This window comes from Hemitrygon akajei, chromosome 4 (genome assembly GCF_048418815.1).
Source record: "Hemitrygon akajei chromosome 4, sHemAka1.3, whole genome shotgun sequence".
NCBI classification, from domain to species: Eukaryota; Metazoa; Chordata; class Chondrichthyes; order Myliobatiformes; family Dasyatidae; genus Hemitrygon; species Hemitrygon akajei.
This window is the reverse complement of record NC_133127.1, coordinates 152,796,485-152,940,663: the sequence shown is the minus strand read 5'-3', so window position 1 is coordinate 152,940,663 and position 144,179 is coordinate 152,796,485. Positions and strand designations below refer to the sequence as shown.

The following is a 144,179-nucleotide window of genomic DNA, read 5'->3' as shown; positions in this document are numbered from 1 at the left end:
TCCCAACCTTTCCTCGTACTCCAGCCAGTCCCCAGTCTGCTCCTTGAACACACCGATCGTTCCGAACGAAGCCATCTGAACACAAGGCTCCTCGTCCGCTCACAGCTCCTGATCAAAAATGGGCTGACCCGCTCACAAAACCAGTTTACCTCGTCACCAAAAATATCAGATTCAGATTCAGTTTATTGTCATTTATAACCACAAATACAATGCAGTTAAAAAATGAGACAATGTTCTCCGGAATGATATCACAAAAAAAGCACAAAACAGACCACACAAGAAAAACCACATAACGTTTGGTAATCCCCAATCCAGAGTCCGGAGAGGCTGCTGCGTATCGATATCGCGCTACCGTCTTAGCACGTTCCCCAGAAAGGAACTACAAACCCATCAGACAAACCTAAAGCTACAAGACATACACAAAACCACATAGTTACATATAGTTATAGTTAACATATAGTTACCACATATAATATGTGGTAACTTCTACTTTACAAAAAGGCCACTTGACAACTTGATGGCCAAAAGAGCATCTTTATCTGGGACGGCAAATGATATTTACAATACAGAGGCTTCCAGGTACCTCGTGCGACATGGGTGGAGGAACTATATACAATGCATACTGGGAGTAAAAAGAGCGGGTCTCACCGATTTATAGGAGGCCACACTGGGAGCAGTGGACATAGTAAATGACCCCAACAGGCTCACAGGTGAAGTGTCACCTCACCTGGATGGTCTGTTTAGGGCATTGGATGGTAGTGAGGGAGGAGGTGTAGCACTTGTTCTGTTTGCAAGGATAAGTACCAGGAGGGAGATCAGTGGGGAGGGACAAATGGACAAGGGAGTCGCGTAGGGAGCGATCCCTGTGGAAAGCAGAGAGTTGGGGGGAGGGAAAGATGTGCTTGGTGGTGGGACCCCATTGGAGGTGGCAGAAGGTTTGGAGAATTATGTGCTGGACATAGAGGCTGGTGGGGTGGTAGGTGAGAACAAGTGGAACCCTATCCCTGGTAGGATGGTGGGTGGATGGTGTAAGGGCACATGTGTGTGAAATGGAAGAGACACTCTGTCTGCTAGAACAAGTAGGATCTCCCAGTGGCCACCCATTTTAATTCCACTGTTGGGCGTGGGAAGACTTTGGCTCATCAGGCTTTGGCAAGAACCGGCTTGGAGTAGGCAAGTGTCTCATAAGTTTCTTCTCTTCATTCTTCTTCTGTTGGTACATAGAGCAGCAAGAGTGGCCCTAAGGGCTGTGTGTGTTCATTGTGTGAGGTGTGGGAATTCAGAGAGACCTCCAGCCTCCTGGATATCCACAGCTGCACCAGGTGCACTGAGCTGCAACTCCTCAGAGAATGTGTAAAAGTCAAAGTAAATTTTATAATGAAGGTACATATGTGTATGTCACTATATACAACCCTGAGATTCATTTTCCTGTGGGCATACTCAGCAAATCTATAGAATAGTAACCATAACAGGATCAGTGAAAGATCAGCTAGAGTGCGGAAGACTACAAATTGTGCAAATGCAAATATAAACAAGATAGCAATAAGTAATGAGAACATGAGGCAATGAGATAAAGAGTCCTTAAAAGTGAGTTCATTGGTTGCAGGAAATATCTCTATGATGGGGCGAGTAACTATGGTTATCCCCTTTTATTTAAGATCCTGATGGTTCAGGGGTAGTAACCGTTATTGAACCTGGTGGTGTGAGTGCTGAGACTCTGTGGCCTCTGCCTGATGCAGCAGCGAGAAGAGAGAATGGCCTGGGCGGTGACGACCTCTGATGATGGATGGTGTTTTCCTGCAACAGCGTTTCATGTAGATGTGCTGAGTGGTTGGGAGGGCTTTACCTGTGATGTACTGGGCCCAATCCATTACCTTTTCTAGGATTTTCCTTTCAAATGCATTGGTGTTTCCATACCAGGCTGTGATGCAGCCAGTCAATACACTCTCTGCTATGCATGTATAGAAATTGTCTAAGTTTTAGATGTCAAGCCAAATCTCCGTAGACTCCTAAGGAAGTAGAGGCACTGCCATGCTTTCTTCACAATTGCACTTATGTGCTGGGTCCAGGACAGTTACTAAACACACAGGAATTTAATGTTGCTAACCCTTTCTACCTCTGATCCTCCGATGAGGTCTGGATCATGGACCTCAGGTTCCCTCCTCCTGAAGTCTACAATCAGTTGCTTTATCTAGCTGACATTGAGTAGTGTTGTTATGACATCACTCAGCCAGATTCTGAGTCTCCCTCCTGTATGTCGATTCATCACCACCTTTGATTAAGCCCACAAAAGTGGTGTCATCAGCAAAATTGAATATGGCATTGGAGCTGTGTTTAGCTACACAGTCATAGTTGTAAAACTAGTAGAGTAGGGTAGAAACACACAGCCCTGTGGCACATCTGTGCTGATGGAGATCGTGGAGGGGATGCTGTTGCTAATCCAAACTGCCAGGGGTCTACAACTGAGGAAATCCAGGATCCAATTGCACAAGAAGGTATTGTGTGCTGGTTGGCAGTCGATAAAGAACATCCTGATGTATGCATCTTTGCTGACTCGATTTTCCAGGATTGAGTGGAGAGCCAATGACATGGTATCTGCTGTGGACCAGTTGCTCCTGTAGGCAAATTGGAGCAGATCCAAGTCACCTCTCAGGCAGGAGCTCTTATGTTTCATCACCAGCCTCTCAAAACACTTCATCACTGTGGATGTAAGTGCCACTGGGCGATAGTCATTGAGGCAGGTTACCACACTCTTCTTGGGCACTGGTATGATTGAAAACTGCTTGAAGCAGGTGGGTATCACACATTGCTGAACCGAGAGGTTGAAGATATCTGTGAACACACCAGCCAGCTGGTTGGCACTGGTCTTCAGTATTCGGCCCGGTACTCCAACCAGACTGGATGCTTTCCTTAGATACACTCTCTTGCAGGTAGCCCGCACATCACCTTCAGATACTGTCCAGAAGATCATCGGGAGATATAGGGGTGCATGATGGTTCCTCCCTGATCTTGTGATCAAGGCAAGCATGGAAGTGAATCTCTGCTGTCCCCTATCTTGCAAGATTTAACATTGTAGGAGCTTATGGTATTCATCCCTGTCACAGCTGTCGAGCATCCCTCGTTGATTCCACTCTAGTCTGGAATCTCCACTTTGTCCAAGAGATGGCTTTCAGAGATTGTACCTGCATCTCTTGTAGCTTTCTTGATCTCCAGACTTGAATGCCTCTGATCTGGCTCTCAACAGATTCCTGATTTCAGTGTTGATCTAGATTGGGGAAAAACTGAGTGATTTCAAGGGGACACACTCATCCACAGCTGTTTTAATAAAGTCCATAATGACCCTGGGGTAGTCAATCAGGTCCTCAGATGAGTTCTTAAACATGGCCCATTCCACCTGCTCAAGACAACCCTGTAACCCTGCCTCCTGCGACCACCTCTAAGTTGTCTTGATCTCTGGAGCCTTGCTCTTTAGGCTGTGTCTGTATGCAAGTAGTAGAAGTACAGCCAAATGATCCGACTTGCTGAAATGCGGTCTGGGAAAGGAACAGTAGGCGTTCCTTATCGTAGTGTGGCAGTGGTCTAATGTGTTGGGCCTATACACGCTGGAATTCAGAAGAGTGAAGGGAGATTTCATTGAAACCTATTGAATGTCGAAAGGCGTAGATAGAGTGGATGTGGAGAGGGCATTTCTTACAGTAGGGAGTGAAGGAACAGAGGGCACAACCTTGGAATAGAGGGGCACCCATTTGGAACGGAGATGAGGACTAATTTCTTCAGCCAGAGGGTGGTGAACTTATGGAATTCGCTGCCAGAGTCAGCTGTGGAAACCAGGTGCATTTAATATGGATATTGATAGATTCTTGATAAATCAGGACATGGGGGGAAGGCAGGAGAATAGGGTTGAGAGGGAAATGGATCAGCAATGATCAAATGGCGGAGCAGATTCAATGGTCCAAATGGCCGAATTTTGCTCCAATGTGTTATGGTCTTAATGAAACAATGCTAGTAGCCTTTCCCAACTCAACATCCCCAGCATTGAGACCCCTTCAGCATGCCCTAGCAGATTTGATGTTAGTCCACTTTTATATGCTCCCTGATCACACCATCCTTGATTTGCTTGAAATCTAAAATCCGTCTTAGTGTTAAGTACAGTTTATTGAGCATCCATAGCTCTCTGTAGTATGGAATTCCATGACCCCGTTACAGAGAAACCTTACACTTTAACATACAATCGTTTATTATGAAATTATTCAAAAGTGGAAGGTTCTTAAGATTGGTTGGGTTGTCCAGTTAATAAAACCTTTTCCCCATCCACTCCATATCCCCTCTTAACTGCCTGCTAGCTCTTGTTCCATCTCTTCCCTCTACACTTTTATGTTGTCTCTCTGCCTTCTGTCTTTCTGTCTGGGTAAAGGGTCTTGAGCAGAAACATTGCCTGTCCAGTTCCATCCATTGGTGCTTCCCGGTCCATTGAGTTTCTCCAGTATTTTATGTGCTGTCCAGCTAATTATTGCAATACTGCACATGGCATATTTCTGACAGTTGATGTAATAAACACAAGAAAGTCTGCAGATGCTGGAAATCCAAAGCATCACACCCAAAATGCTGGAGGAACTCAGCAGGTCGGACAGCATCTATGGAAATAAATAAAGAATTGATGATGTAATAAACAGAACTGTTTCCCTGTTATTTTTTTAAATAGTTGAGCTATGAAATACTCCATGGTACAAGTAAAAGAAACATCTGATATGCTACTCTTACGATGAGACTGGATTGCATTGCTCGAGTGAGAGTGAGACTCATGAATCCACAACTGGCAAAACAGAAGAGTGAATCCCTCGTTACTGAAATAAGAAGCCATACACATTAAAAAGGCGTTAGGCAAAGCAACATGAATAGCAGATCTGTTCAGATAACTCAACAAATGTGACACCCTGTGCAATGTTCTGCTCAATGGAAACAGGTGAAGTTATCAGTATAACACTCAATGACCTACATCACTGGTCAAAGATCGATTACAGATAAGCTGACTTCATTTGGCATACATCTGTAGTTAAACTTCAGCACACTCATACTGGACTGATTCAGATCTGAATCTGAATAATTTGATAACACCATAAACTAGTGTAATTAATGATTAATACATAAGCACAAAGGCCATTGTCACATCCACCAAGATGCCAGTCTACCTCTGACCTTTGATCTTTAACGAATAGGTGGAGGAATGACTGTGGAAATAGCATGGGGCTGGTTAAAGTCCAGCAGAGTGAGTGGGAAACCCTACTTAGTGTAGTTCTGAAGTTAGACAGAACCACAGAGTTATGCAAAGATGCACTTTGAATAGAAGTGCTGATAATGAGCAGTATACACCTCCCTGATATACAAAAGTTTGTAGAATCCAGATGGGAAGCTGTCAGGAACTGAACTTCTTACCAAACTGGACATATGTCATGACTTCACCCTGTAAGTCTGGTGAGTCAGTGCTACCTAATGATGAAAAAAATAATGTGGACAGATAATTCATTAAACCTGACATACAATGTGAAATCAGCCCCGAGGAGAATTCAAACAATGAAGCAATTTTTGAGGAAGGCTTGCTGTTGTCTGTAAATCCAGGTTGATAAGATCATTGCAATGAGGATCAGGGAGGTTCACAGGAAAGTGTTGGAAAATGGACTCGAGAAGTTGCATTATCCTAATGTTAGTATTGGTTTATTATTGTCTCATATACCATGATGCAGTAAAAAGTTTGTCTTGCACACTGTTTATACAGATCAAATCATTCCTCAATGCATTGACCTAGAATAAGGTAAAACCGTAACAATGCAGAATAAAGTGCAAAAGCTACCATGAGCTTGCAGTGTACGTAAATGATAAAGTGCAAGATCATAACGAGGTAGATTGTGAGGTCACGAGTCCATCTTATTGTAAAAAGAAGTCGTTCAAAAGTCTAATAACAGTGAGAGAGTAACCACATCTTAATACAACATAAGGTTGTATACTTGGACTTCAAGGCTGATGAGAACATCTGTGACAAGCAATGGAGAAAGTGGCTTAGTACTAAATACAAGGAACTCTACCACAACAAATAAAAGTTATCAGTCAGTAATTCTGCAATGGTGTTTTCTTGCTGATGTTCGTGTCCAGCTCGGGAGTGTTCCATGTGAAGGACACTTGTTAAGCTTTCTTGCATTGGCTGGAAATTGAATTACTGAGGATCAGATCATCGCAGGCTCACTGTGACAGAACTGCGGGGCAGGAGTCCCTCTGCAGATGATACAGGGGTTTATTCAGCTGTCAGTGGATGGCTGCTTGAAATGACTTGATGTATAGCTGATGGGGTTGTCCATTCCCACAGCACAGTTTTCCCCATGGAATGGGGAAATGACAGACAGTTTTTGCAGTGTAGTTTGTCAGAAAAGTTGGTGTCTACTAAGTCTCTGTAGCTGCAGTCAGTGCAGGTTGTAGCTTTTATGAGTATTTAAATAACTTTATTTTCAATATCTCAGTTCAATCCCTGAGGGTCGCTACCTTTTTATCCCACAACAGCCCTTTCTCCTCCATAACAGGGAAAGTGTGTATGCCTACAAAATCCTTACATAGTCCAAATGAACAGAACTCAACAATCTCCCATCCTTTATATATACATATTAAAAACATCAAAAAATGTAAAGATGATTCAAATATCCATAAGGATATGCAAATTAGTTCTAACTCTTGATGTTAATAGAATTCTTAAGGTACCAAACGCCCTCACTAAGTGCATTTAAGAGCACAAGAACTGGTGCTCTCTTCTTTGTGAGACAGTCAGCTAGTTGTTCCTTTGTAGTTGATCATTGCACATGATGAATTTTTTGTGCTTGGACAAGTTCTTCGATGCTGCTTATCCCTAGATTAAGCCTCTTCTCTGTAACTGACGGTGGATTTGAAGGCATCAAGCGAAGTGCAGTTGTCTGTGACACAGGTTATTTGTAGACTGCTCTTCTTTGGGTCAGCATGGAAAAGCTCAGAATAGGTTGTGTCCAGAAAAACTGCATTGTCAATTCCTTCAGACGTTGCAAAGTTTTTCCTGCCAGCGGACTCTGTACAACTCTTTGGATCCTTTATAATAGCCAAAAAAGAGGTAAAAATCTTCCTTTTTCTCCCATCAGTACAACAAAATGTCCCCCTTGAGTTCCTCCATCAGGAAGATTTTCAAGTGAGGCATCACTCTAGACAACGAGCCTCAGTGAGCTAACTTTTCCAAGCTGAAACCTGAAGACTACCTTTTCAGGTTGAATTCTGTGCAATATCTTGTTTGCCTCATGTAGTTTGTACTGTGGCAGTTTTTGTGCTGGATGCCAAGTTGCAAGCATTAAACATGATGCCTTGGCACCCATAGGATCTGACCTGTCTTTGATCTAAGTTGCTGAACTTCAGCTTCACTGAGGGGTGCATCCCGTTGTGTGGCACATGAGGATTCCATGCAGATTCCTGATGTAGCTTTCTTGGTGCAGTTGTACTATTCCGTCAACAGCAAGGATGTCTACTCCCTCCGTACTAATCCCAACCTCACCATCAAACCCGCAGATAAAGGGGGTGCTGTAGTAGTCTGGCAAATTGATCTCTACCTTGCTGAGGCCAACTCTCAGACACCTCCTCTTACTAACCCGTCAGACAAGACCCCACTAATGAACACCAGGCCATTGTCTCCCACACCGTCACCAACCTTATTGACTCTGGGGATCTCCCATCTACTGCCACCAACCTCATAGTTCCTGCACCCTGTACCAACCGTTTCTACCTCCTAACCAAAATCCACAAACCTGCTTGGCCAGGTAGACTTATTGTTTCAGCTTGTTCCTGCCCCACAGAACTCATATCTGCATACCTTGACTCTGTTTTATCTCCCCTGGTTCAGTTGTTTTCTACCTACATCCGTGACACCTCACACACTCTTGATCTTTTCAGGGATTTTAGGTTTTCTGGCCCCCATCATCTTATTTTTACTATGGATGCCCAGTCACTATACATCTCCATCCCCTACCAGAAAGGCCTCAAAGCTCTCTGTTTCTTTCTGGACACACCCAACCATTTCCCCTCCACCACCACTCTCCTCCGTCTAGCGGAACCAGTCCTCACTCTTATTAATTTCTCCTTTGGCTCCTCCCATTTCCTTCAAACAAAAGGGGTAGCCATGGGCACTCACATCGGTCCCAGCTATGCCTGCCTGTTCATTGGCTACATGGAACAGTCTATGTTGTAAGCCTACACTGTTGACCATCCCACATTTTTCCTACGCTACATCGATGACTGCACTGGTACTGCTTCCTGCACCCATTCTGAACTCGTCAACTTCATCCACTTTGCCTCTGACGTCCACACTGCCTTCAAATTTACCTTGTCCATTTCTGACACCTCCATTCCCCTTTCTCAATCTCACTGTCTCTATCTCTAGAGACAGCTTATCGACTGATGTCTGTTATAAACTAACGGACTCTCACAGCTACCTGGAGTATACTTCATCCCAGCCTGCTACTTGTACATTCGACCCTCTGCACTGATCTCCTTCTTGGCACTTATCCTTGCAAGCAGACAAATGCTTCACCTGCCCCTACACCTCCTCCTTCATTATCATCCAAGGCCCCTTCCAGGTGAGGCGACACTTCACCTGTGAGTCTGTTGGGGTCATTTACTGTGTCCGGTGCTCCTGGTGTGTCCTCCTGTGTATTGGTGAGACCCGGCATAGATTGGGAGTCTGCTTCACAGACCATCTACGCTCTGTTCGCTAGAACAAGCAAGATCTCCCTGGCCACCCATTTTAATTCCACTTCCCTTTCCCATTCCAATATGTCCATCCACGGCCTCCTCCACTGTTGGGATGAGGCCACACTTAGGCTGGAGGAAAAACACTTTATATTCTGTCTGGGTAGCCTCCAACCTGATGGCATGAACATTGATTTCTCTAACTTCCAGTAATGCCTCCATCCCCCCACTCACCTTCACCATTTCCCACCCCCTTGACCCTCTCTCATGTTATTTCCTTGTGCGCCCATCCCTCCCTCTGGTGCTCCTCCCCACTCCTATTTTTCTTTCTTCTACAGCCTTCTGTCTCTTTCACCAATCAACTTACTAGCTCTTTGCTTCATCCCTCTCCCTCCAAGTTTCACCTACCACCTGGTGTTTCTCTCCCCTCCCCCACCTTTCAAATCTACTCCTCAGCTTTCTTCTCCAGTCCTACCAAAGGGTTTTGGCCTGAAACATCAACAGTACTTTCTTCCACAGATGCTGCCTGGCCTGCTGAGTTCCTCTATCATTCTGTGTGTGTTGCTCGGATTTCCAGCATCTGCAGATTTCCTCTTGTTTGTGATGTCTATTGCTACGTAGCAGAATCTGTCCTGTTCCTCTCGTCCAACCTGAAAGGTTGATTTTAGCTAAAGGATAACTGTTGTGGCAAAGTTTTGTGAGCCTCTCCATATGAAATCATCTACATGACAGGCAAGTACTCCTATCACATGATATCCTGAATCGTGCCAGTAAAAAAACAGTTGGATGCACTTGTGACATCTTTCCACCTGTTTTCAACATTATTTCCTCGACCTTCTTATACCAGTAGAGCAATTATCTGCTAGACCATTGATGCACCATCAATAACTCTCTCTGAGACGTGAAGTTGAGATATCGGCTTTTATTGACTGGAAGAAAGAACAAGCAGTAGTTGACCACCATACTGCATCCTGGAGACTGAGGCAGGGCTCAGGCCTCAATCGCCTTTATACCGGGGTCTGTGGGAGGAGCCACAGGAGCAGTCAGCAGGGGGCGTGTCCAGACAGGTATATGTAGTTCACCACAACCATACACACACTTGTTGAGTTTCCACAGCGTTCCTTCACTTCTGGCTTCAGGCAGGGGTTTAATGTGAATGTCACGTGACAGCTCCATTCCCTGTAAGAATGAGGATTTTATGTCCATGCAGTGGGGTTGCCAAATGCCTTTGACATATTACTGAGAGAATTAGTCAGAGAGACTCTGATGCAAATGTTGGTGAGTCTTTTTGGAGTTCTTTTATGTTCAGTTCCTCAAAACTGTGTTTTTGGTAAAATTCCTGTTAGGGTTTCTTACAGTAAACACAAAGTACACTGCAGATGCTGTGGTCAAATCAACACGTCCTGACGAAGGGTCTCGGCCCGAAACATCAACTGCTCATTTCAACGGATGCTGCCCAACCTGCTGAGTTCATCCAGCTTGTTTGTACGTGAGGGTTTCTTACAGAGTGTACACCCATCTTGTAGACACTATTTTTTAGCCAATGTCTCTGGCTTCCTCAAGAACTCCATTATTTCTCCAACTTCTGATTTCATCCTGTTTTGCAGATTCAAAATGACACCTCATTAGTTACTAGGACATCTTCATCTTGATAATTCTCAGATGGTCCAGCCTGTTCTGTACTTGATGCAATATGAAGTCTGTCTACACATGACGTGTTGACTGACCCTACAGTGCCAGCGACCGTGACTGGTTCTAGGTAATTCAAGTTGTACCAACTTTTGTTTCTCCCAGTGGCTTTGCCTGCTTGCCCTAAGGCTTCAGCTTTGTATGAGATACCTGTGTCTTGGTCTACAAATCTCACAGCTTGTCCTATTTTAAGACTGAAACTTCCAAGTTGTCTTTGCACTTATGATAATTTCTGTTCAGGTAACTCTGTTGAGTCCCAAATTGCATTCTCCTCATCCCTGTCTGTGCTATGTGACAGTGTACCTGGTAAGTGCTTTTCAGTTTTTGTGCCAGTCTCCACGGAGTTCTGATTGTCTTCAGTTTGTGCTTTATGTAGTCTGGATTGATGCACTCTCATATATATACCTCCATGTCTCATGAATACCATAACTCCTCCCTGACCAATGACATCTCCTGGACCTTTCCATTCTGCGCAGTCTGCTCTTTTGTATTACACTTTGTCCCCTGGTTGTCATTTGCAGGACATACCTGTGCCCTCGGTGCTCTTCAAATTCTCTCTGAACACTCTGCTTCAGTGAAAGCCTTCCTGGATACAGGCAGTGCTGAAATATGTTTCCCAACCCACTCACTCCTTGTAGTACACTCTAGAGCAGGTAGTCTGTCATCCAGTACGGAGGGAGGGTTTGGATTCTGGCCAAACACCAACTGATACGGGCATTGTGCATGGTATTCATTGCCATAAGGGCCCAGCCCAGGGCTGTATTCCAATCACAGCCTTTGATTTTCTTTACCTTCAGCATTATTTCAGAAAGTGTTTGATTGTTTTGCTCCAGAAGTCCATTACTCCAAGGACTAAATGCCGCTGTTGTCTTTGTTTCAATGTTAAAGTTTTCTGCTGATTATCTGAATTCATCATTATTAAATTCACCACCATTATCATTGAATACTTTATGAGGTGGGCCATATACACTTATCCAGAAATAGATGAAGTCTTTTTACTATCTCTGAGGGTCTCTTTGTATTTATGATGCTACCAGCATTGAAATGTGTGTGCTCATTAATGAAGCAGAATCAGAATCAGGTTTATTATCACTGTCATTTGTCGTGAAATTTGTTAACTTAGCAGCAGCAGTTCAATGCAATACATAATCTAGAAGAGAAAAAAATAATAATAAACAAATAAGTAAATTAATTACAGTATGCGTATATTGAATAGATCAAAAATTGTGCAAAAAGCAGAAATAATATATACCGCACTCCAGTCCAGTTCATGTAGGTCTACAGCTACGGTTTCATTGTGTTTAGATGCTAGTGGCAGACCAACCAAAGGCTTGGGCTTGGGCTTTCCAGACTTTTGGCATGTGTCACGGCTGTCAATGATCTGTTTTAGAGTGGAAAAATAATCTGCATCTTTGTTTTCTGAACTCCTGAGCCGTTTCTGAAGTCTATCAATTGAAGAGTGTCCAAACTGCCTGTGAAGTTTGAGCAACGCCTTGCATTTCTCATTATGGTCATGTTTCGTGTGACAGTAGTAGTTCATTCTCACATTGGTTCTCAGTAATGTCTTTATCTAGAATATTTACACAGTAAAGTCCAGAGCTGGTGAGCTCAAGAGACACTGGCTATTAAAACATCGTTGCCTGGTCATTCTCCATATCCAGTACTGCTCCTGCTTTCTTTAGGGAAGATTTACTCAAGAGTAATAGAGTTTTCACAGGTACCACCTCCGTTTCAATATAATATTTTCTCTGTCCTATTTTTGTGGGAATTTTCACTCTTTTGGTGGAATGTGCAATCTTTCCATCTCCAAATTTGAATGCTTTGTTACTAGGTTTATTTGTATTCACCGTTTCCTGCACTTCATTCTGGTTCAGTACACTCATATAGCTTTCAAGCCATTTTTCTCCACACTGTGCATGTTCATACTGTTTCAATAACAGCAGATCTTCGAGATTCTATCATTAAAATCTCTGCATCAGTAAGTGATTCCTTCGCTGTGCGATATGGTACTCTTTTACTTCTTCAGATTTGTTATTTTCTTCAGTTACCCTAACTCGTTCGGTTCTGTGCGGACAGTTTCTTGCCCAGTGGTAAATACTTTGACATACCACACATTTCGATCTTGTACCATACTTGTTTATTGGATTTGTGCCAGGTAATGGCACCCTTGTCTGGTCCCTCTGGGGTCTACGCTTGCTATACTCTTGTTTTTATTCAGTGAAGTATGCTGTTTCCTGACTCAAACTAATTCTGACTGTTGTCTTAGAAGCCTTTTCTCCAGAAGTCTTCTTCGGTGCTGATTTCATAGATGCAAGTGTAAGTTCTGTACATGCAATTAACACTAGCTGTCTGTCCTTTATGTCCAGACATGCAGTATTCAATGATTTAAAAGTAATATAGCATCAGGAAATTCCATTTTGTATTTATGCATGCGACTGCACTTTTGTTCAAAATCAATAATATAATCACCCATATTTTTAGAATTGTCTCTATAAGTTTTGTCGGCGACTGAATATGCCTCATAAATCTGATCCTTTTCTTCCTTCAAAATGTATTTATTAGCATATTCATACTGTTATCTTTGTTCAAGTCTTCCACTGAAATTCCCATCGCAATCTCTCTCACTCTTCCCGAAAGCAGCAACATAACAGTCAGGGCTTGCTTCATCTTCTCTAGTTCCATAACATGGGTCCATATTCCAGTTTTATTTTTCCAGCTTTCGTAAAGCTTGCTCTCATCAAGTGCTGGCGGGATCCGATAATTGGAAACCATCCTCTGCTACCATTGTTAAGCACAAATAGCAAAGACACGTTTTTCATTTGTTGAAACAACTTTACTTTCAATGTCTCAGTTCAATTCCTGAGGGTTGCCATCTTTTTAATCCCACAATCCCCTCTTTCTTCCCTGGTGTGCACATGCATAACAGGGAAAGTGTGTATGCCTATTAAATACTTACATTGTTCAAATGAACCAAACTCAACAATGACTTTATTGGCTTTCAACACTGTTTTCTGTCTTCATCTCATTACATCATCCAGATAACCCCAATGATGCAGGAAACATTGAGAAAAATTGTTGGACAATAGACATATTGCTCAGTGAACACATTGGGATATATTGCCCTCTGCCACGTACAGGGGATTTACTCACACATTGGATCATCAACTTAGCAGGAAGCTGAGTTTTCTACAACTTAATTTGGAGGGAATGGTACATGTCAAGAGAGCAGATCTCAGAGATAGTTCTAGGGAGGTGATAGTGCTTCTAACCCTAGGCCAATGCAACTACCAATGGTAGATCCCTGGAGTTGTTGTAAAGTCTACTGTGCTAGAAATTATATGATAAAGACCAATGGCTGATACAAGGAAGTTCAAGTAGACTGCTTGAGTCAATGGAGGATGTCAGGGAGGATGGAAGTGATCACAGATTTTATGCAGGACAATCCTTCTGAAGAATGGGGAAATCATCATAGAAAGATTGAGACAAAGAACCCTAGGGGTCTGGGAAGTTAAATTCTGGAAAGCCATTTAGCATCACCAACATCATGAACATACAGGAAGAAGCAAACACACTGATTCTGTTGAGATGGTCTCAGAGAAATCGAGATCTTACGACATAGCTCCTTAGCTAAGTGTAGTATGTAATACTTCATAGTACAAAGAGGAGAAAATTCCAACATATCCTAAACTTTTACTACAATCATCTTTCTAGGAAGGTTTCTGGACTCACACTCAATTTCCCAAGCACCACAAGATCCTATGGGTAATCATATATTATTGAGACCTTGACCTGTCTTTCACTCTGATACTCTGCTCTTTATTCTTTATCTTCATAGGGATGGGAAAACAGTGGCCTTTGTCCTACTGTTTCCGAGGGTTCCTCTGTTAGTCATTTTACAGCACCATTAAGTAACTGGAATTTTATCTTCTGACTTATCACGACTACACCAAATATAACACCATGCTGACCCAGAATTTACCTTTCAGTCAGTCATGCCTCCCAGAACAATGTTATAGGCATGCATATTTATTTCTTTTACAATTGACATTGAAAGTGATTGTATCTAGAGACACAATCACAGAACTCAATTTCCATTTCCATTGCCAGTTTCCTGATATTATTTAAAATGCTGCCCTTTTCCTTCTTCTAATTAAAAATCATTAGTAACTGATGAAGGTATTAGCATTAAAGTTCAAAGTAAATTATTATTAAAGTATATATATGTCACCATATACTACCCTGTGATTCATTCTTTTTACATTAGATGTCACAGGTCAGATGTGGTAATTTTATTTTTCACCCTAAGAAAAATTTCAGCAATGATCTAGCTCTGATGTCTTTGGGTAGTCTTTTATTACCAATATTTTCTTCCGTACATCTTGTCTAAACTTTTCTCAGGATTCAATTTGTGTGTTGCTAGGAAGCATTTTATCCAACATATTTGTGGTTCCATTGAAGTCAGATCATTACTATTGCATTGAAGTTTCTCATTTTCAGCAATGATAATAGAATAACTTAAAATCCAATAGTATGGTGCCCAAGGTGCATTACAAGAAAAAATACTTTTAAACACAGTCAAAATGGTTATTTTCTCAAGGTATTCGAAAAAAGATAGATGGGTAGAGAGCATGGGAGGTTTAGAAATGGAATTTCCTACTTTGAACCCCAGTTTATGTAAGACACATTCAATAATGCTTGTGTAATGGCAATCAAGAATGAGGCAGATGTCAGAATTTGAGCAATACAACAATTTTTGACGCTTGTATGGCTAGAGCAGTTTACAGAGATGGGGTGGAATAGTGTCATGAAGAAATTGGAGCTCTAGGAAGAAAATTTTAAATTCAAGGAATGGCCACATAGGAAATCAATGTCAGACTATAACAAAACAGGTGATAATTAAACATGGCTATGTCAAATTTGGATACCAGCAGCTGCATTTTGAGCCAAAACTTATCATAGTTGAAAAATGGCAGGTGCTCTGGGAGAGCACTGGAATAGTCCTTCTTAAAACCCGTTCCTGGAAAATGAAGGAAAGAAAGCTGAATGCATGGCCAGTTCCAAGCTTCTGAATGTCCTCTTCCATACCTTCCCCCTACAACATGGTATTGATTATGGACTGGACATAGAATAAATTATAGTTGTTAGATTGAGTACTCTGATGCTTCAGAACATGATCCCAACATACCCCCGTTGCAAAGCTTCAGGTATTAGTTAAACTGTTTGAATCAATATGTCTTAATTTATTGTGGTACAGCTTCCATTGATTGAGTTACGTGAGAGTCAGAGATTGTCTTTACGTGTGGGCTGGCTCATGTTGACAGATGGCTGACATTTCTGTGAATACGTTTGCTTCTGGTACTGAATTGAACACTAGATCACCATTTAATTTGACCCTTGAGCACAAAGGTGATGACTAATTCTCACCTAATTGATGATTACATCTGCATTTGTGTGAAATGCACCACATAGAAGATACTTGACTTGCAAAACATTTTAATGGCTCAGGCAGTGCTCAGGCCAGTCCACCGTCTGCTCTTGCCCCACAGGCCGGCCTTATTACTGTACTCATCTCTTGAAGCTGTGTGACTCCCAACAGCCTCAAGGCCACATTCACCAACTATTCCAGAAGAAAACTTGGTTGTTCTTGCTTTCAAAGGTGTGATTTACAGTTGAAATGCATTTAAAAAGATAAATACTCTTTCATAGATGTGAATTGTACATTTCTTACATTTGTTATGTACTGCACAAATCTCCTTTGTACTATGCTTTCTTGATTTGAAAAACCAATAAAAATATTGCTGAGAAAAAAGAAATATATTTTTAAATATTTAAAATTAAATAATAAACTATTATCTAGGAATTGTTAATTTAAATAGACAGTAAAATTAAAATAAAACAAAAACTTAAATAATGAAGGATGCTGACATCATCCAGTTGAATGAAGTCATACCAGCAATGTCTTGCATGAAGTTGAGGTATCAGATACTAAGAGTGTCTAGATTGTTAGCTCAGTAATTGGTGAAACCTCTCCCAGACCTTTGCATGAAGCCAGGCTGAGCTGACTAATTACCCAACCTCTTGCACAGTTCGTATTTCCATGTTGTACAACTACATACTGTAAGTTTATAATTCTGACATGCACAGTGCGCTGTCAGCAAATTGCCAGCACAATCTTGCCTAGTGAATAATGAAGGGTGCTTAATAGCCACTGAACCTTATTCCGCAATGACCTGCATTTTTTGAAAGGATGCTTGCATGCCGACCAACCACCTTCTGAACCATAACGTTAGAAATCATTCCAACCAGGAGCAGTAATCTGTAAAGCAAAACAGAGTTTAAGAGAAAGCTGTTTTCAAAGGAGTAACAAGAACTCGTCATTATGAATACATTCCAAAGCAGTCCAATTTTACAATTTAGAACATTTGAACTGCTGGTGAACTAAAAAGCTTTGATAACTGTAACTTAAGGCCTGGGTAATAAGTCTATCTCAGGCACATCTTTTATGCTGTTGAGTCTTCCTTTAGTTTCAAATTGAAACTCCCTTTCTTAGGAAATCAAGGTAACATTACACTAATATGACTGAATTTATGTAGCCAGACCTGCAAAGAATGCCCAGAGTTTGCAGCAATCTGCCCTGCTCTTTGTATTTGTTCCTGTCACCCGTCCGCTTGAAAAGGTTTTGGGGCTACTAATTGCTGGAAGCGAGAATGGGGCATTTACCATCTTAGTAAACGATACCAGCAAATGGAGCTCTCCTTGACCAGCGCAGAGAGTAAAAGAGAAAAGTAAGATGGAAAGAAAGAATAGGAGAGCAAAGAGACAGAAAGAAATATTAATTTAAACACTTTGAAATTTTAGAACGTGAGACTGTTCCAGCACTTCTACTCTAAGCTCCACCGTTAAATAACATCTTGAGAGCAAAAATCACTTCATGGTGGCCCTTATAATCTGAAAATACTGGGTCCATTTGTACTGTGGTGAGATTTGTTTATTTTTGTGATGCAAATCCAGCATATTTTGATGCTCTTACTAGTTTAATTTTGAGCTCCTAATTACTATAATACTATGATGGAGCAGCAGTGACGTCTGGCAAATTGCAACTCATGGCAAATCCCTTCCTTGCCACAAATTATTGGCTCCTTATTTAAATGCAACAATAATGATGCAAGTGCCATTATGTTCCCAGCAATGTTTGGGATGGTGGGTTTCCCCAGCAGCTTTTGGCTTTGAATTGGCAATGGATGAATAAAAATCCAGATATTCTTGTTAAATAAAAACTGAAACTGAGAAGTGTTTTATGAAGAGAAATAAGATTAACTGGGAAGATCTAGATTAATTAGATCTGAAAAAGAAAGGATTTTTAGAGAGGAAATTCCCACAATATTTAACTAATGATGTGATATTATATTGACCAGAGAGTTTGTTCCTGTTTCATGTATACAGATTTCAAGGATGGGACTGAAGCAGCACCCTCATATGCTGAAGTAATATTGCATTGTATTGCAAAGGCGAATTTTGTGCAACTTTGCCCTCGTTAAGCAATTCTATTGGCTTACCAGGAATGGTAAACCCTTGCAGGCCATAAGGCCCAAATGGTAGGACACTGAAAACCTGTGCCAACCAACTGGTGGGAGGGTTCAAGGACATCTTCAATCTTTCTCTGCTGCAATCGGAGGTTCCCACCTGCTTTAAAAGGGCAACAATCATACCAGTGCCCAAGAAAAGAAGGGTAAACTGCTTCATTGACTATCGCTCAGTGACACTCACATCTACTGTGATGAAGTGATTTGAGAGGTTGGTCCTGGCTAGAATCAACTCTTGTCTAAGCAAGAATCTGGCCCTGCTACAATTTGCCTGTCATCACAATAGGTCTACAGCAGATGTAATCTCACTGGCTCTCCACTCAGCCTTGGATCACCTGGGCAATAGAAAATCTTAAGTCAGGCTGCTGTTTATTGTCTATGGCTCAGCGTTCAACAAAATCATACCTTCAGTTCTAATCAAAAAACTCTAAAACCTGGGGCTCTGTACCTCTCTCTGCAACTGGATCCTTGACTTCCTCACCCAGAGTCCACAGTCTGTGTAAATCAAAAATAACATCTCTTCACTGACAAACAACACCAGCACACCTCAGGGAGTGTGCTTAGTCCACCATTCTGCTCTTTCTACACCCACAACTGTGTGGCTAGACATAGCTGAAATGGCATTTATAAATTTGCCAATGACACAACTATTGTTGGCAGAATTTCAGATGTTAATGAGGGGGTGTACAGGAGTGACATAGATCAGCTGGTTGAGTGGTGTCACTACAATCTTGCACCCAACACCATTAAGACCAAGGAATTGATTGTGGGCTCCAGGAAGGGTAAGTCAACGGAACACACTAGTCCTAATTGAGGGATGAGAAGTGGAAAGGGTGAACAGATTCAAGTTCCTGGGTGTCAACATCTCTGAGTATCTATTCTGGGCCCATCATATTGATGAAATTACAAAGAAGGCATGACAGCAGCAATAGCTCATTAGGAGTTTGAGGAGAATTGGTATATCACCAAAGACCCTTGCAAATTTCCTCAGATGTACCGTAAAGAGCATTCTAATTGTTGTATCACTGTCTGGTATGGAGGGCCACTGCCTAGGATTGGAAAAAGCTGCAGAAAGTTGTAAATTCAGCCAGCTCCATCAAGGGTATTAGCCTCCATAACACCCAGGACAACTTCAGAAGATGATGCTCCAAAGAGGCGGCATCCATCATTAAGGGCCCTCATAATCCAGGACATGTCCTCTTCCCATTGTTGTTGTTGTTGTTTGTCCTTCGGAGTCGAAGATGACCACGACTGCTGTCAGGTGGAGGGTTTGTGACTGTGGGTCCGGAGGTGACTGGTGAGGCCAACCCGGGCCCTGAAAGCTTGCCCACATGTGGGACACATGAGGGTAGGTGCTGCAGTGGAAGTGGAGGTAGCTCGAGCCTTGCCTCTTCCCATTACTACTATCAAGGAGGAGGTACAGGAGCCTCCTGAGACACACACTCAACATTTCAGCGACAGCTTCTTCCCCTCCACTATTAAATTTCTGAATGGACAATGAACCCATGAACACAACCTCAGTATTTTCTCCTCTCTTTTTGCACGACTTATTTAATTGAATTTTCTTTTTTATATATACTTGTTGTAATTTATAGTTTGTATTATTATATATTGCAAAGTACTACCGCCACAAAACAACAAATTTCTTGACATACGCCAATGATATTGAATTTGGTTCTAATGGGCTGGTTTTGGGATGAAGGGTTTTGGCCTGAAGCATTGACAAAGTTCAAAGTAAAGTAAAATTTATTATCAGAGTACCTACATGTCACCACATATAAACTTGTGATTCATTTTATTTCCCTCCAAAGGTGCTACCTGACTTGCAGAGTTCTTCCAGCATTTTTTGTGTTTTGCTCAGGATTTCCAGCATCTGCAGACTCTTGTGCCTCTTATGGGCTGGTATTAGGCAAGGACCTGGGTTAAATCTGATTCTCTCTTGTCTGCCGATACTGAAGTACCTTATTTCTACTATCTTCTATACATTTATTGGTTTTCTGCTCTCAATTTTTGTTCTTCAAAAATGTCACCTATTGTTTCCTGCAAAGGATCAGGATTTTGAGGGCTTAGTTGGTTTTGAAAAAGTTCATCATTCTGATATTAATATTATTAATTATAGCAATTTTGTTATGGTCAAGCATGACAACTTTTTCTAACATGTATTTAACATGTATTTATCCAATGTACATACTAACTCCTGTTTCTTCAAGTTATAATCCCTTGTTTTTGTTACCCTTTCCAGAAATTGCAATTGATCTGAAGTTTACATTATGTTCCAGCTTCTAATCCATGTCTAGAATATATTGTTTTAAGAGGTGTCTTCCAGCTACACATTGGTTTAGCATGCCATGTGTTTTCTGGCAAATATTTAAACCACGTAGTTAGTTTTTTCTATCAATAAGATTATGAGGCTGTCTACCATATTTAATAAACTACCATAACATTGCTGTAAATGATAAAATGTGTGATTCTTATGTAAGTAAATCATTCAGAAGGTGAATTGCATTCTTTTTAGAGGTCATAAAATCTGCTTGAAAGTGTTCCCTAAACACTACATTTTACAGGATATATTTCTTTTTCTTATCTTTTGTTCAAAAACTTAATCATGAATGAATATCACTACAATACAACTTGCTTATTTTTGAAACTAATTGCTCCAATGGTCCTTTATTTTGATACACATTACTAATTAGCATTCTTAGTCATTCCTCTTTACAGCTCTCACAAGAACTTTGCCATTTAGGTGAACAAGTGCTTTATCTTATTTCATTGTGTGCTAAGAGGGTTAATCATTCAGTCAGATTCTCTCACTGAAGTGTTAAGGAATGAGTCAGGTTAGCTTTGCTGTCCTTTCATTTTGTTTCTTTTGCTTTAGTTTACGGTTTCTTCTTTTGTTTTCTGTGTCCTTTGACTTGAGCAATGGAGAACAGTGAGGGAACATCAGAGAGAAGCAACAGAGTCAAGAACTTTTTCTCCAATGTGATGGGGAAAGCCAAACTAAGAGAATGTTTGACATGGTAAGTACGTGAAAGGTTAAATTAAATTTCTCAGTATCGTGCTTTCAATTGACAGAAAAATAATGCAACATGATCTGGTCTTCCAAGTGTTCTATAGTTTAAAACAGAAGTGTTCTGTGTCTATTATTGTTAGAAATGAAAACAGCTAAATTTTAGCTATTCAACCTAAAAAAGTATTCTATTCATTTAAAATCACTTCTCATTTGCACTCTCATTGTTAATTACAATATTACAAACCTTTGCCAATCTTTCAGTTGCAGACATATTAGTCCATTATGACATTGTTAGGAATAACTTTTCCCAAGCACATATGAGGGAATGGCTTCAATTTTAGGCTGAAAACATCCTCAGTTATATTGTGTACCACAGTCCCTTTGAAAAGGAGTATAGGTGAAGATCAGATCTGGTTACACATATCTTGTTTCCACGAAGCAATACATCATTATTAGAATCACTTAATGCCACAATTTGTAGCTCTTGTGTCAGCACCCCATTGCTCCCTTGGTCACCACCAAGGGCAAGTCAAGTCAAGTCGAGTTTATTGCCATCTAGCTATATACATATATACCATCAAATGAGACAATGTTTCCCTGGACCAGGGTGTAAAGCCCAGTAGTACACAAAACACACATAAAACACACAATAACTTAGGAAAATAAGGGTAAAATCTACAGATGGATTACACATAAGTAAACAAAGTAAAGTGCATAAATTAAATATCGTCAGGTATGGAACAGATTAATCGGTGACATTTCGAATGTGATGTGGCAGGGAGTTCAGAAGCCTGAGGGAACAGCCCGAGGGAAGAAACTGTTTCTCCTAATAAGACAGACTGCATACCGAGGCTTTGGGCCTACACCAGGGATTTGCATCTAAGGACTCAATTTGGTTCAGAATGCTGTTGTTGTTGCTCGGTTCTATTGTTTGCATGATTTGTGTTTTTTTCTCTCTTTTTCTCTGCACATTGGGGGGGGTTGGTATTTATTTTTGTTTATTGGGTTCTTTTGGGTATTTTGCTGCTGGTAAGCAGACAAATCTGAAGGTTGTATCATTTACATATTCTTTGACAATAAAAGTACTTTGAATCTTTGAAGCTTTGATGCCCAATTTTCTTCCTTCGGAATGATCTGATTCACAATCTCAACCCCGACACTTAATTATTCATATTACAGAACACGGGCTGGACAGTCACATTCAGCATTTATTCTCCTTCTCTATTTGCCATTGTGATGGTAGTAGCGATCTGGCATCTTGAATGAATGCTGAAGGAACTCCAAGAATGGGATTAGGCAAGGAATTCCAAGACATTTCCCTCATAATGATGAATACATTTCATGGTTTCATCATTATGGTTTCAAATTTGCATAATTTATGATCAGAATATAATCTTGGAGCTGGTATTACTATTGCTTAACAGCATTGTACAGAACATATGCTTGGGATGTGCAATCAACACTTGGCTAATTACTACTGTATATGATATTTACTGTCACCGTGCTGCTCTGTGTGAGAGAGCATGGATTTTTAAAGTAAATGGATAGTGTCTAATTAAGTGACACAAAGGAGAATGTGGATGGTGAAATCCGGAGAAGCTGGGAGGTGATAGTTGGAGGCACCTGAGGACTGAAGATGATGGAATCTGATAGGAGAGGAAGGTGCATCATGGAATCAAGTGAGGGAGATGGGAACAGGCAGTGAGGGGAACCAGTGGAAGGAGTGTGTGGATGATGGGCAGATGGAGGAGGAGAAAGAAAGAAGGTGATGGAGTGTAGGAAGAACTGGAAAGATGAGGAGGAGAGAGAAAAAATACAGAGGAGGTACAGTTTATCTGAAATTGGAGAATCCAACATTCGTTCCACAAGATAGTAGACTTCTATCAGTTCTGTTGTCAGTTCCGCTTTCACCTCTCCTCATGTGAGGTCCCCCTGTTGCTTGCTAGTTCTTACCCCACCCCTTACTTTCACGTTTTCATATTGGTTATCTCCTTTCGGTCTTTCAGTCCAGATGAAAGATCTCAATACGAAAGGTCAACCGTCCATTTCCCTCCACAGATGCTGCCTGACCTGTCGGTTTCCTCCAGCATCCTGTTTAGGCTTTTTTTTATACTGGGTGGCAGAATTACAATCAGGCAGGCAAGTGGAGATGACTCCATCACACACCTGACAATCAAATTAAACAACCTGCTTCATTAGCACCTCTGTCAGACAGCAAACATGTAGCTCCCAACTGGCCGGACACGGTATATAAAGCTTTAAGGAACTTTTGCGTCAATATTCTAAACTTACATTAACAATTCCTATCATTGAGGAGAGGAGCAGTAATGTCACGTTATCTCATGGCCAGAGAGCTTTTGTCTGAGCCACATATCTTCATGACTTATATAAACAACACTATTTTATTTGCTGGAATAAGGTCTTGGAATTCCAAACAATTTACAACAAGAAAAGCCGCCACCATCATCACAGAGCTTTCAAAACATAAACATTAAATGTGGTGGTGGAATGTCACCAGCAGTTAGGAATAACTTTAAGAAATAATAGGTCTCCCTGTTGTATTTATGAGTAAGAATGATTGAAAATGGAATATATACAGTACCTAACAAAATATCTTACATTTTTAATTCATTTCCATTCTATAGCAGATAAATTAACATAAATGTATGTTAGGACTAAAGACCTCTTCAAACTGTTTCCTGGTTGTGGGAAATATGCTGATTTTTGTATGTTACTCTTTGCCTCCACTTTGACAGCAGAGGTCAGAGTTTGAGTGTTGATAGGTTCCATTAAAACAAAGGTACTTTCCTAACTCTGGTCATGCTTTTGACTTTTAGACCTTCCACTATCTAAGTACTAAAATTAAACTTTGAGCAATTAAAATGAAATTAAAGGTTTTCATCTTCTACTACATTATACAAACAGTTTTTTGTATATTTTAACTGCTAAGAAAATAATGATATCATTACGATGAAGCTGTTAATCCTAACTTTTTTTTCAAAGTCCATGAAATTATTGTGGATAAGTGGTTGAATTAGCATTTCAATTTATTACATTTGACGATTTGTCTGTGTAATCTATACATGTTCAAAGTGCACTATTAGCTTTGATTGAAGATTCCATTTATAGGTGAGACCAATGAAGTTAATTGAGAATTCAGATCTGCAGCAATTTTCAAAGTGAAATATGAAGGGAAATTTTTTGAAGCACAGAAGTGCTCTTACTCATTAATGGTCAAAGTTTTTGAATTGCCAATAATAAGAGGCAGTTGATGATCACACAGGAGATATTTGATACAATCCTGAGGCTCACAAATAGGGGAGGACTGAGGTCAGCTGTGAGTAGTTAATATCATCAGAGGAAGAAAAATATTCCATGCTTTTCTGCAGGACATAATCTAATCTCAGTGAAAAAATAAGATGTAGGTTTCAACTGGAGAGCATATGAGTTGCACAAAGTTTGTGATTTTCATTTCAGATGACCTGTATACCTGATACACTAAGAGATGAAGGGTCCCACATAACTGAATGACATCCAAAGATATTCACTGGCCTGTGCAGAAGGAGGTTTTCACAGCTTCTGTTGTCAGTTTCTAGGTGATGTATCCACTATTTGTGAAAGTCTCAGGCTGGGAACTGGCAAACCAGCTCAGGCAGGCTGGATCCCCTTAAACTGATTATTTCTTGGCTCTTCTTCAAGCATTGCCTCCTCTCCCATGACAAGAGTGGTCATAAATCATTCACCAAGCTCACCATCCTTGTGTGTCCCAGCTGCTTCATTTGAGCCAGAATGAACACCCTCACTCAGCGACCTGCCAATTCTACCTAAATGACACATCCCACCCACCAGTCTGATAAGCCTACCTGATACAACCCAACGTCCTTCAAATGCAGCACAACATCTCCTGTCTCCACAGCCACTGATTTTGTAGCCTCTTAGAATTCAATTCCAATGCATAGAAAAACACATTTCCCTCATTTTTATGCATCAAAATATTTCCATTGAAACAATAAGTTACTTTGTTGAAATCTTGTTTTAACTCTATTATTTTACATTCTTATCTTTTTCAATTTCAAAGCAGGTTTCTGATGGAGTTTACTTTTTTCCTTGACTATCTGAAGTAAAAACCTTACCTGTCCTAGGCTTTCATCCTGCAACCTGTTAGACATACCACACTTCCAGTCCACCTATTTAAAAAGGCTAAAGCTGTCGTGCAGTATCAAGGATCAAAGAGGTGCCTATAATTTATATGGGAAGGTAATTCCAGTCATTTTGTACTCTTCTTTTTATTCGATGAGATCAGCCAAGCAGCTGTCAATTGGGAAACGTTTCAAATTCCTTGCAGTGCTAGAGACCTGGGTTCAGTCTGACCTCAGGGTGCTGACTGTGTGGAGTTTGCATGCTCCCTTGTGATTGTGTGGGTTTCCTCTGGGTGCTTTGGTTTCCTCCCACAGTGCAAATTTGTGTGTGGGATAATTGATCAACTGTAAGTTTCCCCTAGTGAGCAGGAGATTCCACGGAGAGTTGATGACAGTGTAGGAAGAAGTCTAAAAAATGGGATTAATGTAGGATTAATGAAAGTGGTTTTCTGGTGCTCATTATGTTCTCACTGTGCTGGTGGGCCTGTTCCTGTGGTGTTTTTCTCTGTGACTATGACTATATTACTCTAAGAGCCATTGTATGACTTATATTTTACTTAAAGATCTGTTTAGCCAGAGACATTCCTTTATGTTTATTGGGGTTCATTGTTGCATTTGTCTCTATAAAACTTACCGCACCTTACAAATTGGCTTCAATGTGGCCAAATTACAATGTATTAACCAGAAATCTTGATCTATTCTAGGAATCTACTGAAGATTTTGCTCCTTGGTCAAGGATTATCCATGTTATTATGCGGAACTGCAATCAGCAGTCAATACTTGGCAGATGGTTTTTCTGTCAACACTCCAATGCTTCAGGGCTTTATCAATTACCTTCTATTGTTCCTGGTTTACACTGGAATATTGGCTTTTAGACAGGGTAAGTTATGAACAAAATTAGTTTATTTGAAGTGTTCTGAGTCAGCAGAGCATTCAGAATAATACTAAAGTAATTGTAACCAAAGTTGAAGTGCTGTATTATTTTTTATCCAATCAGGCAATGAAACTTTAGTACAAATACTAAAGGCAAAATGGTGGAAATATCTTCTGCTGGGATTCATTGATGTTGAAGCAAATTATATGGTAGTCAAAGCTTACCAGTATACAACATTAACAAGTGTTCAGGTATGCACCCAACCTTTTCCTTATCCGAACATATCCTATGTTTTCCTGTGTGGTGGCTGTGGGTCGGTATGCGATTAACACTTATGTCTGTTTTTTCACTAAGTCACATCCAGATGTAGTTTACGGAATCTGAATAACAGTCTGACAGATCATTCAGGTGGAGATCCCATGGCAGGGGTTTCTTAGGGCTAAAGGGCATTAATCTAAATCCTATCTGGTTACTCAACCATTGTATGCATTTGTACATTTTTCAACTATCCAGATTGGGAATACTGGAATATTTTTCCTATTTCAATGGTGAGGGAGTATTGTCACTGCCACCTTGGATAAGATTAGCATATTCAGTGCAGAGTGGGATTGACATTCCAGCAGTTCTACTCTTTTTGAGTTAGAAACCCATTGTGCTATACACTTGGAAATTAAAGAGAAGATTAAGTTTATGGAGTTTTAAAAAATTGTAGCAGTAAGTCATATTGCATAGTTTCAAATAGTATGGTGCCAGTATTTACAATTGCAATGAACGTACCTCTCAGAAACAAACCAGAGCCCAATTGGCCATTTGGAATACTTTCATCTGGTGGAGGTTCTTGATTTTAGAATAAAGGTATAGGTAGGATATAAAATATGAGAAAGCCCGAAATTACATGTTCTGACCATATGAATTACCAACATGGAAAAGATAGAGACAAACATATCCTTGTAAAATAACACCTCTATAACCACAATGGTCACACATCAGACTTAAGCGAGCATAAGTCTTTCTCAAAGTCCTTACCTTCTTAAATCAGTGGATTGCCAATAAAATGCAACTTGAATCTCATCAGAATGGAATGACAAACAAAGGATGTTCAGATACTATACCAGCCATTGGATTTTAAGTGGTTTAGACTGCAAATAAAAGTAGCAAAACCTTATACTTCCAGGTCTCAATGTGGGCAGACGTATTGTTTGCCACTTAGTTTCAATGTGACCTGTTAGATTCAATGGGCATTGAATCAGTAGGACTAGAAAGAAGAAATGGTTAAATGATAAAACACACACATTCTCTGTAGGTTCTTGCAGGTTGATTGTTTATAAATGCACTATGTTAATCTGTGCTTGTTATCCATGTTTAGCTCCTAGATTGCTTTGTCATTCCTGTGGTAATGGTTCTATCATGGTTCATCTTACATTCAAGATACAAAGCCGTCCATTTTGTAGCTGTTCTAATGAGTTTGCTGGGCGTTGGGATTATGGTTTGTGCAGATTTTCTGAGTTCAAAAGATCAAAGAACAGGTAAGACAAATTGGTGCAGGAGGCCTGGCAATATGTAGAACTGTGTGAAATGTTTCGTAGTGTGAACTGTTATTGCATGGGTATGAACTGAGCGAAGGACTTCCAAGTCATAAGACTTCCTACAATATATAAGTTATCTTATATTAAATACATTGCCCACCTTATCTAACATACAGCTAAAACCCCAGGCAGTTGGAAGGAAAAATTTTGAGAAATTCCTCTTGCCTTATTCAGTTGATCGTGGTGAGTCTAGGAGTTGATTTTATGGCAATATTTATCACTTGTAAGAGGTGATCTCTACTCTAACCAGAAACAGACTAACAAAATCCAGAGAATCACTGATCTCTCGTTCAGCAGGCAGTCATTTCCAGAGTTCCACTCTGTTGTGGTGCATGTAGTAAATGTCAGTTCGGCAATAGTAAATATGGAAGGTAATTAAAAAGGAAATGAAAGGGGAGGCAGTATAAATGGTTAAAGATGAGAAAGGTATTCCACAGATATTAAGGTGAAAAGGTTGCTCAGAGTCGTATGATTTGAGTACTTTGCCATGGTGCTTCCCAAATCAGAGGACTTTACCATGTCATGGTAAATGAGAACTCTCGAGAGGATATATCCTGGGTTTCTGAAGGCAATAGGGATAAAATTGTGGAGGCATTGGTGCATAGTTTTCCAAATCCTTAATGGCCATGGTTCACTGCATGTCAGTATGTGATAATAATTAACCAATTTCACAAACTACCAAAGGACAGGAAGATTACAAATGTTACATTCTTGTTCAAAAGAAAGGAGAAAAATGAAGCTGGCAGTTACACACCAAGCAAGAAGCTGATGGAAACAGGAACATACTTAAGATTCAGCATCTGCAGAAACTCTAGAGTTCATGGCCTAAACTTAACACGTACAAACAAGCTGGAGGAACTCAGCAGGTTGGGCAGCATCCGTGGAAACGAAACGTTGACTGCTCATTTCCACGGATGTTGCTCGACCTGCTGAGTTCCTCCAGCTTGTTTGTATGTGTCGATTTGACCACAGCATCTGCAGTGTACTTTGTGTTTATGGCCTAAATTTGCCTCTTGTGCAATTATTGACTAACAAAGAAGAGCTATTGCAGGGCTTCCCAGTCTGAGGTCCACAGACCCCTTGGTTAATAATAGGAGTCCATGGCATTGAAAAGGATGGGAACTGCTGACCTATTGGGTTTGTGCAGGGAAAACTGTATTTGACCAAATTGTTGAATGCTTTAGGAAACCTGCTGAGAACATATTGATGATGTTGCCACTACCACTGTATTCATGAATTTTATATGGCTGCATGGATGCAAAGTTAATAGGCATAGAAAGCAGAGAGTGTGATGATGCAGGAGCAATGCTATGGCCAGTGCTGTTCTGGTATATATAACCTACTTATAGTTGTGGAATAGGATTTGATTTTGAATTTTCTAGTTGACACAAAGCAGAAGGTGCGGTAAATAGTGAAGAAAATATTTTAAAAAATCAGTAGTTCACAGACATACACATGCTAGGTGATATTCAAAAAGAAAAGAATGAAGTGTTAGTTTTTGGTAAGAAGTACGATAGGAGACGAGGCTTACTAAATGCACAATATTAAACAGATGTGACAATGGACACAATGTGCAAATTGAGAAAGCAATTGAAGCGGTGGAACAAATACAAGAAGCCTGCTGAAGATAATGTTTTGATTCAATCCTGAAGTTTGGGGGGAGCTCTAATCTCTGAGAGTGCAGATGTTTTCAATGGTGGGGTTAAGATTGGTGGTGTGATGAATCTGTGGGAATAGTCAGTGGATTGAAAACAAAATTCATATGTGGAAGCTTCTGGATTTTGACATGTCAACTGCAACGAGGCAACCACATGTGAGCAGATCACATGCTCACCAACTTAGGAGTTCTACAGAAAGCTGAAGAAATCCCATTTGCAGAGGTAATATCGAGGTTAAAATATTTAAATCAACCAATGTTTGAGACAACGAGGACTGTATACTGATCACACTTAATCTGAATAAGGCAAAATTGTGAACGTTCATATCTGCATTGAGAAAACCAGCACCACAATGTAAATTCGGGCAGATTTTAAATTGTGAGTAAGTTTGAATAGTTGAAGAGAAGAAATTCTCACTCTTAATTAGCTTTCAGGACTTCTATTGGGATGGCGACTCAAAATGCCAGCGAATTTTATCCTTCGCCAGCCACAGATCCAATTTCCAAAGCTTTGATCCAGAAACTGGTGGGGGGGGGGGCATCATGTGACCTTAAGGGACACAAGTCAGTCTGCAGAGGTACCACCAGTCATTTTCATCAACGTTGCTCATTTACAGAGATCAAGTGCTACTCATGCCAGAAGGACACACTTGGCTATTCTAAACACAGTGTGAAAGATACAGTGTTATTGATAAAGAAATACTGACAAGGAGAGACCAGCTTCCTCCAAAAGTCGTCTCAAAGAGGGAATCTGTAAAATACTATAAACATGGCAGTTGCTGCAGAATTCCTTTGTGTTGCGTCTGTGATGTAAAGTAGTGTACTACGAAACAACGGGAGTTTAAATTCAAGTCCTGACTGACACATGTCACTATGGAGAATGACATCTGTGTTCAAGCGTTTCAGTCATCTATCCTTAGGAAGGAGCATGGTTGATCTTGAAGGTTATTCCAAGACATATTTTGACGGTATTGGGGCAAAAACAATGCAACGAGTTAGTGGTAGAAACTTAAAGCCAGCCATTCACTGCTGGGATGCAAGTCAATTCAATGAGTGGTAGTTGACCTTGCAGAATATCTATGGACCATCAGAACTGCTGAAGGGTCTCATCCCGAAGCATTGATTGTTAATTTATTTCCATGGATCAGGGTTTTTCTGTGGAACCCTAGGTTGCTAGGGGTTCCTCAAGATATCGTGATTTAAAAAAAAAACATTGTTTTTTGTGAGCTTAGCCCGATGAGTGATGCTCGCGTTTGCAGTGACCAAGCAGCCCCGTTAGCAATCTTGTTAGAGGTCTCTCAGCCCAGTATGGCAGTGTGCAGTTGGATGGAAAGTCCATCTCCCACCCCCCATCCTCATCACATTCTACAGGGGTTGTATTGAGAGCATCCTGAGCAGCTGCATCACTGCCTGGTTTGGAAATTGCACCATCTCGGATCACAAGGCCCTGCAGCAGATAGTGAGATCAGCTGAGAAGATCATCGGGGTCTCTCTTCCCGCCATCACGGACATTTACACTACACGCTGCATCCGCAAAGCAAACAGCATTATGAAGGACCCCACGCACCCCTCATACAATCGCTTCTCCTTCCTGCCATCTGGGAAAAGGCACTGAAGCATTCGGGCTCTCACGACCAGACTATGTAACAGTTTCTTCCCCCAAGCTATCAAACTCCTCAATACCTGTTTACTATTTATTGTAATGCCTGCACTCTTTTGTGCACTTTATGCAGTTCTGGGTTGGTCTGTAGTCTAGTGTAGTTGCTGTGTGTTTTTTTTCTCTGTGTTGTTTTTTTTTACGTAGTTCAGTCTAGTTTTTGTACTGTGTCATGTAAAACCATGATCCTGAAAAACGTTGTCTCATTTTTACTATGTACTGTACCAGCAGTTATGGTCAAAATGACAATAAAAAGTGACTTGACTTGACTTGCTTGCTGTCTGATCAAGATGAGAATTACTGACGAGTTCTGGATTTCTGTGAAAGAAGAGTATCCTCCCATTCATAAGAAAGCAATGAACATTTTGCTGCAGTCAAACTTCTTACATGTGTGAGCAAGCTTTTTCTTGTGTAACAAGCATCAAGAGCAAGGATAGAAATTATTTCATTTCACTTGGAGGTGAAATCTGTGTGTGCTTATCTCAAATTCAACCCAGAATTGAGTATTATGCAACCCGGAATTGCAGCAAAAAACAAGCACAGCTTTCACATGCTAGGCCTATATTTGAGCCTGATCATGTCACTTAGTAAGAAAATGTTTTTTCAAAGACTTGTATGAAATTGTATATTAGGCTATATTTTTATTTGCATTGTTTTGACTATTGGTTTTTAGTAACTTTACTATTTAACAATGCCAATATATTTTCATGTTGTAAATAGCATTAATTAAAACAAATTTGCAACCTTTATTTAATTTAAATCTACTGAGCCTACCTTTAGAAAAAAATAAATCCCATTTTGGCTTAAGCCAGTTATTTAACAGAAACATTATGTTTGCATTATGAGCTTTTAAATTTATGAAAGAAAGAGAATTATTTCAAGAAAGGTAAGCTCTTATCTACCTGTTATTTTTTTCAAGAAAGGTTGGCTAAAAATTCATTCTCTACTCAAAAGGGCATTGACAATTATTTTTGGATTATTACATCTACAACTTACTCATCACACTAACATACCATCAGCTGTTGATGTAATAATTTTTACGCAAGGTTTCCTGAGGCTGAAAATTATTTCAAGGATTCCTCCAGGACAAAAAGGTTGAGAAAGGCTGCTATAGACGCTGACTGACCTGAGTGTCTCCAGTATTTTGCTTAATGAGCTTTTACCAGCCTCTTTCAGACAGACATCTGCTTTATCTCTCCTGTCCTTCATCCTATCAGAGACCTTCCTTTGTGTTCCCTTCACTACCCTCCCATCTTCCTCTGCAATTTACACTCACAGTATAAACTTCGATAAAAGCTCTTTAATCTGAAACAATTAACAGTTCCTTGCTCCATGGACGCTGCCTGATCTGCTCAGTATTCCCAAAACTGTAATTTATTTCAGATTTTCAAAATTTACTGTCTTTTTTTCTTGTTGATTTACATTGCTGCATCATTTTTTCAGCCATTGCTCTATTTTAGATCTCACTCAGTCACCATGATTTTCTTTATTTTTATGACACATTGAATATGACAATCTGTACCTCCCAGGAATCAGCAGGGGAAATCTTCATTGTACTTGCGTCTCCCTTCATCATCAAACACCACTTCCATGTTGACTTTGTCTAATTCCATTGAAAATTGAGAAGTGTTTTGTTATCATCTCCATTGTAATAGATTCTAGTGAATTTCATTGTACCGACATTAGGCCAACTAATCTGTAATTCCCTGTTTGCTCTCTCCTTATTGTTACCTTCCAATCTGATGGAATTGTCCCATGATCAGAGAATTTTGTAAAAGACAAAACTGCATTCTGTACAATACTTCCACAGTACCTCTATTAGTGCACAAGGGTCCGGGTTATCAGACCTAAGGGACTTAACAGCTTTAAGTGCCATTAATTTCACTAGCACTAATTTTATTTACTGATTAATTTCCATTACTTCTTTTTTTTGCTTTGATTTGTTATTGTTCAAGTACTTCTAAAAAGTTATTTGTGCTCTCTTCCATGAAGACAAAGTATCTGTTTAATTGTCCTGACACTTGCTCCTGATTATGAATTCTTCCATTTGATATTGTAGAGATCCTACATTTCTCTTAATAAATCCTTCATGTTTTACATATTTGCAGATTTTTTAACATCAGCTTTTATGTTCCTTGCAAATTTCCTTTAACACTTTATAAATCAATCTTGCAAAGCAATCTGCTTCCAAAACAGTGTGCTCATTTTCTTGAAAACTTTATATGATTCATCTTCAGATGTAATAATATTCCTCTCTGTTTGACCATGTTTAGATCCATTCTGCTTTTGTGTTTTTTTTTACTCCAGAAATGAGTACATAACTGTTGTTGTTCTTCTCGCATTCATTCTGTAAATGTGAACTTTATTTTAGTCTGATCTTGTCCATTAACTCTTTTCCCGGTGGCCAAACATTTTAATTCTGATTCCCATTCCCAACATGACATGGCAGTCCATGCCCTGCTCTTGTGCCAAGATGAGACATCCTCAGGGTGAAGGAGCAACAACTTATATTCCACCTGGTCATCCTCCAACCTGATAGCATGAATATAGATTTCTCCTTAAGGCAAGTCATCTCACCTGCCTATCGCCTATCATCTCCTCCTGGGTCCCCTTCTCCTTCCCTTTCTCCTATGGTCCACTCTCCTCTCTCATCAGATTCCTTTTTCTCCAGCCCTATCACCTTCTAGCTAGTCTCCTTCCCTTCCCCCCACCTTTTTATTCTGCCATCTTCCTCCTTCCTTTTCAGTCCTGAAGAAGGGTCTCGGTCTGAAATGTCGACTGTTTATTCTTTTCCATATAAGCTGCCTGACCTGCTGAGTTCCTCCAGCATTTTGTGTGTGTTGCTTTAGATTTCCAGCATTTGCAGACTTTCTTGTGTTTATCATAATTTCTTTTGGTAGATTGGGATCTTCGGGATTTTGAACCAGTGATAATGAAGGCCAATTTTCATATTGTGTATCTTGGATGGAAATTTCAAAGAGCTGAAGTTCCCTTGTGGTAGCTATTCTTGTACTTCTGGGGAGGGGGTGCTTATAGGAAAGTTCAACTGAGTAAGATGATTAATTGTTGCCTTGTGGATAGTAAATAGTGCACAATTGTGAAAGGCTTAAGATGGGTAATGTGTCTCAAATGGGATGTAGACTTAAGTTTTAAGAAGTCTGGTGATTCATAAGCAATATAGTAAAGGGATGAACTAAATTCTTATTTAAATGAGCTTATTGACTGAAATATTTCTGTTGAAATTTATTTTATATATTCAGAATTTATTTTTAGTTAAGTAAGGATATAAAATGGCTACACATTCTGAATTATTACCATAAATCCATGCCAATAAAATATCTGTGTTTTACCTTAATTTTTTATTTGTCTCTGTTCTTAATAGGTATCAATAAACTGCTGGGAGACCTGCTTGTTCTGGCGGGTGCTATTCTCTATGGAATTTCGAATGTATGTGAAGAATTCATTGTGAAAAACTTTAGCAGAGAGGAATTTCTGGGGATGCTTGGCCTGTTTGCAACCCTCTTTAGTGGTATACAATTGTAAGGAATAGCAATGTTTTTTCCTAAATTGTATCCAATTTAATGGCATTGTTTAATATTCATTGTATACAAGCACAATGTTAGAAATAATTTAGTTTATTTTAAAGCAATATATTTCAATCTTTAAATATAGAGAACAGCACACTGATAGGATACAAAAAATGGGAACAGTAAAATTTTCACTAATATATTTTGAGGAATCCAGCAAATTGTATTGACTGTTTTAATATATTGTGTATCTCATTTCTTAACCATTTATTGATTATCTCAGAAAAATGCTGTTTGCTCAGGTAAGTCAGACCTTGTAGTACTTGAGGATATGAATCAGAACCTAAAACGTTCCTTATGATATTAGAATCTGAATTAATTGTGTTTAGTTCATTCCGTTGCAAAACAGCTCAAGCCCCATTCTTAAGGTAGAAGAACATAAGAACATAAGAAATAGGAGCATGAGTCGGCCATCTGGCCCATCGAGCCTGCTCCGCCATTCAATATCGTGGCTGATCTGGCCATGGACTCCTCTCTGCCTTTTCCTCCATAACCCTTAATTCCCGTACTATGCAAAGATCTATCTAACATTGTCTTAAATATATTTACTGAAGTAGCCTCCACTACTTCATTGGACAGAGAATTCCACAGATTTACCACTCTCTGGGATAAGCAGTTCCTCCTCATCCCTATCCTAAATCTACTCCCCCAAATTTTGAGGCTATGTCCCCCAGTTCTAGTCTCACCTACCAAAGGAAACAACTTTCTTGCCTCTATCTTATCTATCCCTTTCATAATTTTATATGTTTCTATAAGATCTCCTCTCATTCTTCTGAATTTCAGCGAGTGCAGTCCCATCTCTTCTCATAGTCTAACCTTCTCATCTCTGGAATCAACCTATTGAACTTCCTCTGCACTGCCTACAAAGCCAGTATAATCATATAACCATCTAACAATTACAGCACGGAAACAGGCCATCTCGCCCCTTCTAGTTCATGCCGAACGCTTACTCTCCCCTAGTCCCACTGATCCACACTCAGCCCATAACCCTCCATTCCTTTCCTGTCCATATACCTATCCAATTTTACTTTAAATGACAATACCGAACCTGCCTCTACCACTTCTACTGGAAGCTCATTCCACACAGCTACCACTCTTCGAGTAAAGAAGTTCCCTCTCATGTTACCCCTAAACTTTTGCCCCCTAACTCTCAACTCATGTCCTCTTGTTTGAATCTCCCCTACTCTCAATGGAAAAAGCCTATCCACGTCAACGCTATCTATCCCCCTCATAATTTTAAATACCTCTATCAAGTCCCCCCTCAACCTTCTATGCTCCAAAGAATAAAGACCTAACTTGTTCAATTTTTCCCTGTAACTTAGGTGCTGAAACCCAAGTAACATTCTAGTAACACGAGTGAATCTGCAGATGCTGAAAATAAATAAAAAACACAAAATGCTGGCAGAACTCAGCAGGCCAGACAGCATCTATGGGAGGAGGTAGTGATGACGTTTCAGGCCGAAACCCTTCGGGCCTGAAACGTTGTCACTACCTCCTCCCATAGATGCTGTCTGGCCTGCTGAGTTCTGCCAGCATTTTGTGTTTTTTAACATTCTAGTAAATCTTCTCTGTACTCTATTTTGTTGACATCTTTCCTCTAATTCGGTGACCAGAACTGTACACAATACTCCAAATTTGGCCTCACCAATGCCTTGTACAATTTTAACATTACATCCCAACTCCTATACTCAATGCTCTGATTTATAAAGGCCAGTAGACCAAAAGCTTTCTTCACCCCCCCTATCCACATGAGATTCCACCTTCAGGGAACTATGCACCATTAATCCTAGATCACTCTGTTCTACTGCATTCTTCAATGCCCTACCATTTACCACGTATGTCCTATTTGGATTATTCCTACCAAAATGTAGCACCTCACACTTATCAGCATTAAACTCCATCTGCCATCGTTCAGACCATTCTTCTAACTGGCCTAAATCTCTTTGCAAGCTCTGAAAACCTACTTCATTATCCACAATGCCACCTACCTTAGTATCATCTGCATACTTACTAATCCAATTTACCACCCCATCATCCAGATCATTAATGTATATGACAAACAACATTGGACCCAGTACAGATCCCTGAGGCACACCACTAGTCACCGGCCTCCAACATGACAAACAGTTAATCGCCACTACTCTCTGGCATCTCCCATCCAACCACTGTTGAATCCGTTTTACTACTTCAATATTAATACCCAATGATTGAACTTTCCTAACTAACCTTCCGTGCGGAGCCTTGTCAAAGGCCTTACTTAAGTCCATATAGACAACATCCACTGCTTTATCCTCATCAACTTTCCTCGTAACCTCTTCAAAAAATTCAATAAGATTTGTCAAACATGAACTTCGCGCACAAATCCATGTTGACTGTTCCTAATCAGACCCTGTCTATCCAGATAATTATATATACAATCTCTAAGAATACTTTCCATTAACTTACCCACCACGGACGTCAAACTGACAGGCCTATAATTGCTAGGTTTACTCTTAGAACCCTTTTTAAACAACGGAACAACATGAGCAATACGTCAATCCTCCGGCACCATCCTCGTTTCTAATGACATTTGGAAATATTTCTGTCAGAGCCCCTGCTATTTCTACACTAACCTCCCTCAAGGTCCTAGGGAATATCCTGTCAGGACCCAGAGAGTTATCCACTTTTATATTCCTTAAAAGCGCTAGTACTTCCTCCTCTTTATCCTTCCTCAAGTAAGGAGACCAGAATTGTATGTGGCATTCCAGGTGTGGCCTCACCTGTACCCTTTACAGTTGTAGCATAATCTCCCCGTTCTTAAATTCAATCCTTCTAGCAATGAAGGCCAATATTCCCTTATTCAAGAAAGGAAGTAGAAATAGCCCTGGAAATTATAGACCAGTGAGTCTTACTTCAGTGGTTGGTAAGTTGATGGAAAAGATCCTAAGAGAAAGGATTTATGAACATTTGGAGAGGCATAATATGATTAGGAACAGTCAGCATGGCTTTGTCAAAGGCAGGTCGTGCCTTACGAGCCTGATTGAATTTTTTGAGGATGTGACTAAACGCATTGATGAAGGTAGAGCAATAGATGTAGTGTATATGGATTTCAGCAAGGCATTTGATAAGGTAACACATGTAAGGCTTAGTGAGAAAGTAATAAGGCTTGGGATCCAAGGGGACATTGCTTTGTGGATCCAGAACTGGCTTGCTCACAGAAGGCAAAGAGTAGTTGTGGACAGGCCATATTCTGCATGGAGGTCAGTGACCAGTGGTGTGCCTCAGGGATCTGTTCTAGGACCCCTACTCTTCATGATTTTTATAAATGGCTGGATGAGGAAGTGGAGGGATGGGTTAGTAAATCTGCTGATGACACAAAGGTTGGGGGTGTTGTGGATAGTGTAGAGGGCTGTCAGAGGTTACAGCGGGACATTGTTAGGATGTAAAACTGGTCTGAGAAGTGGCAGATGGAGTTCAAACCAGGTAAGTGTGAGGTGGTTCATTTTGGTAGGTCAAATATGATGGCAGAATATAGTATTAATGGTAAGGCTCTTGGCAGTGTGGAGGATCAGAGGGATCTTGGGGTCCGAGTCCATAGGACTCTCAAAGCTGCTGCGCAGGTTGACTCTGTGATTAAGAAGGCATACAGTGCATTGGCCTTCATCAGCTGTGTGATTGAGTTTAGGAGCTAAGAGGTAATGTTGCAGCTATATAGGACCCTGGTCAGACCCCACTTGGAGTACTATGCTCATTTCTGGTCGCCTCACTAAAGGAAGGATGTGAAAACTATAGAATGGGTGCAGAGGAGATTTACAAGGATGTTACCTGGATTGGGGAGCATGCCTTGTGAGAGTAGGTTGAGTGAACTCGGCCTTTTCTCTCTGGAGCAATGGAGGATGAGAGGTGACCTGATAGAGGTGTATAAGATGATGAGAGGCATTGATCATGTGGATAGTTAGAGGCTTTTTCCCAGGGCTGAAATGGCTAACACAAGAGGGCACAGTTTTAAGGTGCTTGGAAGTAGGTACAGAGATGTCAGGGGTAAGTTTTTTTACGCAGAGAGTGGTGAGTGTGTGGAATGGGCTGCCTGCAATGGTGGTGGAGGCGGATATGATAGGGTCTTTTAAGAGACTCCTGGACAGGTACGTGGAGCTTTGGAAAATAGAGGGCTATGGGTAACCCTATGTAATTTCTAAAGTAAATACATGTCCAGCACAGCATTGAGGGCTGAAGGGCCTGTATTGTGCTGTAGGGTTTCTATGTTTCTATTCTATTTGCCTTCTTGACAGCCTGCTGCACTTGCAACCAACCTTTTGTGATTCATGCACAAGCACTCCCAAGCCCCTCTGCACAGTAGCATGCTGCAGTCTTTCACCATTTCAAAAATAATCTGCTTTTTCATTTCTCCTGCCAAAGTGAATGACCACACATTTACCAACATTGTATTCCATCTGCCAGACCCTTGCCCACTCACTTAACCTATCTATATGTCTCTACAGTCTCTCCGTATCTTCTGCACAATTTGCTTTTCTGCTCAACTTAGTATCATCAGCAAACTTAGATACACTACACTTAGTCCCCCCTTCCAGACCATTAATTATATCCTGAACAGTTGCGGGCTCTGCACTAACCACTGTGGCACACCACTCACCGCTGATTACCAACCAGACAAACACCCATGTATCCCAACTCTCTGCCTTCTATGAGTTAACCAATCCTCTATCCATGCTAATATATCACCCCCAACTCTATGCATCCTTATCTTATGGATAAGTCTTTTATGCCACACCTTTTCAAATGCCTTCTAGAAATCCAAGTAACTAACGTCCATCTGTTTCCCTCTATCCAGTGCGCTCAAAGAACTCCAGCAGGTTTATCAAACAGGACCTGCCTTTGCTGCATCTGGCTGATGGATTCATTTCTTTCCAGATATCTCATTATTTCTTCTTTAATTATAGCTTCAATTATTTTCTCAAAAACAGATGTTAAACTAACTGGCCTAGTTACCTGCCTTTTGTCTACATCCTTTTTTGGTATGACATTCGCCATCTTCCAATCTGCCGGGACCTGCCCAGAGTCCAAAGCCTCTACTATAAATTCTGCCATTTCTTTCAGTACCCTGGGATGCATTCCATCAGGACCAGAGGTCTTATCTATCTTCAGGGCCACAAGTTTGCTCAGCTCTATCTATTCAGTCATAGCTACTGCATTGTGGTACTCACCTCCCACAGCATCCATAACATCTTTCTTTGGCATGTTAGATGTGTCCTCCACCATGAAGACTGACACAAAATAGTCATTCAAAGCCTCGCCCATTTCCTCATTACCCAATACCAATTCCCCTCCTCGTCCTCCAAGGGACCTATGTTCACTTTAGCCACCCTTTTCCGCTTTATATAATTATAAAAAACTTTTACTCTCCGTTTCTATATTTTGTGCTAGTTTATTTTCATAATCTAGCTACCCTTTCCTCCGTTTAATGGTTCTTTGTTGGTCTTTAAAATTTTCCCAATCTTCCAGTTTCCTACTACTCTTGGTGACTTTTTATGCATGAGCTTTTAGTTTGATGACTTCTTTTATTTCATTAGTTATCCAAGGCTGGCTCTCCCCACCATTACTGTCCTTGCTTTTAATTGGAATATACTTTTATTGAGCACCATGAAAAATCTCTTTGAAAGTCTTCCACTGTTCTTCAACCATCCCACCATGTAGCCTGTGTTCCCAGTCTACATTAGCCAAATCCTCACTCTTCCCATTGAAGCCTCCATTGTTTAGGTATAACACACTGGTTTTCGATCGAACTATTGCACCCTCCATTTGTATGAGAAACTCAATCATACTATGATCACTCTTTCCAAGAGGATCCCTAACTACAAGATCACTAATTTTACCTGTTTCATTGCGCAGGACCAGATCCAAGATAACATGTTCCCTTTTAGGTTCAGTAACATGCTGTTCAAGAAAGCTATCGCGGATGCATTCTATGAAGTCCTCAAGACTGCCTCGACCAACTTGACTCACCCAGTCTATGTGCAAGTTAAAGTTCCCCACAATAACTGCTGTTCCATTCTTACACGCCTCAGATATTTCTCTGTTTGTTGCCTGTACCACTGTAATGTTACTATTCGGTGGCCGGGGCTTAAACTGCTTTTTATTTGTTGTAAGATCTCCTTGATGGTGAGAATTGTTTCATGGTTTTGAAAAGGTTTACAATGTGCATAATTCTTGCTGTTTGAAAATGACATTCTTCACACTGCTTTAGATTGTAAAAGCGGGACAAATATTATTTCAATATTCCAATAAACTGTGTAAATTACAAGCTGCTACTGAAATATGAGACAGTGAGCAATGGGGAACAAAATCAATTTTCAGAATAGGAGAACCCATAAATGAAAATTTCTTGAATCCTACTCAACCACCATGTAACTATGCGGCAAAGAGGAAATCTGTTTGTCCCATTCTGCCCACACTGGCCAACTAGAACCAAATTTCGCTTCCAATTCTCAGTAGGCGACACTGTGGGCAAGTGTTTATTCAGGTAAGTTTAAATGCATAAGCACAAGAAATTCTGCAGATGCTGGAAGTCCAAACCAAACACACACAAAATGCTGGAGGTACTCAGCAGGTAAGGCGGCATCTATGGAAGCGAACCAATTAGTCAATTTTTTGGGCCAAGAATTTGTCGGTTAGATTTCAACAGTAATGAGAAACTTGAAGAGATACAAGGATGGGATGGGTATGGAGGGCTATAATCTGGGTGCAGGTGAATGGGTTTAGGCAGAACAATAGTTCAGCATGGAGCTGATGGGCTGAAAGGCCTACTTCTGTGCTGTAGTGTTCTGTATCTCTTTGAATAGTCTTGTATCTCTGGTGTTTCTTTTAAAAGCAAACTTTCATATTTTTTTCTCTGTTGTAGAGGCATTCTGGAACACAATGAAATTGCAAACATTAATTGGAACTGGCAAATCGGTAAGCTTTCATTTATGTTAAAATTTGCCATCTAAACATTTCCACTGAACTATTCCAAAAGCATTTTTGAGTGTATACTGTGACTATGGCTCTGAGAAAAGGAATCCCTCTTCTATGTTTATCTTTAATGAAATGCATTAAATTCTATGAACAGGACTGTCCTTTTTGATGCTTTTGATTTGTTTCTCTAATATCCTTGATTGTTCTCCTGAAACAAGTAAATCTCAGCTACTCTATAGTTTTTTGGAGCCATGGCAACCTTCAAGTACATCACATATGAGGATGTGATGCAAATTTAAATCATGAGTTTCTGGCATCACAGTCAGGCCAACGCTGTTTCTCAGTTAATCTGTACCTTCTGAATAATGCAAGAGCGAAAGGAGAACTGAGACACCCATTTTCTCATCTCTGTTTCAATTGTCCACCAAGAAAATCCAGTGCCAAGATTAGTCAGCTTTTGTTGCTGAAAATGAAGGGAAAATAGGCATTCAATGTTGCTTCTCCTTCTGTAATTTCAAAGATTTAACAAATGCCACAGATTTGTATAAGACTGTTCTGGTATCTAACTGTTGCACTACACAGCTGAAGTAATGATGCTGCTTACACTGAGGAAGGCACAGCCCTTATGCAGTAATTTATTCTCATTGGAATTATGTAGTTGCAATTTCTGGTTTTTTTCTTTCCAACATTCCAAGGCGGTATTACATGGAGAGAAACACACATAAATTTAAATAGATGAATGTAATTCAAAATACAAATGCTATCAATTCCTCCTTAGAAGTTAAAGTCTTCTTAAGACGATAGTGATCGTTTTTGACAATACGATAGCCCCAAATGTACATAATGGCATTTAAATGGAATGGTTGCTTTTCATAAAACCACGAGAAAATATTGATGCATTTATTGGAGGCATACATACACATTATTGTTTCTAGCAACATCGACAAGAAGAGAAAAGGCTTGAAATATTCAGCAGTTGAGTTTAATCCTAGAGGAGCTTTACTGGAAATCAGAACAGTTTTTTTACAAGCAGAATGAATCATGCACATTTGTTTAAAAGTGAATTTTTATGAAAGGAATTGCAGGCAAAGAAGTTGCCATACAATTCCTAAGTGGACATTGAACCCATGAACACAACCTCACTTTTTAATATATATATATATAATTTTTGTTTTGCACTGTTTTTACTCTACTTAAAAAACTATATATATATATATATATATATATATTTCATTTACTTTTTGACTGCTTGATTTAAGTAATTAATTTACTTTTTTTCCCCTCTCTGGGCTATCATGTATTGCATTGAACTGCTGCTGCTAAGTTAACAAATTTCACATCACATACTGGTGATAATAAACCTGATTCGGATTGTGATTCTGCCAATAAAAAGCACAGTACTGTACACAGTCACGGATCAATTATTTTTAGGATGATTAGGAGGCCAGTATAGAGATTCTGGAGGATGGAATATTGGAGCAGATTATAAGACCATAAGACCATAAGACAAGGAGTAGAATTAGGCCATTTGGCCCATCTGGTCTGCTCCACCATTCAATCATGGCTGATCCTTTATATTACCCTCTTCAGCCCCAATCCCTAGCCTTCTTCCTGTAACTTTTGATGCCATATCCAATCAAGAACCTATCAAGCTCTGTTTTAAGTACACCCAACGACCTGGCCTCCACAGATGCATGTGGCAACAAACTCCACAAATTCACCACCCTACAGCTAAAAAAATTTCTCTGCATCTCTGTTTTAAATGGACACCCCTCTATTCTGAGGCTGTGCCCTCTTGAACTAGACTCCCTCACCATGGGAAACATCCTTTCTACATCTACTTTATCTAGGCCTTTCAATATTCGCAAGGTTTCAATGGGATCCTCCCTCATCCTTCTAAATTCCAGTGAGTACAGACCCAGAGCCATCAAATATATCTCGTCTAACAACCCTTTCATCCCCAGAATCATCCTTGTGAACATCCTCTGGACCCTCTCCAATGCCAGCACATCTTTTCCTAGATGAGGAGCCCAGAACTGTTCACAGTACTCAAGGTGAGGCCTCACCAGTGCCTTATAAAGCCTCAGCATCACATCCCTGTCCTTGTACTCTAGACCTCTTGAAATGAATGCTAACATTGTACATACCTTCGTCACTACCGACACAACCTGCAAGTTAACCTTTAGGCTGTTCTGCACAAGGATTCCCAAGTCCCTTTGCATCTTAGATTTTTGGATTTTCTCTCTGTTTAGAAATAGTCTGCACATTCATTTCTTCTACCGAAGTGCATGATCATGCATTTTCCAACATTGTATTTAATTTGCCACTTTCTTGCCCATTCTCCTAATCTGTCAAAGTCCTTCTGCAGCCGACCTGTTTCCTCAACACTACCTGCCACTCTACCAATCTTCATATCATTTGCAAACTTGGCAACAAAGTAATCTATTTCATCATCTAAATCATTGATATACAGCATAGAAAGAAGTGGTCCCAACACCAACCCCTGCGGAACACTACATGTCACTGGCAGCCAACCAGACAAGGATCCGTTTATTCCCACTCACTGCCTTCTTCCAATCAGCTAAAGCTCTAACCATGCTAGTAACTTTCCTGTAACACCAAGGGCTCTTAACTTGGTAAGCAGCATCATGTGTGGCACCTTGTCAAAGGCCTTCTGAAAGCCCAAATATACAACATCCACTGTATCCCCTTTATCTATCCTACTTGTAATCTCCTCAAAGAATTCCAACAGGTTCATCAGGCAGGATTTTCCCTGAAGGAAACCATACTGACTTTGTCCTACCTTGTCCAGTGTCAACAAGTACTCCATAACCTCATCCTTAACAATTGACTCCAACATCTTCCCAACCACTGAGGTTGGGTTGACTGGTTTATAATTTCCTTTCTGCTGCCTTCTTCCTTTCTTAAAGAGTGGAGTGACAATATGGGGATAGGATGAGGCAAAATCATGTTGGGATTTAAAAGCAATGAGACAAATTTTGAAATCAAGAAGTTACTTGATCAGGAAAGCATAAAGTGGATAGAAACCCAATCTTTCTCTGAATGTAAAAATAGAGCAGTTGATTTTAATACTCTTTCACCTGTTGCAATAGGGGGATGTTATCTGGAAACCCAGGACATGACAATTTAAAAGGACCTATTTGCATTCAAATTAACTCTTTGTCAGTAGCACAGAAGATGTTACGTAGACAATAATAATGGTCAAAAATTAAAGTTGAGTTTATGGCTTGATTTGTTGAAGGTGATCATTATTATGATTGTATATTCACAGTAAGATCAGTGGTAAGGTATACTGCCCTGGAGTGAAGTTTAATAAGCAACCAATTTTATTTCAAATCAAGCTAGCAAGCTTGATACAAACTGATCAATATGTAGACTCCTGCCACCCTGATAGCAAGAGAACCAACTGATGGTTTCTTCAAAATGATGGAGAAGGACTTCAATAGTATTGTATCTAATTGGACATTAAGCACCTGCAGTAGAATACTGAGATTATGTTCATGTGCATCATTCTGAGTCTCTTTTCTCACAGTGTTATTATTCAGTTCATTTGCTGCCTGCATGTTTGGCTGGTACAGCTTCCTACCCATCGTGATGAAGCTCAGTAATGCCACCTCGGTCAACCTTGCCATTCTGACTGCAGACCTCTACAGCCTCTTTTTTGGGATCTTCTTATTCCACTATAAGGTAAGCAACCTTACAACAGACATTAAATAATACTCACGATAGTCTACATTGTATTTTATTTTGCTCATTCCGCTTGTATTTTAGGGACCATTTTCCATCCCTTGGTCTGGTCTTTTCTGGACATCTGCTCATTTTATTTCAGGCTGTAGGCAGTGTTCCAATGTCTCTACTGATCCCAGTTGGCCAGTAAGATTCAATGACAACCTCCTTTTCGTCATTGAAGGGAAACGTCTGCCATCCACTAAGCAAGTCTGCATCATTTGACTAAATTAAGGATCTCAACAGAGAGTGGCAATTAAACCCATATCTCCAGAATGTGGGACTGTGTTTTAGGGCTTATATCAGAAAGTCATTGTTAGCTTTTCAGCTTAGGGTGTGAATGTTAACTCGCCTATTTTAAAACTATCTAACAGACACAGAACATAGAACATTCAATTCCTCAAATAGGAGTTAGAATTGGTCTATTATTGTCACATGTTCCAAGAAAGCTTGTCTTGCAGACTATTCATACAGATTGAATCATTACACAATGTATTGAGGTAGAACAAGGTAAAACAATAACATAATGCAGGATAAAGTGTGATATCTACAGAGAAAGTGCAGTTCAGGTGGAGGCCTATGAGGTTATTGTGTCAATGCCAGCCAAAAAAGAATACTGAAACCCTCTTCTCAGCTCATTAAGCTAAAAAGGTGCCCCATCACCAATTTTTCAGAGTTTCAGATTCCTACTTCCTTGTCCCAAAGAAAACAAACTGGCCTTTCCAACTTTGTCTCATAACCAGCATTCTTCACCCCTGACATCCTCATACATTTCTGCATCTTCACGTCTTTCCTTCATTTTGGAAACCAGACTGAAGTGCAAAACAATGATCTATAATTTATTGCTGGAGATATAAGAGTCTGCAGATGTTGGAATCTAGAGCAAAGAAAAAGCACCATACAAACCGGTGTGGGAATACTTTTATGCTTGAATTGCTGACACATGATTGGCTGATTAGATATTTACATTTACAAACGGGTGTATATATGTACCTAAAAAACGTGGTCACTGAGTGTATGTTGTGATACACAGTTGACATCTCAAGATTGAATGAGAGATTTGCTGTCTGCTGTATATATATATATATATTTATATATTTCTTACAAAGCCGGGGTATTAAATTCATTAGTTGCAGGCCCACCAGAATATTCACAAGCTCTTCTTTAATGTGGGTATGTTAGTGATCCATTTATCATTGGTTTCTTGTAGGTCATGAGCTTGAACCACTTTTCAGAAAGTTGTTAGCATGCATTCTTTGTTTAAACAGTTTTTTCTGGATGCCTAGCTCCTGGCAAGGCAGCGTTAATGGCCCATCCCTGGTTATCCTTGAGAAGGAATGGTGAATCATCCCCTTGAATCACTGCTGTCCTTTAGCTGAAAATACTCCCATGGTGTTAACTGGGTAGGGAATTCCAGGATTTAGATTCAGTATGAGTGAAGGAACAGTGTTACATTTCAAAGCCAAGGTGGTGTGTAACTTGGAATGGAACATGCAGGTGGTGGTGTTCCTTTAATAGACAATAGACAGTAGGTGCAGGAGTAGGCCATTTGGCCCTTCTAGCCAGCACCGCCATTCACTGTGAACATGGCTGATCACACACAATCAGTACCCCGTTCCTGCCCTCTCCCCATATCCCTTGACCCCACTATCTATAAGAGCTCTATCTAACTCTCTCTTGAATGCATCCAGAGACTTGGCCTCCACTGCCTTCTGGGGCAGAGCATTCCACATATCCACCACTCTCTGGGTGAAAAAGTTTTTCCACATCTCTGTTCTAAATGGCCTACCCCTTATTCTTAAACTGTGGCCTTTAGTTCTGGACTCACCCATCAGCGGGAACATGCTTCCTGCCTCCAGTGTGTCCAATCCCTTAATAATCTTATATGTTTCAATCAGATCTCCTCTCATCCTTCTTTGTGCCAGCTGTCCTTGTGTTTCCAAGGTGGTAGAGGCCATGGATTTTGGATGTACTGATGAGATAACCTGAAGCAATTGCAATGTATTTTGCATTTTGTAAATGGTACACTTGCTGTAGTTACAGTATACCAATGGTGAAGGGAATGAATGTATCAGTGTTGAATGGGATGCTCACCAAGTGAGCTCCTTTGACCTGGAGGATGTTAAGCTTCCTGAGAGTTTTGGATCCGTGATCATCCAGGCAAGTAGAAAATCTAGGTTAGGTACTTTACTACACAACTTGTAATTAATCGAAGTTCGCACTTTATTGTCTCTGCACAAACAACAATGTAACTATGTTGACCCCAGGCCAACAACTTAAACATGAATTCTACTGTTCCCTCTATACCAACACTCACTCAGACCGCTTCTCCAATTTATAACACCGATACAGGGGATCTCCCATTGGCCAAATAATTGATCCAGTTTCTCCCAGCCTCTGGCATGGAGGTCTTCCTTGCAATTGTATCTGGGAGTTTTCGCCACTTTGCATTCAAAGCCCCTGATTCTTATACTCTTTCCTTATCAGTTCAAATGTTGTATTTCAATCGTGTTGGCTCAAGGTCGTCCGACTGACCTTGATTCCCACTGGATGTAGCCAAGAGCTACACAACTTCGTGCCTTAGGCAACTTCTTTTGTTCTATTCAACTCTGCTTCAAACCAGTCAAACCGGATCGCCGAGAAAATTAGATTACCCCTACCAATTTGCCAAATGTACACACAATAAACAGTTTATCCGAAAATGATCTCAGGTTTAGCAGATCATTAGCAGAAGGTCCTTGTGTCCAGGTTCAATTGCTCTGATTGTTATCCCAGAACAAGAATCAGTTAATCAAATAGTTCACAAAATAGCAGCCTCCATTCCTTCAAGCACATGGCAAGATCAAAGACATCTGGTTTGTCTACTTCCACTGACTTAGACCCATTCAAGTTTGACATTTTCTTCCATATTTTAATTCCTTCATGGCCAACAGTTTTACCAAAGCCAATGACATCCTACTCAGTCAAAAGCTTCCTTTCACCTCACCTCTGCACTTCAGCTGTCTGGTCAACGTTGGTTGATCATGGTGCAGCAACGTGGACTAGCGGTTAGAGTAATGCTATGACAGCGCCAGTGACCCGGGTTCAATTCCCGCCATTGTCTGTCAGGAGTTTATACATTTTCTTCAGGGTGTTCCAGTTTTCTCCCACTTTCCACAGACAGACAGGTTCATAGGTTAATTGGTCACAGGGTGCAATCAGGTAGCACAGGCCTACTGGTCCAGTATCTCTAAATAAAAATAAAATTAACATTTGGATTAAGGCCATATTGAGATGTGGAGTCAAGTGGTCCCTGAAACAAGCATTACTGTGTCACTTGAAAGAACTTCTCTAATGATGGGGGCAGACTGATTGGTTGAATATTAACCAGATATGGCTTTCCCTCCTTTTTCTTGACATGACATGCAAAGGCGATTAGGATATTGTCTGGCTTTATACACCTTGGGTTCTCCATTGCCTCAGCCTTTTGATAAGATTCAGACTGAATTATATGGTCTGACGACTGCTTCTGTGATTGTTGGAGCCTCATCTGAAGAAGGATCCACTTGGTACTTCTGGCAGGATCACTGCTAATGTGGGCTATGCTGGAACATCGCGCATCACTGACCTCACAGGCGCTCATGGTATCCACTGTGCTGAGTGACAAGGATCATGCCTGCTTCCTGAGAGGAATAATCATACCCTGCTGCTGGTAGCTCAGAACTTTGAAGATTGAAAGAATCTTTTTGCTTAGTTATGAAACTATAGCATCCTTACAGCTAATCTTACACCTGCCCCTACACCTCCTCCCTCACTACTATTCAGGGCCCCGAACAGTCCTTCAAGGTGAGGCAACACTTCACCTGAGAGTCTGTAGGGGTCAGTTACTGTGACCGGTGCTCCTGTACATCGGTGAGACCTGACGTAGATTGGGAGACCATTTCACCAAGCAGCCACACTTTGTCCACCAGAAGAATTGGGATCTCCCAGTGGCCACCCATTTTAATTCCACTTCCCATTCCCATTCTGATATGTCTATCCATGTCCTCCTCTACTGTCAAGATGAAGCCACACTCAGGTTGGAGGAATAACACCTTATATACCGGCTGAGTAGTCTCCACCCTGATGGCACAAACATTGATTTATCGAACTTCCAGTAATGGCCCCCCTGCCCACTCCTTCACCAGTCCTCATCCCCTTTTTCTTCACTTACTTCACTTTATCTCTTTGCCTGCTCATCACCTCCCTTTTCTCTCTTCCATGACCTTCTGTCCTCTCCTATTATATTCCCCCCCCACCACTTCTCCAGCTCTGTATCTCTTTCAACAATCAACTTCCGAGCTATTTGCTTCATCTCTCCCACTCCTGGTTTCTCCTATCACCTTGTGTTTCTCCGTCCCCCCCCAACACCTTTTAAATCTACCCCTCAGCATTCTTCCCCAGTCTTGCTGAAGGGTCTTGGCCTGAAATGTCGATTGTACTCTTTTCCAGCGATGCTACCTGTACTGATGAGTTCCTCCGGCATTTTGTGTGTGTTGCTTGGATTTCCAACTTCTGCAGATTTTCTCTTGTTTGTTACAGCCAACCTGGCAGATTTAGCCTAGTTGTATCTTAACCTGACAGAGTTAGTACTGGTAAATCATTGATGCAAGAGATTTTGCAGATGCTGGAAATCTTGAGCAACACACAAAGAAATGCTGGAGAAACTCAGCAAGTCAGGCAGCATCTATGTAGAGGAAGAAATAGTTAATGTTTCGGGCTGAGACTGGAAATCAGGACTGGAAAGAAAAGGGGCATCTAGACTTGCTGAGTTCCTCCAGCATTTTGCATGGTTGCTCCAGAGTTAGTATCAGATTTATGGCATGAAAAACTGATGTTAATATATTAGTAAATATCTAATAAAACTATTCAGAGAAATAATGGATTATTTGAATAGTAAATCATGTTTTATCCATCACATTTTTAAACAAATGAACTTTAAACGTATATTAATTTCAGTAAGAATAGAATTAGTGAAGAACAATTATGATTTCACTTGCACATAATAAAAGCTCTTTCAAATGAAATCCTAAATAGGATTACCAATTACATGGATCATAATTACATCTCAGGCTGTTTCTCTCAGTTGCAAAGAGCAAAGACAGTAGTCATTTTAAACATGAAATAACATTCAATTTGAGTTATAGATTTAACCTAAAGGTTGCATGACCAATCCTGATAAAGTTTCTGTGGTAAACCCCAAGGAGATGTGATGGATCAGTATTAATGGGAACGAGTTTCAGTGAACAAGGCAGTTGTTTGTAAATTGCATCAATGGTGGAGTTAAACTACAGGGAGCTGATCTGTGTTGCAAGAACAAAGGGAATAAGCCAGAGCAAAAGATCTTCTGGACAATGCCATTGGAACTTATTTAAGACAATTCATCCTCCTCAAACTACAGGGTGATTTCCATCATATTATGATTACTGCCTCCTAAGGGTTCCTTTACCTTAAGTGAATGTTATAGGGTGATTCTTAGGGATCTGGAAAAGTAGCAAGAATTTAGATGATGGAAATGTGGTTTAAACCAATGTAAAGGTATTCTCAGTTAGTGATTAGTTTGTAGGATTAGAAATAATGTTAGCTGGCTAGGATAGTAGTTCAAGGCACAGAGCAAAAGAAAGGAGGTGGATGATCTTGTTGCAATATTACAGATTGCCAGGTATGATGTTGTGGCCATCACGGAATCATGGCTGAAGGATGGTTGTAGTTGGGAGCTGAATGTCCAAGGTTACACGTTGTATCGGAGGGATAGGAAGGTTGGCAGAGGGTGTGGCATAGCTCTGCTGGTAAAGAATGGCATTAAATAAATAGAAAGATGTGACATAGGATTGGAAGTGTTAAATCCTTGTGGGTTGAGAAACTGCAAGGGTAAATGGACTGAATGGCAGTTATATACAGGCCTCCTAACAGTAGCTGTGATGTGGACCACAGATTAAAACAGGAAATAGTAAAGGCGTGTCAAAAGGGCAATGTTATCATAGCCTTGGGAGATTTTAACATGCAGGTTGATTGGGAAAATTAGGTTGGTAATGGATTTCCAAGAGAGTGAGTTTGTTGAATGCCTACGAGATGGCTTTTTAGAGCAGTTTCTCATTGAGCCTACTAGGAGATCAGCTATACTGGATTGGGTGTTATGTAATGAACCAGAGGCGATTAGGGAGCTTAAGGTAAAAGAGCCAGTGATCACAATATGACTGAGTTCAACTTGAAATTTGATAGGGAGAAAGTAAAGTCTGATGTAGCAGTATTTCAGTGGAGTAAGGGAAATTACAGCAGTATGAGAGAGGAGCTGGCCAAAGTAAATTGGAAGGAGCTGCTAGCAGGGATGCCAGCAGAGCAGCAATGCTGTGAGTTTCTGGGAAAAATGAGGAAGGTGCAGGATAGATGTATTCCAAAAACAAAGAAATACTCAAATAGCAAAATAGTACAACTGTGGCTGACAGGGGACGTCAAAGCTAATGTAAAAGCAAAAGAAAGGGCATACAACAAAGCAAAAATTAGTGGGAAGACAGTGGATTGGGAAGCTTTTAAAAACCACAGAGAGCAACTAAAATAATAATTAGCAGGGAAAAGATGAAATATAAAAGCAAGCTAGCAAACCATATCAAAATTGATAGTAAAAGCTTTTTCAAGTATGTTAAAAAATAAAAGAGAGATGGAAGTGGATATAAGACCACTAGAAATGAGGCCAGAGAAATGATAAGGAGATGGAAGTTGAACTAAATGAGTATCTTACATCAGTCTTCACTGTGGCAGACACTAGCAGTGTGCCAGGTGTTGAAGGGTGTGAAGGAAGAGAAGTGGGTGCAGTTACTATTACAAGGGAGAAGGTCTCAAAGAGCTGTAAGACCTAAGGGTACATGAGTCATCCGGACCAGATGAACTGCACCCCAGGATTCTGAAAGGGGTAGTGTTAGAGATTGTGGAGGCATTTGCAATGATCTTTCAAAAACCATTGGGCTCTTGCATGGTGCCAGAGGACTGGTAAAATGCAAATGTCACTGCACTCTTTAAGAAAGGAGGAAGGCAGCAGAAAGCAAATTACAGACCAGTCAGCCTGACCTCAGTGGTTGGGAAGATGTTGGAGTCAATTGTTAAGGACGAGGTTATGGTGACAATGGACAAGGTAGGACAACGTCAGCTTAGTTCTCCTAAGGGAAAATCTTGCCTGATGAACCTGTTGGAATTCTTTGAGGAGATTACAAGTAGGATAGATAAAAGGGATGCAGATTGGTAGGAGGCAGCGAGTGGGAATAAAAGGATCCTTGTCTGGTTGGCTGCCAGTGACAAGAAGTGTTCTGCAGGGGGCGGTGTTGGGACCGCTTCTTTCTGTGCTGTATTTCAATGATTTAAATGATGGAATAGATGGCTTTGTTGCCAAGTTTGCAGGTGATACGAAGATTGGTAGAGTGGTAGGTAGTATTGAGGAAACAGGTAGGTTGTGGTGAACTACATATACCTGTCTGGCCACCCCCCCCCCACCCCCGCTGACTGCTCCTGTGGCTCCTCCCACGGACCCCGGTATAAAGGCGATTGGAGGCACTGCTCCTTCCTCAGTCTCCAGGATGTTGTGTGATGGTCACTTGCTGCTTGTGCTTTCTTCCAGCCAATAAAAGCCTACCTTAACCCACGTCTCAGAGTTTTTGATGGTGCATCATAGGTGCAGAAAGACTTTGACAGATTAGGAGAACGGGCAAGAAAGTGAACAGTTTTGGGCTTCTCATCTTAGAAAAGATGTGCTGACATTGGCGAGGGTTCAGAAGTTGTTCACAAGGACAATTCTGGGAATGAAAGGGTTATCATTTGAGGAACATTTGATGGCTCTGGGGCTGTACTCACTGTAATTTAGAAGAATGGGGGGGGTGGAATCTCACTCATTGAAACCTTTTGAAAAGGCTGAAACAGAGTAGATGTTGAAAGGGTGTTTCCCATGGTGGGGGAAGTCTAGGACAAGACAGTACAGCCTCAGGATAGAGGTGCGTCCATTTAAAACAGAGAATAGAGATGCAGAGAAATTTCTTTAGCCAGGTGGTGGTGAATTTCTGGAATTTGTTACCACAGGCAGCTGTGGAGGCCGGGTCTTTGTGTCTACTTAAGGCAGAGATTGATAGGTTCTTGATTGGACACAGCATCAAAGGTTACAGGGAGAAGGCCGGGGAATGGGTTGAGGAAGGGAAAAAGGATCAACCGTGACACACTTGATGAGCCAAATAATGGTAATGTCAGGACGAAAGGCCAAAAGGGAGAGAAGTATGACTACATAAGCAAAATTGTAAAGTTGAAAAAGATGATTTCAGTGAGCATGCGAGAAGAAAACTCTGCTCAGGATTTACTGACATGTCACACTTCGCAGCCTGCTGCAAAGACTGAGATAGAACGAATATAGAAGATATGAAGGAATTTGACAGTTGTCTAAGTTTACAATAAGTAATGGACAATTTGATTCACCTAAAAATAACATCAGTAATACTTTTGGAGAGTGAGCAAAAGCTAAAAATATGATCCTGTACTTCTGGATTAGTTAATAAGAAACAGCATTAACTCTTGGTGAGATATCCAAAGTTGAACTTGAACTTGCTACAAAAAAACACCTTCACATGCAATGGAGACTTCAGTATTGGTTAACCAAAATATCTGGAAGTTGCATATGGACTTCCTGCAAATGGGCCTGGGATTGAAATTGAACCATTCAGACATTTCTTTCTCCTGTTACTTGTGTACAAGCTTGTTGCAGAAGAATGTCAAATAAGTTTTTTGGTTCAAAAAACAATTACATATTTATTTATTTAGTAATTTCTCCCAATGAAATTTTAAGCAACAAATAAGATAGCAATTGGAACTTCAAAAGCTGTTATTTTTCTCTAAAGGAGTTCTCCAGAGTATGACTGGGTATGAATTCATCTTTTTTCAATACCAGTTGCTGCTGCTGTTGTGCATTAAAGAGCGTGTTCACTTCAGAAGGTTCATGAACTAGCATTATTTGATAATTACTAGCATTGGGCTTATGGAGTATAAAGATCAGAAACAAAACAAGACTTTGAATGCACCTTACATGTAATTAAGAGCTATTACACTGGAATCCTTTTGCACAGTAGACTTCAAGATGTCAATAGACACAGTAGATAAGGTGTGTGAAATTAAAATTTTCTGGGAAATATGCCTGTATAGATGACCTGCAGACTTTTAGTTCTTTCACCACGATGAAAGGAATGAAATGCTGGCTATGCATTGTCCCTGAGCTGCTCCAGCCAGTCTTTAATTTCACCCTTCAAAGATCTATTCCTACCAAAAATGTTAAAATTGATTTAGGGATGAAGGGTGAGTGGCTGTGGGTATTGGTGGGGCTGCCAGCCTGTACTGGCCTTCTACTTTGAAAGTACATAATATCATGATCAAGGATTAACTTCATTTGCCAAATACTGTACATTTACATGTATTAGTAACTTGCTGTGGTGTGTTGGCACTACATGCAACAAAAAAAACAACAACTTCTGACAATTATAATGAATAAAGGATTACATAAATTATATTAGTGGCAGCATGTAGAAATTTATTCAAACCCCGGGGAATGTCCTTTGTCAAGGAAATCTCTGTACAAGTTAATGGGCAAGATTAGTTAGGAAATATTCTCTTTTGGTGTTCTAGAGTCATTGCAACCAATCCTCAAAGAACTTAAAGTATAAGGGATTTTGTTATTTATTTATTGAGCATGGAATAAGCCCTTCTGGCCCTTCAAGCCATGCTGGCCAGCAATCAGCCCAATCACAAGACAATTTACAATGACCAATTAACTTACCAATTGTTACATCTTTGGACTGTGGAAAGAAACCAGAGCAGTCATGGGGAGAACGTACAAACTCCTTATAGGCAGCGGTGGGAATTGAACCTGGGTCAACTGTACTGTAAAGTGTTGTGCTAACCACTATGCTACCGTGCTGCCATCATGTTTTGTAACTCTGAAAACTAATCAAAAGAAAAAGACGGGAGCCGGGAATACTTGTGTACTTAGTTTTCCTTTCTCTCCAATCTACTCAATTCAATATCCAGAACTGAACTGACTGCATACCTATACCATCGTACGACTGTATCATTTCATCACCTAAGCTGGAAGAAGTTTATTGCATATACTCTGCTAACCTGTTTGCCTTATCTTGTTTTATATTACTTTATCACATAGTTACTAATAAAATAGTGTTTATAACGGAAGACTGTGTGTCCATTTCTGCTGGTCCTTTTTAACCTGTTACGGAATACGTAACAAGACAAGCAGAGCATTGTAAATTTTAAATTGTCCCAATCAGGCCTCAAGATTTAAATGCTGTGGAGGATTTCTTACTCTTCTGGGATAATGTTTTTCCTGACAAGGTTGGGGTGGGGGTGGGGGGGGGGAGATTCACTCTGCTTGGCAGGTGAGACTTGTGGCTGTGAAACAATCTCAGGTTCTGGGACCTCCTCCGTGGTGGTTGTAGCAGTTGACTCTGGGAGTGCAGGAAGTGGTTCTTACAGCTCTGAACATCTTCCTTCTCGAACAATTGACTCTATTCTCCTTAACTGATCAAGGCCTCACCTCCAGGTGACATCAGACACAATCTCTATTGTGTAGGAAGGTGGTCTAGTTCTGTTCTTAGTCTTTCCAGGCAGCCACTTTTGATCACCTCTGTAGTCCTTTGCCTGGGCTGCTTGTCTAGAAGTGAAACATTGAACCTATTTGTTTGAGGAGCTGTCATTTTCTCTCAGCTGCTTATCCTGCATTCTCCTTCTGAAATTCTCAAAGGGTTAATGGGACAGCCCATCAGCATTTCCATGATTAGCTGTCCTCTTGAATTTGATCTTGTAATTGTGTTCTTCAAGAAACAGAGCCCATCTCTGCATCTGTGCTGTTGCTGCTGTTAGTGGAACACCCTTCTGTGGATTGAAAATGGACACCAGGGGTTGATGATCAGTATGAGGGTAAACTCTCTCCCATAGAAGTACTGGTAAACATTGTACAACCCAAACCAGACTCAAGGTCTCCCTGTCAATCTGTGCATAATTTTTCTCTAGAGCTGTACGGAAACGTGATGCAAAAGCTTTGGGGCATTCACTTCTATCACTCACCATAACTGCACCTTTACCATAAGGCAGGCTTCACTGGATGACGTGGATCATAACGTGTGATTACAGAGTCAGACGTCACCATTTCCTTTACCTTTTGGAAAGCCACCTCAAGCTACTTTATCCATTACCTTTTCTTCCCAGCCTACAGTAATAAGTTCAAGGGATAGAGCACAGTAGCCAGGTTTGACAGGAACCTGTTTTGGTAAATGACAAATCCTAAAGGACCACAACTGTGACATGTCCTTTGACCTTGGGTCATCCACCACTGCTTGAATTTTCTCAGCACACTTGTGTAAATCTTGTGTGCCAATGGTGTGACCACAGTAAGTGATGCTTGGTTTAAATAATTCACACATTGCTTCGTGCTCTGAGCCCATAATCCTCTAATCTTTTTAACAGTGTCTTGATATATTGGAGATGATCCTGTTCATCCTCACTGGTAACAATGATGTCATTCAGGTAACACTGTGTGCCTGGGCAGCCTTGCAGCATCTGGTCCATAGGTTTCTGGCAGAGAAACCGTTACTGTTTAAGAATAAAGGGTTGTCCGTTTAAGATAGAAATAAAGCAACATTTTCTTTGGAGTCTTTGGAAATCTCCTTTGAAAAATTTTAAGGCAGCAATTGGTAGATTCTTATATAAGGGGATGAAAAATTACCTCAGGTAAGTGGGAATGCAGAGTTGAAGTTAGTCAAATCAGCCACAATCTTCATAAAGGACAAAACAGATGTGAGCCTGAATTGCCAACTCATGCGCTTGATTTGTACATTTGTGGTTGCACATTCATGAGTTTGTGGGCGAGGTATCTTGTGCTATGCTGAATTTAAGACCACACTCAATTCTCATATACAGCTTTATTTCTCTGGAGAATTGCTATATTTTCTATTCTCTCCCCTATGCTGGCTGTAGCTGAGTCCAGGCCATGAATTGGTAGTTGTAGTGAATACACCAAGTGGTGGCATATCTCCATCTCTGCTCTTTTGCTATGTAGTGAAGACTTGGTCATCACAACATTGCCTGAAATGGGTGGAGGATTATATTTGAAGGTATTGTCATCTTCTGTGCTCTCAAAGCTGCTGACACACCAGAGTTGTAACAGCTCCATTAATGGCCTACTCTTTCCCCACTCAGGGTGTGATATGGTACAGAACATAGAACAGTATAGCATAGGAACAGACCATCTGGCCCACAAAGTTGTTTGTTGTTTAGCAGACACCAGTTGTCTGTCAGTTTATTTTATGAGGAAGAGTCATATTTGAATATATGAAAGTCTGCGCAAGCTGTGAGACAAGACACTGAGTCTTTGAAAAATGAAGTGTGAGTTTGTGCAGATACATATGACTATTAGATAGAAATTGATAGAGATTGTTAATAAGTAGTTGATAACTGTGTGCTGTATGAAATACAATGCTGATGTAGATGATCAGAGAAAGTACTGAATGTATTTACTAACCTAGTTTATCATGATGAGCTCATAAAACTCCAACTGGTATTCTATCCTTGTCTTTGAAGATACAAGCCTGGTGATAACTTCAATGGGTGTTGCTTTTCGTTATCTCAGTAACAGGTTCCCAGCTTCCTGTGGGAAGAAGTTTCTATCTTGTCTACAGTGCCTTTGAGAGATCTGGGCACCCATTCTGACCTGGGTTCTGTGAAGAGTTCCAGAAGGTTCTCCAAACTACCTTCCCTTTACAAGATGCTAGTTAGTTTTAATTAGGATAAATATCTTAACGAGCCCTGGGCACTCTTGAAATTTATCTGATTGGTCTCACCAATAGTTTTTGTATTAAATGATCATAAAAGTGTTAAGTTTTGACAATTTCACAAAACTAAGAACAATGTTCCAAACTAATGCCCTTTTAAATCTCTAATAACAGCTTTCAGGCTATTTTCTTGGATAGATAATTAAACAATGGTGCAAAGGTTAATGTCTCTTGGTGGCAATGTGTAGAAGGTAGCTATGGAAACATCAAGGAAAAAAATCAAGCCACAACTGTGATTAACCAACCTCCTCTGCAGCTTAACAGACTGCTATAATATTAACCAGTCCACCCATATAAGTAGTTTTTGTATTAAGATTCTCTTTTGAACTCTGCATTTTTTGTTAAGATGATGATTAAAGGGTAATTCCACAATCTGCAACTACTAAGTGTATCCTTGTGTGGGAGGGTAGCTCTGCACATTGGTCACAACAGCTAAACCCTCAGACAGTCACTCTTCTTTATCTACATTAAATATAAAGTTGTTGCATGCTGAGAAATAGTTGGTGTTGCAAAACAAAGTAATTTCTAGATTTAAGAATTTGGATTGGAATATTATTTGGAGTAAAATCTCATTTCATGAAAGTCTTGGATTTTAGTGAGCAAGTCTTAATTTTCATGCCACTAAGTTGAAAAATGGATGGTTTCAGATTTTTGTGGAACTTAAGTCAAAGAATCATGGAAAATGTATGATGCAGAAGGAAGCCATTTCACACACTGGATCTGGCTGGCCCATGCATTATTATGCTCTCAGCACAGTTTCATTGCCTTGCAGACCACTGTTTTTCAAATACATATTTGGTATTTCTAAACTGTGATGGGGTTTTCTATTCCTATCATCCTTTTAGGCCATGAGTTTGGTTCCTCTCGTCCTCATCTCCTCTCTGATCTTTCTACTATTTTATTTAAATCCATGTAACCTGGTGTTTGACCCCCCCCCCCCCCGTGCTAATTGGAAATGAGTGTTTTCTGCAATATCCATGCACACATACACTCTATTTGGTACAGTACTTCCTGGTGCCGAGTATGTGTTCATGGTCTACTGCTTCTGTAGGCCATCTACTTCAAGGTATGACGTGTTGTATGTTCAGAGATGCTTTTCTGCATACCTCTTTCGTAATGTGTGGTTTCTTGAGTTACTGTTGCCTTCCTGTCAGCTTGAATCAGTCTGAGCATTCTGCTCTGATCTCTCTCATTAATAAGGCATTTTCACCCACAGAATTGCCACTCACTGGATGTTTTTTTTTTTTGGTTTTGTTCTTTGAACCATTTTCTGTAAAATCTAGAGACTTTTGTGCATGCGAATCCCAGGAGTTCAGCAGTTTTTGAGATACTCAAACCACCCCATCTGGCACCAACAATCATTCCATGTCAAGAGTCAAATTTCTTCCCCATTCTGATGTTTGGTCTGAACAACAGCTGAACCTATTGATCATGTCCGCATGCTTTTATACATTGAGTTGCTGCCATGTGATTGGTTGATTAGATATTTGCATTATCGAGCAGGTGTACAAGAGTACGAAATAAAGTGGTCACGGAGTGAAATTTGGTATATCTTTACTAAGTCTCCCCTCAGCCTCTATTGTTCAAATTTATCCAATCTTTCTCACAGCTACAATTTTCCACTCCTGGCAGCATCCTGTAACTTTCCTCAGCACCCTCTCCAGAAAAAAAGACACCACTTGTACTTGGTGACCAGAAATGGGTGTAGCACTCATCAGATGCTTTTCCATCAACTTAGACACCACTGTCAGCATTAGAACAATAGAAGTTATTTAATCAGTCCTTTTCTAAATTAATTTTTTAATTAACTTTTTATCCCTTCCTTCCCTTTTAAACAAAGCGACAATTTCAGTGATGCTCTGGCACCACCTCTGTAGTTTGGGTGAAATGTAGTCACAGCTGCTCCCTTCTTTCTCCTTGCTTCAATCAACAGCCTAACGGGGGTAACGAACATTTGGCACACATACCCAAGATGACACATGCCAAAAATATTGCTGGCACCACAGAATGCAATGATGCTTCTTGATTCTTTAAACCCCACACCCATAATGGAAGATACATAATGATTTTTACAACCCAAGCCCAGTAAGATGTTTTCACAGGAAATGTCTCATGCCGGCTTGGTGCCAGTTGCGAGAACACATGATGTTGGATGATATGTTTTGAAATCTCTCATACTTGGTGTACACATCAGTATTTAGTTACTAAATGGTTACAATAGTGATACTATTTAGAAACGATGCTACCTTTCCTTTGTATTTTTAAAAGATTAATATTAGTTTTTCAATAGGTTTTCTGGATGCTTCATTTATTTCAATCTGTGTTATACTGTTATTAATAGTAAAAGAGAATATATGTAAATAAATAATAGGATTCATCCTTTCTCATTAAAAGCATAATTATTGTTAATAATTCATTAGTCGATGATAATTTATGTTCAAAATTACCATGGGACATTTCTTAGAAAGATTATCGACTATTTGGGCACATGCCATCAAGAAGGTTTGCTACCCCTAGCCTAGAATATATTTCATCTAGCTCTGGTGATTTCTTACTTTCAAATATGATAAACTCCTTAATACTTTCCCTCTTTTTCCTATCAGGAAAATGTCTACCCTATATTTGAATATTATTCAACAGTAAAGTGAATTGCAGTAAAAAAATCTTAATACATCTTTCCTTCAATTGTTATCATTAGTTTTCAGTTCTGTATATCCTGGCTTTTGTGCTCATTATGGTTGGATTTATCATCTACAACTCAACTCCATCACATACAACTGGACTCCAGAGTCAACAGCAAGCTGCACTTGAAGGCTTTGACAACCCTGTCCCAGTGAGTGATGTCAATACCCAAGAAGTTAGCAGCTATTCTGCACCTGCAGAAACACCCAACCAGAACTGATGTTCAGCATAAAGGATCCTTAATTACTTCTTAAAACTTTCCCTGGTGTTATAAATCCTTTTTGTTTCTTTTTATCTGATGAAATAATATAATTCTTCACCAATAAGCACATTTCTGTTTAATAAACACAGAACAATGAATTTATTATAAATTTGCATTACCCAAGTTTCAAGGGCAAAAGTTGGGCTTCAGAAATTTCTTTAGCCACAACCTTTCCAAGTATTTCTCCTTTTGATTAGCTGGATTGAGATGTTTCAGCACTGATTGTAGTTTAGATAGTATGAGTGCTTATCTTAAAGTGATTCACTTTAGGCTTTCAAGTTAACTCAGGGTGGAGAAATAGTGCTGTGGCCTGGTACTTCATTATCTGCACTATAGACACTGTGAGATAGTACAATCCAGATTAGGAGTGTAGTGAATGCAGGCAGAGTCAGAATCCAAATTGGAATCAGATTTATCATTGACATACACTGCAGCAGCAGTACAGTGCATGGACAGTTCTCTAGGTATGGGTAGCTGTGGTGGTCAAAGCAAACTAACACACCAGCAATTTGACGACAGTCTATTTAATGGGAATATGATGTTTGAACTATAAAGTAAACCTAGTGATTAAATGCAGGACATTTGTCAGAGGAGACAGGTCATAATTTAGCCAAATTATGCATATGTTGCTATGTAAACATATCAAAGAAAAATTCTACCACTGAATGAGGGAATGTGATGTTGTACCATAGCATTAAAGAGGAAATTGAAACATCTCAAATGTTTGCAATTAGAATAATTAATATTAGCAAAGGGTATAGCAAGAGAGACACAAAGGCTAAGTCTTTCCCGAGATGGATTCGCAGTGCTGACTCTTTAGCCAGAGGGTGGTGAATCTGTGGAGTTTATTGCCACAGATGGTCGTGGAAGGCAAATTATTAAAGAGGAGCTTGATAGGTTCTCAATTAGTAAGGGTGTCAAGGGTTACGGGGAGAAGACAGGAGAATAGGCTTGAGAGGGATAATATATCAGCCTTGATGGAATGGCAGAGCAAACTCAATGGACCAAACGGCCTAATTTTCCTCCTATGTCGTATGGACTCATGTGCAAGACAGTAAAGTCTGGGTGTATATGACCAGCTCTTGGTCAGTGCATGAAATAGGTATTGTGACACGATGTCAGAGGAAATCTATAACTTACTGAAATGTCTCAAAGGACAGCAATGAGGCTGAGAAACAAGTGTGTGGGAAAAAAAGTGTCAATTTGGCTGGATAATTAGATCAGAATCATGCGTGTTAACCTTCTGGACCAGCCTTCCACGTGGAACCTTGTCAAAGCATCACTAAAATCCATACAGTGAAAACATAGATCCCACCTTCATTCGACTCTTAGGTTACCTCTGATTTGTGAGACATGATCTCCTCTGTAAAAAAATGGTGCTGCTCCCTCCCACTCACTCCCTATCTTTCAGAGGGAATCTTCTCCAGTAACTTTCCTGCAACTCACTGGTTGAGTAAGACTCACTGGCCCATACTTTCCAGGCTTATCTTTGCTGCCCTGATTGAAATTTACAGTTTTAATAGTTCCATTTGTAGTACTACCATAGATGCTTGTTTTCAATGGATTGAAATTTCAGTTTGAGCACAGAGAGATTTCTATCATCATGTGACAAAAATGTAAAAATGTCTTAATAAAAATAAGTAAATCCTCTTTTATGTGGTTGAGAGGATATAGTGAAGCTCCAAATTTTTTTTGGCAGATTTTTAATTCTAATGAATTCTATGTACAGTAATGTCAAGTTTAAATGCTAAATGTATTTCAAAAAATGTATTTCCCCTAGGGGGCATTATAACATCAATTCAAATGTATAATATTGTCACCAACACAGGGAAGCAGAACAGAATATAAAATATGCTAAAAGATTCCTTCTTTCATTAAACCACTTAATCTAAGATATGGCTCGAAATAGGTGTTAAGTGTGTTCAGATCCTCCATCAGTTTTTCAGAATATTTAGTTTTCATTTCAAAAACAGAAAAGTCAAGAAATATTTTTAATGCAAGAGATGCTGAAAATCCAGAGTCACACACACAAACTGCTGGAGGAGGTCAGATAGCATCCATGTGTGAGGCTGAGACATCATCAGGACTGGAAAGGAAGGGGCAAGAAGGTGGGGGAGGGGGAGGGATTCAGACTGGCAGGTGAATCCAGGTGAGGGGGAAGGTAGGAGGATGGGGGAGGGGACAAAGGGAGAAGCTGGGAGGTGGTAGGTGGAAAAGGTAAAGGGCCGAAGAAGAAGGAATCAGATAGGAGAGGAGAGAAAATCATGGAATAAAGGAAGAAGGAGGGACACCAGAGGGAGGTTGGAGGCAGGGTGATGAGAAATGAAGGGTAAGACGGGAGTCAGGATGGGGAATGGAAAAAGAGAGGAAGGGGAGGAGGGGAGAAATTACCAGATGTTAGAGAAATAGATGTTCATGCTATCAGTTTGGAGGCTACCCAAATGGAATATGAAGTGTTGCTTCTCTGACTCAGATGGAATGTATTTTCCTTGTATTTCTTCATTAAGGAATATTTGTTGATTCAGTGTCTGTTTTTATTACAGTTTTTTTGTGTTAATCACAGTCAACAGCAGACAACAGCTTTCTGAAAACATCTTGTTTCAGTTATAGTAAACATTCTTATCCTTTTACCTGTGAGATTATTTTATGTGCACCGAAGCTTGAAATGGCAACCTGAGCTAACACAATCATAGATTCAAACTATTGCTCACTGCAGACTGGTGCTATACTGTTTCTGAGAAATCCATTTTCTTTAATGCTGCAAAAGCCAATCCATTATCTGGAATCAGTGGGAAAGTATTGCAGGTGAAGAAATGACTGCAATGAATCCCGAGTGATCCTTGGATTTTCTGGTGCAATATTCCTACAGATCACAGAAACTTAAGACAGCCAAAATAACAACAAGGACTGATCCCACTCCCCAGATCTTGGTTCAAAGTTTTGTAGGTTGAAGTACTTAAGTTTGATGTGTGCTTCTATCTCCATTGTCCTTTCACTCAATGTATTTCAGGGTTCATCTCATTTTGGATGGAAACCAACTCCCCAACTTCCCTATAATTCTTCTGTCATATCTTTTTTTGAAAGTAATAAATCCCTGATGATTTGTCTCCCATGACTTTATAGGAGAGGGACATGAATTTACCTAATGCACTGATTGCTGTCTTCCAAAATTCCTTTGATCCTAGATATGTTCCCCTACAGGAGAAGGTAGCAAATATAAGCCCATTATTCAGGAAAGACAGGTGAGGGAAAATAGCAAACCAAAGAACAGTTAAGCTGATATCAATATTAGCAAAAATATTGGAATTTATTATTAAGAAATTGCAACAGGACACACAAAAAATAATAGTAAGGTTCGGCAGAGTCAACATACAAGAGGTTCATCAACTTTGCTCTCAGTGGCCTAGCAGGATAAAACAAAAATCATATTTGGCATTTGTTTGTAGAACATATAAAAGACAACAAAATGATGTGATGCAAAATATCACAGGATAATTTGTACTGTACTCTACAATATTTAATTTATGCACTGTACTTTATCTGTCTATGAGTAATTCATTTGTAGATTTAAGTTATTGTGTGTTGTATGTATTACTGTGCTTTACACCCTGCCTGGAGAAACGTTGTCTAACTTGGTGGTATACATGTACATAGTGAAATAACAATAAACTTGATTTTGACTTGATTTGATGTATTTAGACTCCCAGAAGGACTTAGGTAAATTCTACGCAAGAAATTAGTGAACAAAATTAGAACCAGTGCATTGGTGCGAATTGACGATTGGTTAAGGACAGAAAATAAACAATTAGAAAAGCTGGGGGACTATGATCAGTGGGTTGCTATGGAGATCAGTTCTCAATGATTTGAATGAGGGAGGGATTCAAGGGAAATACTGTATATCCAGGTTTATTGATGATACAAAGCTAGGTGGCAGTATTGGCTACGAGAGGATGCTGAATATCTGTGGGGCAATATAAATCTGCAAAATGATTGGCCAACGCAGTGGCTGATGGCATATAATGTAGAAAATGTGAGTTCTTTTTCATTTTAGTAAGGAAAATAGAAAGGAAGAGAATATTTCAAAAAGTGTGATATTGAAACATGTTTATGTTTGAATGCCCTTACAAATGAATAATTGAAAATTAACATACAGGTTCATCAAGCAACGAAGAAATCAAATGACATGTTGGCCTTTATTGTGAAAGAATTTGTATGCAACAGTCCATAGAGTTCTCTTTAGACTGCATCTGGAATGTTCTGTACTGGTCTTCTAATGGAATTTATATTGACCTTAGAGTCAGATGAAACCACTCCAGGTTTTCTGGGTCTGTCCAGAAGAAATCACTTACCTTCCAGTCCAGCTAAATCTATTCCAGGTCTTCCAGGTCTGTTGTTAAGCAGCCACTCACCTTCAAGTCCAGAGGGCTCCACTCCAGGAATTCCAAGACTGACCAAATGCAGCCACTTCTCTCAGAAGTATGGTAAGAGGGCTGGGCTGCTGATGACAATGGAACAGCATGGGTTCAAGTGCCCCTCCCTAGCATCCTACTAGGTCACTGAGAGCAAAGTTGATGAACTAAGAGTAAGAATGGCCTACAAAGAGAATTGAAAAATTGATGTCTCACCGAAGCACGGATTACATGCTTCATCGGACTGCGGCATACAACCCGAAGGCTTCACAATTCAGATGATGGACTGTATAGCATCCTCGGGCAAAGTTAGAGGTGGAGTGTTCAGTAGTGACAGTGCTGCTGAGTTCCTGCTCACCCAGGCTGGAACATCTAACAATGAAGGGTTGCCCATATTACCTATTATGAGAGGTCCCAGTCAGACATGAAGCCTGTATCAATGGACTCTGTGGTCACCAACCTTGAAGTGGGATACCTTGATATCCTGAGGCCCTGTCCATCATTGCCAGTGACTCAACCAGGCTAACCTCGAGAGTGTGCTACCAAAATAATATCACCAGGGGCCCAAATACCCTTAACCATTGTTACATAACCATCAAAAATGCATTCTGAACTATCCCCTAGTGGTAAATTGGACCACCAGGCTGCGCTTCTTCACCCTGCATACAAACAGAAACAGAAATGTGATGATCCAGTGCAGAAAGTTACTCACTGCTTCAGGGTAACTGCTTTGAGTTGGTAGAATGGTCCTTGTACATTCACTCAGCCTCGGTCTGAATGAATATACCACTATTGTCAAGGACTTTTACAATCAAGGATATTGAGGACTGTAAGGCAAAGAGGACAATATGGGTGCTCCAAAACCAGAAACCATGGATGAGTCAGGAGATCTACTTCCTACTGAAGTCTAGAACTGCAGAGTAGAAATCAGGTGACCCTGAACCTCACAAAAAACTGAGCCACAACCTCTGTAAAGCTATCAGGAATGCCAGGAGATAATACCAGTCCAAAATTGAGCTCCAGAGCAGCCATCAATTATGGCAGGGCTTGCATATTATACGGGCTACAAGACTAAGTCAAGCAACATTGCATTCTATGCACATTTCGAACAGAAGGGGATTGGAATGTCACCACCCACCCCAACAACCTCCAATTCACCTGTACCCACAGTCACGGTTGCATATATAAGATCAGTCATCCAGACGTGTGTTTGGCCTTCAATACTATAATTTCAACCAAACTCATCTCCTAACTATTAGACCCAGGACTTAAGTACCCTCCTTTTCAGTTGGATTCTTGACGTTCTGACCAGCAGATCACATTCAGTAAAGGTAACCAGCAACATCTCTGCCACAATTACCCTCAACGCTGGTGAGTCCTTAGCCCCCTACTCTACTCCCTGGACAGTCATCACTGTGTGGCCAATTCTGCTCTAACTCCATCTACAAGTTTGCAGATGACACCACCATAATGGGCTGTTTCTCCAATAACGATGAGGCAAAGTACAAGAGGGAGGGAGAGAGAGCATAGTAACATGATGTCATGCCAACAGCCTTTCCTTCAAGGTCAGCAAGACAAAAGCTCTGGTCATTGACTTCAGGAAGGTGGGTGCAGTGCACATGCTCATGTCTACAACAATGCCGTGGTTGGGAGGGATGAGAACTTCAAGTTCTTAGGAGTGAACATAACCAATGGTCTGTAGAGATTCAACTACAGTACATAAAACCTTACCATCACCTCAAATTCCTAGGGAGGCTAAAGAAGCTTGGCATGTTCCCTTTGCTCCTCATCAATTTCTATTGATGCCTCATAGAAAACATCCAGTCTAGATGTATTACAGCTTGGTATGGCATCTGCTGTACCTGAGACTGCAAGAAACTGCAGAGAGTGGTGGACACAGCTCAGTACATCACGGAAACTAGCCTCCCCTCCAGAGACTTTGCGTACACTTCTTGCTGTCTCGGTAAAGTGGCCAGCATACTCAAAGGCCCACCCAGCACAGCTATCTTTTATCCACTCTCCCATCAGGCAGAAGATACAAAAGCTGGAAAGCATGTACCACCAAACTCAAAGACAGCTTTTCTCCTGTTGTTATAAGAATATTGAACAGTTCCATAGAACGATAAAATAGACTATTGACCTCACAATCTACCTTATTATGACCTTGCACCTTATTGTTTGCTTGCAGTACACTTTCTCTGTAACACTTCATTCTGCATTCTGTTATTGTTTAACCTTGTAATACCTCAATGCGTTGTTGTAAATGATCTGTGTAAATGGTATGCAAGACAAGTTTTTCATTTTACATTTGACAACAATAAGCCAATTTACCAATTTCTCATATACTGGCCCTGGCCCTTTGTTGTAGTAACAATAGAGTGAGTGGTGAAAAGGTTCAAGTCAAGTCCAAGTTCAAACTTATTGTCATTCAACCATGCATGTGTATACAGCTAAATGAAAAATTGCTGCTCTGGCGCAGTATGTAAAACACAGTACATATAGTCACACGCAGCGCATCTTGTTATGATGCAACACATATACATCCAGTGGCCACTTTATCAGGTACAGAGTGGAACCTGGTATGGTCTTCTGCTGCTGTAGTCCGTCCACTTCAAGTTTCAACATCTTGTGCACTCAGCTGTAATAGGTGACAGCTTGGTATGAGGGCTTAGGCCATGCAATAATCCAAGGTCACGCAGCTCATCTACTGTAGGTCTCGCTAATGAACCAAACTGCAGAATTTTGTATTAACAATAATCCAGTAAGGTCTGGCGATCATAAGACAAATGTGTAAGACAAACATTTGCATCATTTGCTGGATTTGGAGAGGCCGCTGCGACTAAATGCACCAGCATCTTCCTGGATTTACCAAAGTGATGCCTGCAATGGCTGGTTTTACCCAATGAGGTTTTTCACTTTCACTTCAGTTAAAAAAACCCAAAGGTGAATTCATTAAAACACCTGACATTATGCATTTCATTATGTTTGTCTGTGATAGTGGTTCACTGGCAGTCAATTAACAGTTGGAAGATATGCTCTCATGTTTCCACTAGCATCAAATGGTTCCATGATGAATAAATATAGTCCATGAAATTAAAATTAATAACTGCTAATTATTCATTTTATTGCGGAATAGTTCATGATACAAAAGAGAATATTCAAATGAAATTTGAGATGTAGAATGCTGTATGATTCACTCCCAATTCTAGTGACCACTTTAACCCAAGTGCCTCTTTTTGAGACACTCATTGTATCATACATTTCATCCACATAGATGCATTATTTTCTTCCTCTAACATTTCCTGTGCAGTTATTTCTTCAGCTGTCAGGGAATTCAAACTGTTGATATCTTCTTCAATCAAGGCAGCTACAAATATTATGAACATATAACAGAAGATGGATTTATTTTCAAGATCTGCTAGTTTCTAATTATAATGAACAGATACTAATTTTTCTGTTTTACTGTTTTATGCTTACACAAGTAACAAACCCGATTTTGAAGCTGTTGAACACATGTAATATAACATTTTTCAGAACTATAAGAGGCTGGCTGAATAAAATACCAAGGCCATAAGGAAATAAGTTTGGCCTAACCAGGATTTCATTCCTGAAACTGGCAAAGTGGGTCTGAATCTGCAAGATGACTTCAAATCTCCGTCTTATACCACCAGAATGCTAGGATTTAACCAGAAAGATGACTTAAAGGAAACCCCTTTGGATTGACATGTTTGATAGCATTATAATCAATTACATCACTGAGAAAATAACATTGATGCTCAATTGTAAGAAGAAATTCAAGGTTGACATACAAGGGGTGATTGATAAGTTCGTGGCCTAATGTAGAAGGAGTCAATTTTAGAAAACCTAGCACATTTATTTTTCAACATAGTCCCCTCCTACATTTACACACTTAGCCTAGCGGTCGTGGAGCATATGGAGCCCTTCTTTGTAGAAGTCGTCATCTTGGACCTCTAGAAATGGTCCACAGTAGGGGTGATTGATAAGTTTGTGGCCTAAGGTAGAAGGAGATGAGTTACATGCACGTGCAGTTCAACTCTTTGAGTGATTATGCAGAAAGTTTGAAGTTAATAACCCATCTCCTTCTAGCTCAGGTCACACTAATTTGTGTTGAGAGAACAAACACTTTCTCTGTAATAGCACATAGAACATAGAATAGTACAGCACAGTACAGGGCCTTTGGCCCACAATGTAGTCCATGACCTCGCTGCTGCTTTGCCTCCCTTCTTTAGACTCTGTGTTTGTTGCTGGAGTAAAAGCAGATGCAAAAAATCCGTTTAAAGTATTTCCCATCTCTTTCAACTCCACACATAGAAGATCACTCCGATCTTCCAGAGGACCAATTTTGTCCTTTGCTGTCATTTTGCTCTTAATATATCTTTGGAAGTCCTTGGGATTCTCCTTCACCTTGTCTGCTGGAGCAACCTCATTCCTTCTTTTAGCCCTCCTGATTTCCTTATTAAGTGTTCTCTTCCATTTCTTATACTCCTCAAGTAACTCATGTACCTGCTATGCACTTCCTTCTTTTTCTTAACCAGGGCCTCAATATCACTCAAACACCAAGGTTTCCTAAACCTGTTATCCTTATCTTTTATTCTGACAGGAACATAAAAACTCTGTGCACTCAAAATTTCACTTTTGCAAGCCTCCCACTTACTAAGTACATATTTGCCAGAAAACAACCTGCCCCAATACACATTTGTCAAATCCTTTCTGATACCATCAAAATGAGCCTTTTTCCAATTCAGAATCTCAACCCGAGCATCAGACCTATCCTTCTCAGTAATTATCTTCAAACTACTGGAATTATGATCACTAGATGTAAAGAGTTCCCCTACAAGCACTTCTGTCACCCGCCCTGTCTTATTCCCTAAAAGATCTAGTATCACACTCTCTCTAGTTGGGACCTCTATGTGCTGGTTAAGGAAACTTCTTTGAACACATTTGACAAACTTTATCCCACCCACTTGACAAACTTTAGCCCTTTTACATTATGGGAGTCCCAGTCCATATGTGGAAAGTTAAAATCAGCTACTAACACAACCTTATGTTTCTTGCAACAGTCTGCAATCTCTTTACAAATTTGCTCTTCTAAACCCTGCAGACTGTTAGTTGTCTATAATGTAATCTGATTAACATGATCAACCCTTTCTTATTCCTCAGTTCCACCATATAACCTCAGAAGATGAGTTCTCCAGTCTGTCCTGTTTCAGCACTGCCATGACATATTCTCTAACTAGTAATACCACCTCTCCCCCTTATATACATGCATATACAAGCTCAAAGCATTAGTTCCACAATGCTCAACCTTATGACTCCTGAATTTGCATGTAGGCTTAACAACATTTTTCCCAACAACCACACCACCATCTACTTCAGTGCTCTGGAGCCCATCGCTCTGCAACTCTAGTTTAAACCCCAACCCCCTGTGCAATTGTACCAAACCTTCATGCAAGAATATCTGTCCCCCTCGTTCAGGTGCAAACTGTCTCATCTGTACATGTTTCATCTTCCCTTGAGAAGAGGGCTATGATCCAAAACCTAAAGCCACTTATCTGCACCACCTTCTTAGCCACATGTTAAACTGTATGATCATCCTACCTCTGGTCTAATTGGCACATGGTATGGGTGGCAATCCTGAGATCACAGCCCCGGGGGTCCTGGCAACTTAACACCTAACTCGCTGAGCTCATTCCATAGGGCCTCTCACCCTTCTTACCCACATAATTGGTCCAGACTTGGACCATGACTTTGGCTACTCACCCTCCCACTTAAGAATGCTATTTGAGATGTCCCTGACTCAGGCACCCAGAAGGCAGCATATCCTCTGAGAATCTCATTCTCATCCACAGAACCATTAGACCATTGACCATAGGACATAGGAGCAGAATTAGGCCATTCAGCCCTTTGAGTCTATCATTCCATCATGGCTGATTTATTATCCCTCTCAACCCCATTCTCCTACCTTCTCCCCATAATTTTTGTCACCCTGACTAATTGTGAACCTATCAACCTCTACTTTAAATATACCCAATGATTTCACATGTATATCTCTGTTCTAAATGAACATCCCTCTTTTCTGAGGCTGTGCCCTCTGGTCCTAGATCCCCCCACTATAGGAAACATCGTCTCCACATCCACTCTATCTACGCCTTTCAATATTCAATACATTTCAATGAGATCTCCCCCTCATTCTTCTAAACTCCAGTGAGTACAGGCCCAGAGCCATCAAATGCACCTCATATGTTAATCATTTAATTCCTGGAATCATTCTCGTCTTCCCCTATCCAGTGAATCCTCTATGACTACAGCTTGTCTCTTCTCCCCCCATCCCTTCTGAGCCACAGAGCCAGACTCCATACCTCTATTACCTCTGTCTGTGGCTTTTCTTTACTCAGTCATTCCACCCCTCCCACCGACAGTATCCAAAGTAGTATGCCTGTTATTGAGGGGAATAGTCACAGGGGTACTCTGCCCTGGCTGCCTATCTCCTTTTCTCCTTCTGACCATCACCCAGTTACCTGTGTCCTGCACCTTGGGTGAAACTACCTCCCTCTATCACCTGTCAATCAGCCCCTGAGCCTCTCAAATGATCTGGAATTCCTCAGTTCAATCTCTAGTTCCTCAACATGGACTGAAAGAAGTTGCAACAGGAAGCACTTCTTGCAGGTGTACTCATCAGGGACACGGGAGGTCTCCCTGCTTTCCCTTATCCTGCAAGGAGAGCATCCCGCTATTCTGTCTGGCAAACCTCCACTGCTCTAACTGTGCAATAAGAAGGAAAGAAAAATTAAACGCCATAATCTACCTACAGTCTCCACCTCTCTTCACCAAAACCTATATGGACCAAAGCCTGAACTCTCCACTCCAACACTGGCCCATTCATACAATTACCTCTCCGTTTAAACCTAACTTCATTTTATTGTCCCTTGCCACTTCACAATCCAATGTCTCCAAGGGAAATGTGGTGTGTAGAATGTCCCAAAGCCCCAGCTTGCTGATTTTGAAATATCTCCCCTGCTATGCAATCCAATGTCTCCAGGGAACTGTGGTGCACAAATAAGGCAAAATGAACCCGTATTAAAAAAAGGAAACAAAAAACCTGGCAGTACTGAAAATTTAATATATCTTTCTTAACACCCAAAATATTTCTTCAAGATTTTTTTCAAAGAAAATTGTCTTAGCGTTTTAATTGAATTCAGTGTTAATACCAATTGTTTGATCATTAAACACATTGGAACATTTTATTTATCATCATTAGTAAATAAATCGGGTAAATCTGAAGTAGAATTCCTAGCAATCATATCTTTGTCTCACTAGTCTTTTATAAATAATGTACCCAGGAAACATTTTTCCATATTAAAGCAACAGTATGAATGCATTTTAATATATTACAATGAGACACAGAACATAGAACACTACAGCACAGTAAAGCACCTTCGGCCCATGATGTTATGCTGACTTTTTAACATACTCTAAGAATAACGTAGCCCTTCCCTCCTCTACCACCACCACTGACAGGGCATTGCACACACCCACCAATCTCTGTGTAAAAAACCTACCTCTGAGATCCTTCCTATACTTTCCACATTAAAATTATGCCCCCTTGTATTAGTCATTACTTGCCTGGGAGAAAGTTTCTTGCTATCCACTTGATCTGTGCCTCTTATTATCTTGTATACTTCTATCAACTAACTTCTCATACTCCTTCTCTCCTAAAGCCCTGGCTTACTCACTCTAACCTCATTATACATGTTCTTCGATCTAGGTAGAATCAAGGTAATCTCCTCTGCACCATCATTAAAGCGTGTGTTCTTCCTATAATGAGGCAACTGGAACTGAACACAATATTCCACGTGTGGTCTAACCAGGACTTTATAGAGCTGCAACATTACCTCATGGCTCTTGAATTCAGTCCTCTGACTAAAGAAGGCCAACACACTATAAACTTTCTTACCGCTGCCCTCCAGGCAGAACACATTCCATTTACAACCACCCTCTGCCTTCTATGGGCAAGCTAACTCTGTATCCACACTGCTAAGTTTCCCTGGATCCCATGCCTCCCGACTTTCTTAACAAGCCTACCAGGTGGAACCTTATCAAACGCTTTACTAAAATCCACATCCACCACATCCACTGCTCTACCTTCATCAATGTCCTTTGTAACATTCTCAAAGAATTCAATTAGGCTAGTGAGGCATGATCTGCTCCTCACAAAACCATGCTGACTATTCCTAATCAGACTATGCTTTTCCAAATGTTCATAAATGCTGTCTCTAAGAATCTTTTCCTTTAATTTGCTCATCATTGAAGTAAGACTCAATAGTCCATAATTCATAGTGTTATCTCTACTTCATTTCTGCAACAAAGAAATAACATTTGCCATCCTCCAAACATCTGGTACAAATCCTGTGGCAAGTGAGGACGCAAGTGGGGGCAGCATAGTAGTGTAGTGGTTAGCACAACGTTTTACAGTACAGGCGACCTGGGTTCAATTCCCTCTGCTGCCTGTAAGGGGATTGTATGTTTCCCCTGTGACCGTGTGGGTTGCCTCCCATTGCCCAAAGATGTACCAGTTGTTAGGTTAATTGGTCATTGACAAATTGTCCTATGATTATGTTAGGGTTAAAATCGAGGGATGCTGGGCAATATGGCTCAAAGGGCCAGAAATGCCTACTCTGCATAGTATTTCAGTCAAAAAAAATTTAAAAGATGCAGCAATCTCTTCCCTTGCTTCCCATAGTAATTTGGGGTATATCCCATCCAGCCCCAGGAACTTATCTATCCTAATATTTTTCAAAAGTTTCAGCCTATTCACTTTCTTAACATCAATATGTTCTGGCATATCAATCAGCCTGGTTTACATTGTCCTCACGAATGTTAAGGTGTCTCTAACAGGAGAATACTGAAAGGTTCATTAAGGACCTTCCCTACCTCCTCCAATTCCAGGCATATGTTTCCTGTCAAGTGACAATGTGCAGCATATTATCCATTATTTGTGCCACAAGCATTGCAAAGTGTTTGAGATACTGGTGAAGAACATCTAAGTTCATGCAGAATGACTTACAATTCTTTCTAGGTCTTGTTTTGTTGCAATGGGTATGATATCATTTTCTTCCCTGCCTGCCAATGGGGAACTGCTCTAAGATTTGGAAAGCTGCCAGAACAGAAATGTAACCATGCGAAGATGTACATAAAACATATATTTATTTAAGAAAAAAATTCTCAAATACTACACTCAGTGGCCACCTGCACATCTGCTTGTTAATGCCTTCGATCAGCCAATCATGTGGCAGCAACTCAATGCATAAAAACATGCAGACATGGTCAAGAGGCTCGGTTGCTGTTCAATCATCAGAAGAGTGAAGAAAAGTGACCTAAGTGACTTTGACCATGGCATGCCAGTTAATGGCAGACAGGGAGGATTGAGCATCTCAGAAACTGTTGATCTCCTGGGATTTTTACACACAACAGTGTCTAGAGTTTACAGAGAATAGTGTGAAAGCAAAAAAAAAATCCAGTAAGCAGCAGTTCTGAGGGCGAAAATGCCTTATAATGAGAGAGGTCAGAGGAGAATGGTCTGACTGGTTGAAGCTGATCAGAAGGGGTCAGTAACTCAAATATCTACATGTTACAGTGGTGTGCAGAAGAGCATCTCTGAATGCACAACATGTTGAAACTTAAAGTGGATGGACTACAGCTGCAGAAGACCACACCAGGTTCCACTCCTGTGGCCATTTTATTAGTACACCCCAGTATTGAATAAAGTAGCCACTGAGTATGTGACTTTCAAAACTATTTAGTAAATGTTTCAGAACAATGAAGAACATTCAAAAGTTTCATGGCTTACTTACATTCCGTCTTGTTCACAAGATCAGTGCCTGCAACCTGATAGGGAATTTTACAAAGAGAGGTGAGGCAATAATAGTTTTTTTTGGAGTAGTTTCTCAAAGTGCCTTAATACTTTTTAAAATGAGTTGCAGATGTTCACATGATCAAAATAAGTTAAAAAAAACTATTTTTTTCTATGTGGCATATTACTTTTTGAATTGGTTTTCCTTTTTTCTATATTTCTTTCCAATTACTTTTTTTATCATTGAATTGGTACAGTATACAAAATAGTGTGTTCCGTTCTCAACCAAGCATTATGGGAAGTAATGAGCAGCTCCATTTCTGACTCCCTCAATCAGGATTGTTAAAGAGACGCTTGAGGTGATGTTCACTTTGACAGATGTGCTGGGAATTCTTCTATTAAACCTTAAAATCAGGCTGATACAGAGGGTGTGGTATGATTCAAAGACCTGACATTCCTAAAACAGGAATAATTAAAGCTGATCATAATTCCAGTTATACCATATGATCTGGCACTGGAGTACCCAACCTTTTTAATGCCAATGGACTCCTACCATTAACCAAGGAGTCTGTGGGAAGGACAAATATGTGTTATGCATAAACGTCATTGTACATGGTTATTAATACTGAGTGGTACTGAATCCCATACTGCAGGTATCCAATACAATACAAACGATTCTGGATTCCACTGACTGAGGTGGAATTGAAGATAAACATATCCAATGATTATGATGATTATGTTTGTTTTTTGCTTTTACCAAAGTGGTATCAATAATAACGTATGTATATTGTTCTTTCAAAGTAATAAAAAGTCCAAAGATGCCTCACAGGGGAATTATAAAATGAAAATTTCATCAGAGCCATCTCATAAAAATGCCCAAACCCTTGAACAAATAGATGAAAAGAGAGAGCTGGGGAATCAGTCATTTTAAGGCCTTGATGCTGATGGGATAAAATGGAAGAGCACAATATCACAGTGGATTGTAAATGAAGGAGATTACAGATGGAGTGGAGTTGATAATTATTAAATATTACTTTGACTCTTCTCCAAGGATTATCATCGTGTCGTGTTGCTGAGGCTTGTGAGTTCCTGAGATCCCAAGACCAATGCCTCCTGGAGTTTAGCCATCTGGCATTTAACTCCTGGTAGAATCACCCATGGCAGTAAGGACAAGAGGGAGATTCCAGATAAGGAGCAATCTATCAAGTCCTCAAAGATGGAGCTGGAGGAAGATGATGACATATTACATGGCAGTGAAGGTGGTAAAAGGCTGTAGCGGTGAAGAATATGTGGATCCCAGATTGGCCAAAACAGCCAATCCAGGGCCCTCCAATAGACAGCCCCTTAGGAGAACATCACACACTACTTGAGTGATTGTACTAGTACTCTTACTTTGATTTTTGAGATGCTGGGAAGTAAGATTAGCCATGATTTCTCCTTGTTTTGCCTGGTAGGATGAACAGCTATCTTCTGCAACCAAAATTTCTAAAACATATCCTTGGTGAAGATTTTTAACCAATAATAAACACAGCAGCTGGTCAACCAGGGTTTTATGGTTAGTAAATGAGTACACACAATGAGTGGAATCAATCCTGAGAACTTATAACAACCTGTAGTGACATCTTTGTCCATCTTCCCATGTGCCTGTGATGCTACTGCAAGTAAGTTTTTCATTGCAGCTGTGCATACATGTACTTGTGCATTCCTTACTTAACTAAGAGCCATTATATACCACGAACTGCAGAAATGATTTGTGAATTGGACGTGGTACCAGTTAAAATGGGGGTTTGTATGCTCTGAAGGGTATGAGGTGTAGAATAAGAGTCATCAACCAGGAGTGCTTTGGGACAATTAAGTCTAATAAAAATAGGCAAATGGCAAATGTTAAGTTGAGGCAGGAGCAATTGGATGATATGATGAAGGTGGAAGTCTTAATATGGTCCAAAGCTCATCTTAGAGCCAAAGATAAGACCAAGGTTGTGAATAATCTTGGTTCAACTTCAGATAGTTCTCATAGAAAAGAATTTAGTGGCATCATAAGAAAACTGGTGAATTAGATATAAAATGGTATGTAGAAAGTAAAATGTAATGATTGACAGTTATTATAGTTATTGGAAAACTGTATCCAGTGTTATTCTGTTTAGTATATAATGTTTTATTTTTCAGTAAGACATCAAAACCTTATACTATAATATAGAGCAGAATTAGGAAGTTTGAAAATAATACTAAAGTAGGCTATGTGATAGATAGAAGAAAGAAAACTGCAGCGTTCTGGAAGGATGGCCAGGGAGAATATTCAATCATTCAATTGTTTAAATGATAGTCAAGGCAAGGAAATAGACCATAACTATTAATATATTGAGAAGGGCAGGGGAGTAGAGGGAACTTGAAGTGGATATCCACCATAAACAGAGCAAATTAGTCAGGTAATAAAGAAGATAGGCTTCTTGATAAAGAGATTCCGCAGATGCTGTAAATTTTGAGCAACACACACAAAACACTGGAGGGACTCAGCAAGTCGGGCAACATCAATGGAGGGGAATAAGCAGTCAACTTTTGGGCTGAGGAACTTCATCAGGGCTGAAAAGGAAGGGGGAAGAACCAGTATAAGAAGGTGGGTGAGGGGAAGGAGTACACGCCGGCAGGTGATAGGTGAGAGCAGCTGAGGAGGAAGGTGGGTGGATGAAGGTGGAAAAGGTAAAGGGCTGAAGAAGAAAGAATCTAGTAGGAGAGGTGTATAGCACTGAAACCAGCCATTCAGCCCAATACATTTATCCCGACCTGTTTATGCTGAATTTTCATACTGGGTGTTTAAGAAAGATTAACAACCACTTTTAGTTTGGGATTTAGGTCCCTTTCCCTATTTTTTGGGTTATGCCAGGGCATAAGTCTCAGGATTCTTGAGGGGTCAAGTAGCTGCAACTTTCAGGAAGTAAATTAGGCATGATTGAAAGCATCAATTTGCCCCCACTTCTTTACTGAATGGCGTTTGACATTAGATCCCTTGGATTGTGAACTGTGCCACACCATCACCTTATTTTTGTTGATACATGAAACTTCACATCTCAGAATTTGAGGGTGGGAGGAGTTAATGTGATTGTAAATGGACATTAGTTTTTTCCAGTTCTTTCATGAAAATCATTTGAAGACTTCCTGTTGCAATAGCCTTAGTGCAAAGCAAAAGCAAAATGATAAAAGGACTCACAAGCATATAAAAGATTAGAATTAACTATGTACATTGGAGATTTTGGAAATGATCTACAACAATTCATGTATTTTTTTAACAATTGAAAACAATGGATTTCTATTGAATTGATTCTATCTTTACCTCCAGATTTTTATTGTCTTTTTGGGGTTCAGAATCTTCAGTAATCTGCCCACTGTCAGAGAATTTAAGTTCCTTAAACTCAGTGATGACAGCCATGGATTTAATGGATAACCTGCACAAATAATAAAACAAAATCAACACATTAATTGTGATCTAGTACACGTGCATACAGCAAACAGTACTAATATATCTTCAAATGTGAAATCAAAACAAAACTTCCAGTTAAAATAGTGCTACCAAACGTGTGTGACAGCACACTGGTAGTTGAAAAGGCAAGAAATTTAACTAAAAACATCATTACAAACATATTTTCTGAGGTAAATTGTATTAGATTATTGCCACAAACAATGAGGGGGTGAGTGATGGGGAGGCAAGTTTGGGAGATGAGCCAAGATGGTGTGTTGCAGAATCATTGCAGATGGAGTGAGCCATTCAGAGAGGAGAAGTTGGGGCAGTGGAGCTCTGATGCCTATGTAATTAGCCCAGGTGCAAGGTTGGATTGCTCTGGGCACTGACAGACGAAGTCAGGATAGAGAAGATTTGATGCCAGTACAACTGGACCATGTGTGAGGTTGGATCATTCTGGACATTGACAGATGAAGTCGGGACAGAGAAGATTTGACGCCAGTACAACTGGACCATGTATGAGGTTGGATCATTCTGGGCACTGACAGACGAAGTCGGGACAGAGAAGATGTGATGCCAGTACAACTGGACCATGTGTGAGGTTGGATTGCTCTGGGCACTGACAGATGAAGTCGGGACAGAGAAGATTTGATGCCAGTACAACCAGACCATGTGTGATGTTGGATCGTTCTGGACATTGACAGATGAAGTCGGGACAGAGAAGATGTGATGCCAGTACAACTGGACCATGTGTGAGGTTGGATTGCTCTGGGCACTGACAGATGAAGTCGGGACAGAGAAGATTTGATGCCAGTACAACCAGACCATGTGTGATGTTGGATCGTTCTGGACATTGACAGATGAAGTCGGGACAGAGAAGATGTGATGCCAGTACAACTGGACCATGTGTGAGGTTGGATTGCTCTGGGCACTGACAGACGAAGTCGGGACAGAGAAGATTTGACGCCAGTACAACTGGACCATGTATGAGGTTGGATCATTCTGGGCACTGACAGACGAAGTCGGGACAGAGAAGATTTGATATCAGTACAACTGGACCACGTGTGAGGTTGGATCGTTCTAGGCACCAAGAGAAATTGGGGCAGAGATTTGATGTCCGTACAACTGGCCCGGGTGCAAGTTGGAATCTCTCTGGGCACCAAAATGATATGAAGAGCTTGCGAGTGGCTTCGGACTGTGTTGGAGAAATCTGGGCCCAGAGCAAGTTGCTGGGTAGTGTGGTATAGGCCCTGAGCCCTTTGCAGTAGTCAGCTCCTAGTGCACAGTATGATCTGCTGTTTAGACAATTTAAATGCCAGCCCAGGTTGGAAGCAAGAGCCAATTTTACTTGTTCTCTGTGATGTTCACTCTTCTCTCCAGGGTACTGGAGCCTTTTGCTGTTCCATTGTTTGGTCAATTTAAATGCCGGACCAGATGGACTGAAAGGACAGGACACTGGGATCCGAGGCGAGAGCCAATTTCGCTGGCCCTCTTCAATGGACACTCCTCTCTTCATGGAAACTATGAAGACTGCCCTGGCTGCTGTGCTCCGTGCCTGCTAATATGATGAACTGATAAGCGAGGCTTTGGGCCTACTCCGGGCTGCTCTGAGCTTTGGATCCAAGTACTCAATTTGGTTCGGAATGTTGTTGTTCGCTTCAATTGTTTGTGTAATTTACGTTTTTTTCCCTTTCTCTTGCACATTGGGTGTTGGTCTTTGATTTTTTTTTCTTTTCTTTCTTTTGTGGCAAACTGTAAGCAAACAAATCTCAAGACTGTATAATTTATACATTTTTTGATAATAAATGTACTTTGAATCCTTAAAAAAAAAGTAGGGAGTAATTTTGCATCAAATTCCATTAAGTTCATATGATCTAGTATATTGTAAACTGAGGGACTGCTTTAAATAAAATAGTAAATAATGTCCTCTGTGATGATGTTTTCCCGTGCAGGAATTTAAATTTACACCCTACTGGAGGACTATTCTCGATATTCACTATTCATATTTCTCAAATGGTGAATGAATAAGAAACTTTTTTCATTGTTTGCAGTAATTATTGTGGGAGAAATTTTTGGAGGATTTTAACAAAGGTATAATTTAATATGTGATCAGCTTTATATTATTTGTAGGATAGAGACAAACCATTTTAAGAGCTGCAATTTTTTTCTATCTTATTATTTTTGTAGTTAGAAACATTTATATAATTCCAATGTGACCTTAAAGTTGCCATGAAAGAAAAAACAGCAACAATCAGCTGGAGGAACTTGGTGGATCAAACAGCATCTATGAGAGGAATTGCCAACATTTTGGGTCAAATGTCTACCTACAAGATTTGATTGTTGAATTGCAAAACATAAGAATCTAGTACACTGGAATTTTTCTTTTGATATACAGTACATTTTCTAACAAAAAAATCACTTTTTAAAAAATTTGGAGTCGCCTTAACCCCCTCTTCAGTATTTATTGCAGTACCATCTTTGGTAGGGAAAAGTGGATTTCTTTAATTTCCATGAAGTTACAGTTTGTTGAATTTCCGAATGGAACCTGCCACAAAAGGTCTGTTGTACTCGGAAATGTCAGTTTCCCAATGTAGCTGGGATGTAGCAGTTTCCCAGTGTGCTGAGATCTTTTGGTCAGGTATCTAAAATAATTACCATGTGCTATGTTTCATATTGTTTGTTCTTTCCAAGAGAGAATCTATCAAATAGAAGAACCAAGAGGTGGACTGACAATATTGGTAGAGGAGGAGAAGGAAAATAAGCAGAAATAGCAAGGAGAAATGGATTAGAATGAGACAGCAGCAAGGTTGCCTGATGTACAAAACATCTACTGATTGCACAGTGTTCTTATGTGAGACCCAGTGTTTCCCAACCTTTGTTAGCCCAAAGCACCTTCATACCTGCCAACACTCCTCTTAGGGGCCATATACTTTCTGGCACCCCATAGTGTAAAAACATGTCTACCATATGCTAACATAAGAAAAATTATTGTTTTAAACTTTTATTTGTCTTTAAAACTAGCTTATGTAGTACCAGTGTGGTGTAAAGCAACTTCAATATCAATGTGATCCTTGAGCTTGATGGTTTTTAGCAAGAGTTGAAATATCTGGTTCAAGTTGTGACAGCAAAAGCCTCAGTTCCTCATGTATAACAATGACCAAGTAGTTTTTGTTTTTTGTGAGCTCTGAAGCCTCTCTCAACAAGGTAGAGAATGGAAATGCAATGAAGAGCAGCTTGTCACTTCTCCAAAGACCAGGAAACTTCATATGACAGTGTAGCCACATACCACAAAAGCTGACATTTGTGAAAAGCATTTTTCTTCTTCATCATTCTGTATTTTGATCATTTCTTCTTGCAAGCTGTCTTCCTGTTCTTCCACCTTGCAAAGAAATTGGTTAATTACCCAGTCTGGAATTTCCAGGTTGTTCAAATCCTTGAATCAATTCTGAAAATCCTTCTTCACTGACTGCAGGTATAAGCAGTACCCTTGCAAATCACCATCTGTGAAAGAGAGTCCCATACTTTCCATGCAGGAAAACTGTGATAACATTCTTCTCCCAATGTTTTGCTTATACATTTCCAATTTTCAGTTAAAAGTAGAGACTCCACTTTTTACCTGGATTAAATTGAAATTCTCACTTTACACTTTCAAATTTATACAGGTTTCCCCCGCTATCTGAAGGTAGAACGTTCCTATGAAAGTGTTTGTAAGCCAAAATGTCGTAAAGCGAAGAAGCAATTACCATTAATTTATATGGGAAAAATTTTTGAGTGTTCCCAGACCCAAAAAATAACCTACTAAATAGCACATAAAACCCAAAATAACTCAAACATATAGTAAAAGCAGGAATGATATGATAAAGACACAGTTATATAAAGTAGAAATATTGTATGTACAGTGTAGTTTCACTTATCAAAATCGGGAAGACAGCGAGCCAAAATCGATTTGGAGAGAAAAAAGATCGGCACGCACACACATGCCCATACAACTGCCCGCACAAGGTTTCACGGTCATGGTAGTCTTTCTCGGGGTAAACACATGTATTAAGTGGGCATCTTTTTTTCATAAAAGCCAAAATCCTCTTTGGTTAGCGAAAACAGGTACTAATGTAGGTCTTTTGTAACAGCAAGCTGTCGTAAAGCGAACGTTCGAAAAACGGGAGCCACCTGTAATGTTTAGTTTGACATACAGATCAGCTAGGTATGCCGCATCTTCACATAGAAGTTCAATCTTGCTTCCCAAGCTCTTGTTGACTTTTTAGCAAAAATTCAACCAGTGTGTCAAAAAGATCAAAGAAACATTTAAGAAATGGTCTTTTGACAGCCAACACACTTCAGTGTGAAGAAGCAAGCATTCAAACTCTTCATTGTTATCTTGGCATGACTGATAAAATATTCTGCTATTTAATGGATGAGCTTTATTTTTGTTGACAGCAGATATTACAAGAGTCATACTTGAAAAAAGTCACTGGTTGAGGTTTGGCTGTGAGTTATTGATGATAAATTACACATTGGATTGCAAACAGACTTGGAATTTCTTTTTTTTAATGAATGCCACTAAACCAGCATGGTGACCTAATGCTCCATCTATTGCACAGGAGATCATGTTCCTAATCGGAATACTTTTATCCTCAATATACATTTTGAGCTTGTCGTAGATTCATTCTCCATTGATATTTGTTTTTAAATTTTTTACAAAAGAGAATCTCTTCATAAAATTTTCCATTTTTGATAACCGTATAAATGCCATTAGCAATGCCTCTTTGTCTTGCACGGTTGCTTCATCCAGTTGTATCACAAAATCTGTTTTTTGTAGCACTGTGCATAGTTGATACTCAATGTCTTCAGTCATTTTGTCAATACAATGAGCTACAGAGTTATAACTCAGAGAAATTGATTTTAAGATACTGGTATCCATTTTGAGAACAGTGGTGAGCACTTTTGATACAGCAGACATTATTAATCTTTCACCAATTGTATGAGATTTTCCACACTTTGCTATCATTTTGGAAATGTTATAAGAAGCAATGAGACCACTATCAAGGTCACTTTTAGCTTTCTTGGCAAATGACTCGAGTATGCAATGCCTTTAAAATGCTTCTTTCATTTTCTGAAACTGAGTAATCATAAGTAGCCTTTTCAGGCTGTCTTTTGCAGAAGTGTTCCTGCAATCTTGATGGTTTACTGGCTTCATTAGACATTACAGTATTACAAATATGACACATGGGGCATTGCTGATCTGACAGGAATGGAATAAAACCATACTCTAGGTATGTAACATTGTATTGACACACTTTCCGTAGTTTCTGTTTCTTAGCAGGATTAGTATTCAAGGCTTCACCATCTTCAGATTCATAGAGATTGCAACATACATATTTATCCATCATTAGTGGAGCTAAATTAAAATTAAAAATTAACACAAACTGGGAATGCCCATTGGATGTTGACGATGGCAGCAAGTGAACAAGGATGGAACGATGGTAGGAGAATGCAAAGAAATGGCGAGGCAAAGGTGAAGATGATCACAACAGCAAAGATTTTGTTGACAAGGATTCAGATTGAAATCTGAATGTTAGTCGAGTTAAAGCTGGTGTTTGGCAAGCTACCTTTATACTATTCCAGTTAGCGCAATTGACCAATCATGTAAGGTCTCATAATCCCCAAAGATGTTCTTGTCTACACGTTTGTAGCCCAGGTCACTTTGAACATCTCAAGAGGAATCCTCAGGGTCGGCAGGTTCACTGATTGGCTCTATTTTACCATTTGGCTCTGGTCAGCCCTGTATTGTTGTGTGACCTGTTTTCCGTAGATCTGCAGAGAAAGTTAGGAGGGTGTACTTGACTTACCAACTGCTGAACTGCATGAACTTGTTCCATGCCACGAACCAAGGGCACCCTGGTTGCTAATTTATGCATCCCCTATAATGTCTCAAACACGAGGAAATCTGCAGATGCTGGAAATTCAAGCAACACACAAAAAATGCTAGTGGAAAGCAGCAGGCCAGGCAGCATCTATCCTGGCCTGCTGTATTCCACCAGCATTTTATGCGTGTTCCCTATAATGTCTATTTGGTTGGTGAGGTTGGATGAGATTGCTGAGTTTCAGACACGTTGTGATGACGAGTGCTCACTGCCTGCAGAGCTGTGGCTCTTCCTGTGCTCCAGTGCCTCATCTTTGTTTTTGGAAGTGCCTGCTCTACTAATAGTTGGTCAAGTCTCATGCCTCAAGTTAGGGTGTCACTTACTGTGCCCCCTCACAAGAATTTTGAACGCCCCCAACAACTTCTATTTCCCCTAATGTAACCGCCCCCACTGGGAATCACTGCCCTAACCTAAATAAATTATCCATCTCTACAATATTTTTTTCTGAACACATACTTGCTTTGCCTTCTAGGACATTCAAACTCTCTGTTTTCTAGATGGAGCTGGCATGGTGCTGCTGATCAAACAGCATTTGGAAACCTGCTGTGCCAAAATTCATTGTTCTGCTTTTCATGGAATCCCCCCCCTACAGCTCCTCTAATTAACTAGACAGCAGGCCAGCCTACGTTCACCTGCTTCCTGACTTTACCATAGTACTCTGAAAGGCAGGTTAGGTTGGTCAGATATGAAAGCACACTGTGTTTCTTTAGAAGTGCAAACTTTGTCCACCTTCAAAATCATAAACGCCATCGGTATCTTCTCAAGCCAATCAACTCAGCAGCTCAAGGTCAGGACCATCAGTTGATTGGAGTCAGGTTCCAGTGGTATCATTCACATTGGTAACCAACAGATTACATCTGCGCTGAGGGTCCTTGGACTATTGTGGAGAATTCTAGTCAACCCACTACAGAAAGGATCCGGAGGCTTGGAAAAGCATGTAGAAGCAGTTTATCAGAACATTACGGATCAGAAAGTATAGGAGAGGTTGGGCAAATTTGTGTTGTTTTCTCTGGAACGTCAGTGATGGATGTGTTTATGTGAGGCACAGGTGGCATGGTAGCATAGTGGTTAATGCATTGCTTTACAGTGCCAGCGACCTGGGTTCAATTCCCTCTGCTGTCTGTAAAGAGTTTGAACGTTCTCCCTGTGATCACATGGGCTTCCTTCCGGTGCTATGGTTTCCTCTTACATTCCAAAGACACGAGTGGTAGTAGGTTAGTTGGTCACGTGGGTGTAATTGTTCGTTTGTTGGGCTGGAAGGACTTGTTATTGTACAATGTTTCTAAATAAATAAAATAGATATGTTAGACAGAGAGAACCAGGTTTTTAGGATAGAAATGTCTAGTACTCGAGGACATGGATTTAATGTTAGATAGGAAAAGTTGAAAGGAGATGTGTGAGGGAAGGATTTTATACAGAGGGTGTTAGGTGCCTGGAACGGTCTATCAGGAGAGTGGTGGAAGCAGATACAATGGTGGCTTTTAAGAGGCTGTTAAATAGATACAAGAATATGCAGGGAGTGGAGGATGTGGCCACAGAGTGAATGTGAAAATTCACTCAGACAGCACCTGAGGTCAGGATCAGATATGTATACTGTATAATGCTGAAACTGTTAGCAATGGTATTAACTTCTGTAACACCATGCCACCCTGGTTGATTAGTTTCAAATCTTCTCCAACAATTCCTAGTTTCCTTCAGGAAACTGATTGCATTAATATTTAGCCTTTAATTAAAGAAAACACCTGCTGCATTCTTTTCAGTGCCACAAACTTTAGAAGTTAATGTGCTTCACATTCCTCCTCTACTTAACATACTTCTCTTATGATAAAGGCACATGAGGACTTTCTTTAAATGTCCTGTCCCTACATAATTCATTGGAACTTGTCTGTGAGTAATTCAGAACAGCACAAGGTTAAATGGAACCACGAGCCTCTGTTTTAGCAACCAGTTATTATTTTACAGACTAACAGGCTGGACAGGAAACAAACAGCACTTTTAATTTCTACCTCTGATCAATGTAGTCTGCATTCTTAAATTCCGCCTCTGAATGTTCTCTCTCTTGATCATTGACAATGACTTTCAGCAAATCTTTGTCTTCTTGATTATTCAGAGTAACCCCATTTGGTTCCCCTACTCTGTTCAATGATACTACTGCCTTTTCATGTTGACTGATGTATATCATGGGAGCCTCATTTGCACAAAGTGATGTTGCTTTTTCAGTCTCACTAAATTCTTCCTTTATTTTGTGTGGCAGTTTGGAATCAGCAGCCAGCCATGTTTGTTTCTTCGTCCTAATATTTCCTGTTTTCAGATCTCCTAAATTGTGAATTGTTTCAGCTGTTTCCTGCAGCTGAAACCTCCTCACTTCAGGTTCAGTGCAATTCCAATTGAGGCCACATTGACAATTAGTTCTACCTGTGTAAAGATTTTCCTCATCAACCATACACAAATTTGCAGAAGCTGTAAATTTCTGCTTATTGGTTTGTTGATTTCTACCTTGGAAATTATTTATTGCTTCATTTATTCTTTCCCTTACTGTATTAGTTCCCTTGGTTTCATGGACATGTTGGCTTTCTGAAATTGAACGTTCTAGATTAAATGCAGACTCTTCTGGAATATTTATTTCTCCTAACAGGCTCTCAGGTGCAATATCCATCATTTCTCTCTCTTGCACAGTAGATGTAAAATCTCTCCGGCTATCTGGTTGAAATAGAATCTTATTGAAGGTAACTTTTTCTTCTTTGGACTCACTATCTATGAATTTCACTTTTCCTTCCCCAAAACCTTCATTGTGTAAATGCAAATTTTCTGGTGGAATCTTCTTCAACTTTTGTTGGTAAATATTCTCAGAATTAATCTGAGATGTTTTTGATAACGCTGAACTAAATTTGTGCTCTTCAAATATTTTATCTTGCAAGTTGCTAGTTGTTTCGATCAGAACTCTACTGTTCATGGCTTGCTGAGATCTTGTTTCATTGTCCTGAAGTTCATTACCTGTATCAATAAGGGGGTGGCTGACAGTCACTTCCCCCTTTGCCTGAGAGGTCTGGCTTTCATTATTTTTGTTGAAGTTAGAGATTATAATTGAAGGGAGCACTGTATCTCTGTCTACTTCTACATTATCTGCTAGGAAATTGATCCTATTATTCTCAAGTCCTTTTAAATGAGATTGCAGGTCAATAGATTTAAGTACATTTTCTTTAGCTTTGTCATTGCAGCATGTCTCAAAAGTTTTCACTTTATTGTTCAGCTCAGTGATTTTAATCATTAATAGTTTTCTTACTTGCTCAAGGTTATCAATTAAAACTCGAAATGCCGTGACTTCATTCAACAGTTGAGTGATTGTATGTTGGAAGTAATTATTCTGATTTGCTAACACCTTGCACTTGTTTTTCATATAAACTGTCAGTTTATTAGAGGGGCATTGCTCAACATCTAGTCTTTCTATGTGTTGAGTCTCCTTTAATTCAAGCATATTTTTCTCTCTCTTAGGCTTTTCCACAATTTCCTGTATTATTTCGCTATTGTTCTGTAGTTCCTTTGTTGCCTCTAACTGTTGAATATTTTGTAAATTTAGGATTTTGCTTTCATTCTTTACTCTGGGTGGCTGAACATATGACTGCAAATATCTTCTGCCCTCCAGGTAATGTTGTCCAGTGTAATTTGAGCTTGTTATGTTACAGTTAAGGTGCCCAGAATCCATTGATACTAATTTGCTGTTCTGAGCTTCTGAGTTACAAATATTACTGTTCTGAATCTCTTCTCTGAATTTAGTATCAGTCTCCTGAAGATTAGAACTATTATATGTCAGACTATTCATCTTTTCCTGAAGTTGTTGTATTTTTATATCACCTTCCTTTATTTCATTTGTGAGATTAACACACGTCCTGCAGTATATCTGCTGGTTTTTAAGTAGAATTTTAAACTTTAAAAGAGACTCTATGAGGTGCTCTTTTTCTACTCTATATTTTTCAGTAAATTTTTTAGTCTCCTCTGTGTCTTTTGCTTCACGTTGCACTTCAATAATTTCACACATCTTTTCTTCTGGCTCAGCAATTTTAGCTTGAAGTTTACTGAAGCAATGCTTCTCTTCAAGATCACTGTCCATTTCATCCTCTGTGAGCTGCAGTAACAATTCATCTACATCAATTGCTAAAGTTATACTACTACCCAACAGATCACCAACCATATTTTCTACCTGGCATTTCTGATTTTTAAGTAACTGAAATTTGTAGTTCATTTGGCTTTGTAATTCACAATAATTTTCCTGTTCCAAAGAAAGAATATCCTCTTTCTCAATTAGAATATTTTCTGACAACTTCTTACTTTCATGATTTTTAATATACATTCTAAAATCTTTATTCTTTTTCTGGAGATCTTTAACTTTGCTTTTAAGTTGATTATTTTCTGCATCCTTTTGTATCTCCATTTGAACAGAAGGTCCACTACAATTAAATTCATTTCTTGAAGTTTTTTTCTCCAATTCTTCTAATACATTTATATGGTCAAAGAGTTGCTCGTTTTCACTTTGCATGGGATCAATAATAATCTGTAATTCACTTTCGATTTGTTGTTGCATTTCTGTCACCTTTTTCGTCAGTTCAGAAACCATGACTGTTAACAAGTATTTTTCTTCCGTAAGATCCTCAATGTATGCATTAAGTTGTTTATTAAACTCCATCAGTTCATTGGGCATTTTCAGCATAGGAGAATTTTTAAAGACATCCAATGTTGATTGGTTAAGCATATCTGATGTTTCACTTCCCGTGCAAAATAGAATCTTATCAGCAAATGATACACTTATTTCAGGGTTTAAAAGATCTACCACTGACCTTGATTTTTCAACAGCAACATGCACCTCACAGTCTTTATCCGACTTGTCCACCAGTTCCTTTATTATGGCCTCTGGGCAACTGTTTCTATCGTGATCTATTGTTTTCTCTTCACTTTTTATTTGAGAACCATTCTCATCAAAGGGAATAATTCTTTCTGCAAGTTTCATCTTTGGTTTGTCCATTCTATTCCCAGGAAGTTCCTGGACCCCTTCAAAATCCAGCATGCTTCTTGAGAGTTTAACATTACTTGGCTGCTTTGTTTCATATGGTCTGCTGCTAGAAGATTTTGCATGCAACTGGTCATCGTGCTGGACTTTGATATTTAACTTCCCTGATTGTAACCTAGACTGCAGTTCAGAAACTGTGGCATGTAGGTGAGCTTTCTCTTGGTCATGCATCTTAACTGTTTCTTTAAGATCTGTATTTTCTGTAACCATTTCTGATAATGTACATTGTAGATGTTCAACTTGGTTCATATATTTCTGCCACTGATAGATTAAGTTGACTTCTTTTTCACTGAATTTTACCTGTTCCTCTATGAGAATGTTTTCCAGTGCATCAAGTTTGATACCCAGCACTGCATTACGTTCCAGTGACCACTTTATTGTTTTTTCAAGTTTCAGATTATTGCTCAGGAGGTCTTTTAGTGAAGTCTGCAATTTTTTAATTTCATAGTTAGCTGCTTGTTGCTGAATGTGGATTTGAGCCTCCGCTTTATTTGAGAAGGATTTTTCCTCGGCAAGTCTTTCATCAAGTTCAAATATCTTTTGTTTCAGGTGTGCTTTCTCATCTTCATATTTCTCTAGTGCATGTTTATGCTCCTTCAGCTGTTGAATGATTTCTTCAAGAGTGCCTTCTTCTGAATTCACCAAGCCATCTTTGTGTAACTGCATCTTAATAATTTTAACCTCTAGATCAAAAAATAATGACTGAAGATGTTTGGTTTCCATCCCAATGTTCTTAATGGAGAGCTCAATGTCTGTACTCAACTTTATTACTTTAAGGATTGCATGAATAAGAGAGTTTTCTGAGGAGGTTGGTAACCTAGTACAAGAAGATTCTGACATGGCTTCAAGCATTGGCATGCAGACCATTCTCTCATTGTAACTTTCTTTGCCCTGACAAAACACTGGGACACATTGATTTTCTGCTTTTCTGATAACTGTCATAGAAATTTTATCTTGTAATTCTAAAACACTTAGGCTACATTGCTGGCTATATTTTTGTAGTTCAGTTGTTAATTGATGAAGTGAGTTGATCCTTCTGTGTAGTTTCAAAATGTTATCCTGAGCCTCCGAAACATGTTGCTGGTGGTCTGAGATTGACACTTGAAGTTTTTCCTTCATGGTACCAGTGATGCTTAATATACCTAGAACTGTCTGCATCTCTGATGAAGAAGTTTTAAACTGATATTCGCTTTCCCTAGCTTCTGCAGTTCTAATTTGGGGTCTTGTATATTCTTGCAACTCAACATTAGCAATTCGATGATGACTTAAATTTTGCTGCACTTGCAAAAGATATTCTTCCAAAGTGTTATTTTTCTCTGCAAATTCTCTGATTTTGTTGTTTAATTCTGTGTTCCTTCCCAGCAGGTCTGTGACAAGGAATTGTAGCTTTTTGTTTTGCAAGTCAACACCTTCTAATTTTAGTGCTTTACTTTGCAGTTCTGCAATGGTTGCTAACAGTTGTTTTTTATAGCCCTGTAGGTCACTATGATTTTTCTGTAGAGCAACATTTTCACTTTGAAGTTTGATGATAGTGTTTATATATTCATCACTTTTGTTCTGAAGATCACGGACCTTGTATTGGAGTATTTGATTGTCTGATTTATTCACTTCCAGCTGATAAACCCTTCCTTTTAATGTTGAAAGGGAAATTTCAAGCCAGTGTTTACTTTTTTGAAGTTGTGAAATTTTGACCTGCAGCTCCCTGTTCTTAAACTGCAGCTTCAAGTTTTCTTTTTTCATATCTTGCAGCTCCGAAACAGCGCAAAGTTGTACACAGTGGGAAATAGTTGCCTGCAGTTTGGCAGCATTTCTTTGTAGTCCAGGTATCATCTTTTCAAATTGGGATCTTTTCTCATCGAGTTTTGAGATGATAGCTTGCATTTGTTTAATCCCTTTCTGTAATATTCCCATAACATACTGAAATTGACTGGCAGTATCCTGCATTTGTGAACATAACATTTCTTGCCGACTTTGCTTTTTATCTAAGTCCATGCTCATAGCTTTCAGATGATTACTTTGATCATGTAATTTTAAACTCCTGAGATGATGTTCCTGACCTTCATTTCCAGCGTCTGCCTTATTACAAAGCTTATCCTCAACAGATGCATCCGTGGGGTGAACATGACTCTGGAGCTCCACAATAATAGGGTGAATTTGTTCATGTTTCAAATGCAATTTAGAAATCATCCATTGTAACTTGCTGTTATCTTCTTTTACCTCATCTACTGCAGTCTGCAGATTGACAATTAATTCTTGCACTCTGGACATTTGGCACCAATATGTGTAATCATTCTGAATCCGATCTGCGGCTGTAGGTTGCTTTTTTGCATTCCTTTCTAGAAGGTTGATGTTCTTAGTTTGGAAATCATGCAGTTGAGCATCCATATCCACATTAGTTGGAGACAATTGGTCATTTACACACTGAAACTCTTCAGTAGAGGTCTGCAAGTGTTCATTGTTCTGGTGTGCTTCAAAGATTTCTGCTTGCCTTGTGCTTGTCCTCAGATGTTGATCTTGGAACTAAATGGATAATAACATAAAACAGCAAAATTTGTGGATAGGGTAGTGCACAGAATAATGCTCTTATTAGTGGCTTCTGAGCAAATAAGGCTGTCCTTTTCAGCCTGCTTTGTGACCCCTGTATTTATGATATGAAGATGTGGGACTCATCTATCTCCCATCTTCACCCCTCCCTGTTTTGTAAACATTGGATGCTTTAAAAATAGAATGTGGCAAATTGTAATTTGATCCGATCATATTGTTCTTTTATATCCTTTATATTGATTGTGACAATCGAAATATTTAAAATACATTTAAAAGATAACCTTTGTCTTCAGGGACATAATTCTCACAGCAGAAAAGGAAGAGGAGGAGGAGGAGAAAGAAAAAGAAGAGAAAGTAGGAAGTAATAAGACCATAAGATATAGGAGCAGAAGTAGGCCATTTGGCCCATCGAGTCTGTTCTGCCATTCAATCATGGGCTGACCCAATTCTTCCAGTCATCTCTACTCCCCTAATTTATACACACTGTTTCTGGACAGGTTGCCAGTGTTTGGCTTATTAAACAGAGCTTCACATTCATTACCAGTAATCATCTTGCCCTTCTATCATTGATGATCACAGCATTTGCTTAGTCACAATGACAATAAATCACAACAGCCAACATAAAGTCAACATTTCCAAATCAACTATATGATTCTAACAGCTTACAAATATTACAAATAGATCCCTGTATTTCATGAACCTTTGTTTGATTTTGTACTGCAGTGGATAGTTTCCGCAATGTTTCAGCATGGTCTATAGCGGGGTGTCAAACTCATTTTAGGTCACGGGCCGGATTGGGCAAAATGCGACTTCATGCGGGCTGGGTCTGCTGTGCACGTGTGAACGCAGCTCCCACAGCTTTCGTTACCTTCGTTTTTTCAACCTACTCTTATGCGTCTCAAATTTCGTTTCTTATGAAGAAGATTGCCTAGCAAGCATTACTTTTATGATTAGTATTAACTTACAGTCATAGGCTACAAGAAAGTTGTAATGAGAGAGAGAAAAAACAATGCTATTTTGGCTAAGATTGTTTTGGGAGCCACACCCTTTCCATTAATAAACCATTTGAAATCGAACATTAGCAGACACAAATGTAGACCTAACAAAACAAACTGTAAATGTAGGCTACACAACTGCACCTAATTTTTATTAGCCTGCTTCCAGCAACCAAACTCAGACAATGAACACAGTTAGCCTCTAATTTTTATTGAAATGATCACATTTACAATAATCGAAGTCAGAAAATGAATGAATCACAATATTATGACACTCAATATTTCATAATGCATTTTGCTTACATGTCACAGTGCATCGAACAGTGTCACTCATTTTTCACTTGCCGCTTCCAGACACCTGACATCTCTTGGCTTTAACCAGCCTGTCAACATCAGGGACTGGTTTCTGGGCAGTTGTGATTTTCATAATGTCATTTAAATGTCTGTGTGTCAGCTGCAAATGCAGTTTGGATTTGTTAATGTTCATTATGGAGAACACCTGCAAACAGAGATAAGTTGTCCTGAACATGCAAAGGATCTTTGAGGCAAAGTCTGTCATCTTGGGGTACATCAGTTCCAGGCATTGATTGAATGAGTCCAGACCCACAGTCTCAAATTTATATTTCAAAGCCAAGTTACACTGAATTTCAATTAGTTCCATTTGGAGTTCCTCCGGCACATCTGATGCTGCGTTGACGGCAAACGGCGAGCGAAATAGTGAGAATTCCTTCTCGAGCTGAGTGAAGACTTGGAAACAATTCTGAAACTCACTTTTCAGCTGTGATATTTTGTCCTTGTTGTCATTATTCCCATGAGCAACACGCACAGTTTGCAAAGAGGGGAAATGAGCTGGGTTGCTCCAGGATAGTTGCATCTCCCACAGGCCTAATTTAATTTGAAAGGCACGAATGCTGTCGTAGTATTCCATAACAAGTTTGTTGCAGCCTTGCATGTTAACATTAAGCACATTTAAGTGCTCTGTTATATCTACCTAAAATGCAAGCTCATGAAGCCAGTCTGTGTCATCCAGCTCTGCCACTGGCTTCCCTTTCTTGTTCATCAATAGTCCAATTTCTACACGTAATTGAAAAAAAACATTTGAGCACAACCCCTCTGCTCAACCAGCGGACTTCAGTGTGGTAGGGTAGGCCTTGTCCAGTATTACTTTCGGACAGAAGAGTGTCAAATTGCTGATGGTTGAGTCCCTTGGCTCTAATAAAATTAACCGTTTTGATTACCACATCCATGACATTGTCCATTTTCAGGCTCCTGCCTCTTGGTGTATAATACAATGAGAATTGCAGAATTCCTGCTCTGGATTCTCTGTCTGAACTTTCTCTCTGAGTTTTGCAACAACACCTGCCTTTTTCCCAACCATGGACGGTGCGCTATATGTTGCCACGTTGACAGCGTGACTCCAGTCAACCCCCAGTCTGTCCAAGGCCTCGATGAGGCTGGAGAAAACATCGTTCACCGTTGTGTTGTTTGTCATGGGCACCATCTCCACAAAGTCCTTGGTGATGGTCAAAGATGCATCAACACCACGAATAAATATTCCCAATTGAGCTACATTAGTCATGTCAGTGCTCTCATCAATTACAATAGAGAAGGCAATAAATGACTTCACTTTGCCTTTTAGTTGACTGTTCAAATCTCCTGCAAGGTTCCTGATTCTCTCTGCCACAGTATTTCTTGACAAGCTGATATTACCAAAAGCCTGTCTTCTCAGGGCACACCAGCTCAGCCGCCGACAGCATGCATACTTTGATGAATTCCCCCTCTGAGTAATCCTTTGATGCAGCAGCTATTTTGTTGGCAAGAATATAGCTGGCCTTGACAGCTCCATCATGAGTCTCTTGACTTTTGGTGAACACTGATTGCTGATTTTTCAGAGCTGCTTCAAGCTCGTTTACCTTTTGCGTTCTGAGTCGTCCTGCGTACTCGTCATATTTTTCTCCATGTGACGTCTCATAGTGTTGTTTGATATTGTACTCTTTTGCCACAGCCACTGAGCATATCAGACACATAGGTTTGCCGTTGACCTCACAGAAGCAAAAACGATCTTTCCAATTATCATTGAATATCCAACCTTTGATGTCAACTTTTATTTTCTTGGAAAGCATTTTGAACCACAGCAGCAAACAGTCTCAGCCTTGCTACAGGTGTTACTGACCTGAGTACTCTGTGTGTTTATACTATGTCTGACGATGTAAGTGGAGCCCTAGTGGTCTTCAGTGCAGGGTGGTAGGTGCTTATGCACAGTGGGTGGTTAACTGCCACCTATTGTACAGCTGCTGTACAGATACATATTAAGCGGTTGCGAATATACTTCTTTTTTTCCCAAATCATCCCATGGGCCGGATTGGAACCCTTTGGCTCACGGGCCGGTAGTTTGACACCTCTGGTTTATGGAAATTACTAAAGATGGCCTTGGAGGAAGGCTTTGGGCAGCTCAGGTTCGGAAGGTCTCACTATGATCTGGATGACTTTGCTACAGGGAGAGATTGAATCAGCTGGGTTGTTTTCCCTGGAGTGAAGGGGACAGAGATATATAAAATTATAAAAGGCACGGAGATGGTAGATAGTCAAGAGTGTGGACTGGCTGGCTGATAGGTAACAGTGGAGTAGATAAGCGTAAGTGCACAAGTAGACATGTAGTCAGCCTAACAGATGTTGGCAGGTCTATGCCCCTGAGCCACTGCTGCTCTCCTCACGTGGCTTCTACTTAACGAGTTATAGAGTCACAGAGTGCGCAGCACACATCCATTTACACTAATCCCATTTGCCCACATCAGGCCCATATCCTTCCACATTGCTGATTCAAGGGCCTGTCTAAATATCTTTTTTTGTAGCAATTGTATCTGATTTCACTGAGTTCCAAATATCAACCAATCCCTTTGTAATAAACTTTCCCCTGAAAGTCCCGTTAATCTCTATCCTCTCACCTTAAACCTGTGCTTTCTTGTTTTTATACCCCGACCATGGGAAAAGGACTCTGACTATCTATCTTATTATAATTTTGTATACTTCGTTCCCCTTCATCCCAGAGAAAACAAGCACAGCTGATTCAATCTCTTCCCATAATCAAAGTCCTCCAAGTCAAGAAAAATCCCAGTGAATCTCCTCTGCGCTCTCTTGAAAGCAACCATATCCTTCCTACAGTGTGGCCATCGGAACTCCACACAATATTTCACTAGCCTAACCAGTCTCTTGGAAAGATCAGAACATCCCAACTTTTATATTCTGTGTCTTATTCTATGAAGTAGAACTACAGAAAAAAAGGGCTAGAATGTGAAATGCACAAAATGTCCTGAATGGTGCTAAAAGCCAAAAATGTTACCGGTGTGGCAAGTCCTCCATGATGCAAATGACTGTTGGTTCAAAGAAACAGTCTGCAGAAAGTGCCACAGACAAGGTCACAAGGCAGACAAAAAGCTCATCCAAGTGACTTTATTTCTTACATCCTTCACATACATGAGGAGTCAAAATCTTTACGTTATGCTTTCATCTAAATGTGTAATGTGCAATCATAGTAATTTATAATAATTTTTAATAAATAGAACAGTCAATGTAACATAGAGATACACTCAAATCAGCATGAGTTAATCAGTCTGATGGGCTGGTGGAAGGAGCTGTCCCCGGAGCCTGTCGCTCCTGGCTTTTATGCTGCGGTACCGTTTCCCAGATAGTAGCAACTGGAATAAACTATGGTTGGGGTGACTCAGGTCCCCAATGATCCTTCAGGCCCCTTTTTCACACCTGTCTTTGTAAATATCTGAATCATGGGAAGTTCAGAACTACAGATGCACTGGGCTGTCTGCACCACTCTCTGCAGAATCCTGTGATTAAGGGAGAGTCAGGATACTCTCAATTATGCCCCTGTAGAAAGATTTGTGGGTTCATACCAAACTTCTTCAACTGTCTGAGGTGAAAGAGGCGCTGTCGTGCCTTTTTCACCACACAGCTGGTGTGTACAGACCACGTGAGGTCCTCGGTGATGTGGATACCAAGGAACCTAAAGCTGTTTACCCTCTCAACCCCAGATCCATTGATGCCAATAGGGGTTAGCCTGTCTCCATTCCTCCTGTAATCCACAATCAGCTCCTTCGTTTTTGCGACATTGAAGGAGAGGTTGTTTTCTTGACACCACTGTGTCAGAGAGATGACGCCTCCCACAGATCCAATCTGCTCATTAAATTTGCCGACGACGCTCATCATCGTTATGGTTTGAGATTAGGCCAATCAATGTAGCGTTGTCGGCAAATTTAATGAGCAGATTGGAGCTGTGGGTGGCAACGCAGTCATGGGTATACAGGGAGTAAAGGAGGGGACTCAGTACACAGCCCTGAGGGGCTCCTGTATTGAGAGTCACAGGGTTGGAGCTGAGGGAGCTCACTCTTACAACCTGCTGGCGACCTGACAGCAAGCCAAGGATCCAGCTGCACAAGGCAGGGTGAAGGCCAAGGTCTCTGAGTTTCCTGTTGAGCCTGTATGGAATTATGATGTTGAATGCTGAACTGTATTCCAAGAACAGCATTCTCACATAAGCATCCTTCTTCTCCAGATGTGTAAGTATGGTATATAGAGCAGTGTCTTTTGTGTCGAATGTCGATTGATTGTGTCGGTAGGCAAATTATAGGGGGTCCAGTTAGGGTGGTAGCATGCTGCAAATATAGTCCTTGACCAGCCTCTCAAAGCACTTGCTTATTATTGAGAAGAGTATGACAGGACACCAGTCATTCAGGCATGTTATCTTGGTCATTTTTGGTACAGGGATAATGGTGGATAATCTGAAGCAGGAGGGCACTCTACACTGGGAAAGGGAGAGATTAAAAATGTCTGTAAACACACATAACAGTTGTGCTGTGCACGTCTTGAGTACTTGCCCTGGGATGCCGTCCGGTCCAACAGCCTTGCCACTGTCCACTTATTGGAAACATCTGCATACCTCAGCCTCAGAGATGACCAGGTTGCAGGTTGTAGCAGTGGCTTTGCTTGGAGGCTCAGAGTGGCGACATCAAACCGAGCGTAAAAGTGATTGAGCTCATCTGGGAGAGAGGCCGTGATGTTGGCGGCACCACTATGTTTGGCTTTGAAGTCTGCGATGGTATGCACCCCCTGCTACAAGTCATGTGTGCCATTTGTTGTGAATCTTGACTGAATCTCATCCCTGTATTGTTGTTTCACAGCCTTGAAAGCTTTGCGCAGATCGTAGCCACTTTTCTTGAGCTCCTGCTGATTACCAGCAACGTAAGCTCTGTGTCGCATGGTAAATGCTGCTTGCATTGAACTATTGATCCAGGATCTCTGGTTCAGTAAGACCCTGACCAACTTCCAGGGGAGAACATTGTCGACGCACTTCCAGATGAAGCACGTGACTCCATCCATGAACTTGGATGTCTCAAACATAAACTAAGCAAATGCATAAAGTTACTGAATGTAAAACAGAATTAGATAACATAGACATGAGGAAATCTGCAGATGCTGGAAATTCAAGCAACAACACACACAAAATGCTGGTGAAACACAGCAGGCCAGGCAGCATCTATAGGGAGAAGCTGTTGACGTTTCGGGCCGAGACCCTTCAGGACTCGGCCTGAAATGTCGACAGTGCTTCTCCCTATAGATGCTGCCTGGCCTGCTGTGTTCCACCAGCATTTTGTGTGTGTTGTTGTCAGACAACATAGAGTCGGACCAAAGTGAACTGTCATGCCTAGAACTGCATCGTATAACTGAAGCAGATCATAAAATCATCTGGATCACAATAGATGTGTCTGGTGTAAAACTGAAAATGGAGCTGGATACAGGGTCAGCTTTGTCCATAATTCCAGAGGCTGACTACAACTGACTGTTTTCTAAGATACTATTAGAGAAGACCTCAGTGATGCCAGAGACAAACTGAAAGTAAGTGTGACATATGGAGGCCTAACACGGTAGGTAGAGCTTTATGTATTGAAAAGTGGAGGGCCAGCACTTTTTGGCTATGAATGGTTGAGGAAAAATCCAATTAGACTGGTACTCAATCAAAACTCTCGGTGTGGCAACAACAGGCAACTGCAGCCCAAATGGTAGCACCAACCAGAGGCTGTCACAGCTGCTTAATGCTAGTCAGAAGGTTTTTGAGAAGGGAATAAATAAACAGATCGACAACTTGGCCAAAAGCTGTTCAGGATGCCAAAAATTTCAAATGCACCCCCACAAGTACCATTACACCTGTGGCGGTGGCCGTCTTCACCATGGCAAAGAGTACATATTGACTTTGCTGGGCCATTCGTGGACTCCATGTTTCTGATTGCTGTGGATGCTCATTCGAAGTGGCTGGAGGTTATAACAATGAAGTCAACCACCTCAGCAAAGACTGCCTCCACTCTGAAGACTATCTTTGCTTGAAATGGTTTACCAGAACAAATTTTAAGTGACAACAGACTACAATACATGTCAGAAGAATTCCGACTGTTCATGAAGAAAAATGGCATCAGACATTTCAAGTCAGCTCCTCACCACCCAGCAACAAATGGGTTAGCTGAAAGGTTTATCCAAATATTAAAGTGATGGACAAGGAGGACATTTCTGTAGAGCACAAGGTGGACAACTTCCTTTTTGTGTAACAGAACTCTGTTCATGAGACAATGAATCAGACACCTGCAGTGCTGTTCATGAACAGAAATCTGAGATCTCACATAGACCTCCTGAAACCAGGGAAGTGCAGAATAGACAGTTCAGCCACTTACCAAGTTAAATAGCAAGGAGCTTTGAGATTAGACAGGAAGTCCCAGCAAGTAATTACCAAGAAGACAAGTAGCCACCTGGTAGGATATCTACAAGAACTGGACCACTGATGTACACAGTGGATGTTGGAGATCAGACATGGAGATGTCATGTGGACCATTAGATGCTCAACCGAAGAACACACCTGAGCTGAATCCATCCAACAAGATGGACACATTACAGTCACTGGATTTACCTCTCAGTGATGATGTCACTGACAGTAACGTGATACTGGAAACCAAGAACAATGTCTTACACAAGACATCTACCAGACCTGATGCCACTTCACAGGTCCAGAGGCACAATCCTGAAGGAAACAGCATGACCCACAAGACTGAACCTTTTTGAATTGTGAAGTTAGTTATGGACTGTTAGTGTGAAAGCATTTTTTTTTGGAATATGGGTTTATGAAAGGGAAATTGTATGTTTTATACATATACATTTTAATGGTGCATTTATTGAAAGGGGGAAGGAAGTGTAATATATGGATCTATTTCTTTTAGAATAATGACCCCTTCAACTTAGCACTATGTATTAATCTGTTTTCTGTGCATGTGCTGTTGCCTACACATGTGCATCTCTCTCTCTCTCACTGCAATGTGAATATGCCAGTTAAAGCCATCTCCCGTGTGCGTGCCTTTATTTCATTGATATGTAGCTGTGCACAGACACAACAGTAAGCATGCCACCAGCAGGTCTACCTGTGTTGCCACTTTCAGGGAAATATGCACTTGAACTCCAAAGTTCCTCTGTTCATCACTATTCCAGCTTGTACTTCATCAGATGTTGAAGTAACAGCAATGGATGTGAATCCCTCATGTTGGAGATGGCCATTGCCTGGATCTGTGTGATGTGAATAGTACTTCTCACTTATTGGTTCATTACTGAATGGTGACCATGTCCTACCACATGTGGGCACGGATCATTAACTTTGAGATTTCCTTCTCCTGTTAACTGTCTAATTGACCACCCATTTATGCTAGCCTGCAGCAGCAGTGCAGAATTCTGACCTGATCTGCTGTTTGACAGACGCATAGTTCTGTCTATTTCACACTCTCTTTGTTGCTTTGCAAAGAGGTAGCCCTGTGCCACAACTTTTCCATGTTAGCACTTCATTTTAAATTACATTGGGTTTTGTTCCTACTATGCTCTTCTACTTTCCTTTGACTCTTGCACTAATGATAAGTCCAAGAAAACAGGTAGTCCATGAGAACTGCAAATTCTATTTGTAGTCATTGTGGAACACCTACTTTCTTGATTTCATTATGGAAGGCAGAAAGACATGGTCAGGCCTAGGGTACTCTCCTTAGAACTTCTGGAGCAATTGTCTCAAGCTGAGAGGATTGAATACAACCACATCTACCCTCTTTATTCTTAGACATGACTCTATTGAATACAGTATTCCCCTTTGATTCCCATTAGCCTCAGCCTTATCAGAGCTCCTTCATTCTGCACTTCTTCAAAAGCTACTGTGATGTCATGGGGAACACGCTCACTATGGGACTGGAATTCATCTCCTTGGACCGGTGCCGTAATAAGATCTGGAGCTGAGCATACCTGGTGAAGCCCAAAATGAACATCAATAATTATTGGAAAATGCCACTGAGTAATGCTGTCAACACACCTTCAATTACTCTGATAACATTTGAGAGCAAAGTAAGTGGCTGGTAATTATCTGGATTGTATTTGCTTTGCTTTTTGTATACATGACATGCGTAGTGTTGGGTAGATGCTATTATTGTAACAACTGGAACTGGTGTTACAGAGATGGATGAGTTGAGCTGAAAGGTCTATTTCTGTGCTATATATCTGTATCAATTATATGTGAACGTCCATCTTCATTGAAAATGGAAATGATTTAGAAGTTTCATAGTCCTGTTAACTGCTTAATTGTTCACCACCTTTTGCACTTGAATGTGGCCGTAGTGCAGAATTGTGACCAGATTTGTAGTTTGATGGATGCATAGCTCTGTCTATTTCACTCTCGTTTTGTTGCTCAGAGGTCATGTAGCCTTGAGTCACAAGTTATCCATGTAGGCACCTTATTTATAATTACATTGTGTTTTGTTCCTGTCACGCTCCTTCTACACTTGCACATTCTTTTGTGCTTGTGACGGGGCTGGAGAAGCCACACTCATACTGACTGACCACTCTGCAGAGTAGTTCTATTCACTCTGCAGGAGTAGCCCACAGCATTCAACTTTTCTCACTTTAACTCCACTTCTCACTCCAACCCTGAGCTGACTCGTGGAGTCCTGAAATGATCAGTGCTGGGTGTGTTGTTGTTTGTCAGCTATATCAGTGATCTGGATATAACGTGGTTAACTGGATCATCAAATTTATGGATAACATCAAGTTTGGGGGTTTAGTGAACAGTAAGGAAGACTATCAGAACTTGCAGCAGGGTCCAGACCAACTGAAAAGATGGGCTGCAAAATGGCAGATGGAATTTAGTGCAGAAACATGTGAGATATTGCACTTCAGTAGGACCAACCAGGGTAGATCTTACACAGTGAACGGTAGGGCACTGAGGAGTGCGGTAGAACAAAGGGATCTGGGAATACAGTTCCATAATTCATTAAAAGTGGTGACACAGGTAGACAGGGTCATAAAGAAAGCTTTTGGTACATTGGCTGTCATAAATCGAAGTACTGAGTACAGGAGATAGGAAGTTGTATAAGACATTGGTGAGGCCCAATTTGGAACATTGTGTGAAATTTTGGTCAGCTTCCTACAAGAAAGATATAAATAAGGTTGAATAAGTGCAGAGAAAATTTACAAGGATGTTGCCAGGACTGGAGGACCTGAGTTCTAAGGAAAGATTGAGTAAGTTAAGACTTTACTCCTTGGAACATAGAAGATTGAGGAGACTTTTTAAAATTTATTCAGTTATGGGATGTGGGCATTGTCAGTTAAGCCAGCATTTATTTCCCATCCCCAGTTGCCCTTGAGAAGGTGGTGATGAGCTGCCTTCTTGAACCGCTGCAGTCCCTGAGGTGTAGGTACACTCACCGTGCTGTTAGAGAGGGAATTCCATGATTTTGACCCAGTGACAATGAAGGAACAGCGATATGTTTCCAAGACGGGATGGCGAGTGACTTGGAGGGGGTTTTCCAACTGGTGGTGTTCCCAGGTATGTGTTGTTCTCATCCTTCTAGATGGTAATGGTTGTGGGTCTGGAAGGAGCTGCCTTAGGAACTTTGGTGTTTTGTTGAAGTGCATCTTGTAGATAGTACACACTGCTGCAACTGTTCGTCAATGGTGGAGGGATTGGATGCTTGGGGAAGGGGTACCAATCAAGGGGGCTGCCTTGTACTGGATGGTGTCAAGCTCCTTGAGTGTTGATGGAGCTGCACCCTTCCAGGCAAGTGGTGAGTATTCCATTACACTCCTGACCTGAGCCTTGTAGATGGTGCACAGGCTTTGGGGAGTCAGGAGGTGAGTTACACGCCGCAGGATTCCTAGCCTTTGACGTGCTCTGGTAGTCACGGTCTTTATATGTCTAGTCCAGTTCAGTTTCCTGTCAATGTTGACAGTAGGGGATTCAGTGATGGTGATGCCACTGAATGTCAATGGACGATGGTTAGATCCTCTCTTGTTGGGAGATGGTCATTGCCTGGCACTTAGAGATAAATGAAATTATGAGAGGTATAGATGGAATAAATGCGAGCATGGTTTTTCCAATGAGGTTAGGCAGGACTACACCCAGAGGTCAAGGGTTAAAGGTGAAAAGTTTAAGGGGAACATGAGGGGAAATTTCTTCACTCAGAGGGTTGTGAGAGTGTGGAATGAGCTGCTAGTGCAAGTGGTGCATGTAAGCCCTATTTCAACATTTAAACGAAGTTTGGATAGGCACATGGATCGTAGAGGTATGGAAGGCTATGGTCCCAATGCTGGTCAATGGGAGAGGCAGTTTAATTTACCTATTTGAAAAAGCTTTAAGCATACATATTTGGTCTCATACTTACTAGTGGTGCATTGTTTGTCTGTTGTGTACCATATAATTGGACTTCACTTTCCTCGGTTTTCCATCCTTGTCTCAGCTCATGTTTCTGCCTTAAGGTAAAAAGATTTCATTTCTGATGAAAAGTCATTGATCAAAAATGTTAATTCCATTATTCTCTCAACACATGCTGTCTGTCCTGCTGAATATTTTCAGCAATTAAACATAGGCATATTTTTGCTTTTAGAAGAAAATTTCATTGGAGTCTTAATCAAATTTATTATACTTACTTAAGATGTTTCACTGGCACAAATTCATATTCTTATTAAATTTAGCAAGATTTTCTCCTGTAGCACTTGTAATGACTGGTAGCTGCATTTGAAAGCTAGCTGAAATGATGGATTGCCTAGGTGTGAGAACTTGTCTGTCAGATGTACTCACCACAAGTTCAGACAGAGGCTGTTTCCTTCCATTAGATAGTAAAAATAGAACATTTATAGGGTAACCTTGGGGTGTCAGGTGATAAATTTCCAAGGCAGGGAGACGTGATTTGCAGAGGAACCTGAAGATGGTGTCGTTCCCTTGTATTCTGTCCTTTTTGTTGGTGATTTGGGAGTAGTCTGGGGGAGTAACTGCTGAGCATCTTGTAAATGGTACACACTGCAGTTACTACTTACTAGTAGTGGATGGATAGGCTGCTGCTCCTGGATGGTGTAGAGCTTCTTCAGAATTGTTGACACACAGTAATCCGAACAAGTGCCTTCCTGATTTGTGCCCTATAGATGGTGGAAAGGAACTAAATGGTGTCAGTCACAGCTGAATTCCTACCATGTGGCCTACTCTTTTAGTCACAGAATTCATACAGATTGTGCAGTTGACTTTCCAGTCAATGGTAATCTAGCATAATGAGGAAGGGGAACATAGTGATGGTAACAAAAACCAATTGCTGGAAACCTAAAATAAAAACAAAAAATGCTGGAAATATTTGGTGCTTGGAAGTAGGTACAGAGGAGATGTCAGGGGTAAATTTTTTTACGCAGAGAGTGGTAAGTGTGTGGAATGGGCTGCCGGCAACAGTGGTGGAGGCGGATACGATAGGGTCCTTTAAGAAACTCCTGAATAGGTATATGGAGCTTAGAAAAATAGAGGGCTATGGGTAACCCTAGGTAATTTCTAAAGTAAGTACATGGTCGGTGCAGCATTGTGGGCCAAAGGGCCTGTATTGTGCTATAGGTTTTCTATGTCTCTATTTAACAAGTCTGGCTTCTTCTTTGGGAAGAGAAAAATAGTTAATGAAAATTCTTCAATTTAACCTATTAGCTGTGTTTTTCTTTTCACAGAAGCAACCTGATTTACCAAGTAATTCCAGTATTTTCAGCTTTTATTGGCAAAGATAATTTTTGTTGGAAGTGGTTAATGCTTGTTACTGTTGTGGACAAATACTACCTGTAGCTTATCAGCCCACGACTGAATATTGTTTGGCTTTCAGCATGCAGGTACAGACTGCTTTGTTTGCTGAGGATTAGTGAATGGAATAGAACATTGTACAATAATCCACAAATATCTGCCTTTCTCACCCCTTTGCTCTCACTTTTGATATAAAAGATCTTGAATTCAATTTTCTTCAGTGCTTTGATTCATAATTGTTTAGAATCAGTGGCCTACAGTTGAGTATGTCATCTTTTAAGGTCATAGAGTAATACTACATAGAAACAGGCCCTTCAGCCCAACTTGTCCATGCCAACCAGGGCACTAGTCCCAAGCTGGTCCCAGTTGCCCTTGTTTGGCCCATATCCCTCTAAACTTCTCCTGCCATTGTACATATCCAAATGTCTTATAAATGTTGCTATTACAGTATACCTAGCTCAATCACTTTCTCAGGCAGCTTATTTCATATCCACACTACCTTCTGTGTGAACAAATTGCCCCTTAGGTCCCTTTAAAATTTTTCACCTCTCAGCTATACCCACCTGATTGTACCCTGGGAAAGGATATGTGCATTCACCCTATCTAAACCCCACATGATTTCATACACCTCTGTAAGTTCACAGCTCTCTCCCGTGTTCTAAGGTATTAAGTCCTGGATTGCCCAAACTCTCCCTATAACTGAGTTACCCTCTGTACTTTTTCCAATTTAATTATGTATTTTCAATGAGATATCAAGCTGTCATTATTAGAGATAAGAAAGCTTTGAATGTCCTGGCCTATATTTAACCCTCAACTAACATAGTCAAAAAACAAAGGTTTGTGGGCAAAAATGCCTTGTTTAGTGAGAGAGGTCAGATGAAAATGGCTAGACTGGCTCAAGCTGACAGTAACTTAAATAACCACACATTACTTTAGTGGTGTGCAGAAGGTCATCTCTGAATGCTCAGCATGTTGAACCTTGGTGTGGATGGGCTACAGCAGCAGAAGATGTTGAGTATCTCATAGATGTGGCCACTGAGTGTATATTAAGATTGATGTTGACATGAACAAACTTGTTTCATATAGTCAAATTTCCAAGCAGAAATAGCCCATTGGTTAAAAAGACTTAAAATATCGCCATTCCCATGATATTGATTCTGATTCAGTGAAGCTCCATGACCTATGAAGGGACATTGCTTCTATTCATTCCACATCTTTAGCACCAGACGTTTTCCCAGTCACTCTGTGGCTCAGTGCCTCTGATTCAATAATATTCTCACCCCTTTTGTCTTATTGTACTGAGTGCTTCCATTATCTGCAATTCAATCTGTTAGCTTTCAATTATTGTTAGATTATCATTTCTGGGAATTCTGCCTGAGTTGATGTCTATTTAAAACAAACATGCCCTGCTGTCAGTGTTGATAAAACTAAGCACTAGTAATAAGCAGGGATCCTTACAATTAAGTAAAATAGATTCGTCTCCGTAACAACCATAATGACTGTAATTCCATTGATTGTACGTTTCCATGAAATACATTTGAGGTGTTATCCTGTAGGAAATGCAGAGCAAGCTCCTACAATCAATGATGTAATAAGGATCAGAAAATATATCTCAAAAATATTGATTTAGGACTAAACATTGGCTAGCACATCACATTACTGTTCTTCTTAATAATGCCTTGGTATCAGGTGCATGCAACTTGCAACAGTTGGGGTTAAATTTAACATCTCATCCAAAAGACAAGACCAAGAGTGAAGCTCACCTGACTACAGTGGAACATTTGTCTAGACCAGGAGTTCCCAGTCTTTTTTATTATGCCATGGACCCCCTACCATTAACCGAGGGCCCGTGGACCCCCGGTTGGGAATCCCTGGAAAATACACAAAATGCTGGAGGAACTCAGCAGACCAGGCAGCATCTAAAGTACAGTCAATGTTTTGGGCTGAAACCCTTCAACAGGACTGGAGAAAAAGAGCTGAGGAATAGATTTAAAAGGTGGGGAGAGAGGAAAATTAATCACTAGCTGATAGGTGAAACCTGAAGGGGGAGGAATGAATAAAGAGCTGGGAAATTGGTAGGTGAGATGAGGTGAGAAAGGGAAAAGGGGATGGGCAATGAAGAGGGAGGGGGAGAGCATTACCAAAAGTTTGAGAAATCAATGTTCATGCCATCAGGTTGGGGGCTACCCAAACGGATTATAAGTTGTTGATCCACCAACCTGAGTGTGGACTCATCACGACAGTAGGGGAGGCCATGGATGGACATATTGGAATGGGAATGGAAAGTGGAATTAAAATGGGTTGTCACTGCGAGATCCAGCTTGTTCTGGTGGACGAAGCATAGGTGCTCAGTAAAGCAGTCTCCGAATCTACGACAGGTCTCACCGATGTACAGGAGGCCACACCGTGAGTACCGAACAGAGTACATGACCCCAACAGGCTCACAGGTGAAGTATCACCTCACCTGGATGGACCTGTTTAGGCCACTGGATGGTAGTGAGGGAGGAGGTGTAGGGGAACCCCTGGTCTAGGTTGTAATGCTCAAGCCGCTGATAAGGGATTGGATGCTAGAAAGTGGTCTTATGGGCAAGCTTTCTATCATCTGAACAGCTGACATTCCTCCTATGATAGTCCTCATATGGGGAGAATAGAGATGCTGTACTTCTTTGGTAGATTTGGTACCATTTTTTATTGTGGATTTTGATAACACGTTTAATAGTATTACAGTTTTCATGTTCATATTATGTTCCATAATAATGCCCATTTATAGATGTCTAGGTAGCTGAAAAACATACTTCAAGGAAGCAATTATCAATGAATCAAAAAGGTGCACAAAAACAAATCCCTGTATAAAAGACCATAGAACATTACAGCTTGGCACAGCACAGCTCCTATGACCTATGATGTGCTAACCTTTTAACCTACTTAAGATCTAACCCTTCTCTCCCACATAGTCCTCTAGTTTTTTTTATCATCCATGCGCCTATCTAAGAGTCTCTTCAATGTCTCTCCCACCACCCCTGGCAGTGCAATCCAAATACCCAACAACATTATGCAAAAACTTACCTCTGACATCCCCCCCAATACTTTCCTCCAGTCACCTTAAAATTATGCCCTCTATGCTATCCACAAACCCTCTACCCTAATCCACAATCCTCTACACTATCCACAACACCATCCACCTTCTTGTCATCTGCAAACTTATTAACTTCCACTTCCACTTCTTCATCCTAGTCATTTATAAAAACAACAAATTTCAGGGGTTCCAGAACAGATCCCTATGGAACACCACTGGTCATTGATCTCCAGTCAGAATACACACCATTTACAATCACCCTCTGCGTTCTATGGGCAAACCAATTCTGAATCCATACAGCCAACATTCCCTGGATTCCATGTCTCCTGGCTTTCCGAATGAACCTACCATGGGGAACCTTGTCCACTGCTCTTCCTTCATCAACGTGTTTTGTCACTTCCTCAAATAATTCAATCAGGCTCATGAGGCAGGACTTTCCTTCACAAAGCCACGCTGACTATCCCTAATCAGACTATGCTTCTCAAAATGCTCATAAGTAGTGTATGAAAGAATCTTTTCTAATAATTTGCCCACCATTGAAGTACGACGTGCTAGTTTATAATTATTTCTATTCCCTTTCTTGAACAGAGGAATAACATTTGCCACCTTCTAATCACTCAGCATTTCAGAAACAGCTTCTTCCCTCTCTACCACCTGATCTCTACATAGGCATTGAACCCATGAACACTACCTCACTACTGTTTCATTTCTGTCTTTTGCACTACTTATTTTGTCTTAACTATTTAACAGACATATATATACTTACTGTAACTCAGTGTTTTTCTAATTTTATTTATCATGTATTCTATTGTACTGCTGTCATAAAGTTAACAAATTTCATGACATATGCTGGAAATACTAAATCTGATTCTGATTCTGGTACTATTCCTGTGGAGAGTGAGGACTCTAGGATCATCGATGAAAGCACAGCCATTCCCTGCTTCTCTTCCCATAGTAACCTGGGATATATCCTGTTCAGCCCAGGAGACTTAACTACCCTAATGGCTTTCAAAATTTCCAGTATATCCTCTTTCTTGATGTCAGCATGTTCTAGCCTAGCAGCCTATTCTATGCTGACCTCACATTCATCAAGGTCCCTCCCATTGGTGAGAACTGAAGCAAAGTATTCATTAAGGAGCTCCTCCGAATTCTGTCCTAGCCTCACTCTAGTTATCCTCCTGTTCTCCACATATGTGTAGAACACCTTGAGGGTTTCCTTCAGCCTATTTGCATATCCCCTTCTTGCTCTCCTAACTCCATTCTTAAGCTCCTGCCTGGCTACCTTGATACTTGCTTACTAAATCTAAGGTAAGCTTCTCTTTTCCTCTTGACCAGATGTTCTACATCTTTTGTCACCTTTCTCTGCCTCAATGGGACAAACCTATCCAGAATCCCACGCAAGTGCTCCCTAAACAACCCCCACATTTCCGTTGTGCATTTCTGAGTATATCTGTTCCCAATTTACGCTCCCAAGTTCCCACCTAATGGTGTCATAATTCCCCCTCCTCCAATTAAATACTTTTTCATACTGTCTACTCCTATTCCACTAGACGGCTAAAATAAATGTCAAGGAGTTGTGTTCACAGTCTCTGAAACGCTCACCCTCTGAGAGTTGTGACACCTGACCGGTATAAACTTCCATGACACGTTGGTAGAAATTGCAAAGCCCCATGGCATGGAGCAGCTGAATATAAAATTTGTGATTGAGCATGTTTCACTACTTCCCAAATAAATCATTTCAAGATTATATTGAGGCAGAGTGCACTTACCATGGTTATATTATGTCAATTATAATATATTCAGAATTTGATACAGCTGTACGTGAGGACAAACACATCCACAGACTCAAATATCCAGTAACTGAATCCATTTGAGAGCTTTGCATTTTGCTGTAAAAGTAACTCCAACCATTCTCCAATGCAAATACTATATGGTGGCACAGCTGGCAGACTTGCTGTCTCGTAGCTCTAGTGTCCCGAGTTCAACCTTGACTTCTGGTGCTGGCTGTGTGGAGTTTTCATGTTCTGCCTGTGAGCATGGGGGTTTCCTCTGGATGCTCCAGTTCCACCCCTTATCCTAAAGGCATGCAGGTTGATAGGTTAAATGGCCACTGTAAGTTGCCCCTAGTCTTGGTAGTGACAGAATTTGATGAATATTAGAATAGTTGACAGGGAAAATTAGTGGGGGATTGGGATTGCACTGTGAGCTGCCCTTTCCATAGCATAAGCAAATATGGATCCTGAAAATACTGTAATCCATAGTGATTCTCAGCCTTGGTTTTATTAAAGAGTGTTATTCCTGTGTGATGTATTACTCTGTTGAGATTTATATCAAAAAGATGATTGAACCATTTGTACATGTTGCTAATATTTTCTTGTCAATTTTTGAAAATGAGCACTATGTTAAGGCTGCTTCATTATAATACGACTGCCAGGCAAGATGCACTCATGTCATCTGAACATCCGACCAGCTCTTACACGTTATTTCTAAATCTTACCAGTGGCACCATAGGCAGAACTGAGGACCCTGAACCACATCTAGGGCACAATAGAAAAGATGGCCAAGGACAGACAGAGCTGGAGGATTTTCATTGCTTCATTGTTGAGGGCAGTAAGTAAGTTACCAGCTTTACTCCGCTGCCTTCATAAATGCTCTGCATTTCAGAGTCAGAATCAAAGTCAGGTTTAATATCATTGGCATATGCTTTGAAAATTGTTAACTTAGTGGCAGCAGGACAATACAATACATAATAAAATAGAAAAGATAAATAAGTAAATCAATTAGAATAAGTGTATACATTAAATAGTTAAATTTAAAATAGTGTAGAAACAGAAATAAAAAAGTGAGGTAGTGTCCATGGGTTCAATGTCCATTTAGAAATCGGATGGCAGAGGGGAAGAAACTGTTCCTGAATCGCTCAGTGTGTGCCTTCAGGCTTCTGCACCTCTTTGCTGATGGTAACAGTGAGAAGGGACATGTCCTGGGTGATGGGGAACCTTCATAACGGATGCCACCTTTCTGAGGCAACGGTCCTTGAAGATGTCTTGGATACCACAGAGGCTAGTACTAAGATGGAGCTGACTAATTTTACAACTTTCTGTAGCTTCTTTTGGTCTTGCGCAATAACCACCCCCATACTAGACAGTGATGTAGCTTGTCAGAATGCTCTCCACAGTACATCTGCAGAAGTTTTTGAGTGTTTTAGGAGACAAGTCAAATCTCCTCAAACTCCTAATGAAATATAGCCACCGTCTTGCCTTCTTTATATCTGCATTTTGGGATCAGGTTAGATCCTCAGAAATCTTGACACCCAGGAACTTGAAAATGCTCACTCTCTCCACTCTTATCCCTCTGAGGATTGGTTTGTGTTTCCTCATTATACCCTTTCCAAAGTCCACTATCAGCTCTTTTGTCTTGCTGATATTGAGTGTAAGGTTTTTGCTGTGACACCACTCCACTAGTTGGTATATCTTGTTCCTGTACACCCATTCACCTCCACCTGAAATTCTGCCAACAATGGTTGTATCATCAGCAAATTTATAGATGGCATTTGAGCTATACCTAGCCGCACAGTCATGGGTATAGAGAGAGTAGAGCAGTGGGCTAAACACACATCCCTTGGGTGCGCCAGTGTTTATCACCAGCGAGGAGCAGATATTATTACCAATCTACACAGACTGTGGTCTTCCAGTTAGGAAGTCAAGGATCCAATTTCAAAGGGAGGTACAGAGGCCCAGGATTTGTAGCTTATTGATCAGTACTGTGGGAATGATGGTATTAAACGCTGAGCTATAGTCAACAAACAGCATCCTGACTTAGGTGTTTGCATTGTCCAGGTGGTCTAAGGCCACATAAAGAACCATTGAGATTGTGTCTACCATAGATCTATCGTGGTGATAGGCAAGTTGCAGTGGGCCAAGGTCCTTTTGCAGTTTGCCTATTGATCAGAAGATTTTAATCCCAGCCACCACATTTTTGGTATCCAAGTCCAAAACTATACTGCAAAAAAAAAACAGGCTGAGATTCCAATGTTGCCTTTCAGTTCAAGTCAACTTGATTATCAAATACAGCAAGATGCAGGTACAAAGAAACATTGGCTTTCAGCAGCATTGCAGGCAGGTGTCTTCAGACAGCACATGAAACATAAATTATACCAGGCAGTGAAGAAAAAAATGACTGCTCAAAATAAGAAGTAGCCCAGGTGGTGGGAATACTTGATGATATATGCACCTTCTTGGGGCAGCACCTCCTATAGATGTTGTCAATAGAAGGAAGGGCAGCCTCTTGTGTTCCTGTGCTTGAAATTGCCATACCAGGCCATGATGCCACCAGTCAGGATAAGTTCCACAGAGTGGCCACTTTATTAGGTACCTCCTGCACCTAATAAAGTGGACACTGAGTATATGTTTGAGGTCTTCTGCTGCTGTAGCTTATTCATTTCAAGTTACAATTTATGTGCATTCAGAGATACTCTTCTGTACAACTCTGTTGAAATGTATGGTTATTCGTCACCTGCATGTCAACTTGAACCAGTCTGGTAACTCTCCTCTGACCTGTCTTATTAACATGGCATTTTTGGTCACAGAACTGCCCCTCACTGGATATTTTTTGCACCATTCTCTGTAAACTCTGGAGACTTCTGTGCGTGAAAACACCAGGAGATTCTGAGATACTCAACCCATCCTGTCTGACACCAACAATCATTTCACGGTCAAAATCACATCGATCACATTTCTTCCCCATTCTGATATTTGTTCATGAACCTCTTGACTATGCCTGCATGTTTTCATGCATTGAGTTGCTGCCACATGATCGGCCGATTAGATATTTGCATTAACAAGGAGGTATATAGGTATACCTAATATAGTGGCCACTGAGTGTATCTATGCAAGTTTGTAGAGTATTTGGTGATATGCTAAATTATCTTAAGCTTTGAAGAAAGTAAAGATGCTGAAGTCTTTACCCGAGAAGTTAATGCCAAAGAAGTTAAGGTTTCTAACTCTATCCACATCTGTCCCACCAATGAGAACTGGTATGTGGTAGCCTGATTTCTTCTTTTGTGAAATCAACAATGAATTCTTTGGTTTTGCTGACAATAAGTGTGACATCATTATTGCAGCACCGCTCAACCAAGTATTCTACCTCACCCATGATTTGTTCAATAGAAGTAAACTTGAGATGGTAGAGGAGCTATGCTTAGCAACACAGTCACGGTTTGAAAGAGTGAGAGCAGGGAGTTGTGCACACAGCCTTGAGGTGTACCTGTGCTGTTCAGCGAAGAGATGTTATTGTTATTGGTCTGCTGATGAGGAAGTCAAGAATCTGATTGCAAATGGAAGCACAGCAGCCCGGGTCCAGCTCCGAGGGGATGATTGTGCCAAATGCTGAGCTGTGGTCAATGAACAGTGGTATGGCCTATGAGTTCCTGGTGTCCAGATGGTCCAAAACAGAGTGGAAAGCCAGTGAGATTGCATCTGCTGTTGATCTGTTGTGGTAATAGGTCATTTCTGATTCGTGCCATAACCAACTTCTTGAAGCATTTTACTACAGTGGATTTAAGTGCAATCAGATGGTAGCCACTGAGATTGGTCACTGTTTTCTTCTTGGGCACCAGAACTATAGATGGCTTTTTGAAGCAGGTGGAAACAGACTCTAGAAGCAAAAGGTTAAAAATGCCCTTGAATGCACCATGCAGTTGGTCTGCACAGATCTTTAGCACTTGGCCAGGTATGCCATCTGTGCTGGACAGTTTTCATGGGTTCACTCTGGTGAAAGATGTCCTGACATTGATGTTGGAGACTGCGATCACAGGGTGGTTATGTAGGAATGTCATTAATCTTTCTTTTAATGCATGCATCAAAGGCACTGAAGTCATCTAGACAAGATGGGTCATTGGCACTTGGGCTACTTGGCTTTGCTTTGTAGGAATTAACAGTGTGCAAGCTCTACCACAACTATCAAGTATCCATCTGTGACTCCAGTTTAGTCCAGAATTGTCTCACAATAACCTTCCAGAGGTCAAATCTAGACTTATAATATGACTCTAGATTGCACATCTTAAACACCACACACGTTTAGCAGATTATGAATCTCTTGGTTCGTCCAGGGCTTTTGGTTGGGGAAGATTTGGGATGTTTTTATGGGTAAACACTTTTCCATGCAGTTCTTTATGAAGTCACAAATACATTCAGTGACAACTTAATTCAGATCTGTGGATGATTTTGAAGATTGGCCTTCCACCGTCCTGATAGTCCTTTCCATTAGTGCTATACTCTTCAGTGAATGAAGAAACCCTTGGGCTAGAGCATATGAACCCAAGATTTTGTTGTCAACAATGTATCTATGAAACAGAATAAACAACTACCTTGTTTTCCAACAGTTGTACATTAGACACAAGGGTGCAATGGAGGTGGTTGGTGGGTGGGGTGTGGGTTAGACACATGCTCTGATGCTTCAGTTTTACCTGAAGGTCACAACAGTGTCCATGTTTTCTGGCATACTGGTCTCCCTGATGTTTCCGAAATGCTGTGCTTGCATTTCAGGAAGTTGGGTCTGCCAAGTTCATCAAGTGATCATAAGATTGCTAACGCTTTTAAGTGTTTTAAAAGGCTGTTTGTTACTGCAGTAGATCTGGCTGCAGATTCATGCTTTAAGAGGTTAGAGGCAATATAATATAAAAGTATTATAATGTCTCCAAAATGTCTCTGGCATCTTTGTTTTGAGACATTACACCATGGTTTTTCCTTTCAAAGAAGAGCAGGAGAACTATCCATGGTGTCCTAAGCAATATTTATCTCTCAAAAAGCATTATTCAAAAGGAGTTCCAACCTAATTCCTGATGCAAATGGCCAGAAAATTTATGTAGCTCATTGATACACCAGAGAAGTTTCCCACTGTTTTATGAAAATGACTGGGCATGTTCCCAAAGCAGAGAAGATCTCAGTTTAATGTCTTATTTTAAAAATTGCACCTGTGACTGTACATTTTCTTAGTCAATCATATTATATGCCCAAGTCTCTAGAGAAAAGACTGTACACGTAACACCTTGGCTCAGATTTGACAACGCTATGACTAAGCTAATCCGTGTTTAGAAAAGCATAGCACAAAATATAGTATACTGATGTGTAAGTTTATATACTGTATCTGCAAATTATATACCTACCATAAATAAAATTATTGGTCATGTTCAAGCAGGAAACACAGCCTAATTAGCAATAACAATCGTTACCCAATTTGAAAGAAATTGAAATAAGGTGAAATGAGAGTGTAAATAAAGGTGAAATATCCGATTTATGCGATTCCATACTTTGTGATATCAGTGTTAAAGCTTTTAAATTGTAATGTATAGATCTAGAAAAAACATTCTGACCTATTCAAAAGGAACTTCAGTTCTTGAATCTCAGTCTCTTTCTCTTGAAGTAGCTTGATATGCACGTCACAGTTTTTCCACTGCACAGTTTCAATCTATGTGAAAAAACATTAGGTTTAATAAAACTGCTTCTCTTTTATATTTACTTGTCTGCCCATCCTTTTGGCCACTCAACTATACTGGTTTCCTGTTAAGCAAACTCTTTATTTTAAGAGTTGAGGGCTCTGGCAAGGTTAAGATTTATGGTTTAATTTCCACCAGACTGAAAGGTTTTCTAGGTGCTTTAGAGTCAACTGTATTAAATTGGTTCTGGAAATACATATATGCCATACATGTAAGTGTAGGAAATTTCCTGCTTTGTGAAATTTGGATTTTTACAATAAACCTGCAGTTTTCTGGTCTAAATAACTGACACTAGGGACCAGAAATTGCATTTCTACCTTTTGATGGTTCTGAGAGAGCAATATGGCAACCTATTGTTTGTAAGGGTTGCTTAGGAACAAAATTTTCCATTGTGAGTTTATGGAATAGCATTATTGTGTTTCCCAATGCCGACCACAGTGCAGCATTCTCTACTGATATGATACAAGTTCTCATAGCTGTAAATACAGGTGTTAGGAACATGTGGTACAAGCAACACTCTTACAACCAGGATGTTACCAATGAATGACCAAATAGTGTACTGAATAGAGGGGATCAGAGAGGGTTTCTGGTGTCTCAGAGGGATCTTAACAGATGAAAGGTTTCAATCCAAAACTTCAATAGTCCATTTCCCTCCGATATGCTACCTGATCTGCTAACTTCCTCCAGAATTTTGTTCTTGCACCAGATTGCAGTCTCTTGTGTCTATGCTCTAAAGAATAATGTTGACAACAGGTGTGTTTCTTATGTATGAAGACCATGGACTCTGACCTAGGCTGAAGCTGCGCACTCCTGGTAGGAGATTTGTTGAGAAGTTTGGAAATGGAGACATTTATCTATGAGGAAAGATTATGTAATCTGGGATAGTTTTCTTTGGAATAGTTGAGACCAAGGAAAGCCTTAGCTCAGAACGAGAATCAAAAATTACGTTTATTATCACTGACTTGTATGTCATGAAATTTGTTGCTTTGTGGTGGCAGTAAAATGCTATATAACATATAGTAAATATGAAGGATGTAATTCGTAGAACCATGCAGCACAGTAACAAGTTCTTTGGTCCATACTGATCATCAAGTACTCACCTATACTTTGCCCTTATCAGTGGTGCTGGAAATCAAGGGCGGGCGATCTGAAGGTACTAATAAAACTAGTAGAGGGGAAGTAAGTACTTATTTTCACCCAGAAGGTGGTGCAGATCTGTAGCTCGCTGCAGAGTATATTTGAAGGTAGAATGAGACTGGATAACCACATTGAATTTTATGTTGGGCTTGAAGAGCTGGGTGGCTTCCTAATTTATTGCATTTCTGTGTTCTTGGTTGGAAGGAAAAGAAGGAATGCATGACCTCTTCCTTCACTGTAAGTTTTCTGTGCTTTATGCTTTTCTTCTATGGCTGGACCTTGGTCAAAAGACATAGTTGGGAACAGATCGGAAGTACTCAACTAAACTACACATGAGCTAGCTGAGCAGAGGTGACAGAAGCTCAGTGCTGGCCTTGCTGGCTAATTTTGTCACCCTGCTGAAGTATGTACAAAATCAGTACAGTAGCACGGGAGTGGGGTGGTTGGAAACTCCCTGAGTTTCATGTATTTAGATTGATGATTGGGAATGGTCAATTTCTGAAATGTAATTTTATACATTACCTAAAAACAAAAATGAGAGTGAACATTGACAGTTCCAGGTGTAATGGCTGGGTTCCCGATAGATAATTTGACACCAGACTTATAGAATTTCCCTTACGTTTAAGATGTGGATGTGATAGGTGTTAGATATAGAAACTCATAATGACAAGGCCTCCTATTCATCAAAGAACAGTGATATGAAGAGATTTACAAAATAGCTCATGATATTCAGTCAGTCTATCCTAAACCTCTTCGACTTAAATCATTTTCTAATATAACAATAGAAGATAATCACAGGAGGAACTGCTTCAGTGTATGTTAGCTGAGTATGTACTGCTAAGCTGTAGTGACAAGGGCAATATAACCTCAGATGGTAAAGTATAACAGTAATATTACACTTGAGGATTTTGAAGTATGATGGAAACAGTTTACTGTTCCCGAGCAACTGCTGTCTTGAAAGACTTCATGTCAGAGCAAATGTCTAGCCTTGCATGCATCCATCAAAATGACAGCAAATTTATAAATAGCGTAATCTCCCCAATGTGAATATGTAAGGAATGAGGACATCTGAAAGATGAGAAGACAGTCTGTTCAAGTACTTAGGAGGAACATGAAGAATAAAAATAGAATATGTTAAATTACTTCAACTCCAAAACTATGGAGAATGAATGAGAAAAGCTTTTTTAAAAAAATTAAGTTTAAAAAGTTTGTTTTTCTTTTTATTCATAATTGGCTTTTGAAAATGGGAAGTGCAATATTTTAAAATTAAATGGTTACAGTAATTGTATCAAAATTTGTACATATGCCAAGACTGCTATATTTAACAAAGAAGCATCTTAACATATGTTACCAGATTATACTTAGTGCCCTCCTGAAAACTGTTCCGGACCCATTGCCTGTCGTCCAGTTATTGAAATCAGTAGCTCTCAAACACCGATTGAGCTTTTTAAAAGTATTTGGATCATTTAAGAACTACATGGATTGCAGAAAATGTTAACTCTTTTTCCTAACAATTGAGCCCCTTTTATTATCAAGTACCTACTAAACCTAAATCAAGGAATTTCTGTGGGTTTTTATGAGTTTATTTATTACTTTGAAAGATTGTATTTCTTTTGCAAATTGAGAAATTAAGGCTTATGTACATAGACAGAAGAAAGTCTGCAGATGCTGGAAATCCAAAGTAACACATACAAAACCCTGGAGGAACTCAGCAGATCTGGCACTATCTATGGAAAAGAATAAACAGCCAACGTATCGGGCTGAGATCCTTCTTCAGCATTGCGAAGGAAGGGGAAAGATGCCAAAAGGGGAAAGTTGCCAGACGGGGAAGGTAAAGAGGCTAGCTGGAAGATGATAGGTGAAGCCAAGTGGGTGGGAAAGGTGGGAAAGGTCAAGGGCTGGAGAAGAGAGAATTTGATACCTCTAGCAGATTGTTTCTTGAACTTTGAAGTAAACTTCTCAATGACAATAGAAAGTTTAAAGTCCATGAGATTACAAGAGCTGTGATTTTAAGGTTACGCATTGGCTAACAGACAGAAAATAGAATAGTTGTTCTTCAGAATGGAGGGGTACAATTAGTGGCATTCTCAATAAATTTGTAATGGGAACAATGTAATCTTTATAGCATTTGATATGGGGTATAATTTAGGTGCTTTCAAATAACGTGGAACTTTAAAATATGAAAATAATATGAATGACTTACCATATTACTTTCATTCACATTTGCTCTGGAATTAGAATCGGAGGGCTTGCACTATCAAAATAATTAGTATTTGCAACTATCACAGTCATATGGAGTCTGTAATTGAAGCATTTCCCAATGATCTCCAAGAAACTTTGAATAGTCAAAAAAGCTTATCCTGAATAAAATTTTCAGTAAATAACTTATAAATTGCCATCTTTTCATTTAATTCCACTCTTCTCATTGATAGTTGCAGAAGCTAGTTATGTTTCATAGTGATGATCATTAAGACTTTGGTTCATCATCAGCTGAATAAACACTAACACCCTACATCATTGATACATCCTGAGGGACTTGGTTAGTGAAGCAACAGGACAGAGAGAAGTAGATTATGTGAAAGAATAATTGGATTATTGGAAGCCCTACAGATCCAATTCCAAAACAAATGTGAGAGAAGACAGCACTAGAAGTTGTCCGGAGAGAACACCAAAGACACGCTTGGAGCATTGCAATGTTTAATAACCTCTATACAAGGATATTAAATGTTGTCTATACAAGCCTGATACACAGCATTGTCCATCTTAAAACAATCTATTGATCAAGGTTGCAACCTAAAATTCACCTCAGCTTCCGACACTTACCAGCCTTCCAGACTCACAGTGTCAACACGCAGGGCAAGTGGTGGGAACAACAGCCAGACATTGACTAACAACCATTTCCTTATTTTATTTTTAAAATAAATATAGCACATAATCTGCAAAGTTCATTTTGTCTCTAGAGATGAAAAATAGTAAAATACTGCTATTGCTTATCTCGGAAAATGTCGGAATGTAGTCCTCAATGGCCCCATAGGCTTTACTTATGGCTGAAGCAAGGAGGAAGACCTCACGGAGTTGGAGCAGGTCTAGTCTGAGGGAGGTGGAGGAAGTAGGTTGCAATGGGATAATACTACAGAACAAATTTGCAGCATATTCACAGTCTACATGCCACATTAGGTTTATACATGACCTGTATATGAGGTCCTTTCTCTTCATCAACAATTGTCAACAAGTGTGTCCTTATCAGCAGCCACAAATGGAACCCCTGCCTGTCACTCCGATTCTCCATTTCCATGCTGTCGACACCTTTCAGCTTGCATTTGGTAATATCAGCCACATTTCACAGTTTACAATACTCAGACATATCCAAGATCAAAGTTTCTCCACCCAAGAACAAATGTCTATATCTCCTTCCCCATGAGTAGAACAAAGCAAAATGAGAGTACACAAAGTTTCACCCTCAAGTGTTGTATTGTCTCTATTACCAGATGGTATCTCTATCCAATAGGAAAGAATTCCACTCTTCATCCTAGGTTGGTGCATTACCCAAGTACCACAAAGGTCAGTAAAATTAATGCCCCTGGGATTGCCTAGGATTAAAAGAGCATTGGTTTCATGAATACAAATCCAATTAATAGTCAGAAAACAGAAACAATGAAGAAATGTTGGTTTCAGGTTGGATGCAAGAGTGCAGCTGTGTCCACTAGGGATCAGTGTTGGGACCATAGACCGTTCTGATTTATATCAAAGACCTGGAAGTGGCATAATGTTAAATTATTCAGATGCCATGAAACTTGAGAATACTCGAGAATTCAGCAAGTCATAAACTAGTAAAATGGTGACACAGGCAGATGCAATTTAAAATGAAGTGTGAAATGATTCACTTTGGTAAAATTAATTTGAAATAATATAAATTAATTTGTACAATATTATCAGGTTTTAAAATAGAAGGTGTTGGGCTGTATCTACATAAACCACTGCTGATATTAGAACAAGCTATAAAAAAGCATTTGAGATATTTATACATGGAAACATAGGGAAGAAAGCTGTCCTTGGCCCACAGCACCAAGTGCATGCTGAACAGCATTTGCATCTAAAGCAACCTGTGCACATTCCATTCCATCAACTTCAATGGAACTGATTGGATTGAAGAAGAATTCAAATACTGAAGGATATTCTTACAAGTTTTTAGCAATAATGACCAAAGACAAACATTGGCTACTCAAGGATACTAATCTGCCTGTATAAAACATTTTGTTTACATACTGTAGTGTCATGTAAGAATAACCAATATAGTTTATTTGGTGCTTCCAAAAGGGGATTGGATAAATATCTAAAATGAAAGATATGATGAGCAGGTGTTGGAGAATGGGGTAGGATCAATTGGAGAGTTGCCTCAAAGAATTGAACTAAGAATACTGTGCCATGTGATCTCCTTCTCAGCCAAATCCTTCCATAATTTTATGTTGGCTTTCCTGTTAACCTATCTGTAGACACTGTGTACAAGCTGCTCAGTATTTACTTCAATAGCCTGTGCTGGTAAAGTCTGCATCAAGACCACTGCAGCAGACCAGGTAGGTAGATGGGTTGCTCCTCCTATCCTTTGGAATCTCAGGTATCGCATCTTCCTGACCCAGATTTTACACTCTGGTGCCTGGTGATTAGGCCTCAAGTCTGCATGGTGCCAAGTTGCTTATGAGATTCAGAGTGAGTTCCAATGAGAGACTGAAACTTGTCTTTCACTTGCTAAGGAGGTATCACATTGAGCACGGTTGAAATGGAACAGGAGAATAAGATTTAGTATGTACTGTTGAGAATTGGGAGAGAAATAAAAAGCGGGTGATGATGTAGATGTTCAAGCAGGATGTGGTTGTAGGAAGAAACATAAGAGGCAAAGAGCAGTAAATATGGAAAAATCTTGGATGATGAGTCTTGTCTAGGTGGAACAGTTTTCTTCCACATCATGAAGGCAAGTGAATGGCAAGTTAATTGGACATTATGTATTTCCTTTAATACAGATGAGTGGTAGAAACTTGGGTAGGCCAATAGGAAGGCAAAGAGAATAAAATGGGATTAGCATGGAATTAACATGGCTGTTAGAGATCATCACAGATTGATGGGCTGAAAGGACTTTTTCCATGCTATATGGCTCTATGATTGTTCAAAGTAAAATGTATTATCAGAGTACATATATGTCACCACTGAAGACCCTCAGATTCTTTTAACTGTGGGAATTCTTAGCAAATCTATAGACTGGTAACTGCAAACAGGATCAATGAACAACAAACTGTTCAAATGCAAATATAAACAAATAGCAATAAATAACGAGAGCAGGAAATAACAAGATAAAGAGTCTTTGGTTGTGGGAATACCAGAAATAGAATGTGTAGTTATCTCCTTTTGTTTAAGAACTTGATGATTGAGAGGTAGTAACTTCTTGAACCTGGTGGTGCGAGTCTTGAGGCACGTGTAGGCAGCTGCAAGAAAAAAGCATGGTCTGGGTGGTGAGGATCTCTGATGATGGATGCTGCTTTTCTATGGTAATGTTTCATGTAGGTGTGCTCAATGGTTGGGTGGGCTTTATCCATTATATACCGGGCCAGATCTGCTACCTTTTGTAGGATTTTCCATTCAAAGGCATTGGTGTTCCCATACCAGGCTGTAATGCAGCCAGCCAGCACACTTTCCACCACACATCTATAGAAGTCTGCCAAGGTTTATGATGACATGCCGAATCTTCACAGACTCCTAAGGAAGTAAAGGCGTTGTTGTGCTTTCTTTGCAATTACATTTATAGGATGGGTCCAGGATAGGTCATCTGAGATAGAGACACCCAGGAATTTAAAGTTGTTCACTCTCTCCACCCCTGATCCTCTGATGAGGACAACAGTGAGAGGTTGTTGTTATTACACCACTCAGCCATATTTTCAATCTCCCTTCTGTATGCTGATTCTTCACCACCTTTGATATAGCCCACAACAGTGGTGTCATCAGTAAACTTGTACATGGTGTTGGAGCTGTACTTAGCCACACAGTCATAGGTGTAAAGCAAGTAGAGCAGGGGGCTAAGTACACATCCCTGTGCTGCTCCTGTGCTGATGGAAATTGTGGAGGAGATATTTTTGCCAGTCTGAACTGACTGGGGTCTGCAAGTGATGAAATCCAGTATCCAATTGCACAAGGGGATGTTAAGGCCCAGAACTTGGAGTTTACTGCCTAGTTTTGAGGGGATGGTGGTATTAAATGCTGAACTGTAGCCAATAAAGAGTATCCTGATGTATGCATCTTTGCTATCCAGTTGTTCCAGGGTTGTGTGAAGAGCCAATGAAATGGGATCTGTTGTGGACCTGTTGCTTTGGTAGGCAAATTGGAGTAGATCCAAGTCACCACTCAGGCAGGAGCTGATAGGCTTCAACACCAGACTCTCAAAACACTTAATTATTGTGGATGTAAGTGCCACTGGGCAATAATTGATGAGGCAGGTTATCTTTTTGAGGCAGCACTTCTTGGACAATGGTCTGATTGAAACTTGCTTGAAACAGGTGGTTACCACACACTATTGGAGCGAGAGGTTGAAGACATCTATGAAGACACCAACCAGTTGGTCAGCACAGGTCCTAAGTTCTCAGCCAGGTGCTCCATCCGGACTGAATGCTTTCTTTGGATTCAATCTCTTGAAGGCAGCCCACATGTCACCTTCAGATACTGAGACCAGAGGATCTACATTGTACATCTACAGCAGTGAACTGATCACGACTTATTCATGTCTTGTCACGAGAATGTCAGTAAATGTAGAGGAGGCTTGACCCAAATGCAGAGCACTGGAGATGATTTAGCAATGAGTAATGACTTAAATAATCAAGTGCAAAATAACAAGCCACAAGGAGCTACAAAACAAAAGAGAACAGATGCTGAAGGCTAAGAGCAATTGGTTGAGGCTGGCTGGTTTGATGATTGAACAACAGCTGTGGAGGTTTAAATAGGCTGCAGGTGATGAGTTTGGTGACTCTTGTTAGGCAGGTGACTGGGAGGAGCCTGCATGTGCAGGTCTGGTAGGATCCACATCACCTCTACAGCCACTCGCCAACAGCCCTGGATGATCTAGATGGGTCTGGAGGAATTCCTCGATGAGCGATGGATCCAAGATATAATTGACAGCACCCAAGATCTCTCCTTGAGGCCATAGCTGGTACCCTTCCCAGTCAACCAGGTACTGCACACCCTGTCTATGCCGTGAATCCATCAATCAGCAAGCTGTGTACACTGGCCCACCTTCCACCATCCTAGGTTCCAGAGGTGCAGGCTTGGGTGGGTTGAGTGGCCCATGGACAACAGGCTTGAGGCAGGACACGTGGAGGGTAGGTGTGATCATGAGGGACAGTGGCAGCTGGAGATGGTAAGTGACCGGATTGAAGCAATGGGTAATCTTGAAGGGACCAACACACTGGGGCAAGAGTTTGCGGAAGTCAGTGCACAGGGGTAGATCGCAGGTGGACAGCCAGATCTGGTTTGAAAGCTGGGGTAGCCTAGCTGGGCGCTGATGGCAGATAGCCTTGCGGCAGTAGGTGCAGATGGCAGCTAGGTTGGCCCTCCCTGCCATCTACCAAGCATTCTAACAGCAGAAAAGCAGGCCCCTGGAGGATGGGACCTCCACTGTTGCTCCTCCATGGGGAACAACAGGGGTTGTTCGCCTTGAAGCACTTCAAAGAGTGACATACCCATGGTAGAGGAGGTGTGTACACTGTGGGACAGCTCAGAGCAGATACTTCTTCCATGTGGAAGGGTTACAGGCAATGAAACATCACTTCTCCACTTGCTGATTGGTTCTTCCTGACTGTTCATTGGTCGGCGATGATAGCCAAGTCCACCATCTCAGCAGCTTGACAGAAGCAATGAAATGGACCACTTTGAATAACCAGTCCACCATTCTCATGATCACCATGGCCCCTTTGGAAGGTGGCAAACCCATCATACAGTCCATGGCAAAATGGGACCATGGGGATCAAGGAACTGGCAGGTGCCACAAGAGCCCAGAAGGCCAAGGGTTGGAGGAATTGGACTGGGCACATTGAGGGCAGGCAGCAACAAACTGACATGGTTAGCCACCAGAACTGGCATCGCAGAAAATTTAGAATCCATTGTGTGCCTGGATGGCCAAAGAGGGGTGAGGAGTGGGCCCGCTGGAATGTCTCAGTGCACATGGTTGCTGGCATGTACATGCACCAGTGTCAGCCAGAGCAGGGTTGAGCTGTAGGGCCTGACGTATCTGGTTGTCAAAGTTCCAGACAATTGGGGTAAGGATCTGAGAGGATGGAATGATAGGCTGAGGGCCGATCTCCATTTCAGCTGGGTTGAACTGTTGTGTCAGGCCAGTGTTGAATAGCCCAGCCACAGTTCTAGGTCTGCTGAATAGTTCTAGGAAAGGAACTGGGGTTTCAGCTGGAGATCTGGAGGGTCATTCCATGTGAATATGGAGGGCCAGGGTGATGAGGCTTTTGAGGTCTGTGGGCATCTCCCAGGTAGACAGCTCGTCTTTCAAGCACTCCAAGAGACAGTGATGGTAATGGTCCAGCAGCACTTCTCCATTCCAGCTGCAATCTGCTCCAAGGATGCTGAATTCCATGGTGTAATCCAGCACCAAGCATCAGCCTTGATGCAGGTGAAGTATCTGATCCTCTGACTCCATTCCACTTCCTGGAAGGTCAAACACCCGGCACATCTCAGTGGAGAATCCCTCATATTCATTGAAAATGGTGGCTTTATTGTCCCAGTTTGTGGTGGCCCAGATCAAAGCTTGCATAATCAAGAGAGAGGTGACAAAAGCAATCTTGATCAGTCCATAGAATACAGAGATGGTTGAGGCTCAAAGTGTAAGACACATTAGGTCAGGAGGTTGAGGCATCCGGTTGTGGATCCATTAAAGCATATGGCACTGGAATCCAGAGCTCAGAGGGAGGAGATTAACTGGCACAGTGTAACTGCATTGACAGTTGGAAGAGAGAGGTGAGTAGATGGTCAATGGTTTCCTGCTGCTTCTGGATCACATGCTCATGTCAATGATCACATCCTTTAGGTGAGTATTCTCTGCTGAGTCAATTGGAACTTCACTCATCTGTCAGGAAATATAGGGATAGCTTGACCCAAATGCAGAGCAGTGGAGACAATTAATAATCAACTGCAAAATAACAAGCCATGAGGGGCCATATAAAAGAGAGAACAGATACTAAATTCATGGGCAACAAGGTAACTGAAGGCTAGGGGCAAATGGGCAAGGCTAGCTGGTTCAATGAGTGAACAAGAATTATGAGTGAGAGCTGGGTTTAAATAGGCTGCAGGTGATGAGTCTGGACTGAGTAACAGGTGACTCTTGTTAGCTGGGTGGAGACTGCATGTGTAGGTCTGATAGAGAGGGCTTGAAGGTAACTCTTTCTAATCCTTCCTTGACTTAAGTTGTATACAAGTAGCTCCTGCAAGAAGGGAGGGGGCTAGTGAGAGTCCTATGAAATGCTTAGGTGATGTGGATGCCATGGATCAGTAGTGGGTTATCTATGTTTGCGAAGGGAATCATGTTGTACTAGCTATGATAAAAGGACATTTGTTTGAGTGCTGTCATTAAGGATGGATATACAGCTGAATCAAGCGCTTTGGAAATTAATTCCTCCCTACAGATGCTGCCTGACCTGCTGAGTTTCTCCAGCATTTTGTGTGTGTTACATTGGTAAGATTTCTATATTTCTTGTGACTGTACAACTATATCCTGCATGCAATGCTTTTGACATTAAAATGGTTGGTTGTTTCTTCCCATTGTTGGTGAAACTGATGCCAATATTCACCCTTAGTCCAAGCCTTAATTGCTCTGTAGCTCACTGATAAACAGAAATAACACTGGGAGTAAGTCCATAAAATTATACATCAAGGACCAGCTTACAAATGGCCCACTGCCTGAGTGGACATTAACTGACACATAAAGTACGTGCCCAGCTGCTACAACTGCAGTTTTGGGATCAATTGGATATTAGGTTGGAGTTTCTTCTAGAAGTAAAAGGGAGTGAATCTGATGCTTAAACCACAGAAATGTAGTATTTTCATTTCAACACTGTGTGATGTTTATTTTAACCAGCAATATGAGAACTTGAGAAGGCTGCATATCAGGCATAGCTGACAGTGACAGGTGTCAGCATGGGAATATACAAGAAGTAGTGCGCTGGATTCTATTCAATGTAGAAGGGGCTAGAAATAAGGGTTTGCATTTACAGATGCTTTATTTGTCCACTGAAAACAAAATAACATTTTAGCCAAGTAGTTTAGAAAGTAAGGTGCTTTACAAATCTAAAGGCACCTACCCATATGATCCCAATGATCATGTGCTTGATATTTCACTAAGTAATGACAGATCTATAATGTGAAACTCTCAATTATGTTTTCCTTTTCAGTTTTATGATTTCCTGAAAGCTTAAACCTTGTACTTGGGCAACAAAAGAAATAAGGAGGCACCAACCATATGATCTGTCACTCGCTGTGCCTGCTTAAGGTAATAGGATTTGAGACACTGTAGAGGGTGGATTGGATGTAGAATCCATATAAACTAAACAGGCACAAGTAGTTTGAAGTTTGAGTAGAAGGTTATTTTATACTAAATGGATTTCCATTAATGGTAAGACAACACTGAGGCTCAGTTTCAGAAGATTCAATTGGTAACTATGATAGATCAGCCTATAAAGAATGCACATCAAACTGTTTGAGTCCTTGTCACGTCTGAGTGGAGTGTGAAGGAGCGTGGGAGAGTCAAACTCCAATGTTGCACATGGACATCTGCAGAGTCTGGAGCCCATCTTTTCCAGCAGAAGAAACCAAATGATGGTCAGTGCTGTTTTAGCATTTATGGATCAAAGTGTTGCCTAAGATCTGAGGTCTTATTGCAAAGCAGATAATATCACACTGTATAACATCCAAGTACTGCAGTGGAAGCTCAACATTCGCTTTGTGAAATCAGCTTACTTCCATCAATGCTGTTATCGTGGATCTGAGCTATTCCTCAGAACAGCTTTGGCATGTCACAGCAATCAGACTTTCAATACAATTCATAGGCAACAGGCAGTGGTTTGGCAATTTCCTCATAGAGCACACATTTGCCATCTTTCTTCTAAGTGGCATATTCTTTATTGTATTACATATCCCACTAGGGTGCATGTGTGTAAGTGTCTGTCAGCTGGTCTCACTCATGGCAGCAAAGTGCATCCCGCAGCTGGGTCTGCTAGCTCCAGAGCAGCTATAAGTATAGTTGACTTTCTGTGGCACCTTCAGCCTCCTCCATTGCAAAAAAAAAGCCACATTCTAGTATCTCTGCTCCTGCAGCATTGAAAGTATTGGACAGAAATTTGTAAGATAAGTAAAGATATGCATTAATTGCATGTGGAAGCCTGATTGGACAATGATTTTTGCTGATGATCTTGACTGGATATATAAGACTGGTTGGGAATAATCTAATTATTAATGGTCATAGAAGGTAAATTGGGAAATGCGGTGCAATGAGTAATATTTGTCTTATTTTAATTCATTAATAAGGAGGTACTAGCAGGCCTGCATTCAATGAGCATCTCAAACTACCTTAAGGAAGCTGATACAGCATTGCCTTCTTAGACACTGTAATGCTTATGGTGACGGTACTCCCATTGTGCTCTTGTGCAGGGTTTTCCAGTGATAGTAACACATTGAGAAGGAATACTTATAGGTAGATTTTCCTGGAGTTTTAAAGAGCTTAACCAAATACCACAGAGTTTTTATACCTAACAAATATGGTTTCATAGCAATTGCAGAAACCAGCTGTTCCTAGTCCAGGTAGCACAAGCAAGCTCTCTTCAGTATATGATATTGAGCAGTAGGCAAATTGCTGGAAAGGTAAGAGGAGAGGAGAACAGGACCTCTGCAAAAGGCCTGAAATACTCAGGGTGTTCAAGACCAAGCTTTTCTAGCTGGTCCTAGCATGGTTCAGCAAGTAGAACATCTAGGCTTCATTAAGGACCATTGTCCCTGAAAAGTGTGCTTCTCTTTGAAGGCTACCATTATTTGGTACTCACCACTCAAAATGTTTAGCTGGCCAGGGGTGTAGTGGCATTTGCACCGGACTTTGAAGCAAGTGGTCCTGGATTCGAATTTGGCCGGCTCTTTGCATGCTTTCCATCCAAGCTGGGCTGAGTGTTGAGCTACCTTGTGAAAAAAAGCCTTGTAAAAAAAAACAGATGCTAAAGAAATGGCAAGGTTGCCATCTGATGCACCACAAGGTGCAGAGAGGAACAACAACAACTCAAAATATTTGGGGTATTCCAAGGTTAGCACTGGCTGCAAGTTGCAAACATGTTGAAGAGCAGACAGTACAAAGCTGAGATGCTAACAGGTGCAAGTTAATACCACATTGCGATTACTAGACATACTTTCTGAGAATATTGAATTGAATATCTGTGTTTGCTCAATCGATTAGATTTAAGATTTCAGACAAGGCAATGACGTATGAAACCTGCTAGAGCACCTTAATCATTGAAAAAATGTTTTACAGATTACATGTTAATATTAATAATCTTTTGCCATCTGTATTATTGAAAACTCTATTCGAAATAAAATGTATTAACATTTCCTGTTCTATCATCTGCTTTGAGTTAATGGCACCATGTATAGTACATATTTGAGTAACAGTTATACGGAGAATCACCAACCCTTTGACCCATCCCATTTATGACATCATTGCTTTTATTGCCAAAAATATGGTGCTCTTCTCTCTCCTTGAGTACTTAGATCCCACTCGGAGACTCTCTGCCCAGACAGCACTTGAAGACAGGCAGTGAATGAACTAGGACTGTCTGCCCAGGCCCGGAAAGCATTAATAGCTGCAATTTGTTCTGAAAGGTAAAGAATGTAACAAATGCTTGTGAAGTAATATGTCAAACAACAGATAGTTTGTTTACAGGATTTGTACATCTTTCCAAATGTAAATGTGTATTTTTTAAAAAAATATTGGAACCTTTAGCTATTGTACAAAGGTTGTTAGATTGAATTAAATAAGACTTTTATTGCATTTATTGGAAAGAATGTGATGGTAGTGTAGGCAAACATTTGAATATTATCTGAACTTCCAAACTTTCTCTACTTTTTGGATTTTACTTTACAGGAACTAAAGTTAGGAATCAAACTTTTAAATTGGCTAATCAACATATATCAACACACACTGTGAAAATATTTGATTGCCAATATACTTCTCTTCCCGATGCATAGTACTTTTCCAACTACTATTTTTTTTCAGCAGACTGAATATTATCGTTAAAATTATGGATTTTTATTACATTCTTTCTATTGCTGTATCTGTTCATATATTATTCAGAGGACCTTTCTGGATGGACTTTGTATTATATTTCAAGTATATTTTGAATTCATTTTTTATAAAATCTATCAATATGACAGGATTCATTTATGCAAATGATAAATTGGAATATTTTAGGCTATAATGGCTAAGGATATCTAATATTCAAATGATCAAAGATAGTTTTAAATTGATTAAGGCTGTTCCACATCAAGAGAATGAATGAAAATTTATGATGTTTTAAAAATGTTCAATGCTTTAAATGTAAATGGCTTAATGAAACTAAATGCCCCATCTAAATAGAAGTCTGAGACCTTGTGACTGAGGCATGTATGTATACTTTCCTTCTAAAGTTGACAGGAATTATAACCATAAATAGGAATAATGTCTACATCAACCCAAAAAGTATCATATTATTAAAATTTTACTATTTAGAGTAGTTACTTTTCCTAGTTTAATCAATTAGTATTAGTGTATTTTTAGAAAACGGATTGAAAATTGGTTTGATCTCTTAAAGCCAAATGTTCTGGGCAGTGGTGTTAGTTACATGTGTAAATTAGGCTTTTTCGTAACATGATACTACTCTACCACTTCAAAGTTGCAGAACACAGTCCAGAAGTACAGAAAATTGATTATAATCATGTTTGTTATGCTTGGATATGTAAGAAAAAAACTACAATAGATATGTAATTAGTTTATTATTAAAGGATGAATTTCAAGGTTGTTAATATCATGAAGAAACAGTCTGACCAGTATAGGCTTCTGGTCATTTGCTGAAAATGAGATGGACATATGGATGGATACTTTGTTGATCCCAAAGTAAATTACAGTGTTTCAGTAGTATTACGATTACACAGATATACAAATATTAGAAGTAAGGAAGAATAAAAAATAGGTTACCTTTAAAAATAAAACAGAGCTCTGGTAAACAGAGGTTAATAACAGTCTGATAGGAGGGGGTCATCATTTTTCCGAATACATATTGACTCATTATAGAGGCTAATGGCAGAGGGTAAGAATGACCTCATCTAGCACTCTTTGTCTATTACTGAAAGTGCTCCTTGTTCAGCCAAGGTGGCATTCAGAGGATGAGAAACATTGTCCAGAATTGCCAGGATTTTCCGTCGGGTCCTTTGTTCTACCATAGGCTCCACTGTGTCCGAAGTTTGACTCCTATTTCAGAGCCAGCCTTTCTAATCAGTTTATTGAGCCTGTGGCATCATCTGTGTTGGTGCCATTGCCACAGCACACCACATTTTGTAGTTAGATTTCAAAATATATTAAATATGGTACAGTCCAGCTCTTTTTATTACTGTAGCAAAGTTACAATATTTTCTTTTTGGGGATATTTTAAGTGTACCAAGGAGCTCACAGGCTCATTATTCTCAGTTGGTTTGGAAACATTGTGCTAATATTGAGAAATACCAGGTTTTACATAAAACAGTTTGGAAGCAGTGCTAGTCTTTCTCGTTTGAGTAGTTAATTTCATTCCAGCAATATTTCAAACTCCAACTTCTAAAGATCAAATGAAGCTCTATTTTTTCACCCTTTTCAATGCTACAAATCCTTATAACTGCTGAGTAAGAATATAAGTTTCCTGCCAGCTGTGGACAGTTTATGCTGTAGTTGCACATACTCTGTGGATGCTATCCAAGGTCATTTCAGATAGGGCTCCTGGAACCAGATGAGAAATGTGAGAACACCTAGGTCCCTGAAATTAAACTAGTATAGTTGCATATTATACCTTACAGTCAACTACAACAAATAGCTCAAGAAGAAATTATATTGCAAAAGACAGGCCAGGGGATTTGTTTTCAATGCATTTTGTTCTTTTTAATGAGCTGATATTTGAAAGTTGAGTTTCACAATTTAACAATTAATGATTCCACTAGAGTACTCTAGAGATAATAAACAAGAAAGATCTATGTAATCTTTGTTTCAGACTACCTAAAAGCAGAAGGGCATTGGAGGAAAATCCAGCCTGCCGTTAGTCTGAAGTGTTGGCTCATCCGAAGTGATCTATTTCCAAGGATCTGATTGTGTCATCCTGCTTACTTAAGCACAGCAAGAATGAGTAAATCCACACAAGAGCTCTTCTTGAATTTTATGGTGGTTTTGATGACTGTGCTACTTATGTGGCTACTTGTTAAATCCTATCAGGAATGAGAAACTGTCTTCAATGTAAAACTAGCGTTTACAATAAATTGTGCCAGTCTGTCATGGCTCTGTTCCTCTTTAACTGTTCAGTGGCTACTGTCAGATAACTTAACCTGGGAAATCACTTGCTTGAATTCTTGTTTATTTTCTACTTTTCTTCTTTTGCCTAATGCCCTATTCTTACCCTCTGTAACGTATCTGAAAGGGCATGTGTCACCCCTTTATGATTTAGGATCACAATTGTGAAGTGTGAAATTCTTAACAAAGAACAAAGTCACTCCACACTGTTAGCTTTGTAACTCTATGCGTGTACACCTGTAACTGTTGGGTGCAGTGAGCTACAACTCAATACAATTTGACCATTTGTGGACCTGCATGAGATGACATGGCAGTGACAATACTACCATCAAGAATGTCATCAGTATTCAAACAGAAGATTGGTGTAAATTATGCAATACTTCTCTATGGCACTTTGTAGTCTGGTACTATGGTTTACGGTTTTTCACCTGGGTCGCACTATTCTTATCTGAAATCAGAAATATGGGATGGCACATGCCCTTTGGTTCTTACAGCTACCTCCATGCTATTTTTAATATAATGTGTTGGTACATAAATGCTTTACTTATCAAATGCTATTTCAAAGAAAGTTTTGATTAAAATAGTCAAAGCGAATGTACTCCCACATATAAATGGCACTACTAAATTCCAAACTGTTCCAATTTCTGTACAGTGAACAGTCTGCTTTATACTTTTTGTTCTTTCTTGCCTTATCTTGAAATGAAAAACTTCATTGTCTTCACTTTAGAAATATTCTGTAATATTCCTTTTGCCTTGATCAATCAACTGTCACAGATTTAGGCCTTCTTAACTTCTAATTGTGGAGTTCAACATTATATTGAAGTGAATTTTCAGAAGGCTAAAGATTCAATATAGCTTTTCTTCCTGTATCACTTTGTTGTAATTAAATATACACCTAAACTTACTTATTGTTTTCTGTTACTTTGTTCTCTATGTAGCAGAACTACCTTCATCAGTAGTGTCAATTTATCAACTCATTATATTTTACCAGGCTTCGATATATTCTACAAAGTTCATATGAATGAAAAGTGAAATGTAGTCCATTCTATTGTATAGATCTTAGATATTTTTGTAGGCCCTGATGTGTTGCATTTCCAAAATGGTACAGTACCAACCAATGGCTAGGCCACAATAAGGATTTATGATGATAAACACTTTCTATTTGCTAGCTTTACGATTGATTTACTCACACACTTGTTTTGGTTAAAAAACTACCAGTTTGCTATTATGTGGCCACATGAGGATAACTTGCCTATATTCCAGTTTCGGGGATCTCTGGGGTGGCTGATGAAGCCAATGAGGGATCTGTAGACTCTGGCAAAAGTAGAGCAGGAAGTGCTTGACAGGGCAAGTAGGTGGGTTGCAATGGGACATGTCATGTTCCTTCTTTCCACCTGCTCCAGACAAAGAAACCTGAAGTTCAGCAGCCTGAGCAGGGATTCCCATGACTGGATAAGGGAATATTATATGTTTAAGGAGGCTCTGAGAACATGTTTATTTCAGTAATATTGTAAATATACTGTTCGATTTAGCATTCTTTGTTGTTTATGTAATTCATTACAAGTTATATGTAAAAGTACGTGAATGGCAAATGTCATTACACCACAATGTCATAAGTGCCGCTTTACTAAAGAGAAATGAAGCGTACACATTTTCCCAGGCTTCTGTGTTTTTCTTTCAATTAGTTTTATGTTTGGAGTTATAAACCATAATAGTGGTGATGAGTAAGTTTTAAAATGAATCCAAGATGACGGTCTACTTGTTGAAGTGCAGTGAGACATTAGTGTTTAAAAAAGGCACAGCAAATTTTTTCTTTGGAAGGGGAGAAAGAGACATTCAAGTTTTAAAAAAAGTGCGGCACATTTTTTCTTTGGAAGGAGGAGAGGATAGTTGTGTTAAAATAAGGCAGAAAATGGATGAAATTCACAGGTTCATAAACAGTGAGTACTGGGTGATAATTTTTTTAAAGCTGCAGTAATGATTGGCTACTTTGGAAAGATAGACGCTTTTGATTACACAAAAGATAACTGGGTGTTGTGTACAGAACAAATTGAGCAGTATTTTGCAGCAAATGAAATAGCTGATGAGAAACAAGTGCCAGTTTTGCTGAATGTAATTTGTAGAAGAGCATATAGTTTGCTTAGAAATTTGACTGCTCTATCTAAGCCAACCAAAATGAGCTTTGCTGATATCATAAATGCAATGCAGGAACATTTCAAATCAAAACCATTATTGGTTGTAGAACATTTTAGGTTTCATAAATGGAATCAAAAAGCAGGGGAGTCCATTTCATCTTATGTGACTGAACTGAAGAGATTGCCTAAGAATTGTCAGTTCAGTAATGGGCTTAATGGTGTACTGAGAGATTGTTTAGTTTGTGGAAGAAAGCATTCAAAAACTGCTCCTAACAGAGGCACAACTCACATTTAAAAGAGCAACTGAAATCACTATCAATGAGAAAGACAGACAGAGATGCAATTGAGATGCAGTCAAGAATGAAAATGAGTGTGAACAAAATTGCAACATCTAAACAGAAACCTGCTTAGCCAAACAAATTGTGTTACCATTGTGGCAGGGCTCACATACACCAGATCAATTCAGATTTAAAGGTGAAAACTGCAGAAAATGCAACAAAGTACAAAGTGCAGGTTGGACAGACAAAAATAAATGGCCTGCACGGGGAGGAGAAGAAGATAATACACGGTGCATGGAACTTAGAAAAATAGAGGGCTATGCGCTAGGGAAATTCTAGGCAGTTTCTAGAGTAGGTTACATGGTCAGCACAACGTTGTGGGCTGAAGGGCCTGTAATGTGCTGTAGACTTCTATGTTCTATAATAAGTTGCAGTTTCAAAAATAGCACTAATCTGCATGCTGTCGATGAAAACTCTAATAGTGATGAGAGTGACACAGCACTAGATAGCCTTGAGATTTAAAATGTGAAAGCTAACAAAAGATATCAATATGGCTTACACTAGAAGTGAACGGCAAATTAATTAAAATAGAATTGGACACTGACTCTACTGTTCCAGTCATTCCACAAATGAGTTTGAACGGCATTTCAAAGATACCAAGCTGAAGCCTGCAAATATCCAACTAAGAACTTATACTGGAGAAAAGATAATGTCTGTGGGAATGACATTCATAACAGTGAAATACAACACCCAACAAACCACATTGGGCTTGTATGTGGTAAAAACAGAAGGGCCAGCATTGTGGGGATGTGATTAGCTGAGACAATTACAGCTTGATTGGAGATCCATCCACTATTAGCATGCCACAATACGGCCAACTGAAAGAAGGTTAAGGAAGGTACTGGATGATGTCATAGCAATATTCAAGGATGGCATTTGAAAACTCAGACATATCAAGGGAAAGATCCTGCAAAATGAAAATGCCACAGTCTAGTTTTATAAAGCCTGTCTGGTTCTGTATACTATCTGTGATAAAGTAGCTAGTGAGCTAGATAACATGGAGGCTGAAGGATTTTTTTCTGAAGCTGAGAAGAGCCCATGGGCAATGCCAGCGGACTCAGTGGCCAAGAAGAATGTGTCTGTCAGGATTTGTGGTGATTTTAAGGTCACCATCAATTCAATTCTTAAAGTAGATCAATGCCTTCTGCCCAGCATAGAGGATATTTTTTCAAACCTTTCTGGAGTAAAATACTTCAGCAAAGGGACTTAGCTGAGGCCTACCTACAGACAGAGATAGAAGAACAGTCCAAAGAGTTTCTCATTGTAGACACAAGGTGATTTATTGTTATAATAGGCTTATTTTTTTGAGGAGTATCTGCACTTGCACTTTGGCAGAAAGCTATGGACCAAATACTGCAAGGCTCTCCAGGCACTCAATGTTACATGGATGACATTATTGTTACCGGTGAGGATGACAAGGAACATCTCCAAACTCTCAAGACAGAGTTAAAAAGATTAGAAGATTATGGGCAGACAGCACCACACAAAAAGTATTAATTCTTAAAACTAAGCATCTTCTACTCTGGTCACATTATGATGCACAAAAATTACGTAAGTGTGCTGAGAAAATTCAAGCAGTGCTGGATGTCCCAAGGCCAAAGGTCGTGTCACAATTGTGGTCCTTTTTAGGATTTATCAATTACGGTAACAGGTGTGTGCCAAGCTTCTGTGCTCCACCCTTGAATTCATTACTATAGATCGGGAAGAAATGGCAATGGACAAAGCAGTGTGAGGTGGCTTACCTAAAAGTAAAGGAAATGGTGATGTTGGACACTGTACTCACACAGTAGGATCCACATTGTCTAGTGAATCTTACCTGTGATGCCTCACCTTATGGTGCAGTCATGTCACGTTATGAGTGATGGAAATGAACACCCCATAGCTTTTGCATCATGTTCCCTTGCAGAGTAAAACTATGCATAGATTGCCAGAGAGGCCTTGAGTCTAGCTTGGGCTGTAAAATGTTTCAACCAGTATTTGTAAGGGAGAGAGTTTACCCTCATTACTGATCATCAACCACTAGTGTCCATTTCCAATCTACAGAAGGGTGTCTCACTCACAGCAGCAGCATGAATGCAGAGGTGGGCTCTTTTTCTTGGAGGACAGAGTCACAAGATCAAATTCAAGAGGATAGCTAATCATGGAAATGCTCATGAATTGTCCTGTTTATCCTTGGAAAAGCAAATATCTGAAAAATTTACGAAGTAGGACACTCCTCGTTACGTATTCTACTGAACACCAATTGAAAGTCTCTCCATTACGGCAGTGATGATCCAAAGGGAAACCAGAAAAGAACCCCCATTACCTCAGGTCTACACAGCCAACCACAATGGCTGGAAGGTATATCAGAAATTCCAGCTCCCTCATTTTTACCAGCACCGTGATGAACTTGCCCTTGACAGGATTTCCCTACGTGAGGATTGAGAGTTTTACCATCCAAGCTGAGAGCTAAAGTGTTGGAGGAGCTACATGCCAGTCATCTAGATATGGTCATAATGAAAGTGTTGGCTTGAAGCTTTATCTGGTGGCCTGGGGCAGATCAGCAGATCAAGCAGCTTGCCGTGCACTGTTCAGGATGGATGCCAAGAACAGTGCCTCTCCACTCCTGGGCATGGTCTATATTGCCTTGGCAGAGGATTCATGTGGATTTTGCTGGACTATTCATAGACACAAATTTCTTGGTAGTAGTAGATGCAGCTACAAAGTGGTAAGAAGTATTCACAATAGTCTCCATTACAATCTCTCACACTGTTGATATGTTATAAAACCATATAACAATTACAGCACAGAAACAGGCCATCTCAGCCCTTCTAGCCCATGCTGAATGTTTACTCTCACCTAGTCCCACTGACCTGCACTCAGCCCATAACCCTCTATTCCTTTTCTGTCCATATACCTATCCAATTTTACTTTAAATGACAATATCGAACGTGCCTCTACCGCTTCTATTGGAAGCTCATTCCACACAGCTACCTCTCTCTGAGTAAAGAAGTTCCCCCTCATGTTACCCCTAAACTTTTGCCCCCTAACTCTCAACATGTCCTCTTATTTGAATCTCCCCTACTCTCAATGGACAAAGCTTATCCACATCAACTCTATCTATCCCCCTCATAATTTGAAATACCTCTATCAAGTCCCCCCTCAACCTTCTACGCTTCAAAGAATAAAGACCTAACTTGTTCAACCTTTCTCTGTAACTTAGGTGCTGAAACACAGGTAACATTCTAGTAAATCTCCTCTGTACTCTATTTTGTTGACATCTTTCCTATAATTCGGTGACCAGAACTGTACACAATACTCCAAATTTGGCTTTAACAATGCCTTGTACAATTTTAACATTACATCTCAACTCCTATACTCAATGCTCTGATTTATAAAGGCCAGCATACCAAACGCTTTCTTCACCACCCTATCCACATGAGATTCTACCCTCAGGGAACTATGCACCATTATTCCTAGATCACTCTGCTCTACAGCATTCCTCAATGCCCTACTATTTACCATATATGTCCTATTTTGATTAGTCCTACCAAAATGTAGCACCTCACACTTATCAGCTTTAAACTCCATCTGCCATCTTTCAGCCCACTCTTCTAACTGGCCTAAATCTTTTTGCAAGCTTTGAAAACCTACTTCATTATCCACAACGCCACCTATCTTAGTATCATCTGCATACTTACTAATCCAATTTACCACCCCATCATCCAGATCATTAATGTATATGACAAACAACATTGGACCCAGTATAGATCCCTGAGGCACACCACTAGTCACCGGCCTCCAACCTGACAAACAGTTATCCACCACTACTCTCTGGCATCTCCCATCCAGCCACTGTTGAATCCATTTTACTTCTTCAATATTAATACCTAGCGATTGAACCTTCCTAACTAACCTTCCATGTGGAACCGTGTCAAAGGCCTTACTGAAGTCCATATAGACAACATCCACACCTTTACCCTCGTAAACTTTCCTAGTAACCTCTTCAAAAAATTCAATAAAATTTGTCAAACATGACCTTCCACACACAAATCCATGTTGACTGTTCTTAATCAGACCCTGTCTATCCAGATAATTATATATACCATCTCTAAGAATACTTTCCATTAATTTACCCACCACTGATGTCAAACTTCCCTCAAGGTCCTAGGGAATATCCTGTCAGGACCTGGAGATTTATCCACTTTAATACACCTTAAAAGTGCCAGTGCTTCCTCCTCTCTAATCATCATAGTTTCCATAACTTCCCTACTTGTTTCCCTTACCTTACACAATTCAATATCCTTCTCCTTAGTGAATACTGAAGAAATGAAATTGTTCAAAATCTGCCCCATCTCTTTTGGCTCCACACATAGCTGTCCACTCTGATTCTCTAAGGGACAAATTCTATCCCTCACTATCTTTTTGCTATTAATATAACTGTAGAAACCCTTTGGATTTATTTTCACCTTACTTGCCAAAGCAACCTCGTATCTTCTTTTAGCTTTTCTAATTTCTTTCTTAAGATTCTTTATACATTCTTTATATTCCTCGAGCACCTCATTTACTCCATGCTGCCTATATTTATTGCAGATATCTCTCTTTTTCTGAACCAAGTTTCCAATATCCTTTGAAAACCACAGCTCTCTCAAACTTTTAACCTTTCCTTTCAACCTAACAGGAACATAAAGATTCTGTACCCTCAGAATTTCACCTTTAAATGACCTCCATTTCTCTATTACATCCTTCCCATAAAACAAATTGTCCCAATCCACTCCTTCTAAATCCTTTCGCATCTCCTCAAAGTTAGCCTTTCTCCAATCAAAAATCTCAACCCTGGGTCCAGTCCTATTGTTCTCCATAATTATATTGAAACTAATGGTATTGTGATCACTGGATCTGAAGTGCTCCCCAACACGTACCTCCGTCACCTGACCTATCTCATTCCCTAACAGGAGATCCAACACTGTCCCTTTTCTAGTTGGTACCTCTATGTATTGCTGCAAAAAACTATCCTGCACACATTTTACAAACTCCAAACCATCCAGCCCTTTTACAGTATGGGCTTCCCAGTCTATGTGTGGAAAATTAAAATCTCCCACAATCACAACCCTGTGCTTACTACAATTATCTACTATCTCCTTACAAATTTGCTCCTCCAATTTTCGCTCCCTATTAGGTGGTCTATAATACACCCCTATAAGTGTTACTACACCTTTCCCATTCCTCAATTCCATCCAAATAGCCTACCTAGATGAGCCCTCTAATCTATCCTGCCAAAGCGCCGCTGTAATATTTTCTCTGACAAGCAATGCACCACCTCCCCCTCTTGTCCCTCCGATTCTATCACACCTGAAGCAATGAAATCCAGGAATATTTAGTTGCCAATCACACCCCTCCTGCTACCATGTTTCACTAACGGTTACAACATCATATTTCCAGTTATCAATCCATGCTCTAAGCTCATCCACCTTTCTTACAATGCTCCTAGCATTAAAATAAATGCATTTAAGAAAATTTCCACCTCTTACTCTCTGTTTATCACTAACAGTTGCCAACAACTTTACTATCTTCTTTTTCTTCCTTTTCTCATACATCTGCTCCTACACTCTGATTCCCCTCCCTCCTTGTATCTAGTTTAAATCCACTGGAGTCTCTCTAGCAAACCTACCTGCAAGAATATTTGTCCCCCTCCAGTTCAGATGTAAATCGTCCCGCCGGAACAGGTCCCACCTTCCCTGGAAAACTGCCCAATTATCTATAAATCTGAAGCCCTCAATCCTGTTGAGAAACCTCTTCTCAGGGACTGGTTTTACAGAACAATTAATCAGTGACAATAGACCAAGTGAGGGCTCCTCAAACAATAAGGTTCGATGTTACACTCATGGACAGGCAATCCTGCTGAGGGACTACAGAGATTGTCAAAAGTGAGTACTTGGGAAAATTAAGGACAGAACTGGACCATATTCCTACCAAGTGAAGATCACATGTGATGTCATCTGAACATGACACATTGTTCAGTTGAGGAGAGCAGAGTCCACTGCTAGAGAAGAATGGTGTCCAAACCTGTGAAACTACTTTGTGCAGTCCCAGAGTCAATTCCAAGAACTACCATGGAGGAAGTCCCAGAACCTGAGATTATTTCACAGCCACACGTCTCACCTGCCAAGCAGTGTGAAACCCCCACACCCTTGTCAGAAAAGACATTATCCACCAAGAGTAAGAAATCTATAGGTCCAAATGGGACAATTTAAAATTTACTATTGAAATGGAGTTTATAGCTAAGCAGGGAGGAGTGTTGTGTATTTAATATTACAGTAATACTTAATATTGTAAATATATTGTTTGATTAAGCATTCTTTGTTGTTCACATAATTCATTATACGTTATATGTAACAGTATGTGAATGGCATACGTCATTACACCACCACGTCATAAATGTGTGCCTCACTAGAGAGAAACTAAGCAAACACTTTCTCCCAGGCTCTCATGGGGTTTCTTTCAATTCGTTTTATGCTTGCTGGAGTTACACAACCTACTAAATTCTGAGGAGAGTGTCTTTTGTCAGGCAAGTGAATAATGTAATCCACTGTAACCCTCTCACTAGGGCTCTTATGCAAACTTGGCTTGTTAGCTAATTCTGCTAAAAGCCACATGACTCAGCAGTGAGAAGACTATCTTTTGTAAACAATATACATTTAGGGTTAGTATGACTTGGGATTTAACCAAACAGGAAAGTTGGGATGTTTCGATTAAGGAACACTGATTGTAGTGATTGCTGTGTAAATACTGTTCCATTCATCAGAAAATTAACAGATTGTACATTGGCATAAAATTATTAAGAAATATATTTACCAAATTTACAGTTACAGACAAAAATGAAAAAGAAAAGGGCCCATTACAGTTAAACCAGTCCAAAGTGCACATAAATGTTGGCGCTCATTTTGGGAGTATTTGAGTGTGTATCGCTTTACTCACGCACTGGACCCACGGTCTGCTTGAAAGCCCCTGCCACAGCCTGAACTTCCCTTAAAGGTCATTTCAAACAAACTGACTCTCTCAGGAAAGACTCCAAAAGACCCCAAACCAGACTACTCCTTCTTCCCGCCCAGCTCTCTAAAACCTTCGCCCACATCCCTCAATCCTGATTGGCTGACACAACATTGCTAAGTTGGACATCATGGCTCGTTATCCTTAGCTGAAGCAAAAACATTCTACCAGCAGGACACACCACTTCTACAAAAAAACTGCTGAAGTAAAATACCTAGCAGTAGAAATCTTAACCAGGGCTTTACACCACCCATTGGAACGGTCTGAATGCAATTAGAGCATCACTACTGGGGATGATAACCGTTGATTTGATAAACCTGCCTGTAGATTTGCAGGATTTAACAGAGGCAATGTTTATGGCACTGCTTTGGAACAACGTAGATAAAATTCAGTAAATAAGTGGTCTGAAGTGTTTCAGATTCTTATCCTCTTTTCCTGTGAGGATATTTAACCTGTCTGTCACCCCAAAAGTGAGGCAAGTATTAGCATAACTTCAATATCTTTTTTAGTTGTCTTATCCAATGGGGCGACCCAGAATGTAAGGCCATGTCTAATTCATAATATTATATTAAAAAGACAATAATTATGCATTTTGGCCTGGATCAAGAGGATCATCGTGAGACATGAAGAATAAAATTAGAAGTACAGAATATTTACAACCAATATTGCAAATGCCTGGTACAAATTTAAATTGACAGGGTGTGTGGCATTTGAGAGCCAAACTGCTAAGAGGTGGGAAATTACAATAAAATATTTATCTGAGACACAAAGTTAAATTTAAATGCTGCCAGCTGTCTGAACTTGGGAAATCCAGTTAAAGATTAGAAGTGAGAGGGAGCAAAGCTACAAAACAGGAGGAGAACTTTTCTTACAGCCAGCATTGGTACGTTTCTAGTTCGATAATGACCACAATCCAATTAAATTTCTGGCTGAGCTTCTTAAACCTTCTGCCCCATCATCAAAACTGATCTCTCCTAATTATTGGGCTCCATCACGGGGTAGGAGACGTCTAGCACTGTGTTTCCTTATGCTGTCCCAGCCTATAAGCTCGATTAGAATCAGATTTAATGTAACTGCATACTGTATGTCGTGAAGTCTGTTGTTTTGCTGCAGCAGAACATTGCAATACATTATAATAAAATCAAAATTTGTGAGTGCCTTTGGTAACACATCAATTCTCCTCAAACTCCTCATGCAATATAGCTGCTATCATGCTTTCTTCGTAATTGCATCAGTATGTTGGGCCCAGGATAGATCCTTAGAGGTGTTAACACTCAGGAATTTGAAATTACTCACTCTTTCCATTGCTGGTCCCTTGATGAGGACTGATGTGTGTTCCCTCTATTTCCTCTTCCTGAAGTCCACAATCAGTCCCTTGGTCTTACTGACATGAGTGTAAGGTTGTTTCTGTAACACCACTTAACCAGCTGATATATCTTGCTCCTGTATGCCTCATTGCCTTTGGAAATTTTGCCAACATGTGTCATCAGCAGACTTATAGATGGCATTTGAGTTGCGCCTAGCTACACTATCTTGGGTGTAGAGAGAGTAGAGCGGTGGGTGAAGCATGCATCCTTGAGGGGTGCCAGTGTTGATCCTAGTGAGATGTTATTTCCGATCTGCACAAACTGTGGTCTCCTGGTGAGGAAGTCAAGTCTCCAGATGTAGAGGGAGGTACAGAGGCTCAAGTTTTGGAGCTTCTTGATTAGAACTGAGGGTATGATTGTGTTGAACTCTGAGCTGTAATCAATAAACAGCAGCCTGACATGGGTATTATTATTGTCCTAATGGTCCAAGACAGAGTGGAGAACCAGTGAGATTGCACCTGCTGTAGACTTATTATGGCAATAGGAAAATTGCAGCAGGTCCAGGTCCTTGCTTACGTAAGAGTTGAATCTAGCCATGAACATCCTCTCAAAGCACTTCATCACAGTAGATATGGGTGCCATTGGGTGGTGAGTATAG

The 144,179-nt window shown here is 40.2% G+C and overlaps 3 protein-coding genes across 5 annotated transcripts; 2 read left to right on the top strand and 1 right to left on the bottom strand.

Annotated features, from left to right (window-relative positions):
• Window positions 1–20,725: 20,725 nt before the first annotated feature.
• LOC140726803 (solute carrier family 35 member F2-like) lies at window positions 20,726–64,732 on the top strand. 3 transcript variants are annotated; one of them, XM_073043649.1, is made up of 9 exons: window positions 20,729–21,034; window positions 25,871–26,046; window positions 26,164–26,291; window positions 27,407–27,566; window positions 34,323–34,479; window positions 41,423–41,475; window positions 45,029–45,183; window positions 60,802–60,936; window positions 63,591–64,732. In XM_073043649.1, the coding sequence occupies exons 1-9, from the start codon at window positions 20,937–20,939 to the stop codon at window positions 63,633–63,635; spliced, it is 1,107 nt and encodes a 368-aa protein (XP_072899750.1). In that variant the 5' UTR covers window positions 20,729–20,936; the 3' UTR covers window positions 63,636–64,732. The 3 variants fall into 3 exon arrangements, with proteins under 3 accessions (XP_072899751.1, XP_072899750.1, XP_072899749.1); XM_073043650.1 differs by lacking the exon at window positions 60,802–60,936 and having other exon boundaries at window positions 20,726–21,034; XM_073043648.1 differs by having other exon boundaries at window positions 20,732–21,034; window positions 60,802–64,732.
• Window positions 64,733–68,648: 3,916 nt separating this feature from the next.
• LOC140726031 (uncharacterized) lies at window positions 68,649–124,901 on the bottom strand. Its single transcript, XM_073041927.1, has 9 exons — window positions 124,845–124,901; window positions 119,330–119,380; window positions 115,867–115,961; window positions 104,040–104,127; window positions 87,781–92,284; window positions 86,709–87,714; window positions 78,656–78,767; window positions 75,329–75,362; window positions 68,649–68,823 (listed from the first exon to the last, which is right to left on the bottom strand). Exons 1-9 carry the CDS (start codon window positions 124,899–124,901, stop codon window positions 68,702–68,704), a joined length of 6,069 nt encoding a protein of 2,022 aa, XP_072898028.1. The 3' UTR covers window positions 68,649–68,701.
• Window positions 124,902–129,888: 4,987 nt separating this feature from the next.
• On the top strand, window positions 129,889–134,366 carry sln (sarcolipin). Its single transcript, XM_073043636.1, has 2 exons — window positions 129,889–130,026; window positions 132,420–134,366. Exon 2 carries the CDS (start codon window positions 132,548–132,550, stop codon window positions 132,641–132,643), a length of 96 nt encoding a protein of 31 aa, XP_072899737.1. The 5' UTR covers window positions 129,889–130,026; window positions 132,420–132,547; the 3' UTR covers window positions 132,644–134,366.
• The last annotated feature ends 9,813 nt before the right edge of the window (window positions 134,367–144,179 follow it).

Excerpts from the sequence above, each read along its gene's own strand:
- sln (XM_073043636.1), top strand. The coding sequence starts at position 132,548 with ATGAGTAAATCCACACAAGAGCTCTTCTTGAATTTTATGGTGGTTTTG.
- LOC140726803 (XM_073043648.1), top strand. The coding sequence starts at position 20,937 with ATGGAGAACAGTGAGGGAACATCAGAGAGAAGCAACAGAGTCAAGAAC. Across the intron at positions 26,292-27,406 it reads CAACATTAACAAGTGTTCAG|CTCCTAGATTGCTTTGTCAT; the intron begins GTATGCACCCAA and ends ATCCATGTTTAG. Across the intron at positions 27,567-34,322 it reads TTCAAAAGATCAAAGAACAG|GTATCAATAAACTGCTGGGA; the intron begins GTAAGACAAATT and ends TGTTCTTAATAG.
- LOC140726031 (XM_073041927.1), bottom strand. The coding sequence starts at position 124,901 with ATGGAAGAAGTATCTGCTCTGAGCTGTCCCACAGTGTACACACCTCCT. Across the intron at positions 92,285-104,039 it reads AGACAAACAATGCACCACTA|TTCCAAGATCAACATCTGAG; the intron begins GTAAGTATGAGA and ends TTATCCATTTAG. Across the intron at positions 75,363-78,655 it reads AAGACAATAAAAATCTGGAG|GTTGCAGGCACTGATCTTGT; the intron begins GTAAAGATAGAA and ends ATTCCCTATCAG.